Source organism: Mauremys mutica, chromosome 7 (genome assembly GCF_020497125.1).
Source record: "Mauremys mutica isolate MM-2020 ecotype Southern chromosome 7, ASM2049712v1, whole genome shotgun sequence".
In the NCBI taxonomy this organism is placed as follows: Eukaryota; Metazoa; Chordata; order Testudines; family Geoemydidae; genus Mauremys; species Mauremys mutica.
In genome coordinates, this window is record NC_059078.1 from 85071799 (window position 1) to 85198578 (window position 126780).

The 126780-nt window shown below is 39.7% G+C and overlaps 2 protein-coding genes and 1 long non-coding RNA gene across 6 annotated transcripts in view; 1 reads left to right on the plus strand and 2 right to left on the minus strand.

The window, feature by feature from the left end:
* LOC123374059 overlaps positions 1–697 on the minus strand; it is a 14247-nt gene extending 13550 nt beyond the window's left edge. The window contains exon 1 of one of the 2 annotated variants that reach the window (XR_006580995.1): positions 570–697. This is a non-coding gene — a long non-coding RNA (uncharacterized LOC123374059). Of the gene's footprint in view, positions 1–227; positions 376–569 lie in introns of those variants that run through there. The other variant, XR_006580993.1, reaches the window with a different exon arrangement.
* A 17382-nt stretch (positions 698–18079) lies between these two features.
* MYPN (myopalladin) lies at positions 18080–106511 on the plus strand. Of its 3 annotated transcripts, XM_045023479.1 has the most exons (21): positions 18080–18122; positions 26463–27407; positions 39966–40141; positions 43458–43509; positions 47580–47694; positions 57598–57669; positions 57890–58031; positions 59788–59811; positions 63817–63933; positions 64659–65028; positions 67721–68320; positions 71625–71772; positions 82046–82138; positions 87274–87495; positions 88222–88371; positions 89658–89737; positions 90665–90791; positions 92268–92475; positions 97147–97312; positions 101706–101839; positions 106322–106511. In XM_045023479.1, the coding sequence occupies exons 2-21, from the start codon at positions 26464–26466 to the stop codon at positions 106489–106491; spliced, it is 4110 nt and encodes a 1369-aa protein (XP_044879414.1). In that variant the 5' UTR covers positions 18080–18122; position 26463; the 3' UTR covers positions 106492–106511. The 3 variants fall into 3 exon arrangements, with proteins under 3 accessions (XP_044879414.1, XP_044879412.1, XP_044879413.1); XM_045023477.1 differs by lacking the exons at positions 18080–18122; positions 26463–27407; positions 39966–40141; ... (3 more) ...; positions 57890–58031; positions 82046–82138 and having other exon boundaries at positions 59796–59811; XM_045023478.1 differs by lacking the exons at positions 18080–18122; positions 26463–27407; positions 39966–40141; ... (5 more) ...; positions 63817–63933; positions 64659–65028 and having other exon boundaries at positions 68002–68100.
* Positions 106512–116858: 10347 nt separating this feature from the next.
* ATOH7 (atonal bHLH transcription factor 7) lies at positions 116859–117711 on the minus strand. Its single transcript, XM_045023485.1, has one exon. It carries the CDS (start codon positions 117309–117311, stop codon positions 116859–116861), a length of 453 nt encoding a protein of 150 aa, XP_044879420.1. The 5' UTR covers positions 117312–117711.
* Positions 117712–126780: the final 9069 nt, after the last annotated feature.

Genomic DNA, 126780 nt, shown 5'->3' on the forward strand with positions numbered 1-126780 from the left:
GACTGAAGTCCCTTTGTACCACTTGCCCAGGGTGTTGAGACATTTTGCTCCCTGATTTGCCCCATTGTAACATTCAAGCAGGCCTATTTCTCATTTCATCCAGTTATACCTATTGTACCATGCTAAATAAATCATCTCTTTCCTTGGTGTTTACAGCCTTCAAATATGTGTAAATTGTTATCATGCTACTTTCCTTATCTCTTCAAGCTATACACATTAATTTTTACCTCTTCAATTAATCTCTCCAGCTGCTTAATTGATCATTTATGTTGCTTTTCTCCGAACTCTGTCCCATACCTGCTTATCTTATGAGATCTGTTAAGCACAAAGCCAGAGAGGATCTAGCTAGAACCCATAATTATCACTGATAAACTGTTGAGGATGATTGGGAGGCAAGTGATGGTAAGAAGCTGTAAAAATAGGTTGGAAAACGAATGTCCCCATCCTCTTTTATCAACAAGCCTGGTAGTTAAACCATTCTAGTTAGGAGAGACTTTTACTGTAGGTTAGTGCGCCTAGTCACCAGCTGGGGATAGACAAACAGCCACACCCAGGTTAAGTTTTTATACCTTTTATCAGGGGTCTGTTTGGTGTCTTCCCAAACAGAGCAAGAAAAGTATAAAAAAAGCAACACTGACAACAGGAATTCAGATTGAGGTCCCCTAGCCTCCAGTAACTACCTTTGGCAGCCTGTCACCTCCCACCTCTAGGTTATTAAATCTTTTGTCCTATTGGATAGCTTCCTCTAGAGTTCTGTTGTTTGCAGCTGGTGTCAAGGTTTCTGATGCTCCAAAGTTCTAGCCATTCATTCTATTTTTGGTTGCTCTAAGACTCTAAAATGGGTTGGCTTCCGCTTCTGGCTTCAGTTCTTCAGGCTCTTACTAGCTATGTGGTCCTTTAAAAATAAATTCATACTGGGCTTCAAACCCTTTAAAAAACCATTCAAAGTCACCATACATAATAAGAAAATGATACACAAGTGTTTACGAGTGCTGAAGGCATCTCCATTCTATATAAATTGTGCATTAGGAATCAGTGCAGCAGTGTGAAGTCAGCTCAGATAGCAGGCAGCAATCTCTGAGCATCTTTCCTTCATTACAGCATACGCGAACATTCATCACGCTTGTACTAATAGTCACCACAGTTGTTTTGCTGTTTTAGTACAAAAAGGCAGCTGTTGCAGATAGACCCTCACTTAAATTCCTTAGGTTTTCAGCTCAAATATACTAGGCCAAATTCTGCTCTCCGTTACACATATGCAATTACACTGAAGTCATACCAGTAAAGAATGTATTGTGATATTTTTGGTTAAATATATAATTGCATATAGTAAAATAAATGGTTAAGGATGTGCATTATTAAATGAGCTTTTAATCAGGACTACTGACTTTTAAAACACCTTGTTTGAGGTCCATAGTGTATTTACCATATTTTCTAAAAATTACCCATTTCCAATATATTCTATGATAATCAGCTATGGTCAAATATGGAATATCAATGTGTTTTCTATGGCCTTATTCAAATGACACATTGATTTGGTAAGGGGAGCACATGTTGCTAAAGATAAAGAAAGATAGCCACATACTGAATTTTGCTCAGCTGCTAGTGTCACTTCTGTACACTGTTTTCCCCTTGTTAGGTATTTTAAAAGCTTTGAATCTTAGTAGTTAATGGATGAGACCTATTGGTCATTGAGCTGATTGCCCAACAAAAGCAGGATACTTTTCTTTGATAGAAGACTGATTGGAAGAGTGGTTACATGTATTACAAATTTGAGAACACTAGATGGAGCTTGGCAAGCAATGAGAAAGAAACAAGAAAAAGCAATGTAGTGGAGAGGTGCTTTAGTTTTGAGCTAGTTTAAAAAAGAATCCAGTTTAATCATCTTGGGGCTTGCTTACTTCAGCCATTATACAATTCTTGGCCAAATAACTGTGTCTGGTAAAACAGAAATGCCAAGTCCTTAGGCTGATGCTTATTTTTCCAGGGAGCAAATTATTCAAACAGTCCCCTCCCTCCTTCTTGAATCCAGCTCCATTGATGAGCTCAGCCTGATTGCAGCTATATAACTGGCTCAGTCTTTTATTGCACCATCAATAACATTTCCAAATCCTTAAATGATAACAAAAAAAGAAAAAGAAAAGAAGTGGCTGAGATATGGCTGGAAATTACTGGACAAAGTTGAGATACTTCCAAAAGCTAGTATGCGTGATAGAGCAGAAAAATAGTAATAGGGAAGGGTCAGCTAATGTACAACAACCATTTGTTGGTGGCTCAATTCACTTCAATTCCACCTTTGGCGGGGGATGTCAAGAAACCAGAAAAGTGGAGAATCTGTTGATTTTCAGAGGGAAGTAAAGGTAAAGATCCAGCTGACCATGTTAAGGTTCTAGCCCCTATAAAATGGTGTTTCCTACTTTTCTTTAGCTGCCTCCAAAACTGTGTCCCTATCACTGAAGTCGAACACATAACATAGTTTTCTTTTGTTTTGTTTTTTTTAGATTGTGACCTCTTGGGAGCAGGGAGTATCATTTCCTGTATGTCTGAATGATGCCTAGCACAATGGGGCCCTAATCTAGTTCATGGACTGCAATAAAAAAAAACACAATCTTCCTAACCTCTCCCTTTCATTTTGGTCTCCTGAGTACAATGTGGAAATTTCACGCTTTCTATAAAGTAATTACTTGTATACAGCGTCCTCCTTCCTTTTCAAATATAGCATCTTTAGGATGAATTTATAAATAAATTCTGTGAGACTTGAGGCCTTCAGTCCACATTAATGATAATTAATTCTCAAATATAGGCATCTTTCTGTCCATGAAACCACTATGCTTTATTGTCACATTGGCTTCCAGACAGTCTGCTTCTCACTATTCTGTACTTTGGTCCTTGTATTTAGTTACTTATTTTGTATTACAGTTAAGTAGAACTGTTGGCAGTACAAGTTACATTCTTATGTAAGGCGTAAATGAGAGGGTAGCAGATATGCTAGGTAAAGAATACCACAAAGGTAAAGCAGAGTAAGTTCTAATTATACATACTGTTATTAACTTTAAATCAATTATTTGTTTATAATCACTTTATCCTGTTGCTAAATTTTTACCCAACTAGATTTAGTTCAACTATTAATTTAATGTAGGCTGTAATTTCTCATAATTCTTTTATTCTTGTGACCCACATCACATGGCCATCTAGCTTATCCAGTTTTTATGAGAGCATTTCAGACAGCATTTTATTTACTATTGCATGCAAAGATTCTATTATTCAAAGAAACCCAGTTTGCTGAAGAAACATGGGGATCTTGGTGATATCACACAAGATAGGATATGAAATGATGTTTGAGGGGATGAAGCAGGACTGTGAATGAAATCACTGGTGCTAGTTTCTAATTTAGTGGTGTATATGATCAGTGTGATCAGCGCTTGTGTAAACCAAAAAGGAAGATACAGGATAAAATCCTTTTGCTATTGTAATCACTGGGATCACAGTTTAGCCCTCAGACTCTGCTCTGAGAAGTTTATAATCTAACAGACAAAGAGCTGATACAAAATATACTGGAAGACCCAAAGGATAGTGTTAACTTAGAGAGACACTTATTTTATTATTTTTAGAAATGGATAGGTGACAAACAATAGTGTCCTGGATTAGTGTCTGTGGGGATTGCAGAAGAAATGAGTCTTGTTGTAGCTCTTCGGCACCTTGGATTTGTATAATGGAAATTTCTAAGATTTCTATCACCTTTTGCTCAAAAAAAGTGTTTTGAAATTCTCAGTAGTTAGGGGTATATTCTCGCCTCCTTGGAGATATAACATTACATTTTCACTAATGTAAAGAGTGGAAGAAAAAAAGTACTACAATCAGGAATGAGAGACTAAAAAAAACAGCGGTAGAACCCCCTATTTCTAATGACACAGTTAATTATCTTGGAATGGGTAATACATGAGCAAAAACCACAGGGCATATATTGATATATATGTAATGTAGATGTTCTTTCATTTATGCATCAGATGTTTCTTTTGTAGGACACAATTTCTGCCTTCTAAAAATATCAGTTTTTAATCAGTGTTTTCCTGTATTATGTAATACCCATATTTCATATGTTCACTTTAAGCTATTTTTAACAAAAGGATTAAAGAGAAAATAAAAAGGCTTGAGTCTGAATCCTTTACTCTGGCAAAATTCCTTTTGCAGCAGAGACCACGGTCCAACACCAAAGACTTTAATGTTTAACTGTTTGTCAGGAATTCCAGTTAAATACTTTCAGGTGCCTTGATATCAGACAGAGTCTCTTGCTCCTTCCCCCTCAACAAGTGGATGTTTGAGCCTCTTAATCTTCTTTTTGTATTTTCTATGCTTATTTTGCTGTTTGGAAGGACAAGTAGTTTTCTTTGATTCCTACAATATTTGTAAATCAGAGATTCTATCTTAGTTCCAAATTCTGCCAGAAGCTGTATAAGCAGACCTCTTCAGCCATATGGAGGTTCTGCGCAGACACAGGAATCCATTGTCTGGGTACACCACAAGAAGGACAAGAGACACTTGTTATGGATTTTAATCAGACCGCAACTTTATTATATAGATGTCTGGGACAACCCGGCAGATAAAATGTACAGTGCAGGCAAATCCATGTTTATTCAAATCAATTCTCAGGGGCTTCTACCAGCCCTGCCCTCCTTTGTTTTCATCCAGGTCCCCCAGCCGACCCATGGCTTGGACCTTACCATCCACCACCCTTGTAAGAGGGTTAAGGTAGGCTATGAAAAACGGGGAGGGGGAGGTCTCCCTGCTGTACCAATCAGAGGAGTCCCCAACCCTCTCCCCCGTTCTGCTCCTCTATCCAGTACCTTCTTTTAAGTCCTTTACCAGGCCATTTATCTGGTCACTGGCTGCCTTCCCTATGGAGTACCTGCACTGGACATCCACCCAACCTTACAAAATAAGTTGCGACATATGGCATACCACCTTTTCTTCTCACCAGAAAAGGTCCTCCCTCACACTTGTCGTGGGGAAGGCAAAAAAACCTCACTCCACCAAAGCCAATTCAGGTGGAGCGGGAAAAATTCCTTCCCAGCCCCACTTTAAAAGGAGCGACTAGCGTAATGCCCACAGCAGGTCCTAACCCAGCCTGCCATTCGTCTCCACTAGGGGAGGGAGGGCAGGTGCTGGCTTCCTTGCTGCGTGGAACAAAGAGACTTGCCCCACCCAGGTTTCATACCTTTATACCCTTCGGACCTCACATTCCTGGGGGCGGGGGATGAGTCATTGCTGCAAAGCTGACCACTGAGCACCATTTTTACAGCAGCTTCTGACTTGCTTCCTCCTCCCTGCCCCCCGCCCATAAAGCAGAGCTGTCCTTCCAGAGCCCCAGACAAACTGCCCGACCTTAGTTGTGGTGTAGTCATTCACATGGAGCTACTTGCAGGACTGGGGCCTTAGATAGCATTGTGTGTTAAAATGTTAAAGAGAAACTATCCGCTTGAATTTTTGGATATTAATTAGTTTAAGAATCCAGTTTTCTTTATATGTCTATATTTTAAAAAAAATATTAATTAAAATTTTTAAGGGAGAACTTGAGTAAATACTGACTATACAAAGGAAACAGTGAAATATATAAAAATTGCTGTGATGCACAAAGTAAACAAACAAAAATAGAGAGAAATAATTTTTGCAATCTTTTTTTCAGTCAGTCATCTTTTCAAGCTGACCAATCCCTTTAAATGGACCCAATAATCCTAAAAAAGAAAACACCCTAATTTAAAATAAAACCCCAATGTTCTTTGGCTCTTAACCAGAGGACCCACCTTAAAAAATTTGAAACAAAAAAATTACACAGAAACTGATGCTGCTCATGCAATATTTTTTAAAACCTTCACTGGGAATTAAAAATAGGTAACTACTGAATCTTTTTTAACAAACTGTCAAGATCTGTTCAGTTTCTCATTTAAGTGGTAATAAGGATATATATTTAAAATTCAAAGTTGAAGAATTATAATTATACACCATAGTTTCAAAATATACATGTTTATATGAACCAACAAAAGATTACCTGTTCTTTATAAAATTGCTATCTACGAAAAAAACTCCCTCCCTCCCCCGCGCACACACATTTTATGGGTATTTTCTCTATGTTTGGAGGGAGGGGGGATTGAACAAGATTGTCTCTTTGGACTCTCTCTGATACAAGCAAGTAAAATATTGATACATTTTTAGTTTGCTATTTCACATTGAAAAGCATATTGAATATAGGATTAAACCATGAACGCATTGGATGAAGAGGAGAATAGAAGAACTGATTACAGCTCAATTAATCACACAGTCAAGTAGTACCTTTACGACTTTAGTTATGGTTCCTTAGAAAGGGTCTGATCCTGCTCTCACTGAGATGAGTAATAGAGCTCTTATTGATTTAAATGGAAATAGGATCAGACCCTGTCAATTAACACTATCTCTGACCTGCCTAACTCTTGTTTCACATACCTAATGATAGTGGGCAAATTCTGCAGTCCTTACTCAGGCAATACTTGTATTGAAATACAAAAATAGGCTTGTCATGTTAAATGGTAACATTACTGGGAGCTTTATCTGAGTGAGAAAACAGTAAGGACTAAAAGATTGTTCCAGTGTGATTATCTGTGTCATTTTTTTTACAGTAAGCTGTTTTTTTCAATCTTTCTGATATGTCTACACTTTCTAATAATAGTATCTGAGTGCAGTCATCCAATGCCTTGCATGCTGGTGTTAAGAACTGCACTGTGTAATGTTATGAAAAGAAAATATCCAAACTGATATTATCTCACATGTTGTTTGAAAGTTACTATGGACCCATCTTTAGTGGCAATACCCAGGAAATAATATTAACATTTTTATTTACAAAAGAACAAAGGCTTTGAGTTAAATAATTATGTATCCAGGATTAAAAAGAGACATAGGACTAAACCATGAAATCGAGTCCTACCTCGAATAACAGGTAATAACTGACTATTCAGGGAAAGATGACTCAAACAACTCAGCTAGGGTGAAATTCACAGCTCCTGCACCAAGTCTGTGTAACTAACTTGGCTTTGTACAAGGCACTAAATGGAGACTTATGGGAATGGAATTCACGTCCAACCTGCAAGCCGGTTATAGAACTGCTATGCTTTTTTATTTGAAGCTGGTTCGCCAGCCCATAACAGGAAACATTACTAATTCACTGTCTGCTTTCTTCTCCAAATCATAAATAAATATATTCATCAGGAGAATGAACTAGATCAGCAGATGGTGGGGCACAACCAAAAGTGGGTATGTGATGGTGTTCCTAGTTGGTTACACCAGAGAGCTAAAAAAATCCCTGAATCATTAGGCCTCAGTAGGATATATAATAAGGCTGTGAAGGATTTAACAAGGGAGTCAAAGCCTTGACACACACACACAAAAAGCCTGAATCATTGTTTCCAGCACTATTGGATGTGAATGTTAACAACTAACACATGAAAATTGAATGGGTAATCAGAACTCTGGTACCAACTATGATGGTAGTTCTGGTGATTTTGAAATCTTTTTATTTGGAACTGAATTGAAACCACAGACAAAAATCTGTTCTTACATAAAATGACATCAGAACTATGGTAATCTTTTAAAAATTGGACTTTTTAGACTTACTGAGCTCTTCACCCCAGCTTCCTCCTTCTTTCACCAGGTGAAAGGAATGAAAGGGCATAAAGAGGCCCTACAAGTTCTATAAATGGCCAGGGAAGAATTCCTTCAACATAGGCATAGAAGAAGACAGCCCTAAACTTAATGCAATTTTTTCCCCATATCCCAGGGTTTGAGTTCTGTGCTGCACTTCTTTATTCTTCCCAATAAAAAAGCAAATATTGCAAAATAATGTATCAAAACACCGGAAGAAAGGAAGATCATTGGGTATCTGTGTTACCTCTCAGTTTCTAGTCCCTTAAACTCTTTATATCTTGATGTCATCTCCCAAGGGAATAAAATAATTTGTTGGTTGGCTTGTACATTTTAGAATGTATTCTTTTTTAGGGCTCAGTTCAAGAAGGCATTCTGCTGAGAACATGGGCTATATTTGGATTTAGGCCTAAATACATTTGATTGGCCAAATGTTTAATGACTTAGCATTCTAAGAAGATGTGTGAGGCAACTTTCTGGCTTGTGGGCAAAAGATTATCAGGGTAAGGTCATCCGTTTACTCTAGATTCTGTCCCTGCCTCTTAGAGATATTTTCAGTGTTATAATTAACTCACTGTCATGAGGAGGTGTGGGAATGGGTGAATGTGTAGCAATGCTGATGAATTGTTAATTATGTTTAAACAATTGAGACATATATGTCTGGGGCCTAAGTAGAAGTTTGCCTACCAGCTCCTTATCGTGACACCTTCTTGTGTCCTGTTTTCAAGAAATGTCTGTTCATGGTTGTTAACAGATTGTTGCAAGACATGTACACTCTATCCTGGAATCGTCTATGTGACTTCAAGACAAAGCTGCCAGGTCATTGGTCCATGTCAAATTACAGGTACCAGGCCTTTGACGATATTGGGGTGTCCCCTGATGCAGCATAAGGGGACACTGACCCCTATAAAAGACTCTAACCATCCAGAAAGCAGGGAAAGGGCCTGTCTCACAACAGCATCATCACCCAGTGTTGTACCTTGCTGTCTTCCCTGAACTGGCCATACAAAGAAGAAGAGGTGAAAGATACTCAACATTTGCTACGCCAAGCCTGAAGCCTACAACTGAGAGAGAAGAAACCAAACTTTCCTCCTGCATGCAAAAAATCTTCAAGCTCCATCCTATTGTCAATAAAGATACTGGTAAATATCAACTTAGTTCCAAAACTAAGATCAATCACATGAGTTAAGGACCTTAATAGGAAGGCTTGAAAATCCTTCTGTACAGCAAATTTGAGGATGTTCAAATCACTCCAATGCCCATTAACGTGAGTCTCTGTGTATGTGTGTCTCTTTGTGCATCACTAACTGTTCCTTGGAGTGTAAACCATAGCCTTAAGTCTGTTATCTAAATTGTATCTCAGGGTTAAGCATGTGTCATCCTAAATCTGCTAGGAGTGAAGATTGTAGAAATCATTTTGTATCTCTGCAGGACTGCCAGAAAGATGCAGGCATTGTGTTAAAGTGGGGAGAAGAAATAGATTAAATAAACAAAAGTCTGATGTGGTTTGTGTGAACTGTGAAGCTTCATAGGAGAGAGAGCCAAAGTAGGAAGTTACTAAGGAAGCATTCTCAGAGCTATACTTCTTTAAAACCAACCGAGGACTAGCCTCTGTTTTTAACAGACTCTTAGTTAAATTGCTTAAAGGGAACAGCTTCTTCCCATAATCTTTCTGTGAAATATTAAAAGAATTGTTTTCCTTAGCTTGTAAATTATAATTGGATTTAATGACTTATTGTAGTAATTGCTGAACCAGATAAATTGAACCATTTATTTATTGATTTATTTATTATAATTCAATTATAACCTTGATTTGACTATTGCATTAATTTAATGTAAATTAGGTTAGGAAGACTATAAATTTAATTACCTAGGGATGTATTTCACTTAAGCTCATCTTTTTTTATAACTGCGTGCTTAATATTTTAATTAATTTATAAATGATACACTGCACTGGTTCATCTCTCAACTTCAGTGCACACCTACATAGAAGTAAAAGATGAAACCATTCAAATCATTCTTGAGCCCAACCTATATTTTAATTACTTAAATATCATCACACAATTATCCCTACAATCCCTGTTTAGAAAAGTACATGCACACATCTAGAGAAGTAATGGAATTTATACCTTTGCAATGAAATGCAGCTGTAGGCTTGTTATAAAATAGAACTTGAGAGATGCTGACAACAGCAGGTAGTTGTTAGTATATTTAAATTTGTAAGATTGCCTTTAAATAGTAAAAAGGACAGGACAGTCCACTGATACGGCAAACCTGGGATTACTATTCTAGTAAAATAATGCATTTATCTCCACTGAGGAATTTTAGTATAACTGAGATAATATGATTATATTTAATTGCATATAAATGAGAAAACCTAGCCGCTAATGTTGTGTACTCAAATTACACTCTAGCATTGGTGCATCGGTATTTGTTTTCCTCTTTTCTGTTGTCCATTTTTTCATGTCTCATTGTACATTAAGATTGAAGTTGGTGTCATGCACTTTAACAAATTAGGTTATTTTTGTACACTGTAGTGAATATAAATTGCTTGAATATCCTATTTCTAGATTTCCTTTTACTTTCTTTAGTTGAGTAGTCCTTATTTGGACTATGCATTCTGGTTAGTTTTGTATGCTATGATGAATAACAAAACTCTTGGAATATGTTATGACATACTCATGTGAGTTAAACATCTGGAATATGTTATGATGTATGATGTACTCAAATGCATTAAGCAGCTGGAAATTTCTTACTGTGTCTTAGTTATATTAATTAGATGGGTTCAAAAGGAACAGTATGTCTTCTGCTGAATGGATATTCTTTCTTGTTTTGCAATCTCATTACAAATATTATAAATATTAAGGTCTTGTTTGTTCTCCAATAAAGGGGAAATATCAGTGATCAGAGTTAAGGACTTGGGGTGCTGAGATAATATTCCTCCATGAACTTCACCTATACCCATAAGCACTTAAGCACATACTTAACTTCAAGCACATCACTAGTGCCACTGAAATCAATGGAATGACCGATGTGCTTGACGATAAGTACATGTTTAAAAGCTTTGCTGAGTCAGGATCTTAATCAGTAGAAAACAAACTGTACTAAACCTAAAGAAAAGTAAGTAGATCAAGTTTTGTTTTCTTCCTTTAATTCTCACAGTTGTGATGTGACAATACATAAATTGTTTAAATTTGTAGTCATGGATATTGGATGTGAAATCCTGGCCCCACTGAAGTCAATGGTTTCAATACAGGCAGGATTTCACCTATAATGTCATACTGAAATAGTTTCTGTTTCATAATGATGAGGATGCCCTGTGTTAGAAACTACATATTTTGTAGTACATTTGTATCCAATCATTCTGACTTGAATTTCTTTAAAAATATCTAGGCATTAGTCACAACAAATTTTGCGTACCCACTTGATAGCTCTGGGTGATTATATTGGACACTTTGCTCATTGGTTTCTCTCTCTTTCTCACACACAAAACTTTTTTTGCTCATTCTGTACCAAGGAAATAGTGCTTTAACAACCTTTGTTGGATGGAGGATTTGTAACATTAATTTGAAATGGTAATCTTATTTATAAATGACTAATTATGAAAAATAGTCAGATAAATAGTAGGGAGTACTTTCGCATGGACAAAATAGATTACTGGATCCATTTAGATTGCTTTTGTGTGGTTACATTAAGTTCTTGGAGGATTGGTCCATCAATGGCTATTTGCTAGTATGGGCAGGGATGCCAAACCATGCTCTGAAATGTCCCTCACCTCTGTTTGCCAGAAGCTAGGAATAGGCGAGGGGGGATGAATCACTTGATGATTACCTGTTCTGTACATTCCCTCTGAAGTACCTGGCATTGGCCACTGTCGGAAGACAGGATAGTAGGCTAGATGGACCTTTGGTCTGACCCAGTATGGCCGTTCTTATGTTCTTATTGTGACAGCATTTGGCTCCACCATCAGTAATGCCCTGGACAGGAGTTTCAGGACTGACAAGAAAGTAACTGAAAGAAGAGTATATTAATTTTCCATTTTTATAATCCCTTACTTAAAATTTGATTATATATGGCTGTTTCCTGTAAACAATTTCATAAACATCCCTCATCACAGGGCAAGCATTTTAAATATTATTTGTTTTCTGGATTCTTTCATAAGAGATTATTATTTCATGTGAAGCTGCTAAACAGAAATGTCTAAGCAAATTTATATTAGAGAATTCCAAAAGCCATCGGTGATTATGGGAGAATTTACCAAAAAAGTATTTCAGTACAAAATATTTTAGAATTGAAAGCCAGAAATATAGCTTTGAGTAATTATATTGACTAAAATAATATGTCCAAATTATGGTTCAAAGTGAAGTTTTTCACATATGGAAGTAAATCCATTAGATTACTTTTACAGCCTGTCATTGTTATGGGCACTACTAACATGATATCAGCTGTGAGGACTGAGAAGGGGCAAAATAATTTGTATTTGAGTTATCAAAATGTCATTAGAAAGGAGGAGTGTCTTGTAAGGCAAAAGACTGGCTTTCTAACTATAGTATTCTTTAAAGGTTTTAATCTTGCATTGTTGATATACATTAACAACTGTAATTCCAGCTTAATTTTTGTCTTGGAAGTTTTTTAACTGTATTGATGAATAACTCTGTGACACTTTGATGTCCATTATTGTTTCAAAAATTGGACTGTATTTGTATCTACATTGATTTGATACAGATATCACTTACTTTAATTCTATGCCTTGTGTTCTGGAGGTCAGATTAAATCATAATGGGCCTTTCTACAGGACTTTCTACAGGGCCTTTCTACAGTAGTCCAGTCAGAAGTTCAAAGTTCTGCAAAAGCCCATGCAAATTTTATAATAATTATAATCTCAGCCAAACTCTGTGTAGGTTTTATGGGCATATTAAGAGGCACAACAGACCACGCAGAGCTTGCAGTATTTGTAGGCTGCACGTGTAGGTATTGTAATGCCCATGCCAACTCTTAGAATGATCACATTATCAGTAGGCTGCTCTTGCCAGCACTGTAAGGTTCACATCAGATATCACAGATAATTAAGTGTACATCTGACCTCCATCTCTCAAAATTCTCTGCAAATGGACTGAATTCACTACTCAACTTTTCAGTATCAGTGAAGGCAACAAAATAAACTGAAATTGGAGTTAATGGCCCAAGCTGTTCTTGCCACAATGTTCCCGAAAAACCACCCCAAAAGTTTAGGAGACTTTTCAAAAGTGAAATACTCCTGACTTTTCACATTATCATGGTTTACATGCCTTGTCTCATAACTCCACCTCAAAAATACATTTCCTAAAAATTCTCCTCTGCCAGTGGAGCACACTTGATAAGTTTCAGATTATTACTGTTTTGGTGAAGCTGGAGGGAGGTTGAAATCTAGTTTATAACAGAAAGCTAAACCAGCTGCTATGGAGATATTACCTATTTACTGTCCAGAATATATAAAGATGGAGTTATGGCTTAGTACTTTTTGTATATGCTAGAAATCCAATAGCACTTTGGTGAGATGGATATTTTAACAGATGATGGAACCAAAGATCTCTTTCCTGCCAGTATCTGGAATGAGTGTGAGGAAAAACTCTATCCTTTGCATTTTCAAAGTGATGTCCTGGGGTTCAGTCACATGAATTTGATCAGTAATTAATTCTTATATGCTATATTGAATATAATAATGTTAATACAGAGTTGCATGGCTACCAAGTTTCTGTCACTTGCTTTGAATATTTTGAAGTTTTTCTACATATATTTTGACATTTCTGTTTTATTTGCAGCTGAAGCTGGTTTGCTCCATTAGGCTTTTTGTTTGTTTGTTTTTTGTTTCCCAAAGTTTATTTTCAATATAACATTTCAGAAGTTCTAAAATTAGCAGGGTGTTGTTTTTTTTCTTATGGAGGATTTATAATTACTGGCTACTGTTAGGGGGTTTTGCAAGATTGTGCCACATGTGAGCATTCAGAAAAATTCAGGAGCACCTTATTTTTAATAATGTCTGTATCATGAGTTGTTATTGAAGTTGTAGAATTATGTCTGTATAGTTGAACAACATTTAAGTTGTTACATATTGATGGATTTCCCTGTGAGTGTAATCTTACACTTCTAATAAATTCTGACCATAACAAATACAGTAAATGCAAAGGCTAAATTATGACATTCCTATTATCAAATATAAACTTCTCTGTCAAGAGGAAATTAATATAATGCAAATATAATTGGGATTATTCCATGACTGAATCAGCAAAACACTGCACAAGCATCTGCAGGAGCTTTGTGGGTGGAAAGATTGAATAGCTGTCCATAGGTGCTGTTATAGCAGTGGAATCCCTTTGCTCAATATTCTCCTGTCCAATGAGGTGGAATGTTTCAAAGGCACATGGTTTATGCTGCTCAAAATAACTTGGGACCTGCAAACTGACAAATGCTATTGCTCCGGTGGTGACAGGTTATCTGGCTTCTTACAGCCATCCCCACTATAACTAAGGTTAACTCCTTTCATCTATGGACTCCTAGTTGTTTCTGTTCCTAAGGACCTGAAGAATTCCTGTGCGTCTATAACTTTAATTTTATACTTCTGGATAATTGCATCGCTGCTGAGTGCCAGAGTTGGACATCAACATCTGGAGGAATTGAAAAAGGTAATGTCTTTACTTTAGATCGTTACTGTGTTTTGATAACACTGTACAGGTGCACAGAGGGTCGATGAAAATGTATACCTGAGTGCTACTTATTGCAGATCAGAAATATGCAGGAAGCAGATCACTTTTAAACTATCTGATTTAAATTACACTGAAGCATGTGAGTTAGAGTGAAAGAGAAACAATGACCTGTAGGATCATAAAGAGCTTGAATAGGATTGGTGGGGTTCCTAAATTCCCTCAGCCTGTTTGTCTCCGATGGAAGAATAAACAGAAGGCAGCAATGACATGAAAATTGCTTTGCAGGAATTTTACTTTTGTTTTTCCCCATTTTACCATATAGTGACATGATTACTTTATAATTGCTAAGATTACACCAATATACAGTAATTTGCATTTCCTTCTTAAAAAAAATCGAGCCTAATTTAATATGACTCCTTGGTTAAATACTTTCTTTTTTTTTTTCAAGTAAAATGACCCTGCTGGCTATATTTAGTGTTGAGAGATCTGCTCTCTGGATTAATGTACACAACAGCTGCAGAAACACTCCAGATAGAAGGGCATTGCTCTCTCCCCCCCGCCCCACCTCACTCAGAAAGACATTTGACTGTCAGTGGCAAGTGTTTGGCCCAATATATTGCAACATTAAGCAGTAACCAGCAGCACATCTTAAATTATATTAAATAATACGTAATTTAAAAGAGAATAGAGTAGCTCTTGAGCTCATCTGCTTAGTCAGGACAGTATTATGCAGATCATGTTAAGGGAACTGATCATTTTATCAGCAGATTTTTGTTCACATCATTTAAATTTATTTAGAAGCTCTTAGGTTTGTAAACTAAATAAAAAATCAGCAAATGTTAAAGGATCCAATTTCATAAACTTCAACTCTACTCTTTCCCCTGGCCTTCCTAAATGTTCATGAGTACAGGATATATTTTCTTTCCTCTTTTTTCCTCAGAGAGTGCTATCAAAATTAAATAAAATTAAATGTATTTATACTGATAACCAAAAGTAATTACTTATTTAAGCTATTAAAAATGCCTTTTACAATAAGTTCAGGAGCAAGCTTTTATAGACAATAGTCTATCATAGTTAAAGACCACGACACAACATAGTTCAGACTTTTTAGGTACTATTCCTGTACATTCTTTTAAAATTTTACAACAGTTTTGTTATGGGACTGAAGGAATTATACAGACCTTCAGTGTTTCCTGCCAACAGCTAGCATTAGAAGGATAAGTACATTTTTATAAGTAATGCTATAGTAAGATTTTGGGATTTAAAAATTACATAGAACAATAAAGAACAATTGTATAATGCAGTCAAAGATCACAAACCATTGTCTGAATCAGTAAATCAGTACTGCACAGTACAAATCAGTCCATTATAATAATTAATATTTCACTTGTTTTAATAAGCAATGTACTGCAGGGATGGGCAAACTCCTTTTGCTTAATTTCAAACCCACTCAAATCTTGTAGTTTGAAAGTCTGACAACTTCAATGTTAATTGATTTCACATTTTGCTTAGGAGAGACTGCAAAAAAAAAAAGGAAGAAAAATTTAGTGAAAAAATTGTGATGAAAATGGAGATTACAACGGGCAGAGAGAAAAACAAATATAGCAGGACTGTGGGAAAAAAGAGTGAAGAAAAGGAGAAAAAAAATCTAATGAGGAAAAATACAGGTTATCTATTGTAAATAAGGCATCCACCTGTGATAGACCAGTACTGGGCAGGAGGAAAGGTTTCCTTTTCACTAGAAAATGTTTTTATTTAAACTGAATCTCACTTAAGAAATCAGAGGTTTAAATTACAAGAGGAAAAAAGATTTGTGATCTAAAGCAAGTTTGCACACCCAAAAAACGGGACAACCGACTTTAAAAATCTCAAAATCCACTGAGTTTGTCCATCCCTATCATACAGACTGTGAGCCGAATTCTGCCTCCAGGTATACCAGTACAAACCCATTGAATAATACCCTCCTGTGTGCATGGTATAGCACAGCAGAACATGGCTCTTTGTTTAAATAATGTGAAATACCGCACAGTAGCTTGTTGGGTATCTTAATGTGTCAGCCTAACAATGAACACATGAAATATATTAAAATTATATCTGAGCACTAACATTTAAGTTTTGGCTTCAGACATGAACTAAGGTTGTATTCAGGCTGTCCTCAGTCCTATGCATAGTGCTCACATTCATTGATCAGTCCTAATACTAGCAAGAATAATATAAAGAATTGGGATGGATAAGACTGAGGCTAAATCAGGCTACATATTCAATAAAACATTTGGGCCACAATCTCTGATCTTTAACTTCTGCCTGGAATGCTTATCTATAGTTTTGGGCATGGAGGCTCCTCCGAATCAAGTCTCTTTATGTTTGGAAGGGAGCCAGAATAGGAGCAGAAAGTTTTGTCACTCTTACTTTGCTTTATAGTTGTGGCTTTTTTGTATCTATACATAACATCCTGTTCTCCCTTGGGAGTTACCAAAGCAGTGCTGTTCAAAACTTTGGGACAAATATTTTATTAGCCAAAAAGGGCATTTTTGCATTGACCAAAACTACTCAAAAATTTGTGTTGAATTCAGTGAATAGTTTCTTCTGAAAAAAATTGGATTTACTGTAGAAGAATTCAAACCATTTTATACAAGTTTCTAAACAAAACATTTTGATTTTTTTTTACATTTTAAATTTTTTTTTACATTTTGATGTTTGTTTTGAAACTTGTTTAAACTAATTTTTAAAGGGTTGAAAAATCCCAAAATGAAACTAAATGTTTTGTTTCAGGTTGAACAAAATGTTTCAATCAACCCCAAATTAATTTTTGTTTTTCATTTCACTGAGAAAACTGATTTGTTTGTTTGTTTGTTTTAGATAGACCCAAAATGAATGTTCTTTATGGTATTTTGGGTTGGGCAGCAAACAGAAAAATCAATTGTTCACACAGCTCTAGAGTGCTAAATCTTGAAGTCATAAACTATGGCCCCAGAATCAGAGGCGATGTGTGTGGGAGGGGGGCACGTGGGCGTCATGTGCCCTCCCCCCCTCGATTTCTCGGGATGTCTCTCACCAGGATGCCCAGTAGCAAGAAGAAGTGGGTCCCCCTAGCGGCAGCACTCTCTGTGTGTCCGTGCAGCCTGGGGAGAGAGGAAACAGCAGGGAAGCTGGCTGAGCTCCCCCCATCCGCTACACGGGGCAGCTTCTCCTCCCTACTGCTGGAGTCTGAGCACTTCCCGCTGCCTGCTTTGCAGACCGCCCACTGAAGTGAGTTGGGGATGGAGACAGAGGCAACACATGGGGTGGTCACATACCGCCTCCCCCCCTGAATGTTTTAATTGTGCCCCTCCCCCCACTATGCACAGTTATGCATCATCTCTGTGCCCAGTTATACAAGCTCTTTCTTATGAGGGTAATCCTTGATGTAAATGGGACTGTCCAGGTGATTAAGGACTACTTGAGTCTAAAAAGGCTTACAGTATCAGGGCGTACAATACTATATTTATGGCCCATTGTCATTGGTTCCGGCCTCACATCCCAGTAGGAGAGGAATACATCTGGCTGTGGAAAAACAACTACATCAGCCCTCAAAGACTGCAGCACTAATGCTGACTTCTGATAAGTAATAGATAATTTAGAAAACATGTTCATCTTTAGCAGTTTTACATTTTAAAATTAATCCTGAATTTATTTAAATTTCAATCTGACTTCAGCTAGTATTGCTCAAAAATATTGTTTGCTTTGCAGTCCAGAGAGCTGCTGAGAAGGCAAAAACAACTCAAAATCAGGGTAAGAGAGGGTCTTAACTATTCTCATTTTATTAGAGCACTACATATCTAAACTTTGAACTAGGGATAATATCTGTTGTGCATGATAATCACTAAAGTGGTTTATTGTGACCATACTCCAATACCATGAATATTGTTCCTAATATATGGCAAGATGAAAGAAGCTTTTAAAAAGAACAAAATAAAGGAAGAGGGAAATGTTGTATGTGTTTTTTTAATTTCATGAAGGTTTGAAAGTTCTACGTTGCTTCTTTCTTAGCCATCCCATTGATGTAACACTGAGCTCGAGGGTCAGGTGAATAAATATTCAAGGGCAGGGCTTAAAATATATATTCATAAGAATGGCCTCTGAAGAAATGTGTCAACACTCACTAATAAAAATGTAATTGTCCTCCACAGTTCAGCAGTAACACTCTTACCCTTTTTATTAGATTTTGTTCACACAAAAGACCTGATTCTGATCCAATCTAAGTCAATGACAAAATTCCCATTGACTTCACTAGAAGCAGTAGCAGGCCCAAAGGGAGTCAGTGTTTTCTCCATAGATCCTCAGCTTACATCAGTTATAACCGTAATTTTAAAAAAATCCATGAGAAACTAGGTACTTACATACAATCCAAAGGCTGGAATAACAGTATGTGGAGATATTTAAATTATTATTTACAAAATTATGTAACAATGAGCAAACACTTGTAAGAATTTCTTAGCCTCCCAATCAAATGATGTTTGTAACTATTAGGGATTCTAAAATGTATTATAGATTAAACAAAGCAGGGGGCATATTAAAACATGTGAATGTTGAAAAGTAAATTATCTAGAAAAATATATCTGAAGCAATAGACTGACTTGCATTTTAACCCACTTATTATTATAGGTATTTTTCCCATCAGAGGCTGTTGCTTTCTCTGACAACTCGGAAGCTTCCTTTATTTTTCTTTGTTTTCATGGCAGTATTTTGAAATGCGATTTCTGTTACTTGGTTAACTGCAATTGGTGTGGGAGCTGGATTAAAAACTACTACTTGTATCTAAAACTGAGTGATATACCATTTTCTTGTAAGTAATTTTCCATAATAATTAAAAAAAAAAAGTCTTAGGAACACAGAACACAGCTGACCTAACTCCCCAGCTCCAGCCTAACCTTTCATGAGTCTGGAGTCTCAAAGTCTGTCTAACATATCAACAGGCAGTAACCGGAAACAGAAACAAGGACAACTGTTATGTGACAATTCCCACAAGCATGTGGGAATGTGATTGTGATCTTTAGATATGTGAGAGATAACATGTGACATCTCTGTGCTTGTTTTTTAATTCCCTATGTATCATTTTAATTATTAAAAACTAATTTAATTGTTTAGTGTTGAAGTTTTTGTGTTTGGTTAATGTTACATTTTATAAATTGGGTAGGGATGACTTATGTTCAATTAAATTAATTGGAGATGGATATAGTCTAATATCACTAATGATTTAAACTTTTAATTTTTAACCAGAAGCAGTAGAAATACAGGGAGAGGTCCTCAGCTTATGTGACATGAACAGAGCAACACCATCTCAACCTCTAAGCATCTGACCCACAAATTTCAATATGCAAGAAAAAACTAGCAATTTGCTAGTTATTCTGTGGCTAGAGATTTTAAACCTCAGTTTCTTTCATATTCTATTAATGGGAGTTAGAAGTGGCAGGCAGGAATGATATGTATTGACTAAATCTACTCATTTTAAAATCAAACTGAATGCCGAAGAAGGTGTTTGAATGCTTCACTTCCAGATTACCACTTTATTATTAGATAGCTTGTAACATCAGGCATTCAACTTTTTCCTAGCCAAACACAGGAGCTGACTTGTATCCAATGTGTCCAAGAATTCTCCCTGTTTGCTAAGATTTCACTATCATTTATCTCAACAAGACTCAGGATTCTTTCAGTGACAACAAGAGAGTGAAGTTAAGTGACTCCATACTGTATAAAATGAATTGGCACACAACAGTCTCATGGGACAAACTCCGGTCATTTAGGAATCCCCTTGCTTTCAACATACAACATTTAGATCAAGCCATTGCCAAAATCGAGTTGTGGAAGCCAATTCGAGCATTATGGTATATCTTACCCTAAAGAACACTTGGCTAACAACAGAACATTGGCAGAAATGTAGGCTTTTTGGAACTCAGTGTTTATCCATTTAATTTAACCCAAATTAGCATGGTGGACAGAAGAAACATGTATAGTCAATGTTGCTAGACTCTGTCCTTGTGTCAGTGGAGACAATCAGGTTTTATCTCCCCATTTTCCATCCTAAATATCACTAACAAGCTATTTAGAAGTAGCTTCACAATTTCTCCTCTTGACTTTTGGTTTACTAAAACTTTTCCAATCTCCACTACAAAATTTGACTAAGGTTTTGGTGCTTTGATTTATCTGAGAAAATCTAGTCTATTGTGTCCCTGATAGAGACGGTCTCTGTTGAGTAGCATTTTACTGGGTATGGGGGGGTGTCAAGTCACAGAGTCTTAACAGAGATATGCATAACTCTGTATAAACTTTATTGATCACATCAGCACTGTATGGGTTTCTCACACATCACTGACTAAACTCCCAAACTTCTATCCCGCTGTGCACTGAGTTCACCATGAAGCATGGAATAGATTATGTGGGGCAAGCTCTTGTTTGGCTGTTCCAATGTTCTGATGAGAAAAATGAAGGGGAAATCCCCAAGACATAACCAGGCCAAACCAAAATCCTGAAATTTGAGACAGAAAGGAGATGTTAAAGACTGGATCCAAATCTGGATACTTTGCAGTTCAGATTCTTCTGTAGTCCCTACCATTGCAATATAAGAACGAAGACTCATTTTTAATCAAGCCTTTAACATTGTAGTCATTGCTCTGGTAATATATTTTAGATTGCTGGAAAGAAACTATGTAAGAGATGTATACGTATTTTAGTAAATAAATTAAATTCAGTTCTATCATTCTCCAACCCAGGGATCTTGCTAGATTGTGTGTTTGACCTCAATAGAGATTGGGGTTGCTCTCTTCTAGTTTTGAAATCTAGACAGCTTTAGCTTACCCAGATGTACTTCTTTATCACTTTGCTCTGTGGAGTGCTTGAAGAGTAGAACTTCTTTTAATAAAAAAAATAAATTGCACATCTCTTAATGCTTATTTGTAATTTGATTGTTTGATTTTCTCAAAGCAAGTCCTTGGTGAAACTCAGCATTTTTTCATTTGACTCTAGCTATCATATTATTCACAATATTTCTGATTTTAGATAACCAAATGCTGTCTCAAAGTGTGATGTTTGACTAGCAGCCAACTTCTACCTTACTAAAAATAGAACAAAAGAATTATCTTCTAGGCAAACTGAAAATAGAAAATAGAGTTAGATACAACAATTTGACCCTGAATGATCTCTAAAGAAAAATGTAAGCATAGCTAGGATTAGATTGAGCTTTTATGTTCAGCCTAAGTATGAAGATATGCCTAGATGCACCATCCTAGGAGGAACTCTGTGCTCGGCTCCTGCTCTGATGGGTAGGAGGAAGAAAGTTAACTCATCCCCTTTCTGGGGTACTGTTTGTTTTCCTATCTCACACCTGACCAGATTTGCTGGCTGGCACATAACTGGGTGGAGTCTTCATTTTGCCTATTTCCTGCCCACATGCTTACAGTGGTCAGTGTTAGGTACAGAGCCTCAGCTCTCCCCCAGTATCTGAGGTCTGAGCCATCAGGCAAGCAGCCCTAGTCTGGCCACATGAGAGGGAAGACACTTTGCACTCCCCTATGTGACTGTGTTATGGCTAGTCAAAATCTAGCCCTTGGTATTTTAATGTTTTGCGTTTTTTTTATTTTTATTACAGATTTTCCTGAAGAAGTTGCATGACCAAAATATTATATCTGCTATTTTATATTTTCAAACTAATGCTCCTTTTTTTGTTATTGAAAGATGCCTATTTAGTACTCTTTTGCTAGTGTACATTCTCCAACTACTTTTGCTAAGCCAAATGTTCCTCCTTATGACTGGCTTAAGTGACCTAACAGACATCAGAATTTTACTTCTTCAGGGAATCAGAGATCATTTTATTTGTGTTTCAATGTTTTGTATGAAGAATCCAAAGGAAAAACACAAGCCCCAGCACAAAAATTCAGAAGAAACACACAGAAACACAACTGTTTGTTTGTTTTGTCTAGATGCAGAAAAAATGCATGATGATTAATGAGGATCATGGGAATAAACATCACACTGAAATGAGAAATTTGTAATCCCAATAGATCTATATAAATGAAATCTTGACTAGCCAGCGTTAGATGATTCCATATATCTTCTCCATCCAATCAATTTATGAAGCATTTACCTTTATTTCGCCGCAGGAGATGACAGGGTTTGGTCTCATCGAGTCATTTTTCAACTTGTATCTCTTCATGTGACCATCCATTGTGCTCATATTTCTACAGGAATGCATCCTTCCTCTTCAGGTCTTGATGGACAATGCATTTAGTTTTACAGAGAGCATAGAAATGGAGTGACATTGTGGTTAAAGATAATGAACTTTTCAGTATAACAAACTTGCCCAGGCAAATCAGTGGGACAAATACTGCTGTTAGTTACACCTGTACAATTCATGTAAAATATCATACCATTCCCATGTATAAAACCACAAAGAGATAGATTGTAACATTTAGCATCAGCCTTAAATGGAGTGATATGACGCTGCCCCACTCCAGAGACACTCTGTAAGGGATTGTGTCTCTGACAGCCTCAAATGGAAACAGGCAATGTGCTTTCCTCCCCATGCCCAGCCAGCTCCATGGTAAGGAGTAGGGACTAGTCCAGGGGTCGGCAACCTGTGGCACGTGTGCCAAAGGCAGCACGTGAGCCTATTTTTACTGGCACACTGCTGCCAGCCGGGGTCCCAGCCGCCAACCCTGTTCAGCCCACTGCCGGTCTAGGGTTCTGTCCGCCGACCCCACTCAACCTGCTGATGGTCTGGAATTCCAGCTGCTGGCCCCTTGCCAGTCAGGGTCTCGGCCGCCGGCCCTGCTCAGCCCGCTGCCGGCCTGGTGAACGAAACCCCCGGCCGGCAGCAGGCTGAGCAGGGCTGGCAGCCAGGACCCTGGCTGGCAGGAGCCGGAGGATGGAACTCCAGACTGGCAGCGAGCTGAGCCACTCAGCCCGCTGCCTGGCTGGGGTTCTGTTCACCGGCCCCGCTCAGCCCGCTAACAGTCTGGAGTTCCGGCCGCCGGCCGCTTGCCAGCCAGGATCTCGGATGCCAGCCCCGCTCGGCCCACTGCCGGCCTGAGTGAATGGAACTCCAGTGTGCTGAGGGGGGCCAGCGACCGGGACCCTGGCTGGCAGGAGCCAGCAGACAGAACCCCAGACCAGCTACAAATGTCCCATGTGAATATCTGTTCTCACTTTCAGGTGACATTGTAAATAAGAAGTGGGAATCATTATCTCCCATAAATGTAAACAAACTTGTTTCTCTTAGTGATTGGCTGAACACCAAGTAGGACTGAGTGGACTTGTAGGCTCTAAAGTTTTACATTGTTTTGTTTCTGAGTGCAGTTATGTAACAAAAAAAATCTACATTTGTAAGTTGAGCTTTCACAATAATGAGATTACACTACGGTACTTATATGAGGTGAATTGAAAAATACTATTTCTTTTGTTTATCATTTTTACAGTGCAAATATTTATAATAAAAATAATACAAAGTGAGTATTGTACACTTTGTATTCTGTATTGTAACTGAAATCAATATATTTGAAAATGTAGAAAAACATCCAAAATATTTAATACATTTCAATTGGTATGCTATTGTTTAACAGTGCGATTAAAACTGTGATTAATCGTGATTAATTTTTTTAATCATGATTTTTTTTGAGTTAACTGCAATTAATAGACAGCCCTAGTAGGAATAAATTTAGAGAGCTAAATAGCAAGGTCCCCCAAGGGTCTGTATGGAGACCTGTCCTGTTCAACATATTCATAAATGATCTGTAACGGGGCATGAACAGTGAGCAGGAAATATTTGCAGACAATACAAAATTACTCAAAATAGTTAATGCCAAAGCTGACTGCAGAGTTACAAAGGAATCACATTAAACTTGGCAACAAAATGGCAGATGAAATTTAGTTTTGATAAGTGCAAAGTAATGCAGATTGGAAAATACAATCCTAACTATACATACTAAATGATGGGGGATAAATTACCGTCTATACTTGATCATAAGCTGGTTCGTTTATAAGCCGACCGCCACAAGATGGATAAGTAAAAATGGAAAATTTTATAACCCGTTCATAAGCTGACCCTATAATTCAGGGGTCAGCAAACTTTGGCTCCCGGACCATCAGGATAAGCTGCAGGTGGGCCAAGATGGTTTGTTTACCTCGAGCGTCCGCAGGCACGGAGGTAAACCTAAGTAAACAAAGTGTCCCGGAGCCAGTTGCTTACTCTGATGGGCCGGGACATCAACTGGTGGGGAAATTTTTTTGCGGGGGGAGAAGCTGGGAGTCAGGGGAGTAACCCCTGTAACCACCCCCCACATGACCCCACTCTAGCCCGGAACCCCCACACTCTCCCCATCCCATCCCTTCCCACCTTATCTGGGGAGGGCCAGGGGAGGATGTCTCTGGCCTGGCTGGAGCTGCTCCAGCAGGCTGAGTGGCGCGGCCGCAGCGTGCTCTGGCGGACCAGGCAGCGCAGCCACAGCCTGCCAGCCCTGGAGCTGCAGCTGCTTCGGAGGCTGGGGGGAGAGCAGCGTGGCCAGAAGTGGAGAGACTCTGGCCCTGCCTCTTCCCTTCTGGCTCTGCTGGCTGTGCTGCCTCTCCTTGCTCCCTCTGTTGGGGGGAGGAGCTGTGTCCCACCTCTCCCTCTCTATACCTGTTCATAAGCCGACCTCCTTCTCTGGTGCTTCCCTTTTTTACTAAAAAAATTTGGCTTATGAACAAGTATATATGGTAATTGTTACCACTCAAGAAAGAGATCTTGGAGGCATTGTGGATAGTTCCCTGATTCACTCAATGTGCAACAACAGTCAAAAAATGTTAACAGAATGTTAGGAACCATTGGCAAAGGATAGATAATAAAACAGAAAATATCATAATTCCACTTTATAAATACATGGTATGCTGACACCTTGAATACTGAGTGCAATTCTGGTCAGCCCATCTCAAAAAAGATATATTAGAATTGGAAAAGTACAGAGAAGAGCAACAAAAATAATTTGGGGCATGGAATAGGTTCCATATGTGGAAAGATTAAAGAGTCTGGGACTGTTCATCTTAGAAAAGAGATGAGTAATTGGAGATATGATAATGGTCTATAAAATCATGTATGGTATGGAGAAAATGTATAAGGAAGTGTTATTTACCCCCTCACATAACACAAGAACTAGGGGTCACCCAATAAACTTAGTAGGCAGCAGGTTTAAAGCAAGCAAAGGGAAGTACTTCTTCACACTTTGCACAGTCTGCTTGTGGCACTCATTGCTATGGAAAATTGTGAAGGCCTAAAGTATAACTGGGTTTCAAAAAGAATTAGATAAGTTCATGGAGGATAGGTCCATCAATGGCTATTAGCCAAGATGTTGAGACACAACCCTATTCACCAGGTGTCCCTAAGCCTCCAACTGTCAGAAGCTGGGACTGGATGACGGGGATGGATCACTCAAAATTACCCTGTTCTGTTCATACCCTCTAAAATATCTGGCACTGGTCACTGTTAGAGACAGAATATTGGGCTAGATGGACCATTGGTCTGACCTGGTGTGGCCGTTCTTATGTACTTAATATATTATTTTCTATTAGTTTTTAATGAAAAATTGCCATTAGAGTGTTTTTAACCTCAAAAATTGTTTTTGTGGGGTTATATACTTATTGACTTTCAGTGATTTCAAACCAAATTTGCTCAGTTTAAAAGTACCATAAAGCTGTTTGTATGTTTGTTTGTTTTTCTCCTAATTGTCAGTCCTACAAATTCAGCATCAAATCTAAAAGTCAAAGTGGGTTCTTGCTGGCTCACACATAATCAATCATAAAGGCTTTGCAACTGGAAATTAGTTAACAATTCTCTTGACCTATTACCTGGAATAGAATAGCTCTGCAAGTCTAATAGGATCAAAAGTAATAAAAACTTATTTTAGTTAACAAAGTCAGCAGCTCTAACTCTGAATATACACAAGAACAGGTCTATTTAATAAAAAGAGGCCATTTTTACAAGAAAAATTCATAATAGAAGTACAATTTTAAAACTTTGTGTTCTGCTTTTCAGACGCCTATAATTCTGTGCTGGCAACTAATTTACTATTGATATGGTGTGGTCCTATTTGTCCTTTTTGTTGACAGCATGCAAGACAACAGTTTAGAATCTTCCACTTCAATATCTCAACTTCTGAGAGAGAGTTATTTAGCTGAAACCAGACATCCAGGGAACAGTGAAAGAAGTAGATCAGAAGCATCTCCACATACTTTCCATTATGGCAGTACTTCTGGGGCTTCAGAGGAAGTAACTGGCCAAGATGACCTTCCAGATCTCTCTGCCTTTTTGAGCCAAGAAGAATTAGATGAAAGTGTAAATCTGGCAAGACAAGCAATTGATCAAGATCCACTTGAAAAACAGGATGAGCAACAGACACATGTACATTATAGCTCTGATCAAGTGAAAAACTGTGGAAAAACAGTTTCAAACAAACAAGTGGCCCAGTCCACAGCTTTGCCAACTTCAGACAATGGTCTCCATTCAAACTTTTGCCTGGATCATGTCACAGAAACAAAAGGTTCCAAAGAGAGCACTCAGGATCTAAAGAAACAACAGTTTGGTTCTGAAGCAGAATCCAAAAAGGAATTCCTAAACAAGGCAGCAGATTTTATTGAGGAGCTTTCTTCACTTTTCAAAGCACATAATTCTAAAAGAATAAGACCTAAAACATGCAAAAACTACAGGAGCAAACTTGAATCTAAAAATAAGGCTGCTCAGGAAGGTAGCCCTAGTTTCCCAAAGCTGTCAGAAAAGAGAGAACGACCTTCTATTCCAGTACCTCAAGACTTGGATAATAAAGCAGAGGATATACTTGAAAAAACAAATGATCGACAGGAGGCAAACTTGGAAGCTATAAATCAATTAGAAAGTACAGAATTAACAACAGAGGCAGCACCCACATCTTTATATTTTGAGGAGCCTATCGGACAGCCACCACACTTTACACAAAAACTGAAAAGCAGAGAAGTTCCTGAAGGAACCAAAGTGCAGTTGGACTGCATTGTGGTAGGAATTCCAGCACCTGAAGTCAGGTAAACATATTCAACTTTTGCCATTTTGCATTTCTGTAATGGCAGGTGGATGCATTACACTTCTAAGCTGGTTTTATGTATACATTTTAGAAGTTTGTAGCAGAAATTCTTTGATCTTGGTTATTAAAATTAATTAGGAAAAACAATTGTTTTCTTTAAATCATCCAGAGGGTTGTTGCTGTTTAAACTTAAGACATTTAGAGGGCATGCTTTTTCTCTGAATTGTAGAGGAGATACCTGTTAAGAGCTACACTTCTGTAATTAGAAAATGTATCATCTCCTTTCTGAGAAAGATTTGTTCTTTTTATGGGAACTGAGTGATTAATCACAGTGAACCAGCTGAATATAGCTATGTGCATGATTCTTGTTGCTATAGTTTGAATGCATTTGGGTTGAGTAAGTACAGGATTGTATGACCAAGAGATTTTCACTAATAAATGTATAAATATAAATGATGAGAGATTAAAAATCCCCTCTTTAGTTATTACTCTTGGAGCCAGGAACTCCTTAAGTCTAATACAGGGTCTGACAAGGATTTCCTCTGTAGCCTTGGGAAAGTCACTTAACCTTAGTGCCTTCAACTGTGAAATGTTTTAACTAATCACTATTTGTTACTCATGTGGTTGGACAGCTAAACCACGTGGTATAGTTTCTGCCTACATCTCAGGGGAATTTCAAGGATTAATTAGGTAATGTTTGGAAAGATCTTTGGTGATGAAAGGCACTATAAAAGTGCTAAACATTGTATGCCAGGGACACAGATTGGGAAATAGTTTATTGAAATTCTCACTTTTACCTCCAAATTCTCAGATTTTATTGATGTTTCTCAACCTAAACATGTTTAAAGATAGCCCATAGACAAAATGTTCTCAGTCACCTGGGTGCTACCCCAGTGACTGCAATGAGGATGCATCACAGTAACTGAAAGGAGAATTCAACCCTTCCTCCAAAGGATCTGATTGTTGTTAACAGAAGAGGTAGGTGTATATTGTTTCTAGGCTGAAATCAAAGGGAAGCATCTTAATGCATAGCAATCTGCGTTCCAGTATGTTTCCTGCCCAAACTCACTGCTCTGATTAACAGTTTCCTCTGAGGCCTTTCTTTGTACTCCTCTTGTTCAGCCTCCATCATCACAAATGCCAAATTGAATTCAGCTCTTTGTCTGGTAGAAGAGAAAGAGGATGAAAGAAGATAGTAGTGTAAGGGAGTTGCTTTTCCTGAAGAGACTAGAGGGGAAACATTGCTGAGTCCTAGATACAAATTCCCTACTTTGAAGAAATCTCTAACTTCTCATATTCCAAAGACTCCCAGGCTGACTTGTCCAGGCACTTTGCCTTGAAGGATCTTTCCTATAATACATTTTAAAAAATTCCACAAGACCCACACTGACTCACACTGGGAGCCAGACCAAGTGGGTCCTATGAGATCTAACCCAGATCATAAAAGGTTTGAACATCTCCTTGAAGCAGGTGGAATTAGGGGCAGGGATAGAGGAATCTCAAAGAAAATAAAACAACCCAGGAGCATCCAAGCTCAGGAGAAAGCTTAGGCTCAGTAGAAAATTCTGTTACTAAACTAACAAATAACAGTAAACACTAAGAAGAGACTAAGTTTGTACTGTGTGTATGTGTGTGAGTTTACAGTGTGTTAAAGAGCAGACTGGGAACACCTGCTGCTTGCAAAGGGTTGTCTGGTTTTGTGTTAATAGTTGTTGTTAAGGCATAATGCAGCTTTTGACCTGTAAATCCCACATCTCATCACCCCTGCAAATGGGCAGTAATAAACGCTGGGCATGGGTGGAAGGAAAATCTATCCAGAAAACCAAGAATATTTTTCTGTCTTCCAGGTTCAAACCTAGCCAAGATTATAATTTGTGAGAACTAATGAGAGCATTATGTGGTATATTGTGCCGCGTGATTGCAACTGTCTATATTATAAATTTCCATATACAATGATCCTGACTCACTCATAGTCATTGGTTCCAGGAAAAATAAAATCAGTAAATAATTTACTTTTGGATCAACTTCCAATGAGCTATGGGGACTTGAGCATATAATATTCACTAAAAATACTGGGTATCTTTGGCATAGTGTATAGAGCTGTCAAAGACAATAAAGAGGCATCTTGTTGCCTGTAGATGCTGAAATGTGTTAAGACCTTGGATTAGAAAAAGTATTGGAGATCAGCCTACTTTGAGGGTAGCACTTTTTGAGAAGGTGTGTGGTTGGTTAGTGTAATGGCTGTGAAGTGATGCAAGGAGAAGACAGCTATATTCTTATAGCCAAGAAAGACAGATACAAAAAAGGCAACAGCCTCTGGAAAGCAGGAATTTATCAGCAGTTCATGAAGCAGAGCTTAATGCGGAGTTCATGGAATGCTTGTCCCTTCCCCTAACCTTGCAGAAGCCTCTCTCTGAATGCTCAATTGCTTTAATAGTCTGGGGTTGGAGAAGGGCACTGGCTTTTCTCCAAATCATAATTCACTGCCCCTGCCCCCCCCCCCCCCGCAACACACACTCACTCACTCCTAGGCCTGTAGGACATTCTGGCACAAGTTAATACGGGAGTGGGTCAGTAGTAACTCACATTGGTCCTCCCACTGACCAGTGGCAAGGAACCTGAGGAATGAGGACATGGATTGTCATGTTGGATGTGACAGCATGGGTTCTGATGGAGTATTTGAGTGGCAGAAAGGTAATTTGTTTCTATGGTACAACCTGGGTCTTAAATATACCCCTACAAAGACTATTTCAAAAAGCATGTATTAGAGATGGTTCAAACTAAAACCTCTTGTCTGAGGTTTGGATACAAGCTATTGCCTTGAACCTATAATGCCTGAATCCAAATACCAAATTTGAATGCATTTGCATTGAAGGAAGTTTTGATCTGGATTTTGAAACACCAAGTTTAGAAGTGCTTAGTTCCATCATGTTGGTTTGATCTGAGTTATTCTGCCCTCATTTACACTGGTGTAAATCTGAATAACTCTACTCACTTCAAAAAAGAATGACTGTCAACACAAAATGTTGTTTAAACAGGTTCTTTTTTTGATTCATAAACCTGTGTTAAGATGGTATTAAGAAAAAACAGAAGCTAACCTTATCATTTGACATTCAGTTCACATTGCTGGTATCAGCCATCTTGACAGAATGTACTAGCCTTCTGCACACAAAGTGGTGGAATACATGTCCTAGAGAAGAATGCCTAAAAGGAACACAGTATCATGGGTTGTCTGCAACTACAAATTTGATTAATGTTTTTGCTGGGCTTCAAAGCAAATGATAATGATCCTTCTTTTTCCAAGAACATGCATCTGGGCATTTGAGAGTGCATTTACTTTTTGTAGCCACTATCTGAGGTAAATGTCAATTAACTTTTAGCAGATATTGGGATTGCAATGTGGGGTTTGTTATTACTGATTTACTTTTCACGTTAGCCTGTCATTACTACTGCTGAGCAAGCACTTTTCTAAACAAGTAATTTAAATCCAAAATGTTATCGTGATTTCAGTGCTTCTAAATCAATGAGTTTCAGTACTGCATAGAGATGGGTGCAAAGAATTTCCATCAGCGACTGATGGATTAATAGGAATAACTGCTACCAAATGTTCAATAGTAGCAAAAAATCAGACAGAGTCTAGTTCTTTTGACTCAATGGCAAGGTGGAAGAAGTCAGAGATTTGTGATAAAATCTCCTGATCATATTAGAGGCTGGAGTCTTGAACTGAACCTCTCATACCTGGGACTGCTTGAATGATTTGAGGGGTGGGCACTGGAAGTTTCCTAAGGGATCTGATCGGAAATAGTAATGTAGGGAGGGGAAGCTGTCTACTCTATGACAACTAGAGCTGATTTAACTATTCATTATGCATATGATTCAATGTTAATTTAGCCACTTACTTGCCTATTGAATTATTCATACAGTTATGATTTTCTTTAAATATATTTGTCATTTGTCAATTTTTGCTGAATAATTAGATTAATAACTTTAAGATTATGAGAGACAAGATGGGTGAAAGAGACAAGCTTTCAGACCTGAAGAACTCTGTGTCTCTTGTCTCTCTCACCAACAGAACTTTATCCAATAAAAGATATTACCTCACTCACCTTATCTCTCTAATATCCTGGGACCAACACAGCTATAACACTCCAAACTTTCAGACTATGAGTTGTTCACAAACTGTTCACTTTGACTATTCATTGTTTCCATTGTGTGATGGAACAGCTAAGATACATGATATAGTTTCTGTTTTGACTGGCTGATGAAAACGCTTTTTAAAGGATGAATAATGAATAGTAAATAACATATTTCGGTATGAATTTTCAGACAAATAATCATTTGTGCTAAAATTTGCCAAATTTTAGGATTCACAAATATTTTCACAAATGCCCAGCAGTTGTCTGAACACCTATTCATAATAAATAATACAACTCCACAAATTGTAGCAAACCAAACTTGGCATTTTTGTTTGCAAAAATGCCTATTAATTTTTAGAAAACTATTTGACCAGCTCTGGTGAGAACACTTAAAACATGTTATTATAGCAACAGTGAGGTATCGGGGAGACAACTTTTACCCCAGAAAATGTATACAAATAAAATATGAGTTATTTGATGGCAACAGATTTCATTTGTAAATTTGTAAATTTCCCTCTAAACCCAAACCTAAAATTCCCTTACTTAGCTCAGCTTACTTAGCTGAGTGGGTAATCACTCAGTGAAGGACAGAAAGGGTGGGTGGCACAAGAAACTAATTTAAAGTGATGGTAAGTGAGCCTCTGAAGATTTGATTGTTTTGATTTAGATGCTTATCCGGACTCATCCAAGCTTTGAGGCAACCAGGCCTTAATGTAAAGATGGTTGTGTGTAAAATGTAGTGTAAATAAGCCCATAGGTGGCAAATGAGGCAATACCAAATGCCTCAGGAAGATTTAAGAAATTAAGCACATCACTAGGTGAAGTTGGGTAAGCTTATCTACAAAGATGTTTCAATGTACCCAAACTTTATCCCTTATATTTTATATCAGTTTTATGCAATGCCATAAAAAAGGAGAAATCAAAGAATGACATCACAAAATCTGTTTATACTGACCCCAAAACTGAGTTCACAGCTAGGGAGAAACACTTAGTTTATTATTAAACATTTATGTTGAGGTAGCACCTAGAGTGCACTCAAGATGCAGCTCCATTGTACAAGGCATTGCATGAACACATCGAAAACGACTACCCTACTCCAAATAATTTATCGTTTAAAAAGTTAATTTGAATTGCAATTTAACCCCCGCCCCCCAAAAACTCTGAAACAGTGAGTCACATTTACTTTAGCTACAGGTCAGATATACGATAGGTATTTGGGGTGAGGACCATCTAATTCTTTTAATGAAGCTAAAGGTTGTGAGGAGTTCTCTCCATGCTTCCTTCTGCATCTCTTTTTTTAAAAATTGCTAAAGTAGTAGGTCTGACATACATCCTTCCTAGTGGTGGCAGATGGCCCCTCCTTATCCGCTCAGGCTAAGAGGGGTCTAAATTTTTTCCAAACTGTTTGGCTCATCTCTGCTAGGTTAATTTTACTTATGAATCACATTGCATGATTTGGCACACACAACCGTTCTGTAAGTGTCATGAGGATTTGAAGTGCTATAAACAGGCTGCATGTCATGAAATTTCTATGAGAACACTCTCTAACATACACACAGATAGCTAAAAAGGGTTCATTTGAGCACTGCTTTGTTTAAGAAAATAGATCTGTGATTGATTAATTTGTAGTTAAATTTAGAAGTCATATAATCGCCATTAAGTTGAAAAATATTTCTGAGAGTTTAATAAAAATTCATTTCTTAGTTTTTATCTCTTTAAGCCATGGGGCCAAACTTGTCTTTGATATAATTGCATTCAAGTCAGTGGAGTTATGCCAGGGATGAATTTGGCCATAGTGTTTGATGCTGGTTGGGCTTCATGTGAATCTGGCTTGTGTAGTGGAACTATCACTACAATTTGTGGCAGGAATAAAATGTCAGTGACAGAGAGTATTGATTCTTTAGTCATGCCACATATCTCAATGTCAGTACTCCCTTTGTAACTAACATTTCATTACTGCCATGGACAGTATTTCAATGGTAAGAATAAAATGTTAATTAATAAGGATTATATCACAATCTGACATTTTATATAATGGATGTAAAATCCTGCTAAAACATTTCCTAAAATGTTATTTTACAATTTGTGGTAGTGAGGAGAGGACTATTAGGGTAAAAACATAACTTTTATTTATAAAAATTACAAGGGCATTTTGTACTCTTGATCTTTTTGTTTTCTTTTTCTGTAATCTCAAAGTAATTAGTGTATGAACTTTAAGTAAGATGGAAGTAGTGATTAAAAATATACTACATGGGAAAACTGAGCCTATGTCTGAAGCATAAATTGAAGTTTACTTTACTAACTCATGCTGCTCATTTTGAAGGGGTGAGAGGAATAGTAACTGCAGAGGAAAGAACAGCAGTAACTGAGGCTACGTCTACACTACCCGCCGTATCGGCGGGTAGCGATCGATTTTTCAGGGATCGATATATCGCGTCTCATCTAGACGCGATATATCGATCCCCGAACGCGCTTCTATCGATTCCGGAACTCCACCGCCGTGAACGGCAGTGGCGGCGTCGACATGGAGAGCCCCGGACATCGATCCCGCGCCGTGAGGACGGGTAAGTTATCGATATAAGATACTTCGACTTCAGCTACGTTATTCACGTAGCTGAAGTTGCGTATCTTATATCGATTTTTCCCCTTAGTGTAGACCAGCCCTTTGTTATACATTGTCATCTGTATTGCTCTATAACAGAAGACTGCATTCAGTTTACATGAAAATACCCTTGACAAACAATGGAATGAAGAATAGATTCCACCCTACCCCTATAGAATTATAAAACCTTTTAATTTTAATCAAAAAGTTGATCAGCAGGAGCACATATCGCCCTTTCATTTTAGTATTGCTTGTATCAAAGTATTTAGTGTAATGTGTCTTGTTTTGTCTGTGCTTTGTCATACACACACACACACAGACACACACACACACAGCAAAGAACCATATAATCTTACTGTGTAGTCAGTAGAATAGCAATAGTACGAGGCTGCCCAATCAGTCCTTTAAAAGAGAGGCTTCTTTTGAAGCTTCTTTATTTTCAGTGCACAGCTTTTGTCTTTTTATACTAATTTTGAAGTGTTCTCTCTTCTGCCATTTTGGAAATTATCTATAGTCCATTTGGCTTTTTAAGAAATGTGTAACTGTCTCTGCTCCTTTTATAATGATTGCAGATAATGGTATTTCTTAAACTTCTGACTGAGCTCCTCACTACTGAATTTGGCTTCCAATAATAGAGTGTTTATGAAGTGTTTTGAAACACATATTTAACAAGGTCCATGAAGATTAGAGGCAGCATCAGCGGTTGCTATGAAGTACAGTATATTGGATCACAGCTCTGTCCTGGGCAAATCGCAGACTGAAAAAACACACCAGGGCATCTAATTTTGCCCACCTGAGAGTTGAAGACCTAGAAAATGAGCAAAGTAGGACTGGAGGGGATAGAAGAATGTGATCCAAGGCTCCCCTAGATGATGACCAACTAAGAGATCAGGGTTGTGAGCATAAAATTTTGCCATTTTCTCAATGGCAAAATTTCACAAAAACAATGTGAATATGTTTCACATAAGCAAATCTGTATTTCAGCTATGAGAAATTTAGGAAGGGAAAACTGAGTATATGTCAAAGTTCTCCCTGTTCTCAGTCTGTTGTAATAAAATTATGTTACTGGGCTCTTTTCTTTATATATGCTTACATATTTGTCAGTTGTAATTGGTGGTTTTAAATTTGTAAGTACTTATTAATTAAATCAGTTTATAGTGCTTGTTACAGTAGAGGCTAGTAACTTGTGAAAGTGGGAAGTAAAACTGACGCCTAAAGGCACAAAACTGATACATCCAGGCATTCAACCTTGAAATCCTATTCTGCAGTTATAAAGGAGCGTCTTTCTAACAGGATGTCAGTGTGGTAGGCAATTGGGTTCACTCTGCAGGGCAGGAACTCCCCTGCAGAATAGACAGAGCAGGGGTAGGCAACCTATGGCATGTGTGCCGAAGGCGGCACACGAGCTAATTTTCAGTGGCACTCACACTGTGCGGGTCTTGGCCACCGGTCTGGGGGGCTCTGCATTTTAATTTAATTTTAAATGAAGCTTCTTAAACATTTTAAAAACCTTATTTACTTTACATACAACAATAGTTTAGTTATATATTATAGACTTATAGAAAGAAACCTTCTAAAAATGTTTAAATGTATTACCGGCATGTGAAACCTTAAATTAGAGTGAATAAATGAAGACTCGGCACACCACTTCTGAAAGGTTGCCGACCCCTGAGATAGAGTTTTCAGGTTCCAGGACTGAACAATCAAAGTCAATTAATTGGACAGGTATAGATCATACTATGTCTTATTCAAAATAATATACCCTGTCCTCACATTAGGCTTTTATGATTTACAGGGCACAAATAGTACCTAGTTTGTATCTCAGTTATGTAATAAGTATTGAAGTTCCACTTCTTCCTGCATGCCTATCATGCTGTGTTTGTTACAGAGCTCCCTCAGGCCTCACTTATCAATCTGCACATAATTCTGTTAGAGTTCATCTTTCAGTGGTATAGGCTGCTTACCCTTCTTTTCTCAGGAAGATCCTTTAGGGACGATCCAGAGTTCATATACTGTCTGATATATACCCCAAACTGATCTGAAATGCAGTACTTCCAACATGCTAATGCAACTGAAGTGTTAAATGTAAGCAATTTTATTTGTTTAGTCATATTCTTAATGATCTGAGGTACATATTCTTAATGATCTGAGGTACAAACACATTCTTAATGATCTGACCCTCATGATGTGTAGTAGGAGACACTGTGCAAGCACAGTATAGTTTATTGTTTGAAAGTCTTTCCTAAGGTTTTCTACAATGAATTTATATTTGCTGTAATATATTTTTAATTGCCATTTCTTTGATAATATTTGCTTGTGCTCAGTAGCTCGTACACAGCTTTTACTTAGTTGAATTATTTCTAGAGTTAGGTGAATAGTTAAAACATAAGAATGGTCATACTGGGTCAGACCAATGATCCATCTAGTTCAGTATCCTGTCTTTGACAGTGGCCAGTGTGAGATGCTCCAGAGAGAATGAACAGAACAGGGCACTTTTGAGTGATCCATCCACTGTCATCCAGTCCCAGCTTTTGAAGGCTTAGGGACACCTGGAGCATGGGCTTGCATCCATGACCATATTAGCTAATAGCCATTGATGGACCTATTCTCCATTATTTTATCTAATTATTTTTTGAACCCAGTTATACTTTTGGCCTTCACACCATCCCCAGCAATGAATTCCACAAGTTGACTGTGCGTAGTGTGAAGTACTTCCCTTTGTTTTAAACCTGCTGCCTATTAATTTCATTGGGTGACCCAGACTCTTCTGTTATGTGAAGGGGTAAATTATACTTCCTTATTCAGTTTTTCCATACCATTCATGATTATATAGACCTCTATCATTAGGGCTCCGTGTCTGTCATGGCGGTCATGGAAGTCAGAGTTTCCATGACTTCTTGAGGCCTCTGTGACTTCTGCAGTGCCCGGTGTGGCTGACCGCAGGGCCTCCCAAGTAGCCAGCCCTGGGGCCAGTGGCTCAGGCAGACCTGGAGACAGCCACACCGGCTGCTGCTGGAGCGGCTCTGCAGCCAGCTGCTCAGGTATCCCCACAGTCAGCCACACCAGCCACTGCTCTGGTGTCCCCAGGCAGCTGGCCCCAGGGACCGCCTGAGCAGAGGCCAATACAGCTGGCCCTGGGGACCAGCTCTGCACTCCTATTGGCCAAGAATAGTGGCCAATGGGAGCTGCGGAGACGGTGCCTGCAGGCAAGACCAGCACGTGGAGCCTCCTGCCTCCCCCCACACCTAGGTGCCAGAACTGCTGGCCGCTTCCAGGGTGCAGCACGGAGCCAGGACAGGCAGGGAGCCTGCCTTAGCCCCACTGTGCCGCTGACTGGGAGCCGCCCGAGGTAAGACCACGCCCCAACCCCCTGCCCCAGCCCTAAGCCCCCCCACACCCAGAGCCAACTCATGAACCCCAAACCCCTCATCCCCGACCCCACCCCAGAGCCTGCACCCCTGCTTCAGCAGTTCAGGCGGCTTTTTTTTTTGCACTTGGGGTGGCAAAAATGGTAGAGCCGGCTCTGCCTCCCTCATGCCAAATCCTTCAGCCCTGCCCCCGAGCCTGGAGCCCCTTCCTGCACTCCAAACCCCTTGTCCTCAGCCCCACCCCAGTGCCCACACCCCCAGCCCAGAGCCCGTACCCCTTTCCACAGCCTAACCCCCTGCCTCAACCCACTGCCCTCTCACACACACCAAATCCCTCAGCCCCACCTCCCAGGTCTGAGTCCCCTACCACACACCAATCCCCTCATCCCCAGCTCTGCCCCAGAGCCTGCACCCCCAGCCAGAGCCCTCCCCCCCGCACCCCAACCCTCTGCCCCAGCCCTGAACCCCCTCCCGCACTCCAAACCCCTTGGACCCACCCTCACTACATGAATTTTGTTATTGACACATCACCTTCATACTGGTCACACATGAACATAAAAAATTAGAGGGAACATTGATGCCTGAGCAGCAGTCCCCTAGCATTCTGTTAGCTTTTTGACGGCCACCGCACACTGAGTGGATATTTTCTGGGAATTATGTTATTTGACAATCAAATGTATTTGAAAAAAAAATCAGAATTCAAGAATAATATCCACTGAATACTTTATTCAACCAGTTTTAATTATTTCTTTGAGTTAATTAGAAAAATGGCAGAAAACAGAAAATACAACTATTGCTTGTAAGAAATAGTATTGCGTATATGTGGAAACTGTTGGGCTGGATAAACTGGACAAACCTCAAAAGGTTTATAGTTCAGAATTAGTTTAGTTCAATGTCTAAAAACTGATGCTTCTGCATTTTGTCCAGAACTTTTAATTCCTGACTTCAATATACCATAGTACTTTCCTTCTCGCCACACTCCATCAATCTGAGTTTTGCTTTGGAGTGAAACCCAGCTGCTTTTTACCTTCCTCCATTGTTCCCTCCACATCATTAAGGGGCAGCAGGATGGCCTCCTCTCTCCTCCTGCTTGTTTGCCTAAGGGTGAGCTGATAGGCAATCTCAGCACCAAACTCATGGAGCTGCCTTCTGAGGCGCTGCTTTTACAACAAAATCTAGACATGCTCCTTTCTTTCCTGCTTCCTTTACAGCATTGGCTCTTTGAAATGCAAAGAGATTTGATATCTCTAAGTGCCTAACAAAATGTTGTGAAATCCCTGTTTTCACATGAGAAATAGGATTTGGGATTTCAGGTTCAGGCCCAGTGTAATCTGCACCATCTAAATGAGTGTTAAAAGGCAATTGTAGCAACAGGACCCAGAGAAGAATTTAGGGTCCATCTGCCCCTGAGAAGACTTATCCATGGAGATGTCTTACAATGTGGTAGAAAACGTCTTTTCCTTGGGATATAAACATTAACTTTATATATGTAATGATCAAGTGGTCACAAACATGCAGCAACACATGACAATGTAAGGAGTCATGTTAGATTAAATTCCAGTCCTTTTCTTTACTTTGCTCCAAGCTAAACATGACATTTTACAGGGATGAAGTTTAAGAGAAATTTCTATATCAGAAATTTATACCAGGCAAGTACAGATGGATCTGAACTAAAACACCAGATCTGAACACTCCCAAACTTTGGATGAGTTCAGATCTGGATCTGAACTTTATGGGTTGGGCCTAGCTGTGCAGGAAAGGCAGATGAGACACCACCTCCTTTGGCCCACACAGAGTAATCCCTTTTGTCTGCTCCCTCTTGGATTTTCATAACTGCATTGATCTTTTTAAAAAGTTGTTAAACACATGTACCAGAAACATGGATACCAAATACAAAAAACAAGGAAGAATAACAATCTTTACTACTGTATAGTGATCCAGTCAATCGTTCCAATCCCCAGGCCACACATAACAGGCATCAGAAAGGTATGCTATTTGAATGATAAGATACTTACCTACACAAGCTAGTGAAATGGAGTTAATCAAGAGATGCTTGAAAGTGTTATAAATTTGAGATTAGATTTTTCTATAATATGTCCAAAAAATTAATGTACATTTGTACATATGTTCTCATATGATGTAATGAGAAACTGAAGCTGAATTCAAATTAGGACTCTATTCTCTTCCCCTATCAAGTTATCAATGAGATCCCTGTATCTGAAAAAATACCACATTGTTGTCTGAAATAAACTAATATGTTAATAGGTATAAGTACTGTATAGATTGTAGCTCTATTATTTGTTGTAATTAGGTGTTCCAAAAACAATCAACTCTGCCAGTTTAATTTGCCTAAGGTATGTCTCTGCTTAGGACAATAAGCCATCTGTTTTGTTGTTAAACTGCCTTCTGGTTGTCAAGTTTTTGTTATGATAAACTGTAATCTTGCCTTGCAGGTGGTACTGTGAAGGAAAGGAGCTTGAAAACTCACCAGACATTCACATTATCCAGTCAGGAGATCTGCACTCATTGATTATAGTTGAAGCTTTTGAAGAAGACACCGGACGTTATTCTTGCTTTGCTTCAAACATCTATGGGACAGACTCAACTTCTGCAGAGATATACATAGAAGGTAACATTATAAATCTTTGCAAAATGAAACTGATCATAAATCTTTAAAAATAGAAATATGTGTTTTATGTACTTGCACTAAATTTACTGGTTTGCTGCACAGCTGATTAGGGGAAAGTCAACAATTCCAGTCTATTAATACATTTTATCATTTTCTCTCTGAAAGTTCTTTTATATAGGTATTCTTATTGCTCTTTAAATACATTTTTACTAAGCCTTGAGCCTGCAACGAACTCAGATCCAGGAACTCTTGCAGATCTCATTGTAAGATCAGGGACTAAAAGTGCTGAGATTGTGATATCTCTCTATAGTTCTTTTCTGTAGCTCCTCTAGAAAAAGGAAAACTCAACCTATGTGTCTAATTCTCCGTCAATCTGTTTTTCTCGCACTTGTTGCACAAACATTTGAGGAATATGATAGTTCAGGCAATAATTATTATTTCAACATGGAAAACTGAAATGTAGCCTGAGATTCACCTGTTATCCCCAACCTGTAGCTGTTTACAAACAAGTCCAACACATACTTTGATCCTTATATCTGCATATAATATGTACTGTAAATGAAACTGAATGTATTTGTTTTCTCATATTTAAGGCTCTTTCTCTCATATTTTCCATCCTTATGTTCCAAAAACAATTCATTTAGCTAAAAGTGGGTTCTGTCTATCCCGGCTGGGTTTTTACACTGGACCCATTATCATAGTAGCTGGAGTGCCTCACAAATTTTAACAGAAATTCAGAGGATCTTGGTTTCTCTCTCTCTTTCCAGACTCTAAGCAGAAGGATTTTTTATTTTATGTTTTTATTAAGAGCGTGTGTATATTGTGAGTTATATGACCTAACTTAGTTTGGCACTATACCCCTCCTGACTGGTCAGTAGCTGTTGGTGCCAAAAACTATTAACTGGCTAAACACTGGCTGTAACACTACCAACAATAAAGAAATCTCAGTATTAGGTAACTCTTGTATTGTAGCTCATGTAGGGCAAAATTACCTTCTATTTCAGACATTTACACTTTTGCTTGGTTTCAGTCTTGTCAGCCCATTTTGGATAAAAATGGGAAAACAAAATAAAATTGTGCAAAAATAATGCAGTTTAATATTTGTGGTTTCACAGGAGAGAACAGAGAGGCCTGCAACCAAGCAGACAGTGACCCTTTATTAGGTTCTGACTGGTTAAAGATGTCTCACCTTGGGATCTACATCTTTGTGTAGATAGAATGAGGGTCACCTAACTAGAGCCTTTTTAGTGTTTATGGGAATGAAGAGGAACTGCTTTGTTGCATCTGTAAACTTAATTGTTCTTCAGTTGATTCAGGCCCTGAATTAACAAAAGACTCTTATAAGCTTAGTTTATTTTTAATGGCTCATCCCAACGCTTTTCTCAACTCTGTCCTAAGGGTCAAAGACAAAGTTTAAGCCTTGTTACCCCAATTTAATTTATTATTTCAGTCTCATAAAATGTAATAGAATAACAACATTATTCAATTTTTTCAGTCATTTTAATTGTAATCATATATTTCCATGGGTGTATTCTCTTATTTTTATATAATGGAAAGACAGTTTTCAAGTTTTCAGTTATTTATCTTACTACTTCAAATAAAATGCCTGCATGGCTTATTGATGACCTAGCAAGTTTTACAACTAATCCTGTCATGACATTATTTTATGGTTCTTTCATGGGTTGTTCTTAAACAACATCTAATTCTGTGCAACCTTCAGATACTTTTTGTTAATTTAAATTGTTTATGAGTTTCATGCAAATGACCATAAAAGACAAATTTAAGCAGCCAGACAACCTTCTCCTGACTTAGGAAAAAGCTAATAGTAAATCATTACATTTTTTTAAATTGCTCTGAAATGGGAATTTTTTTTAATAAATGTTTTGATATCTATGTGGAGTAAAGTTTTTCCTTGTATCTATTTGATTCCAAAATTCAATATTTAAATTGTAAGAGTGTTTATGGGATATATATATATATATGTACCTTCTACTTGGCTTGGCAATGTAATATTACATTGCCAAACCTAGCAAAACCTGCTGTAGTCCCATTTTCTATGTATTTTGAACATATTACTCTATTTAGGGCCAAATTGTGAGATCCTTACTCTTGCTAATGAGTATCTTACACCATGACTACTCCCATTAAACTCAATGAGACTGTTTGTTGAGGAAGGTACTACGCAATATAAAGGTATCACAAACCCAGGGGTGGCTCCAGGCCCCAGCACGCCAAGTGCGTGCTTGAGGCGGCATGCCACGGGGGGCACTCTGCCAGTTGCCGGGAGGACGGCAGGCGGCTCCGGTGGACCTCCCGCAGACGTGCCTGTGGAGGGTCCGCTGGTCCCGCGGCTTCGGTGGAGCATCCAGAGGCACGCCTGCGGGAGGTCCACAGGAGCCGCGGGACCGGCGACCGGCAGAGCGCCCCCCGCAGCGTGCTGCCGTGCTTGGGGCGGCGAAATGGCGCCCCTGCACAAACCATCCCTTAATGATATTCTCTCTCTGTTTCTGCAATTTGCCAATGAAGGGACAAATCATGAGAAGTGCTGAATACCTGCAACACCCACTTAAAACAGTGGGAGTTGTGGGTACTCAGCAGGTGCTTACTACCTCTCCAGATTTGGGCCACAATCTGCTTTTATAAAAGACAATTGGAATTGGATAGGAGACACTGCTGAGTGAAGACATTCACTACTAGGCACCTCAATGAAAAAAAAAACCAGATTCTGACCACAGGGAAAGCAGAGTCAGATATTGTTTTGAATACCAGGCCATTGGCAAATGGAGCTATGATTCCTCTTACCAAAACAGTGCTGAACGGGCACTGGCTGGAGGAGGAACCAATAACCCAAAGAATACTAGATGTGGTTACAGGTCCCTGATGTTTTTGTGATAGTAATACCAAATGTCTAAGTATAAGCGCTTATTTGATCACACAATACTTCCAAAGACACAGAGCATAGAACAGTCAAAAGATTTAGATATTAGTGACATTTTAAGGAGGAATTGTGGGGCATCCAGCCAGACATTCACTTTAGACGATGTTTTCCTCACTTGAATCCATCCCATTTCAAATCTGTATTGGCCCAAGATTAATCATTAGTAGTGTTGCATTTAATTCAGGATACGGTGTTGCTTTTAATTCAGTATACTGCATTACTTCATTTTTACTGCACATAATCTTTTGGTTTGTTTTAACTTTATAATCCTAATTTTAAAAGTCTATATAAGAAATACTAATAATGGAGGTTTGCGTACTTACTAGACAAATTGCTGAAAATTTTGATTCCATGTGAAATGTTTTTGCCCTTCCATAGGTGCCTCCTCTTCTGAATCTGAAGGCGAAATTAGCACAGAAGAAATGGATCAGTAAGTGTTGCTTGCATTAAGATATTCCAAAAATTGTACTGTAAAAAAAAAGTAGGTGTGTGATTAAGTTTTTAAAATATGTTTAACCTCTAAAATATAAAATGGGGAAATTTGTGGTTGTTTAAGTGAGCGGTTTCCCTTCTTCAAAGTGGTAGGTGCACAGATCCTCAGTGTGGGTCACCACCTGCTTTTAGCCATAAAGCACAGAATCAAAAGTTGAGTGGATACTTGACAAGACACTATCCCCCGCCTTCCAGGGACCCCCCTCAGTTTCAAGATGCTTCCAAAGCTAGCTCCTCTGGACTCTGAAACAAAACAAAAAAAATCTCATTCTGCATCAGCACCTTGCAAAAATAATACTCAACAAGAAAAATTTAACTACTGCAGAGAACTGTAACCATAAGTTTAAAAGATCTCCCTTTTTCAGGAGGTCTGGATCCATGGACCTATCCCTTCAAAGAAGGGAAAAATTGTCAGTTAAGCAACCACAAATTCTCCAATTCTCTCTTAGGGCTAAGTCCATAGATCCTCAATGTGTGATTTTCTCAACAGTGACAAAATTTCTAGGGAAGGAACAAAATAATGTCACTGAGAGAAAGGATTCCCCTACTCTCTGAAATCTGCAGCATGCAAGACTTGCCAATCAATACCTGCATCAGCTGAATACTTTGTATATCTTGTAAAACTTGGTAAATGTATACAGGGATGAACATGTTGTAGCTTTACAGATTTTATCATAAAAGACCTCCCTTTCTCATCTCATGATGCCACCACCACTTGTACTAAGTGAGCTCTGGTGCCCACTGGAGGTTTGAATTGTTTTGCTCTGTAGTTGTCAGTAATGCACCAGCATATCCACTGTGAGATTGATGATTCTGATGCCTTAGTGCTTTTTTTTTTTTTATGAAATAAGACCAGCAAGGCTGTTTTTCTTATGCAGTTCTTTTCAGACAAAACTTTAAAGTTCTCCTTACATTCAGCTAATGCCATAGCTGCTTCTTTGGATGAGACGCATGTGGACAAAAAGAAGGCAACGAGATCTCTTCTACTTAATGAAAAATCAAATCTACTTTTGGAATAAAGGTGGGATCCATTTTCAAAACCACCTTATCTTTGTGAAACTTGCAGCAGGATGGATCAACTGACAAAGCTCCCTACTCTGACACCCTTCTTGCCAAAGTGATAGCGATCAAAAAGGTCATTTTGATAGGCAGGTAATACAATGGAACTGATTTCATAGGTTCAAAGGGCGCCTGCATTAAGGCATCGAGCAGCACAATGTTCAAATCCCAAGACAAAGCTCTCTGCGCCTTAGGGAGATGCAATAGCTGAACTCCTGTAATGAAGCGCTGAGATTGTTGAAGATGACTCTTTCAGAAATTTACTATATATCTGTGCTGTTGCAACATTTGGATCAGTGACTGAGTCACTTGAGCGGGCCCCTCCTTCAACGGGACTCTGATTAGAATGTTGCCCAGGAAGGGGTATACCTATATCCTCTTCTGCCTGTGAGGGTTCATTATAAAGTAAAATTATGAACATAAGCTAAAATTATGACTGAAATGTGTTTATCAGACTAGTCTGGGGAGTGGGTAAACCTGTTCCTCAAAGACAAAGGACAAGCTGATATCTCTAGCCAGGTGTCATCAAAGTTGATTGGCAGTCACCTGTCAGGAGGCCATTCTTTGGCAATGAAGAGGGACAGGAATAGGTTGAGCTGCATTTTAACAAACAACATGGAACCTCTTTCACCACAAGACTCTGTGTCTCCGTCCTCACAGTGGGAAAGAACTTTATCTAGGGATAACCCCAGGAAAATGCAGGAACTCTGCTGAACTAGTGAGGCATTATGTCCAGTGTTGGAATTTGCATTGCAGAAAGATTTGTTTCTCCCCTTTCAGACTTAGCCTTGGTCCATTTGCTTTTGCAGTAGTCTTGCCTTCTGTACTTAGAGGAGTAGTCATGAAAAGGATATGTAGACCGTCATAAGACCAGCTATTCCTTTTCCCAGATTTGGAGTTAAGAGTGTTTTGTAAGGTCTTCTTTAATTTATCAGAGGATTCCACCATCATTTTGTCAAATGACTCCCCCCATAAGCAACTTCCTGAATATTATGAAGCCTCTAACATGATTTCAGCCTGTATATTACCTTTCCAGGCTCGTAATGAGAGGTGCCATCTGGTCACCACATTGGAGGCCAAGGTATGTGCTGAAAACATCAAAGCATCCCTGGTTACATCAACTTTGAATGCTGAAACCATTGAGATTTTCTTTAACTCCAAACCTAACTGCAATGATTTCTTAGCCTTTTTTGGCAGTTTGGCTGCCAAATTGTCCGTCAAAGCCAGTACTGCTTTTGCAAAATGTATTGCTGCAGCAGAAGACCATAGAGAGGAACATGTAGCCTCAAATGACTCAGGTTGGCTTGGTTCATGAATCTTCCTTAAATTTTGGAATTGACATGAAGCTAGAGCTGAACAAATAATTGATTTTTCAGCTTGGTGACTAAACCAACTTTTTTTTTGTTTAGTTTCAGCTTTGGGTGTTTTTTAAACCCTCTATTTCTGTTGTTCTTGTTTGTTTTTTTCAAATAAGTCTAGCTGAATTTCAAAATGAAATGTCATTTCAAAACAAAAATTCAAAACATTTTGTTTCAAAAATGTTGAAATAAAACATTCAGACTTTTTTTAATCATTTTTTTGGCTGAAACTATTAACTGAATTTGACCAATCAACTGCATTTTTTTGGCAAATAAAATTATTTGAAAAATTTTGCCCTGCTCTACCAAAAGCCCTACATGAAATCAGGAGAGTTCCACCAGTCTTCAAGTTTCATAATGAAAGTTTTGCACAGCACTAGCAATGGCTTTTCTAAGGGTCTCATTCCTAACAGTTCTTCTCTTTTGCAAGATTATTAGAGGATGCCTCCAGGTCTGTCAACTATTTTCCTGCTCTTAAAGAGATGGGAACACATCACCGGATTGTTGTCTCCAGCTTGCTTGCTTCCGTTAGATTTTGAAGCCATGTACTGCAGTCCTGTATTTCTTGGTAAAGAGAATGCTGCTCTGAGTTAGTAGCTAGATGTCCCCAAAGAACAGGCTTATGTTGGATTAGATGTAGGATGACCAGAATTTCCTTTTCTTGCTACTTAGTTTCCAGCTGTCATCAAATGAACTTGAATACTCTATATTTAAAGGAAATGAATACTACATCATCTGCTAAAAACGTAACAACTCTCACATTTGCAAATGAGAAACCAATGTTTTCTGAAGCTGTTTACTCAATTTGCAGCAGTGTTTATTCAAACTCTTGAGACTGGCTTCCCTGGGAAGGTTCTGATACCTTCCAGAAGAGGCACACATATGGCCCAAAGAAAATGAAAAAGAAGACCGTCTCTGTTTTAATCATTTTTACTTAGCACTAAAAACAATACAGAACCAGCTATCATATTCAGCTGAATTATAAAATGGAAATGACATAGCAGAAATTAAAAAAAAATTACAACTGTAAAATGTGCTATCAAAATTCTTAGTATTTTTGTCAAAGTGAAGATATTCCTGCTGTTCTTTTTTAAGAACCAGATTATTTATTGTCACAGTGGACAACAACATTTCTGTTAGACTCTGAGGGCCAGATCCTCACATGTGCCTAAGGAGCATTGAATACAATTGAGGAAGGAATGGTATGCACCCCTTGTTCCTAAAGTTGGCTCTGTGCTAGTCCAATTCCCCACTATAGACTGGAGCAGTTTTACAGTCACAAAACTGGCTCATCCATGCTGGTTTTTATAATATACTGTAAAACTAAATCAGCCACCTGAGTAGTATATGGCAAACGTATACAGCAAATTATTAGCTCCACATATATATTCCCATGTGAAATTGACTTTATCATATTGATTTAGAGACCTAAAGTTAATACTAAAATGAAGTTTTTATAGTATTGTAATACTGTGTATATTATGGGAGCCTAGTTAATCAAAGAGAACATCTATGCAATACTATCCTCTACTCATAAAAGCACACTGCGCATTTTTAGAAAAAATTGTTTGTTTGTTTAAATATTTCACAGAGTCCATAAACCAAGTGATATCTCTTTGAATGCACCATCTCCTGCTGCTAACACTACAACCACTCATCAAGAGACACCAAAGGTGCCATCTACTGTGGGTCAGCCAGTTTATCAGGTACAGGAGATAATATTCTATATGATCTATTTAAGAAAAATCTTTTTTTAATATACATCTTATACAGCTCAATTTTTACACATAATGTGCCTGTCTGATAGACTCATAGCTCTGAATCTCATGATGATACATGGTTGCATGCACACATAGATGTCATGACTGCTAGCTAACCATGTAACATATGGCAGAGAGAGTGGAGCCTCTTGCTCCCAGAGCATAGGCATCGGGAAAGTGGTAGGTTTCAGAGCCAGAGCCCAAACGTCTAAACTGCCTTTGTTAGCTCCATAACGCGAGATCGAGTCTGTAGACCTGGGGTCTGAGATTTGCGGTCATGGGTTTTTAAATGCAGCATAGCCATACCCTATGACTATGAGGCAGTGAGCAAAAGGAGCAGCTGCACCATCTGAGCCAGTAGAGGGAATCCATGCACACTCTACCAAGTCAGACATTCCATGTAGTAAAGGGCAGTTGCATATGTAGGTCAGTTCATTAGTGTCTTCACATTACAGACTGATTTGTTCACATTCAGTAGTGACAGACATAACATGTAATGTAGCCTCTTTTTTCCTGATGGGACTCTTTGCAATTAATTTTAATTCAGTGAAGCTGCTATGATTTGTGTTAAAATGGTTTCTATAATGTTTTTATTTAGCATATTATTTTATATTTTAATATTCCTGTTTAGAGTTTTCTAATTTATCTTAGCTTATAATTCTTCTCCTTTGTGAAGGAAGGCAGAATATTTGCCTTTAAGAGTAAACTATTTCCCTCTGTAAAGGAAACCGCTAGCCATATTGTTTAATTGAAACGTTGTGAGCAGATACGACTGAATTCTTGATGAGCAACTTCCTTAAAATGTTATGTCGAAGACCATTTGCCTACTCTTTGGCAAGAGTGTAAATGAGCTATTTATTTGGATGGACTTTACTGTACATGTAATTAGTGGTGTATTGTATTGTACCTATATAATATTTAGGAAAGGTATGAAATACATTGGCAAAAATTATTTGTACAACAAATTTTTACTATATATTATGGCTTGATGGGCTAACAAAATAGTGCACCAAATTCAGCTCTCACTTATATTAGGATATAGCTGAATTAACTCCTTTAAAACAGAGTTACTCTGCATGTACACCACTGTAACTGAGAGCTGAATTTCTTCCAGGAAGTTAAATGTAAATAATGGCAATTACACAATGGAATTGTGGTGGCAATAGCACAAATTACAGATATCCATTTAACTGGACATCTTAGGTCCATTAGAAAGGAGTAAAATGGATAATAGCAAAGGTGTTAGACACAGTAGGTACAAGCCCTCCTTTGTTAAATTCTCTACACCTTCATTATCTTTTCCATTTTCTTATGTGAAATCATATAGATGAGGCATGCTCTCAAAAGACAAAGTGCTGTCTATCAGTTCTGATTGACAAGAGAACAGGCATTTCATTCTGTGACACTATACCAGTACAGAGAGGAGGATGTTTCTAAGGATATTCAAACTAGTTTTCACTCACCCATCTTTTCTTTGAAAATAATCTCTTACCATTTTTTCCCCCTATGGACTCTAAGGACTTAATTGCTCATCAGCTTTTTTCTCCTACAGATTTTGAGGGCCACACTTTCAGAAGTGGCCTTTCATTTTGTACTTTTATACTTGCATTAAACAAAAATTGAGTAGTTAGGTGTGCGAATGTCCAGTTTGCAAACAAAACGCAGAAATTGTGCTCCCATGGTTGCATACACAATTTACTTCAGCAAAATTAGAGGCCATCTGAAAATGTGCCTCTATATGCTATCAAAATAGGATTAGCTTGTGATTTCTGTAAGTCATTTTCACCTCAGAGGCTCAGTTTAGTTAACCAAAGGCTCTCCATCATAGTTATTAGCACATCTCACTTACAAAAACTGAAAGGTTTATACATCTGCATAAGAAGTCTGTATATAGTAGCAAGTTACTGTGAAACAATTAGCCATCTTGGGCCAGATTTGGGCACTCAAAGATGCAGGTAGTTTCCAGGTAGCATTTACAAAAGCCCACCTAATGCCTACTTGAATCTTTAAGCACTTGAATACCTTTAAAAATCTGGCCCCTTATGTACAAAAAAACTCTCTGTGATGCTTTCAAGGGATACCCAGGGTGGTGAGGCCCCTCGCTACCACCTGCCCTTAGCATAAGGATGTCTTGTCAGCTCCCTGATTCTTGCTCTCTCTGTTAGCAATAGGCACACATTAACCCCCAAGGCCTCCAAGCCTCCCTCAGGCCTGCTCAGCCCACAATCCATTGAACACTCACTGAACTTATAGATTCTCTACTCCCAAAGGAAGAGTACACATCTGCTTACTAGCTGTGACTCAGGATCACCATTCTGCTTAACACATCGTATTTATAGTGAAAACAAGATTACATTTATTATCAAAGAACAAAGATTCAAATTATAGTAAGTAAAAATATTGGAAACAAATGGTTACATATAAAACAAAATCGTAACATGCTTTCTAGAGCCTAAGCTTAACTCATAAGACATTCCTTAGTCTCATATAGTATGGCTTACCCCAAATCCTTTTCCCAGTGTTTTCAACCAGGATGGCTGAGATCTTCCTTTCATAAGATCAAGCCCATTGGCAGTTTCTCTGCCCAGACTGAAGGATGCCCAGTGTACCTCTATACCCTCAGTTACACCCCTAAAAGTTCATTATCTTTACTTGTAAACAGGATAACCCTGCTGTTGTTTTTTCCTCCAGCATTCGCAATCTATTCATTAGCATTTGAATTAATATGCAAGTAGACTTCCATTGTAAAATACACAATACACAATGGGCAGCCAGGGAGATAAGTATCTCCCATCTCCTGCCTGGAGAAGTCTCACTCATTGCATGCTACCTCTGTGTGACCGGCCTTTACCTACAAGTCCTTAAGGACATAATGTTCAGTATATGTACATAACTGATTACACATTATCTGCAGATACATTTCACAATAATTATGATGACGAATGTGACACATGCTTTCAGTAGAGACCTTACATGACCCTTTTTGGTGAACCCAGGGGATTCTAATCTCTAACCCTATGTACCCCTGTGTCCTCTCTGCCAGTGGCCATCAAGTGGTCCTTGGGTCACACTCCCCACTCTTAGATTCTGATGAACTAAAAATCTTGAGGGAGTTCTGACTGTACTACCCTGGGGATCCTGCTATACTGATCAGCCCTCTACCAGACATTTTCAAAATATCAGTCAACAAACAGATTTTAGATGCCTATATAAAAATGAGGTCTGCTGAACCATGATAAATTTCTCCATTTCCTGGAATTAAGCTGGTAACTTCAAACCTGATGCCAAATCACTGAACTAATGGGAATTTGCTGTTGACTTCAACAAGAACAGAATTGATCCTTTAAGTGAACCCAGTTTTGACAGCATTGCCTGGGGCATGCAAGCAAGTCCATTAGTTGTCTAAACAGAAAAAGTCATCAGTTTCAGTTTTGTTGGCTTGTAAAAGACTGCTTTTGAAATATGAAAGCCTCCTCCCACCAGTGAAACTGAAAATTTAATTATATTGATTTGGGGCTATTTCTGCTCCCCCAGAAAGGAATTGTATAACAAGCTCTGGTCAGCAAGTTATGCAATGTTGATTAGAAAAACTCTGCCAGCCGCATGATATTTTCATTTGGTTCCACTCACCCAGCTGAGTAAGGTCAGTGGGGAGGTATTTCACCTCTGTAAATCTGTTTGCTTTGGCAGATGAAGGTCACACGTATGATTTAAATTTCTAAGAATTAACACCCCCTAAGTATTTTATAAATTGGAATGCTCACTTAAAAAGAGCCTACCTCTCAGGCAGCCTACATGGATTTGCCTTGCTGCAGTACCCATGTCAGATACAATGCCTGTAATGAAGAATTCAGTCCCCCTCTCTAGGGTTAACATAGTAAAACAACTCTTTTTAAAAAGTGTAATGGTATACAGGCAACAGCATATCCAGGAAGATTACTATCATTGTCAGTCTTCTACAGAGCAACTTCTGTTCTCCAGTTTAAATTTCCTGGTCTGGATCCTCAACCCCATTGTTTCTCATACTGCATGCTAGGTAATGCCATGAAAAAACTCATGACTGTAAAACTAAACAGGCTTTTTATTATGAAAATTATTTACAGAAATGCAACTATAGCTATCATTTTAGTCACATGCACACAAACTGGCTTCCTTCTACCTAGGGTTGCCAACTTTCTATTTGCAGAAAACCTAATGCCCTTGCCACCTTGATCATGGTCTGGTCCCCTGCCATGCGCCCCACTCACTCCATCATCCCTCCCTCCATCACTCGCTCTCCCCCACCCTTGCTCATTTTCACCAGACTGGGGTAGGGGGTTGGGTTGTAAGAGGAGGTGAGGGCTCCAGCTGGGGATGTGAGCTCTGGGGTGGGGCTGGCAATGAGGGGTTTGGAGTGCAGGAGGGGGCTCTGGGCTGGGGGTTGGGGCCAAAGTTTGGAGTGTGGGAGGGGGCTCCAGGCTGGGGCAGGGTATTGGGATGTGGCATTGGGTACGGGCTCTAGGCAGGAGATATGGGCTTCAAAGTGGGGCCAGAAATTAGGGGTTCAGGGTGAGGGAGGGGACTCTGGGCTGAGACCGAGGGGTTCAGATTGCAGGAGGGGGCTCAGGGCTGCAGCAGGGGGTTGGGGCTTGGGAGGGGGTTTGGGGTGTGGCCAGCGCTTACCTCAGGCGGCTCCTGGGAAGCTGCTGGCATGTCCGGCTCCTAGGCAGAGGCACGGCCAGGAGTCTCTGCAGTCTGTGCTCCACCCCCACAGCTCCCATTGGCTGGGAACTGCGGAGCTGGCACTGGGGGGAGAGGGGGAAGCAGTGTGCAGAGTTCCCCTTGCCACCCCTAAGCCTAGGAAACAGAGGGAGATGCCGGAAACTTTCTGGGAGCCACGCGGAGCCGGGCAGGCACCCTGCCTGCTCCACTGCGGGTGGCCAAATGAACTTTTAATGGTCTGGTCAGCAGTGGAACCGCCATGGTCCCTTCTCAACAGGCCTTCCGGTCAAAAACCGGATGCCTGGCAACCCTACTCGTACTTCCTCCAAACTCTTCCTTCCTGCAACCTGTGCTCTTCCTTGCAAGTTCTATGCAGTTTGTTACCCCCACTAAATCTACTTTGTGACATTCCAGTAACACAAAGCACACTTAACATAACATAAAGCTGGTCACAATTCAGCCTGCTAAGGATTCCCCTTGCATGCTGCTATAAAGCCTGTGTAGCTACGTCCCTTTGTAGAACAATTTTATTAAGGAAAACCAAAATTGTAGACCGATTTTATTAAGGAAAACCAAATGTGTTTTGCATTTCTTTGGTACACAATACCTGAATGGTTTTTCAATTTATAGTTCATTAACAAGAAATTCAGGCAAACACTTCTCCAATTTCTTTTGTTCTTTGTTCCATTTTTACTTAGTAAAGAACCTCTCTATTTATTTGATTAGAAATCATGGGGGCTTTTTGCCTATCATACAGCCATTTTACAAGGTGGGCTGTAGTTGTAACTACAGTGAGCAATGATTTATCTACATTTATTTAATTTTGCTTCTGCTAAGTGATCCAAGTAAATGGGTTGTTCAATAAGTAAAACTAAAGTCTTCAAATTTAGTAAGAGTGGTTAACAAATTTAGAAAGAAAACTCCTGGTGGAATCAGGGCCAGATTAAGGTTATGAGGGGCCTAAGGCTAATGGGAGTGAAGGGCCTAAGTATGAATTACATATTGCAAAAAAAATTATGAAGTCATCAAACATTTATCTATATACGTATTTACATATTATTTATTTATGTAAAATTAACAAGTTTATTCTGCTCTCACTACATTCAGTTCTTCAAACAGATACTTCTGAGTAAGAGGTAGGATGAGGGATGCTACACTGTCCTTCTCTTAGGCCTCCTTCCTCCTAGGTAGTTGAGTGCTTATCTGTATAAGGATGCACACTGCAACATTCCCCATCCTGCTCTCCTCTTTCAACCATGTGCTTCTACCCTCAGCTCTCCACATGGCCCAGTGCAAAGCCAAGTCCTGCAGGTGTTTCCCCCAAGCTGTGGACTCTACACCACATCCCTATCTCACTCTGACTGCAGTCTCGGAGGCAGCCAGCTTTTATTGTGTACAAGAAAACCACTCAGGTGTAAAATCCACTGAAGTAGAGGAAGTAGTAGTGGGAAAATTACATTGGCTGGCATTGCATTTTAGGCTGTCTTGCTCTGAAAGTGCCTCCCAGTGTTGCACTGACTGAGGACACTGAATTACTGTTTTGACATTGAACCCAAATATTATTTGTGGGATGATACTACACAAACAAATATTATTTGTTTGTGTAGTATCAGAGGGGTAGCTGTGTTAGTCTGGATCTGTAAAAGCAGAAAAGAATCCTGTGGCACCTTATAGACTAACAGACATATAGGAGCATGAGTTTTCGTGGGTGAATACCCACTTCGTCGGATGCATGAATTTGTGTAGTTAATCTCCAGTGATTCACCATGTCAGGCCATTCTGTCACCAAGCTCTTCCACAGTTAAAATCATAGAACAGAATCATAGGACTGGAAGGGACCTTGAGAGGTCATCTAGTCCAGTCCCCTGCAATCATGGCAGGACTAAGTATTATCTATTCTAGAATGTGTGCTCAGCAGCTCTGACATGAGGTTTTTTAAGCATGAGTTCTGTGTGCACCAGCCCCTTACTGTTTGCATTTGTTTGTTTTAAGCTTTCTGAAAGAAAAAGGTAACAGCTAGAAAGGACACAGATCTTTAGATGGTTGCCCAGTCATAATATTTAGCACTTCTGTACTATGTTAGCTCTTCAAAATCACTGTAAAAACATTAAACAAACTTAATCTAAAGCCTTTCAGCTTTTGAATGACTAGGAGTTGACAAAACAGAGCTATTCCTTGTTGTATTCTCTGTCCCCCTGAACAAAAAGACTTCACTGAAAAGCAGCATCTTAAATGAACCATTAAGGATCTTTCAAAATAATAGTCCAACCAAGGCTGCTGTAGTGACACCCTTGTTACATCAGGTCTGGTGTTTGTTTAAGGCTGGTGTTCCTGTTTCATTTGCATGTGTAAATCAAGCAGACCTTGCTTATTTTTTCCTTGAAGTGCTCAGAGTTTAGGGGAGGAAAGTGAATGAGATTCTGCTTCTACCAGATGTGAAAAAGCAGAAGGGACCAAAATCTATTCTTGTGCAAAAACCTGTTCTCCCTGAAGTCAATAAGGCTTCACAGGTGTCACTGTCAGCAGGAATTGGCCTGTGTCTCATTCCTTCCTCAAATCACAGTCCATGCTTACCCAACATTTTCCACTTGGGAAAGAAGTTAGTTTGAGTTGGGGCAGAAAAATGGGGACTAACTCCAGGTTTATTTAACTTTAAGTTTTTGGAATGAAACTCAAAAGAAATCAAATGTGAGGTACTTTTATGAAGGATTGAACTGCTAGAGTACCAGTAAATCAACAGAACCTGCCTTTAGCCTATTCACCCAGTCTTTCTATCATAGCCTGCTAACAAGTGGATTTAAAATCCTTGAGGGAGAGGGGAGGGAGAAACCTTCAACTTTGTGTGTTGAGCTTCCTCCAGTACTTTTGCAACCCCTTAAAAGTACAAAGATGTGTTGTGGAACTAAGCTGAGCATAAGGAAAGAAATTGGCTGCCTGTGCATCCCTGTACAGAAAAGTACATCAAAGAAAAAAAATTGGATTTTTTTAAATTTTTAGTACAGTTCAGTACAGTATTGAACACAGTGCATCATAAATCTGAAGCCCCTCGATGGATGATACTGTAAAAGTTAAAGTACTGGTATCCAGAATGGGATGTTTTGTTTTGTTTTTCCTACAGATGTGTGGGAATTTGTTCCTTATACATGGGAGGGGCACTAGTTCTGGTTGGAGCTGGATAGAGTGGGTGCAGGTTCTGTGCAAGCCTCTCACCCTACCACTCTGGTACTGCCTCTTCCCCCAGCCGGCCCCTTGCCCCGCTCCCCCCCCCCCCCCCCCCCCCCGCACTCACCAGTTGTCCAAAAACGGGACCCAGCACACATAGAAGATGATTAAGATGGGCACTAGGACCCAGAAGGCAGCATCCTGGAGATGCCTGCCGGCATCAGTGGAGGAGAGGGACAGAGGGAGCCTCTTCTCTCCCTGACAGCTAAGCAGAGCTCCGCAGAAATTGGGGATGGGAGGAGGAGGAGGAGGAGGAGGGGGGGGGGATAATGCCTGCTTAAACTACACCCATGCCTGGCATCGGTTCCCATGGTAGTAGGGTGACCAGACAGCAAGTATGAAAAATTGGGACAGGGGGTAGGGGGTAATAGGAGCCTATATAAGAAAAAGACCCCAAAATCAGGACTGTCCCTATAAAATTGGGACATCTGGTCACCCTACGTGGTAACTGGATTTTTAGTGTCCGGTCACCAGTGTTAACCAGTGGATACCTGTCAGTGTGTTCCTGCAGTGCAGTGATGGCTGCTGGCTGAGCTACTTCCTAGCCACAGGGGGATGCTTTGCCTTTCCTGCTGGCAGGGGAGTGCTCCAGCAGGACTAAATAAGCAAAGTTACTCTCCCCCTCCTCCCTCACCCAGCCCCCTGGCCGCGCCCCCTGCCTGACCAGTAGGGCCTAAAAAATAGGAGGGCCTAAGGCTATAGCCTTATTAGCCTAATGGTTAATCCGGCCCTGGGTGGAATATATTTTCACATCTGCAATCCAAAATTTGGATTGAAGAGTCAAGGGGTCCCCCATGGAAATCAATGGCAGAACTCCCATTGACTGAAATGGCGATAGGATTTCTCCTAAGATTTTCTTGTGGAGAGCCTATCTTTCACCCTATAAAGCTCCCTATCCAATTTGGAGATTAACTCATTCAACATACTTTTAAAAATGAACAGCCAGTAGTTTTAGAAGAAAACTTTTGTATATTATGTCTTAAAGCTCTGCATGTTACTATGCTTAACTGTGGTATAATCAAATCTGCCATATCAATTCATTGTCTACTTTATTTTATTTTAAATTTAGAAGTGCACACTGCTAAAATATAGTTGTCCAGTTACTAAAGACAAATCTCATAATGGACTGTCTCAACCAGTCAGAGGAATTACTCTTTAGGTCTAGTCTTTTTTCTAAAATGTTTTCCATGATTAGTAACACCTAGTCAGTTCCACCAGCTGTAACAATGGTGGGAGCACTAGCTCAGGGCTCTGCCAGCTCCCAGCATTTTTACCACTGTCAAGAAGACTTGCTATGACCAGGGTTAGACAGCACAGTGTGCTTACGTGCTCGGCGTATCTCTAGAGTTTTACCTATGCTAGCACTCCCACTGCTGCTACTACTGGTACTGCAGATATATTTTACACTTTTTTAAATGCTAGAATAGATATAGGGTTGGTGGTCAGAGGGCAGGGTGTGGGGAATAAGTCTTTTTCAAGGGACACAGAGAAGCAACATGAGTAGATAGTGACAAGATTGGGGTTATGTGAGGTAGGGCTATGAGAGGGTCCAGTCAGATGCTGAGGCAGCCATTTATTGTGGGTAAATGGACGAAGTTCTGAGGACAGTAGCCAGTCAGAGCAGGGTGATATACAGTAGCCAGTCAAGCAAGGACTGATATAACTGCAAGGATGTTTCAGTGCAGCAACAACTTGAGGATGTTCCCTGTTAATTTGGGAATAACTTATCCTGAACTAAGGAACAGTTATAAGCTTGTGAACAGAAAACACTTTCAAGGTAAAACATTTAAATAGACTGGTAATGAGTGTTCTGACTTTACAGTAGATTCCATTTGAAGTGTGAGGGATATCGTATGTTTCTCCTGTGTACTGCATAATACCCATTGTATATCTAAACTTCACCATTGCATGTCTCTTAACCTCCAGAGTCAAAGCCCCACTAATTATTTGCAAGGATTGGATGGAAGACCTTTAATAGCTGCTCCTGTGTTTACAAAGGTAATTTGTTTTGATTACACATTTCAAAATGAAACAAGTCAACTAATTTTTTATGCATACATAACTTAAAACTTTGTTTCCTACTGTTGCTATATAGCAAAAAGGAAATCTACAGCATTCTTGTCTATCAGATTTTTTTTAAAAATATGTTGCAAAGTCATAAGACTCAGTTTTACTTCCAGAATCATTAAACTATGTATTGATCTTTTTTATATTTTAGATGCTACAGGATATTTCAGCTTCTGAGGGTCAGCTGGTTGTCTTTGAGTGCAGGGTGAAAGGAGCTCCTTCTCCAAAGGTTGAATGGTACAGAGAAGGGACATTAATACAAGATTCTCCAGATTTTAGAATATTGCAAAAAAGTATGTTTCCTGCATGGAAATGCTTTGTCTGCTATAATATAGACATTTAAACAAAAATGCTGACATATTTGCTCTTGGAATGTTTGGTTACAATGCATAGAGCTATATTAAACTATGGTTTATGCTGACAGACCAGAGTCCCCATCGGCAGTAGTGTTGCATTGGCTCAAGATACACACAAGTCCCACTTCTCTGGGATCCCTCAAGGAGCCAGTGTTGCCTCAAAGAGTGCGTGGTGCTTCATGGAAGGGTGTAGTGAAGGGGATGTACTCATTCAGAGCATCTCCTCAGTAGGTGCTATTTGCAATTTAAAATTGGTGTCCTGTGGCAGAATGCCTGTCATGAACAACAATGCAAAGATTGTGTGCTCTTCCATGGGGTGAAGCTTGCTCTCCTGTACATCAGTGGAAGATAATCAACTTCATTATGTGATAAGTAGAGTCCTTGCTAGTGGGCCCCAATTCTGAAGTTCTGATTTAGAATTTAGTTGTCAGAATTCACATTGTTTTATTGTGGGGTTTACTGAGGAAGGACTGGGAAAGGATTCCAGTCTAACCAGTCCTACATATTCAGATTGATTTCCTGAATAATGGACAGAGTAGACACAGCTCCTTGGAGACATCACTGTAACACTCTATACATAGGCACTGACTTTGTGGGTGCTCTGAGGCTGGAGCACCCATGAAAAAAAATACTGGGTGCTCAGCACCCACCAGCGGACCCTGCCAATCAACTCCTCCCCTTTCCCCACAGCACCCGCTGCCCACCGCTGATCAGCTGATCAGCGGCGGGCAGGAGGCGCTGGGGAGGAGCGGGGTCAGGAAGAGACAGAGAGAGGACAGGATGCGTTTGGGGGAGGGGGAAGAATGGGGAGGGAAGAGGCGGGATGGGGTGGGGCTTTGGGGGAAGGGGTAGAGTGGGAGCAGGGCCTGCGGCAAAGCAGGGGTCGAGCACTCCCGGGGAAATCAGAAAGTCAGTACCTATGATTCTATATGCTGATTTCACCTAAATATAAAGAGCCAGATTATGGCTTTCCCCATCTGACTGCACTTTAGAGTGGGGACACAAGCAATCGCAATTTCCATTTGTTTGTTTTTTGTTTTTGTTTCTCTTGAGTTTGCGACCAAATATTCCTTTGTCTTCCTTGCCTTACATAGATTCTTTGAGTTCTATGTTACTGCTGTCTTTTGCTTCCATCTCCCTCTACTCCTCCTTTGCCTGTTTCCCAGTTGTCTGTATTCTTTCTCTATTTGTCTCCTACTCCATTTCTGTACAATCCCATCAACTGAGAAGTGTTTAATCTTTAATGTTAACCCCTAGTATATTGGTGTTTATGGACTGCTAGCTACCTATTTGCCTATGCAGTTAGCTTGATTCACACACAAACTGCACACATTTGTGGTAAATAATCAGTAAAATTTCAGGTCTGTGTATACACATGGATTTACAAACACCTATTTTCAAAATGTGGATAATCTCTTTTTGCTGTTCCAAAGAGTTAATTGGAACATTACTCTCTGTTGACCAGCCCAGAGCAGGAGGATGCACTTTATGGATTTGCTATTCTCTTGACTCTAAAAATTCAGGTTTTTTTGTTGGCACATCAACAGAAATGTATATTGAAAGGTATGTTACAGTGAATGGAGAACTGAGACATCGCTTCATAGTGGGTCATAGTGAGAAAAATGAAGCATATTCATAAAATTAATGATATATTCAATCCAATAATTCTTTTGCTATTGTTTTTCCCCTATAGAACCTCGATCTATGACTGAGCCAGGTAAATATAATCTAATGTTTTATTTCTTTAGGATTATATAAACATGAGGATTTAATAAGATAAAATAAAAAGAATTCTAACAATGAAAACAAATAAGGTCAGTGGTAATTTTTACTCATAGCTGCAGATTTTTTCTGGGTGCAAATTTCTGCATTTGAACACAAAAAGTAAATTTCACATAGACTTTTCTTCTATCCATTGTACACAAATATTATTTACTGTACAGTGTTCCATAAAGGTGAAAGTATAGAAGCTCTGAAAAAGAGAAAACCCACTAAAGCAAAGTAACTTCTTTCATTTTAGAAGAAAACAATAAGGCCTCCACTCTGCTCTGATCTGACCCAACCTGGGACCCAAGTATTCTTTCTCACAGGCTAAATATGAATGGAATAGTCTGTATTAAGGTCCCCTGTTTTCTTGGGGTCAAATGTACATCAGATGATGTAGGAATAGACTATTTTTATCCAGTTTGCCAGTCAGGGAGCATTGTCTCAGATGTTTTAGCCATGTCAGCTATTACCTCTGACCACCCCTGCTCCCAACAAATGAAATCTGAGAGTGCCACATCAGAAGTTCGACCCCTGACATCAGAGAATCCTGTCAGCGGCTGGTTTTGACAATGTCAGGGGCCTGGGCTGAGCATGGGCTACCCTTCACAGTGTAATTTAGAAATACAAAAATAGATATACAAAAACTCAGAAGATTTGGAGTTTGTGATTGCGTCCCCATAAGGAAGTCTCTGCTCTAATGATACTTTAATTATTAAAGAATAAAGGTGTACATTTGAAAACATTTTTATAAATAAGAAGTTTAGCTTTTTTTTTTGCCCTCAGCCCCTTGCAGAGAGGTTTTTTGTTTTGTTTTAAAGTCTCCAACAAATCCCTGTGGATTCCTACATTTTCTCCTGCTCCACAATAGCTTTCACTTCAGCTCAGGAATGACTAGATGGAACTTCCACCAGAATCCACCAATGCCATCATTTATCAGCTAGTGATATCACTGCTTAATGTGAAGCAGTTGTTAGCAGGTAATCAGCTGGGTGCAGTTGCCACTGACTCATCATCCACTGCTCATTCAAAAAGAATCTGGATTTCCATATAAGCAGTGGTTAGCAAATCTTAGCATAAACTAGGTACTATAATACTACAAACTAGCATTATAATGAACTATTATTCTGTTACCATCATTGGCAAGTAATTTCTGTACTACTACTGTTTTCTCCCAATAAGTAAGAAGGGTTAACAAATCCAAATGTGCCGTGGTCACCCTCCCGTCCCCAGCAAGATACTGATAGAAGATACAATACCCATTCTTCCTGGGAAAGTTCTTGCAAAGCAACAGTAAAACCTTCACTGGTCCTTGAAGAAAATTATGTCAGCCCAGACTTATATAATCTTGAAATGCTATCCAACCTTGCTGCTTGATTAAATACAAACAATCCCACCATGATGGGTGTTTATCAGCTTGCGGCAGCTGCCAAGACATGTCAGACACTGGTCAGCCAGGAACAGCATAGTCACAGATTGATTTTCAAACAAAATTACCAAATTTATATTCACAATTTGGTGCCCACAATAAGTCTCCATGGTACAGAAAGAGTGACTTTCTGATGTAGGACTGTGGGCACAGTTCACTCCATGTGCAAAACTGTGTCTGTAAATTTGAGGCCCTAAGTATAGTTTTTTCACCTCAGAGGATGATTGTACCTAAACTGTTTCCAGCTAACTGCGCCCATTTTTCCACCTATCTTGGGGCCTTAAAAGCCTTTTTGATTGCAGTTTGGAAAGATTTGGCCCATTGTATTTGCTTAAATTAAATTTTAAGCTCCTCAGTGAAGGGGAACTTGTGTTCCAACCTTGTATATATTCCAGTTTTCGATTGGAAAGTCCAGTCAAAAGGGGCACCTGGCAGTGTCCGGTCAGAAACACTGACCGGACACCGAAAGTGTGGTTAGGTGACGCATTGCAGCGGGGGGAGGGACATACAGGGTCGAGTGCCTCCCCCCAGCAGCTGGCCCAGGCGGGGAGTGGAATTGGTGGGACCAGAGCCTCTTCTGGCCGCAAGGACGCTGCCCGCTGCCTGGAAGAGACCCTGGCAGGGAAGGGGCAGCAGTGGCAGGCTGCCCCCCGTCCAGGCTCAGCTTTGGGGACAGTGACTGAGCGAGCCAGAGCCCTCTCTCCCCCTGGCATGCTTGTCTAGGGTTGCCAACTTTCTAATGGCACAGAACTGAACACCCCTTCCCTATGACCCTGCCCATGCCCTGTCCCTTCTTCAAGGCTCCGCCCCCACTCTCCCCATATCCCCTCCCTCCGTCGCTGTTCTCCCCCACCCTCACTCACTTTCACTGGGCTGGGGCGGGGGGTTGGGGGTTCCGGCTGGGGGTGTGGGCTCTGAGGGGCTGGGGATGAGGGCTTTGGGGTGCGGTAGAGGGCTCCGGGTTGGGGCAGGGGGTTGGGGTCAGGGGGCAGTATGGGTTGTGGGTGCAGGCTCCAGGTGAGGCCAGAAATGAGATGTTCAGGGTGCTGGAGAGGCCTCCAGGATGGGGCAGGGCGTTGAGGTACAGGGGCTGGGAGGTGAGGACTCTGGCTGGGGGTGCAGGCTCTGGGGTGGGGCCAGGGATGAGGGGTTTGGGATACAAGAGGGGGTTCCGGTCTGGGGCCAAGGGATTCAGCGAGCAGGAGGAGGGGCGGGCTCTGGCTGGGGGTAAGGGCTCTGGTGTAGGGCTGGAGATGAGGGGGTTAGGGTGAAGGAGTGGGCTCCAGGCTGAGGCAGGGGTGTGGAGGGTGAGGGTTCCCACTGGGGGTGTGGGCTCTGGGGTGGGACTAAGGATGAGGGCTTTAGGGTGCAGAAGATGGCTCAGGGCTGGGTGTTGAGGGGGTGCAGGGTGTGGGCTCTTGGGGGGAGTTTGGGTGTGGGAGGGGACGCCAGGCTGGAGCAGGGGGTTGGGGTGCAGGATCCCGGCGGCACTTCCTGCGGCTCCCAGGAAGCATCTGCCAGGTTCCTGCAGCCCCTAGTCACATGGGTGGCCAGGGAGGCTCCGCATGCAGCCTTCACGCCCGCAGGTGCTGCTCCCGCAGCTCCCATTGGTCACGGTTCCCAGCCAATGGGAGCTGCAGAGCCGGCACTGGGGGTGGGGGCAGCGTGTGGAGCCTCCCTGGCAGCCCATGCACCAAGGGGCTGAAGGGACCTGGCAACTGCTTCTTGGAGCCACGTGGAGCTAGGGCAGGCAGCTGAGCCTGCCTTAGTCCCAGGCCCCTGCTGCGCTGCCGACCAGACTTTTAATAGCCCAGTCGGCAGTGCCGACCAGAGCTTTTAGACTGGGTGTTCCAGTTGAAAAGCAGATATCTGGCAACCCTATTCCTGTCCCCGGAAGCTGAGCCCAGGCAGGTAGCAGGCTGCCACTGCCGCCCCTCCACAGCCAGGCTCTCTCACAGGCAGCTGGCTATGCTGCACAGAGCAGCGACTGGGAACAACTCTGTCCCACTCCCCACTCAGGCCTGGCTGCCAGGGAGGGTGGCCAAACGTGGCAGGGAGAGCCGGCGCCAGGGAGGACAGAGCACCTCCCCCCCCAAGGTAACGTGAAATGGGGAAGGGCATGGGGGGAGAATGGAGGCCCCAGGCTGGGAGGGTGGGGGCGGGGAAGGTTCTGGCAATCCTCCTGGAGTGGCTGGGTTTTAAATATTACAAAGTTGGCAACTGTAATAAGGACATTTTAGAAAACATTCCCAATGTTGCTAACACCTGTTCAGTTTCACTTGTGCAAGCAGTGTTAGAGTCCTATTATAGATGGACACCAATTGCTGCAGACCTGCCAAAGACAGCCGGTAGCCAACTTATGCTAGGGCTGCCAACATTGTTAACAGTGGTGAAGCTGAATCAGTCTTAGCAATAGTGGGAAATTTTTAGAAAATGTCCTAATGGAGGCAAGGCCTTTATGTGTTTGATTAGCATGAGTTCACTTACAATGGGCTATAAAACACTAATATTTCTGCTGATGAATTTCAGAAGAGATTTGCACTTTGGTAATTGCTGAGGTGTTTTCAGAAGACTCTGGGAGTTTCACATGTACTGCAAGCAATAAATATGGCACTGTCTCTAGCATCGCTTGTCTAACTGTTAAAGGTAAGAGAGAATTTTTAGTAACTTTCTTGCAAGTACATATAATTGGATCAGGCTGTGATACTATATAGAGCAGATTGCTGTGTCTTTTCAGAACTTCACTTCTCCAGTTAGAGTACTTCTGTCCATCCTTGTAGGACATGAAGGGACAAATCCTGCACCAGTCTTTTCTCAAGCAAAACTCTCACTGGCCTCAGGATTAGATCAATAATCTTTTTTGTAATCTCTCTCGAGTCTCTCCAGTGTACCAGTTCTCTTACTATAATATAAAGCCCACAACGAACATGTTGGCCCAGATCCTCAGTTGCCACTCACCTGCTTTGAGCTTCTGAGATACAAAGCAGCTGGCTAACGCATCAATAAATGGAAAAAAGACTCAGCTCAGCATTAGTTTGCATTTTGCCCATGTTCGGAAGATTTTCTTTGCAACCATAAAAGCTAGATAATTTTTCTGACTGATTCTGAAGATGCTTGCGAACTCATTGGGGAACAAGGGTGTAGGTCACCTCTAGATCTTTCCAATTGTAGAAAGATTCTTTTTTTCTCTCTTTATAATATTCTCTGTTAAGTTTAAGAAATAGGTATGTGTATGAATATAGCCAAACAATTCATTCCAAAGCTAGATAAGGCATTAACCTGAGCTTTCCCAACTGCAACAGTTATGATTTTACTGTAATCTAATTCACCAAATTTAAGTAACAGCATAAGTTTAATATTTGCCATTTCAGGGCCTGAGGACCATAGCAACACTGCTGCCCTTCATACAATGAGCTCAATCAACTTAATTGCTGCTGAACAACATCCTATCCCACTCATCCCTTCACTTCCATTGGTGGATCAGCCCCCAAAACCTAAATTAGAAGGGGTCCTTGTGAACCACAATGAACCAAGGTCAAGTTCTAAGATAGGCCTCCGAGTGCACTTTAAACTGCCTGAAGATGATAAAGGAAGTGAAACATCATCAGAAGATGGAGGAGTATCTGCAAACCAGGTTAGACCACACTACTTCCAGGAGAGGATTAATGGACAGACAATGAAAATACCAGAGCCAACCTCACCTACAAAAGAGCCCCCTCCAGTACTGGCTAAACCAAAACTGTAAGTAAAAGGGATTTTAAGTCTTAATATTAGTGTTAGAAATCACATGCCATTAAACTACCTCTGATCTCATGTGTATTTCATGAGGAAATGAAAGTGCATTACGACATTTAAAAAAATTCAAAAATATTTTCCCATTTCTTTTTGTGTTGTGAATTTCTATGATATTTTGTGTGTGTTGTTGCAGGTAAGAGATTAATCATACTGCCTGGATCCAGGCAAAATGCAAGCAAACTTTGCACGTTTCTCACTTAGCTCTGCTTATGTAATCTTATCTGGAGTGGATACATACAATTTTGTATTTCATATAGACTGGTAGGTGTAGTATTTCTTGAATATGAAACTGAAGATTCATGAGACCTTCCCTTATAACTTTATAACTCAGAAAATGAATCTCATCCTGAGACAAATAAAAGATTTAGGGGTTTAAGATGGTGTGATACCAGACAAGTGCAGGATTAGAGCACTGTGGTCTGAGGGGAGATTTTAAGGACCAGTGTAAGATTGTTCAAGGACAACTTTTGGAATCCCAACCATGATGTACACTCAAACTGCTTCCTCTTTTATCTGAATACCCTTTTGCAGTTAATTAAATAAATGAACTTCTATCTTTTTGCTAATGGAACTTATACAGTTCCTTGCTTCAAATCCAATTTAGCAAGCAGTGTAGAGCCCTTCATAAAAAACAAACAAACAAGGAAACCTACATAGCATCTTTCATTTAAAGATCTAAAAGTACTTTAGAAAATTAACTAATGAATACTTTGAGGCAAGTGTGTAGTATCATGTCACTCACAGATGAGAAAACAGAGATTAAGTGACTAGCCAACAGTTTGTTTGGCACATTTGGAAGGAAAAATCAAATGCACAACTACAAAATGTGGAATAATAAGCTAGATGGTAGAACTGCAGAAAAGGATCTGGGAGTTATAATGGATCACAAGTTGAATATGAGTCAACAGTGTGATGCTGTTGTGAAAAGGGAAATTGTCATTCTGGGATGTATTAACAGGAGTGTTATATGGAGGCCAAGGGAGGTAGCTGTTCTACTCTATTTGACACTGCTGAGGCCTCAGCTGGAGTAATCTGTCCAGTTTTGGGTACCACATGTTAAGAAAGATGTGAACAAACTGAAGAGAGTCCAAAAGAGAGCAACCATAATTATAAGAGATGTAGAAAACCTGATGTGATGAACGGTTGAAAGAATTGGACATGTTTAGTCTAGAGAAAAAAGGGCTGAGGAGGGACATGGTAACTCTTCACAACATTATTAATGTTGCCCAACACTTGAATGACTACGGAGTCCTGTGGAAAAAATAATATGTGATCCTGTAATTAAAGGCTGTATCATAATGCAGATACCCAAGGAGGCCAAATTAAACTTGCACAGGCAACCTTAATTCTGGCATTTCGTAACTTTTAAGTGCTTGACTTTGAAAACTTAATAATGTTCTTTTAACAGAGTTTTTTGTGGGTACTAAATTATGTAAAGAACAACAGTTATATTTAAATAAATCTGGAAGTCCACTAAATTCATGGGGTTTGGATTTGGAGTGCCAGTTTGGGGCAGTTTATACTTTTAAACTTTCAGAAAGATAAATTTTCATGTGAAGAAAATGTAAGTGAATTCATAGACAGATGAAAGCACCATAAGGTTTGAAGACTCTCTATATAATGGTGAAGACTAAAGTGCAATATAAAATGAACATTAAAAAAATAAGCAATAGCAGCTTGTCTATCTTTCTTTGTTAGATATTAAAGGAAAATTGAGCGATTTATTACATGATGACTCTTCACATCTCATAGTTGTCATTTATGTTGTTTTTCACTAAGGAGAAAGGCAGCCTATTATCCATATGCTATATTTCCACGTGCATAATAACAAAATCTATCACATAATGTGGGAAATAATTTGCTTTGACTGCAAAGTGAACAAAAAGACATCCACTATAAATAACATCTAGGAAATAAAAATTTCATGAAATGCAGCTGTTCCCTGAATGATGTACTCCAGCCCTGCACTGAATGTCAACACCAGCCAAATTAAGGCTGATTACATTTACTCTTAAAGTGTAGTTATTACAGAGTGTTGTTTACCATACTGTTGGCTTCAGCACTTAGTTTAAACTCTTAATAGATGTTAAAAAGGCAGGCTTGATATTGGATTGTAAAAGTTCATTGTTCTCTCAGTTACACCAGTGCAAGCCCACAGACTTCAGTGGAGATGAACTACTAACTAATAACCATAACAGCAGAATCTGACTCCCTTAAAATAAAGGAAATTAAGTCTCCAGATCAGAGTTTTATTTTCCTGCAAATAGTTCTCTTCACCTGTTAAAGTTTAAAAAAACAAAACTGTTCCAGTCAAATAGTATGTATTATGGCACTGCGAAGAAAGGGGAAAGGCTTTTAGCAGGGGAAAGGAGTGGTTTATTTTAACAATATTTCCTTTTCACCCGATATCGTTCTCTTTGCTTGATGCCACAGAACATGGCATGTAACTGGAGTTGGGAGAAGGAAAGAAGCTCTCCCTAGTTTTTGTTATTAGCATCACCTTTCCTTTTGAGCCTGAGGTGTGACCAGCTGCACATGAAAATTTATACTCTCAGAACTACAGTGGCAGCGCAGACAACCTGTTTAACAGTTTGGTGTGGCACATGACAGATTTCACCCATCCTTGTTTTGTATACAGAGATCCCACCCAGTTACAACAGCTCCACAACCAGGTCTTGCTTGAACAGCAGCATCTACACCAGCCATCTCCCCCATCTCCAAGAGAACTGCCATTCAACACAGGTATATTGAACTCCACTACTTCATTCAACCAGCAGTCTACATCAACTATATACAAGCAGGCCAAAGTCTCTCCTTCACAGACATTCAGCTATACCCGACCGAAACAGTTCCTTGTGTCCCAGAACACCACACCGCCTATCAACTCCCCTTCCAGCTCCCCAGTGCCTACATTCAGCAGCGTGCCTCAAGGAACCCAAAGAACAATGAACAAGGAAAATTTCGTTGAATCTCCTCCACCAATCCAGACAAGGTCTCCGGGAGGGTTTACAAGCCAAAGTGAGCAGCCTCTAGCAAGTCCCAAAGAATCAGTGTTGCCTCCACTATTGCTTTCTATATCTAGCCTGAACCAATTTCAGCCCCACAGCATACTTCCTACTCCTGTCTCTCCAATCAGCCGGATTCAGAACCCAGTAGCCTTTCTCAGTTCTGTTCTTCCTTCACTTCCTTCTATACCACCAACCAATGCTATGGGTCTGCCTAGAAGCGCACCAGCTGCGTAAGTAGCACAAACTTAAAAGCTGAAGTTGGTACAGGAAGTTACTTTGAAACCATGGTTAATTTCTGTTTTGTGCTTACATAGATGTTTTGTTGAAATAATGTCATTCATGAAATAGAAATATAAAGATATTGGTGGGTTCTTATCCGTTAGCAGCATGCCCACTTCTTGGAAAGGAGGATTTGATTCATTCAAACCTTATGCCCAATTAAGGAAGCTTTGAGGCAGGCCCATCTGGAAGGATGGTAGCTACAACATGATACCTGGAGGACAGGGTGGACTCAGGATGACAAGATGGTAGGGTTAAAATGGATGGAGGTAGGAGATATTGAGGACTCTCAGGACTTCATCAGGGATGCAGAGAATTCTGTTAGTGGGAGGAAGAGATTTTACAGGATAAATCTAAACCCATTTATCTGTGAGCTATTAAAGCTCATTTACCTACTGTGGGTAAATGATTTAGATTTTTTAAAGGATTTGGTAACCAAGACATGGTGACCCAATGGTAGGCATATAGAATAGGTATATCTAAAAATAATTTACAAAAGGGTGCTGTTTTGTTTGCAATTGTTAAATATTTAAAAGCTCTGATGAATTAATAGTTTCCAAATAAATGATCATTTAATTATTAGAATAAGCGGTAGAGAGAGGTTTCTGTGACAGACTAGTGTGCTCTATGTAACCAAACAAGTAAGATGTTATACCCAAAAGATTAATAATGTTTTAAGTGTCTCATTTTTTTGTTAGAGAAACAAGGTGGGTGAGGTAATATCTTTTATTGGACCAACTTCTATTGGTGAGAGAGACAAGCTTTTGAGCTTACACAGAGCTCCTCTTCAGGTCTGGGAAATGTACTCAGAGTGGAACAGATTGTTTAACATAAGTAGAAGACACATATTTCAAGGGACTGTTCAAGGTGAAGTGGCCAGTTAATACCCCTGCAGTCATGGGGGGAAAGGGAAAAAAAGCGGGGTGGGGCGGCGGTTTAGTACGTTATATAGTGTTTTACATAAATCTAGTGCCTCTATTCAGTCCAGGATTTTTAGTGTCTAGTAAAGTTATGAATTTAAGCTCCCAGACTCATTTTTTGAAGGTGTTGTGCAGGTGTCCTTTGAGGATGAAGACTGATAGGTCAAATATGGAGTGATAGCTTTGTGAAAAGTGTTCACCCACAGGTGATATGGTGATTTTGTCTTTTATTATTTTCCTGTGTGAGTTCATTTGAGAACGTAGGGATTGTCTGGTTTCACCCACATAATTGTTATTGGGGCATTTAGTGCACTGGATGAGGTACACCCCAGGGTGTGATTGGCATGTGTAGGACCCATGGATCTTGAAGAGTATGTGGTTGGGGGTATTGATCATTATAGCAGTGAAGATACATCTAGAGTTTTTGCATCTGTTGTTCTGGCAGGGTCTGGCGCTACTTTGAGTTGGTGTGTCCTGGTCTGTAGGAAGCTTGTTTCTGATGATGAGCGGGGAGAGGCTGGGGGTTGTTTAAAGGCTAGAAGAGGGTGGTCTGTCATTGATTTCTTGACAGAGTTGAGATTAATAATAATAACTGCTGTCTCTCACACCAACACTGTGTTAGCATGTATTACACTAACACTTTTAAAGATCTTTTCATGAATAGACCTCCAAACTCTTTACAAAGGGGGAGTCAGCATTACTGTCCTTATCTTACACATGGAGTAAATGAGAGACAGCAAGGCAGTGACTGTCAAGAATAAACCTAGAGCCTCGACTCACTGTCCTGTGTGCAGTCCCCATGGCCATAACTTTATGTCAAATACAGACAAATCTAGGAATTAAAAAAATATATACATGTCTACTCCCACCACTCACCAGCCTTTCATAGTAAAGTTCAAAGAAGCCTTTAAGTACATTTAAGATTGCTCAGCACCACCAGCTATTTGGTTTCTACTGAGCTCAGCAACATTCCTACAACACATGCCTGGGCTCTTCTGCAGTCGCAGCATGGAGGGCAGACATATGAAACAGAGCTGTCATGTTCTTAGTTAGGATTTTACCCTTACCCCACCAAACAGTGAATGAGATCTCTGCAGCTTTTACAACCTCACAACAACAACAGTAGGGAAAAACCAAACAAACAAAAACCCACTTGGAGCTAGTGCATACGTACTGCAGAATAATTGTTCCCTTCACATTAATCACACTTAACGTTTATATAGCGCATTATAATCATTAACGAATTAATCTTCAGAATACTGAGGTATGGCAGGTAACTATTATTATCTGCATTTGCTGTTCCTGGCTCACAGCCTAGAGCTAACTCCACATGTAAATAGCTCCTAAACAGTCAAGGGCCAAATGTACATCTTAATATGGGAGCAAGCATCAAAATGAGGGGCACAAAAATTATTTGAGTTAATGGATGAACATTTAGGTCTAGGTATACTTGGTCCTACGTCGGTGAAGTGGGTTGGACTAGATGACCTCTTGAGGTGCCTTCCAGCCCTACATTTCTATGATTTACCAGAACTTTAGTTTAATTATTTTGCATTGGTGATGTTAAGAATTACTGCAGTAGGAGTGGTGAGATAACACCAAACTTGTGTGGGATGATCTAAGATAAATGTGCTTTTCATAGTGATGGACTGTTACCCCTTCTACCGATGCTTCCCATTAGTCAGAACACAACTAATTAATTATATTAGTACATTGCAGATTTACTCCCCAATTGCTGTTGGGAGAGGTAGGCCATAGGAAGGCATATTCTCTTAGCGTAGAGACTGTTGTTTAATATTCAAACATTTATTAAAGTTTGATTTAGTTTAAAAAGAGACAGCATTTCACAAATGGAAAAGTAGGGATTTGGCCTAGAAGAACTGCGAGGAGGAGGGCATAGAAAGGAATGACTGATCAGGGAAAATATGAGAAGGGGAGGGTGAAGACACACCCACTACATGGTTGCCCTGGTAAGGTAAACACCATTAACTTTTTTGGTATATTACAGCTATGTCTCTGTGTACCTACACATAGATGTACACACATTTCTTGAATAGCTTGGTGTTATTCTGATGTCCTCATTCCAGAAAGTAAGGATCTGGAACCAAGATGTAGTATCTAATGCATATTCTTTTCTAAATGTGCATTCTTAATTCCTACTGGCATTAACGAGAGTTAAATGCACACAGTAAGATAGTAAGTTTTTGTTCTCTGCTTAATAGATAAAGCAATCAGCTGATTTCTTTGCATATTTAGAGTTTAATGAATGACATTACAAAAGTGATTGACTACTATTTATCATTACTAGCATTTTAGTAACAGATCTGTTTTCTAGAGCAACCCATGGACCAATGAAGAAAAATCTAAAGCCCCTGCAATTAGCATCGGATGATTATATTCATGACAATAAAGCTGCAGTTGTAAGGGACTTGCAGAGAAAAATGCATTTCAAAGAGGATGTCCGTCGACATAGTAGTCAGCAGGTAAAAATAATGATTGTTATTAAAGTGCCCTTCATTCACTCATCATAAGCAAGATAGATGTTGAGTCTTATGGGACACAGATGCGTGTAAGGCTGTGAGATCTCATAGTAAGTACTGCTTACTGGAGTTTTTAACAGGATATAAAGAGGTATGGATTGTAGAATTTTGTACTGTGAGTGTTCTTATTTTTGCTTGATAATCTCTAATAGAGAATATTTAGGTAGTAGTGCAGGAATATAAAACCTTATCTGGGCATAGGCTCTTCACCTGTACTGGATTTCACTTCCTCACTTTTCATGACATTTAATTAATTACACACATCTTAATTCATCTACTGTACATATTTGATACAACTTAAGTAGAGGAACTAATTGTATGAAAGACTGCTTATTTACTTGGGTTGAAATAGTATGAATTAATATGCTATTTTAATTCTTTTTGTTATGAACATTTTTTCAGACAGCTGAGTAATATTAATTGAGAGGTTATTTCATTATCAGCTTATCATAAAAATGTTTGTGGTAGCCGTTATGTCTTTCAATAGGAACTTCAAAGCCAGTGTTAGGTGAGCTTAATTAAATAAGTTTTTAACAAAGCTCAAGAAAGTGAGTATCGGTTGAAATCAACTAGAATCAGTAAATACTTCAAAATGTGGGTGAATAAGAAATTAAGGTGGCAACAAAATGTTGGGGGAGGCTGGGGGAATTCCTTGATAATGCAGATTCAACAGCCATTTAACAATATTGGTATGAACTTGGACATGAAAAACTGAGAGTGTACTAATCGCTACAGAGTAGCCATTTTATCTGTGGGTAAGTATTCTATTATCACTACTTATATGGGACCCCTTGTACTAAACCCATTTACTGAGGCTTAGTCCAGAAAGTAGGGATTTTCCCAAGTTGCTCACAAACAAGAACTTTAAGCATCTCTGAAAGAGAATACACAGGTATCTGAAAACTGTGGCTCTGTGGAGTCAGTTACCCACTGTTACAACTGCTATTGTAATCTTTGGCTTTTTAATTATGCTGTTAACCTTTCCTCTCATGGTTTCCCCTCCTAGAACACTTCTAGTAAAACAATTGGCATGTGGTATGTTTTGCAGATGAATCACAAGTGTTACAGTTTGTACTTGCTATGGTAGTAAGACAAATTATTTAGATAACTACTGTGAAATACCAGTCAGTCTTTCAAGTTAACTGCATGATAACCTCTGTAGAAACAAGGGGCACTACATAGTATTAAAGTTATCTACTGATACCACAAGTTATTTATATACTGTATTTATCATTAGGTATGAGGCCAAACCAAAATCCTGAATCCTGCAGCCCAAGAACTTTGAGGAAGTTCAGATTTGACCCACCTCTAATTACTATGATAACTTGCCAGACAACATCCAATTTTGGGGAGGTTCAACAAAAGAAAATGTTAAAAAAGGGGGGAAGTCTAGTTCCACCGCAAAATGAACAATCCATCTCCTCCACAAGGGACTCAGTGTTTGAGCTAAATCCAGTGTTTTCACTTCTGCTTCCCAAATCCCCACCCTGAGCCACTAACATTTTTATACCTCCACAACTCAGGAAGGAGACTACTTTGGTTGATCCTAGAACCTGAAAGTTTGAGAGAAAACTTCTTGGTATTGGTCTTCAAACAGGACATGAAATGAAGGAGGGGGGGGAAAAGAACAGTGAACAGGATGTTAGGAATCATTAAAAAGGGGATAGAGAATAAGACTGAGAATATATTATTGCCCTTATATAAATCCATGGTACGCCCACATCTCGAATACTGTGTACAGATGTGGTCTCCTCACCTCAAAAAAGATATTCTAGCACTAGAAAAGGTTCAGAAAAGGGCAACTAAAATGATTAGGGGTTTAGAGAGGGTCCCATATGAGGAAAGATTAAAGAGGCTAGGACTCTTCAGCTTGGAAAAGAGAAGACTAAGGGGGGATATGATAGAGGTATATAAAATCATGAGTGATGTTGAGAAAGTGGATAAGGAAAAGTTATTTACTTATTCCCATAATACAAGAACTAGGGGTCACCAAATGAAATTAATAGGCAGCAGGTTTAAAACAAATAAAAGGAAGTTCTTCTTCACGCAGCGCACAGTCAACTTGTGGAACTCCTTACCTGAGGAGGTTGTGAAGGCTAGGACTATAACAATGTTTAAAAGGGGACTGGATAAATTCATGGTGGCTAAGTCCATAAATGGCTATTAGCCAGGATGGGTAAGAATGGTGTCCCTAGCCTCTGTTCGTCAGAGGATGGAGATGGATGGCAGGAGAGAGATCACTTGATCATTGCCTGTTAGGTTCACTCCCTCTGGGGCACCTGGCATTGGCCACTGTCGGTAGACAGATACTGGGCTAGATGGACCTTTGGTCTGACCCGGTACGGCCTTTCTTATGTTCTTAACATATGGATGCATCATATCTAAGTGTTTCTGTACTTGGCCACATGGGTGAGGGGTTCTGTCCCAACAAATGAAATATTGAAAAAGATTTTTTTTGGTATCAGGTATTTCTGCATTAACTTGGCTTTTTGTTTGTTTGGGGGGGTTATTTTGTTTTTTTTGTTTTTTGTTTTGTTTTTTTGGAGTACCAGGAGAGTTCTTTTTTAGGAATTTGTATTCAGTTTTTATCAAACACTGATAAATCAGTACTGCATAGAAAAGATAAGTATTTAATGAATGGATATGAGTATTGTCCTATATTGAACTTAGCTAGTAGTTTCATTATATTTGATATTCTCAATATTGTTTTTACTAGGGCTGTCAAGCAATTAAAAAAATTAATCATGATTAATCGCGTGATTAAAAAAATAATTGTGATTAATTGCGCTGTTAAACAATAACAGATTACCAATTATTTAAATATTTTTCAATTTTTCTACATTTTCAAATGTATTGATTTCAGTTACAACACAGAATAAAAAAAGTGTACAGTGCTCACTTTATATTATTTTTATTACAAATATTTGCACTGCAAAAAACAAAATAAATAGTATTTTTCCATTCACATAATACAAGTACTGTAGTGCAATTTCTTTATCATGAAAGTTGAACTTACAAATGTAGAATTATGTAAAAAAAAACCCTGCATTCAAAAATAAAACAATGTAAAACTTTAGAGCCTACAAGTCCAATCAGTCCTACTTCAGCCAATCGCTCAGACAAACAAGTTTGTTTACAATTGCAGAAGATAATGCTGCCTGCTTCTGGTTTACAATGTCACCTGAAAGTGAGAACAGGCTTTTGCATGGCACTGTTCTAGCCAGCACTGCAAGATATTTACATGCTAGATGCACTAAAGATTCATATGTCCCTTGATGCTTCAACCATCATTCCAGAGACATGCGTCCATGCTGAAGGTGGGTTCTGCTCAATAATGATCCAAATCAGAGCGGACCGACGCATGTTCATTTTTATCATCTGAGTCAGATGCCACCAGCCGAAGGTTGATTTTCTTTTTTGGTGGTTCAGGTTCTGTAGTTTCCACATCAGACTGTTGCTCTTTTTAGACATCTGAAAGCATGCTGCACACCTCATCCCTCTCAGATTCTGGAAGGCACTTCAGATTCTTAAATCTTGGGTTGAGTGCTGTAAGTATCTTTAGAAATTTCACATTGGTATCTTCTTTGCATTTTGTCAAATTTGCAGTGAAAGTGTTCTTAAAATGAACATGTGCTGGGTCATCATATGAGACTGCTATAACATGAAATATGTGTCAGAATGCGGGTAAAACAGAGCAGGAGACATACAATTCTCCCCCAAGGAGTTCAGTCACAAATTTAATTAACACATTATTTTTTAATGAGCATCATTAGCATGGAAGCATGTCCTCTGAAATGATGGCTGAAGCATTAAGAGATATATGAATCTGTAGCGCATCTGGCATGTAAATATCTTGTGACGCCAGTTACAACAGCGCCATCTGAATGCCTGTTCTCACTTTCAGGTGATATTGTAATTAAGAAGTGGGTAGCATTATCTCCTGTAAATGTAAACAAAGTTGTTTCTCTTAGTGATTGGCTGAACAAGAAGTAGGACTGAGTGGACTTGTAGGCTCTAAAGTTTTATATTGTTTTGTTTTTGAATGCAGTTTTTTTTGTACATAATTCTCCATTTGTAAATTCAACTTTCATGATAAAGAGATTGTACTACAGTACTTGTATGAGGTGAATTGAAAAATACTATTTCTTTTATCATTTTTACAGTGCAAATATTTGTAATAAAAAATAATACAAAGTGAGCACTGTACACTTTGTATTTTGTGTTGTAATTGAAATAGATATATTTGAAAATGTAGAAAACCAGCCAAAAATATTTAATTAATTTCAATTGGTATTCTGTTGTTTAACAGTGCAATGAATCATGATTAATTTTTTAAATTGTGAATAATTTTTTTGAGTTAATTGCATGAGTTAACTGCAATTAATTGACAGCCCTAGTTTTTACACATATTACCTCCATCTCCTCCTAAAAATTATTGTATAGTATTTTTCTTATGCAGAGTGTTGAATTGTATCTCAAATACCAGAGGGGTAGCCATATTAGTTTGTAGCCACAAAAAACAACAAGGAGTCCTGTGGCAACTTAAAGACTAACACATTTATTTGGGCATAAGCTTTTGTGGGTTTTTTACCCACAAAAGCTTATGCCCAAATAAAGAAAGCTTATGCCAAATAAATTTGTTAGCCTTTAAGGTGCCACCGGACTCCTAGTTGGTATTGTATCTCAGAGCTGTCCTAATTTCAGTGGCAGGGAAAGTGATTGCTGTATAATACAATTTGTGAAGCATCTTGGGAACATCGGGAATGAAAGATGTACTATGCTGAATTGTAAATATAAAGTGTTGCTATCATTTTATTATATTACTATAATTACTATTATATTACACAAGAGTGATTCCATATAAATTTATGTCTCGATTCCCTATTTATTATCCAACAATGACTTTCACGTGAAATCTGGTCAGCTTACAAGTCAAGAGTTTGCTAACTGTGCACTCAGCATGATATTTTATAATCCAGATGTGTTCCTTCAGCTTCATCCAGTACATCATTCATCACCAACAATAAAGGATACTAGATGCAGAACATAGCCAGTAATTTTGCTGATGATGCATGAGGTGGAATAGATTATTACATAGTCTTCTACAGCTATGTTAGCTGTGCAGTGCTGGCAGGCGTAAAAACATGTTTTTGCTAATAGATATAGCAGATGTAAATTTTACTGTGTATGCAGTAATAAGATGCCATTTTTACTAAATACTTTAATCATCATAACCATCCTTTATACTGAATTTTGCTTACAAGCTTCATTTCAATGGGACTATGAATGGGAAAAGTTCTGCTATTTGGACAACACTTGTGAGCTAACAGCAGTATTATTTCCTTGGAAAGCTACCATACAAGTTATATAATTGATAGGAAAACAAAGATAATGAAATCTCCAAACCCTGTGTTACAGTAAAATTAAGGGAACTAAATCTACAATAATCAAGAAAAGTTAGAGTTAAGGAATGAGAACAAGGAGTTGGATTAGTTGTGTGCAGAGCCGGCTCCAGACCCCAGCGCGCCAAGCGCGTGCTTGGGGCGGCGTCCCGCAGGGGGGCAGCAGGCGGCTCTGGTGGACTTCCCTCAGGCATGCCTGCGGAGGGTCCGCTGGTCCCGCGGCTCTGGTGCAGCATCCGCAGGCATGCCTGCGGGAGGTCCACCGGAGCCGCGGGACTGGCGACTGCCAGAGCGCCCCCCGCAGCATGCCGCCCTGCTTGGGGCGGCGCAAATCCTAGAGCTGCTCCGGGTTGTGCGAGTAGAACCCTTGCAGCCCTAAGAATTATGAATTGTACCCACACATTTTTGTTGTTTACCATGAAGAAAACTATGCAGCAATGCTCTCTGGCTGTATCTCCTATGAGACATTGAGAGCAGCATGTGATTGTTTTGTTGTTAGTACAAAGAGTAAAGCTACAGATGATTAAGTAATGGCCATTTTGTTCACAGCCCTCAAACACATTTGTATGCTTCCCTTTCCTTGATGAATATGATAATGACCAGGATATAGGAGGCCTAGAGTTTATCCAAGGCTCTTCTAGGCACCCTAACCAATAACAGAACTACACCTCATAAAAACCAAAACACAGCAACAGCAGATCAGAGGTCACTTCCTTTTTACTCATTCTGCACCAATACCAACAAAACAACCAATCATTGATAACCACAATTATCTCATCTCAGATCCCACAAAACACAGTCAAACCCCACAAAGACCCCCAGAACTCCCTCAAAAAACCCTGTACCCTAAAGGACTATAATCACACGTACTTCAGCCATCCCAAAAAGCAACATACAAATTTAGGCTATTTTGGATGAAGGGAGGGAACTAAATTCCAAAGTAAAGGTACCGTCATGGAGAATGCCCAGTTGTATAATACAAGACAAAACAAGATTAGTAATTGGCAATATGCCAAAGGATACAATTCAAGATCTTGGTATTAATATGTAAAACTCTTAGCAATCTAGGCTCTCTGGGAATGTCTACACAGCAAAAACAACCTTGTGGCAGTGAGTCTCAGAGCCCGGGTCAACTAACTCAGGATTGAGGGGTTCACGCTGTCTAAAAACAGCAATGTAGCCTTTTGGGCTTGGGCTGGAGTCCAGGTCTGAGACCTGACAAGAGGGGAAGGGCCTCAGAGTCCAGTTTCCAGCCAGAGTGTCTATACTGCCCACCAGCACAAGCCCATGAGCCCAGGCTCTGAGAGTTGCTGTTGGGGGGCAGGAAGGGTTGCTGTGTATTTGTACCCCAATTATTTGAGCAGTCACCAATTGCTTTGTGTCCCTGGCTGACAGTTATGGTCTTTTTTAAGGCCCTAGGTCTAATCAAGATCAAAGAGAAAGGTCTCTCTTGGACAATGGTCCTCACTGATAGAATTCACCACCTAGAAAACAGTCATTGAGCTTTTCACACTCTGCTTGCTGGGACACTGCAAACCCATTAATTTCAGTTGGTCTGCCTTTGACAGTTTGGGTGCACCTTGTCCTCCCCTCCGCCCACACACACCCCACACACATATTTGCTCTTTCTTCTGTTTTCCTTTTGCATCTAACTACTTGAGAACTGATCATTTGGGGGTGATTTATATTTTTGATGCCTGTGTATTATATGTGAGTGGCTGTGATTTTAGATTTTTACTATTTTATATTTCATTTTTGACTGTACAGCAAGATGTCACTGTGACGGGTTCCCCTGGGGTGCCACTTGGAACTGGGGTACCACTGAGCCCGCCTGACCCACCAGCCTGGGCTCCTTTTCACACTGTGGTGCTGTGATAAGTTGCCACGTTCTCCAAGCTTGCTCTTTCACCAGCATACCCACAGATAGGAACAGACCCAGCTGCAGCTTTACACACCGATGCTGAGATCAGCTCTGCATGGGAAGGCTCAGCTAAGGCATCTCCCAATTGCTAAGGCATCCCTCCACACACACACTCTGGAGTGTAAACCCAAAAATGTACCGTCTTGCGCTGCACAGGGAACTACACAGCGTAAGCTCATATAATTCGCCCCATCACTCAGTGTGGAGGGAGCAACAGCTTTCTGCCCTAAATTATAATTTCCACACACTGGTTTTAGACAAAAAAACAAAAACAAGTTTATTAACAACAAAAAATAGATTTTAAGCTATTATAAGTGATAGCAAACAGATCAAAGCAGATTACCTTAGTAAATAAACAAAACCACAAACTGAGCTTAACACACAAGATAGGTAGGATATGAATTAGCAAATTCTCACCCTGAGTGATAAACAGGCTGGCAGATTCTTAAGGCACAAGCTGCCTTGGCTTTCCTGGGTTTTCATACACAGGCTAAAAATCCCTCTAGCCTGGGGACCATCACTTCCCATAGTTCAGTCCTTGCCCCTCAGGTATTTCCAGGTGTGTTGTTGTAGGGAGAGTGAGGTACCATCATGATGTCATTGAACTCCTTTTATATCTTCTTCTCACTTGCTGAAAAGCTCTTTTGCTGTGACCTGGGTCAAACAGTTCCCATTGTGTAGTACTATCTCTGAAAGGTTTCTATTGTACACAGTTCCTGGGGTAATCCTTGTGCTTGTGGGCATTTCCTCAATAAGCCATTAACATTGTTTTGCCTTTTTACTGTTGTACCTGAAAGGCTGCTTGTGGGTGTTTTCAACCTCACGTTTCAGTAACACATAGACTCATAGACTTTAAGGTCAGAAGGGACCATTATGATCATCTAGTCTGACCTCCTGCACAATGCAGGCCACAGAATCTCACCCACCCACTTCTGTAACAAACCCCTAACCTATGTCTGAGTTACTAAAGTCCTCAAATCGTGGTTTAAAGACCTCATGGTGCAGAGAATCCTCCAGCAAGTGACCCGTGCCCCACGCTGCAGAGGCCCTGGAGGACAATTCCTTCCCAACCCCAAATATGGCGATCAGTTAAACCCTGAGTATGTGGGCAAGACTCACCAGCTAGCACCCAGGAAAGAATTTCTGTAGTAACTCAGATCCCACCCCATCTAACATCCCATCACAGACCATTGGGCATATTTACCTGCTAATAATCAAAGATCAATTAATTGTCAAAATTAGGCTATTCCATCATACCATCCCCTCCATAAACTTATCAAGCTTAGTCTTGAAGCCAGATATGTCTTTTGTCCCCACTACTCCCCTTGGAAGGCTGTTCCAGAACTTCTGTAGTGGGAGGTGGTGGCATAATTGTTTCATCCGAGGATGAGAATGAAATACAAGTGGGTGGCAGTGTATCACCTTCAGGGGCCTCTTCGGGCTCCTCTCTCTCTTCCTCCTGGACTTCTGATGGCGGTGGTCCTCTTGGTGATGGGGACCGAGTGGAAACTTCATCACTTCACATATGACGATAGCACATACAATCCAATGAGATATTACTGTCTAGCCGATCAAGACTTTTAGAATGATACCTCACAAGGCATACTTTGTACAAAACATATCCTAATGACATGACAGTGGTGAATATTGGGGTGCCAGGGTGTCACAGTCACCACCAGCTGAAGGAACAAAAAACCCTGCATTTTAGTCCTTAAATTGCAGCTCAAGCCTTTGTTCTCTTCCCTTCAGCCAGTCTATTGTCCAGGACTCCAGTCTAGATTTATTACTCAAACTTGTGATCATTAATTAGTTTACTGTGTGATGCTTTATGAAATGCTTTACTGATGTCCAGGTTAGTCACAATCAGAACCACCTTTCTTTAATCTTTTTATGTAAATCACCCTTTAAAAATTTCTATGGCCTTTGTATGACAAGATCAGTTATTCAGAAAACCTGTCAGCAATCACTTTGTTTCAAATCACACACACACACACACACACACACACACACACACACACACACACACACACACACACACAGGAAATAGACAGACTAAAGTCTATTAAATTTTACAGTATTTACTTATTTCAGCAAGAGATTCATGTTCCCTATTTTAACTTTCTTCTGATAACTTCACTCAATAAAAGTTAAAGTTAAGATTCCTACAGCAATGTTAACATGACCTTGTTTTCCTTTATGTATTATTGTAGTTTTAACAAATCTATTGAATTATAGACATAACAAGAGAAAACAGGAGGAGGACATATGACATGTACAACATTCCTGAGTTAATTGTACTGTAGGAACCTTATCTTCGGCATTTCCTGACTTTTAAAATTTAAACTATGCAAACCTAGGCCATGATCCTGCATAGTCATCTGAGTACACAGACTGCTATGTCTGCATGAAGCCCCACTGACATATCTGGGACTCCACATGAGCACAACAATTTGCCAGCAGGGATCACAGTGCAGGATCAGGATGTTGCAATAACAGTCATTTTTGCATGCTATTTTTTTTTAGTAAAGAAACACACAAGAAAGAAAAAATGCCTATGGTTGACTTTTAAATGGCTCCATCAGATGGACTCCCTTCTCCATATTCTCTGCTATAAAATAGCACAATATAAAGGAGAAAATGCCCTTATTTTGTAATTACATTCTGCATCTTCTTTTTTATAGAGCCAGTATCAAATAAAAATCAGTAGAAAAACTGCTGAAATACCCCAAGTATCTAGAACAAGTATCAGACTCTCCAATTATGTTGTAATATTTCATTACCTCTGAACTTCATTCATTGTATTTTGATTCCAAAATCAGCTCCAGATTCATTAAAATTATGCCTTTAAGTGGTATGGTACTGTCTTCCTAATCCCATTACTTCCCTCTGCTAGAGAACAACATATGATGAAAAACTGGCCCACAGACTTCAGGGACCAAGCAATGATTCCCCAGTCTTCAACTATACAACTCAAGATGTATCCAAGGTACAACATTATTATCCAACTTTTGTTACACCATACATAATTCTTGTCACTAGATTTTTCATTTCCAAATTCTGCCTTTGACACAATCGGTAAAAAAAAAATGATATGAAAATAATTGCTTCATTGTTCTAGAAAGTTATTATACACCTCTACCTCAATATAACGCGACCCGATATAACATGAATTCAGATATAATGCGGTAAAGCAGCGCTCCGGGGGGGCGAGGCTGAGCACTCCAGTGGATCAAAGCAAGTTTGATAGTGACTCGCAGACAACTTCACAATTGTTAATCTGCAACCACAGTTTAAAGGTGAGATAAGCCTTCAGCATAGTTTGACTGGACAGGTCTGGTACTTGGGGAAGCCAGGCCTGGAAAGTAAGTGATCAACATAGATCAGAATTCCCCCTAATACAACACATTATGTTCAGATCAAGATACTTATTTGATGGGTTATTCTTTTCAACATTCTAAGGAAGGAATGGAAAAGTGGTTAGCATACTAGTCTGGGACATGGGAGACCAAGATTCAATTACTTGCTCCACCACAGACTTCCCATATGATATTGGGCAAGTCACTTAGTATCTGTAAAATGGGGAGAATAGTACTTTCCTATCTCTCTGAGGTGTTGTGAGAGTAAAGGCAGTAAAAAAGAGCTTGTCAGTTGCTCAGATACGATGGCAAATATGGACTATATAAGTATTTAAGATACTGTAGAACCTCAGAGTTACGAATTGACCAGTCAACCACACACCTCATTTGGAACTGGAAGTACACAATCAGGCAACATCAGAGACAACCAAAAACAGCAAATACAGTACAATAGTGCAGTGGTTTTCAAACTGTGGGTCGTGACTCATTACTGGGTCACGGAATATAAGGCACTGGGTTACGGCAGCTCTGGTCAGCACCACCAACCGGGCCATTAAAAGTCCTGTCAGCAGTGCTGCCCGGCTAAGGCAGGCTAGTCCCTACCTGTTCTGACACCATGCTGCACCCTGGAAGTGGCCAGCAGCAAGTCTGGCTCCTAGACTGGGGGGGCACAGAGCTCTGCATGCTACCCCAAGCACTGGCTCTGCACTCCCATTGGCCAGGAACTGGCCAATGGGAGCTGGGGGGCAGTGCCTGGAGGAGAGAGCTGCGCAGAGCCACTTGCTCACCTCCGTCTAGGAGCCGGACCTCTGCACCCCCGCTGTGCCACTGAATGGGACCCTGCCCAAGGTAAGCCTGTGCCCCAATCCCCTTCCCACACCCCAAACCCCTCATCCCCAGTCCCACCCCAGAGCCTGCACCCTCAGCCCAGAGCCCTGACCCTCTCCCACACCCCAACCCCTTCATCCCCAGCTCCGTTGGGTCATGGGCATCAACAATTTTCTTCAGCTGGGTCACCAGAAAAAAAGTTTGAAAACCACTGCAATAGTGTGTTAAATGTAAACAACTAAAAAAAGGGGGGAAAGCAGCATTTTTTCTTCTGCATAGTAAAGTTTCAAAGCTGCTTTAAGTCAGTGTTCAGTTGTAAAATTTTGAAAGAACAACCATAACATTTTGTTCAGAGTTATGAACATTTCAGAGTTACGAACAACCTCCATTCCCAAGGTGTTCATAACTCTGAGATGCTACTGTAGATAAATTTCTTCCTAACAGCATGTTAGGAAGCAACATATTGTGCTAGTTTCTGATCAGAAGCCATAAATCAAAATATCAATATCCTTTGACCAAAAAAAATACAAAAGAAGAAGAAAATGTTTCCCAGTGTTTCTATAAATCCAGCCAAACATTCTGAAGTATACGCCTTCCTACTTTAAAGTTATGCTGTAACAAACCTCAACGTCAGGACATAATTGCATCATTTGTGGGGAAATTAAAGTGTGTGATAGATATATAATCATGATCCCTTGAAATAGGTGTTTACTTATGCTACACAATCTGTTCCACCTTGTATTTAGCTGTGGCACTCTAAATGCTTTTCCCACACCTGAAGAAGAGCTCTGCATGTCTCGAAAGCTTGTCTCTCTGACCAACAGAAGCTGGTCCAATAAAAGATATGACCTCACCCACCATGTCTCTCAAAGGAAATACAAAATGTCAAGACTCTGAAAAAAATTCTGTTCTGGTGGTAGACAAGCTGTTTGTCCAGTTTGAAACCAGACAGTCCTGTTTTCATATGGTTTGTGCCTGTCTGATACTAATAAAACACTGAACGTGGTTTTGTCTGGTATCATACACGGAGGATGCCATTTCCCAGAGAACACTCCTCTGCCCCCAGTGGCATGACCATGTGTGTGAGGTCACGCTGGCTAGGGTCAGGCAGTACATTCTGAACAATGGCATCCTCTGTGCAGCGTGTGAGAGGTCATGCTGGCAAGGGTGGAGGGGTTATATAGGTGGGGGTGGGGAGAACCGAGGGGATGTCCTATATTCTGGAGATGCATCAGTGGCCATCCTGTGGGGCCTTAGAGAAACTAGTAATAATGTCTTCAGGTCCTGGCAGATGGTGGGGGGAGTCTGTACAAGTGTTTGCTCTCTTCTCTCAGGAGCTACCTGAAGAATTCCAAAGAAGCCCTTAGAAGTTCTCACAGCAAATTTCAAATCTAAGGGTAGGTCTATACTTACCTGCCGGGTCGACGCGTAGCGTTCGACTTCTCGGAGTTCGAACTATCGAGTCTAATCTAGACGCGATAGTTCGAACTCCGAACGACCTCCCGTCGACTCCGGAACTCCACCACCGCGAACGGCAGTGGCGGAGTCGACGGGGGAGCCGCGGACTTCGATCCCGCGGCGTCTGGACGGGTGAGTAACTCGAACTAAGGTAGTTCAACTTCAGCTACGCTATTCACGTAGCTGAAGTCGCGTACCTTAGTTCGACCCCCCACCCTAGTGTAGACCAGGCCTAAGAAGAATGAAATGAGATATCAGAAAAGTGTGGACATGGAAAAAAAAGAGAAATATCTGCTTAGAATCACCGCTTATGAGAGAAACTGGTGTTTCTGAATTTGGATTATTTAATTTATGAGTAACTCCAGGAAAAAGGGAGATGACTATGAAGCATTTTAATGCCAAAGCTATTTCTTAAAATACACAAATCACTCTCTGATTTCATATGGAATGTGCCCCCACACAGTCCCGCTCCCAGCACCAGAAAAAACAATTGATTGCTTAACTTCCCCATCGACCTGTACAAAGGCCAAAACCTGTAGTCTGCAGGAAAACATGATAAACTTAGTAGATCTGAAATCAGAGTAACTCCTGATTTACGCTAGTGTAACAGATTAGAATTTGGCCTATCATATAAAGTGATATGCTAAGACATGCTTTGTGAAAGAAAAAACAAAACAAGATGAAATTTAGTAAGGATGTATTCAGCTTGCCAGCTGGTGGTGAGCCATAGGGCAAACCTTAACCAACCATTGCAGTAGGTAACACCATCTTGTGGATGCATCCTGCACAATACCACAGACTTGTGGGCTCTGATCTGGCTGTGTTGTGTTCACTACAGAGGAGGGAGATAAAAATGTATTTCCCCCACTTTTCTGCTCCCTCAACTCCCATTCTGGGTTAGCCAGTTCAGCCTCCCACATAAGTTAGAGAAGGCTGAAGGCTGTAATGTGCACTGGCTGGTAACTGTATCTTAGGGCATCAGAATGTACAGTATCATTCCTCAGCCACACACCCTCATATCCCCACCATGCCCCCTACACTGGGTTGTTAGGACAGAGGAGTGAAGAGACAGATCTATGCCAGCCAGGGATTCCCTTACACAGGGAAATCTATAACTAGCCTATTAAGGCAGCTCCTGTTGTACAAGGAGGGCTGAGGAGTGGAGAAGGAGCCTATGGTCTGTAGATAGCAACTTTTAGTGACCACACAAAGGAGAGTCCTTCTAGCTGAGAGAAAGGAACTGTGCTGCACTTCTTATCTGACAGGCAATCTTTGCTTATCTTGCACATGAAGCTATTAAAATAGGGCATGTGGGGTATTATGAGGGCTGATTCATAAATATTTGTAAATCTTTAGAGGGAAGATGCTTTAGAAAGTCAAATTATTATTATCCTGTATAAAGAAAAATCATCACTATCTTTTCAGAAATACCAGTAATTTCTGTAATATGTCTCTTAGGGTCTTGGAACTTTTCCTTACTGAATATTCTTAGATCAAAGCAGCCTGTATTTTATCACAATTCCACTCCCTGTATGCTGGCAGTTAAAGCTAAATTTTGATGACACACATCTGCGTCAGAAATAGGATAAGGACATAATCCTATTCCCAGTGAAATCAATCGCAAAACTACTATGGACTTCAACAGAAGTAGGAGCCATATCTTTGTGCCAAATAGAGAGGAGGCTGATGCTCTACGTACAGATCTCATAATGAGAGAGGTTTTGGACAGACTTCTCATTGGCATTGAGAGGAAGGTGTAGCTGAGCAATGTGTCTTTTCATTGACTTCATTGGCTTTGGATCAGGCACTTAATGAATTCAAACAAATTATAACTGGTTGTTCACACTGGAATGGTCACTGTTGCACCATATATTTTCATAATCTAAGGACCAGTTTCAAACTTACATTTTTACATCGTGGGCCAGATTGTGCTCTCAGTTACACCAGTGCAAATCCAAAGTTAACTCCATTGGTCAAGATTTTGGCAGTAAGGTAAGTAAACCTGAAAATGTTTCATATTTTTTAATCTTGATATCTTCGTCTTTTGGCAGCTATACTTTTGCTTATTTCAATGTGAATTAAATTATTACACAAAAAGGCAGTACTTCATATATTTAGCAGGCTACTAGTTCTGGAAAACACCCTTGAAAACCGCAGTTTACTTTTTCCATCTGCCACATTCTCGAGAGAGGCCTAAAGGAGTTATGTGCACAGCTCCCATTGAAGAGGTGCAACTCCCTTTGACAAATCTCAAACTTACTCTCATTTTCGTGAAACACATACACCGAAGTTACAATAAGAGCCTGCGGGTGCACATATTGGTGTATACTGCTGCACAATGCACCAGTACACCTACTGCTGGGGTTAGGGTTTTTTAGGTTTTCAGGTCTTTTAGATGACATTTGGTTTAAGACAAGTGATTGGAAATACCTTTGAGTGTAATAGTGTTGTTCAGATCACTGCCAATATAATTCTGCAGGAATACAAGATTTCAAGCTTTGAACAGAGGTTGATGAATGAAATAGAGTTTCGCCTGGAACGTACCCCAGTGGATGAATCAGATGATGAAATCCAACATGATGAAATACCTACAGGCAAGTGCATAGCACCCATCTTTGACAAGAGACTCAAGCATTTTCGGGTCATGGAAGGATCTCCTGTTACATTCACCTGCAAAATTGTTGGAATACCCATACCCAAAGTAAGTGATGCTTATAGTCAGATGTACAGAAATAAAGGTTACTTACCAGTAACTTCCAGTATATCACTTCTGCAGACCCTCACTCCCAAGACTGTTGTTCTGCATAGGTAGTTCTCAAAGTAATCAGTAAAGCAGTTAATATAGCAGTATCTCCCCACTACTGCTTAGTGCAAGTCAGCCCTAAGTGATCTGCATGGACTGATCTCCAGATCTTTTTTGATCAAAGGAAGACAAAACTTGATAAAAATATTAAGGTCTGATTCTGTCTCAAATACATGGGCTGATTTGATGAGATGTCTAGCAGTGCACATACTCATACAGCCATGATAACAGTTCTGTAATGTTAACTTACATTATCCCAATACAGAAACATTCAGTTGTTTATTTTAAATGGTCTGCAAATTTTACAATATTTATAAAAATGTGCAGTAGCAAATGTTCAGCAAACGTATTTTATTCTTATCTGCAGATTGCCTTGTCACTATTCAACTGCAAAGCAAATTTAAATACACCTCTACCTCGATATAACGCTGTCCTCGGGAGCCAAAAAATCTTACCGTGTTATAGGTGAAACCACATTATATCAAACTTGCTTTGATCCACCGGAATGCGCAGCCTCGCCCCCCCAGAGCACTGCTTTACCGCGTTATATCCGAATTCATGTTATATCGGGTCACGTTATATCGAGATAGATGTGTAGCTGTTTTTCTTTATGATCACTTTCAGGTATATTGGTTCAAGGATGGCAAGCAGATTTCAAAGAAAAATGAACATTGCAAAATGAAGAGAGAGGGAGATGGAACATGTTCTCTACACATTGAAGCTACTACTAATGATGATGATGGAAACTATACAATAATGGCTGCAAATCCTCAAGTAAGGGAACTTTTTCTTTACAAATGTGTTTTTTTCAGCTTAGAAAGATAAGTAATCAGGAACATAAGAATTGCCATACCTGATCAGACCAGTGGTTCATTTAGTCCAGCAACCTGTTTGTGACAATGGCTAGAACCAGATGCGTAAGAAGCAGCCACATCGTAGACATTTATGGAAAACCTGTTTATGGTCTTATTCATCTCCTCTCTAAATGAAACAGTCACAATCAGTTTCCCTTGATATGAACATGTGTCTGTGCCTCTAATCATTTTTGGTCATCCATTCCAAACATCTATTTCTGCTATATCTTTTTTGACACAAGTGGATAGGAAATAGATGCAATATTTCAGGTGGGTGCAACATTTATATAAATGCCATTTTCAGTATTAGTTTTTGTTCCATTCTTTATACATTCTAATATTTTGTTTTCTTTTTTAACAACTGCTGTAAATTGACCACAGCTCAGTGCACATTCAGTTGTGCATGTGACCTGTTTAAAAATTGTAAATCTAAAACATTACCTTTGTTTTGCTCAAAATTTCCCATCTATTCTTAGCAAGTTTCACATGTTACTATAAATATTTTTGATTATACAGTCCCCATACCAGATAGATTAAGTTGTTATGGTGCCATTGCTTAAAGTAACATGAAAGCTTACAAGAGCTTGATTCTCCACTCTGTTACTGCAGTTTTGTGTCGGTAGAATGATATTGAAGTCAGTGGAATTACACTGGTGTAAAACTGGTTGAACCTATGGTGAGCCTCGCAAAGCAGAGTAGAGTTCGATGTGTGGACAACAGCTGTATTGTCAAATACATGTTCTTTGACAAATGTCTAGTGAGGATCAAGTTAGCCACACAGTTGGCGGGTTCCTTTGCTTGTGTTTTACTCTATAAAGAAAGATAGAACTACTATAATTTATATATAGTGGGCCAAATTCATCCCTGGTGTAATTCTAGGCTTGCATGATCTTTCCTTGATTTCATTGACTTGTATTGATTTGATTTCAGTAGATTTACCCTGTTCCAGTAGAGCTACACAGGGGATGAACTTCGGCCCTTAAACGTTAATATATTTTGAAAGATGTGAAATTGCAAATTGTTTTGTGGCACTTCCCAGTATTTAAGTAATACTGTTTTATTAAAGATATTATATAAAAGCCCTGTAGTACAGTCACAGTTTAAAATATATTAGTTCTGTAATGTTATGTACAGGATCAAACACTTATAATGAAGAATTGAACAAGTGGTTAACTGACAATTAATTCTATTTCCATTCTTTTTTAGGGGAGAATCAGTTGTTCTGGCCACTTGATGGTTCAGACTGTTCCCACGCGTGGCCGATTAACAACTACTCAGTCGCATAGGTAAGATGAAGTACAATGCCAGAATCAAGTATCAGAGGGGTAGAAGTCTTCTTCTTGCATCCGAAGAAGTGGGTATTCACCCACGAAAGCTCATGCTGCAAAACGTCTGTTAGTCTATAAGGTGCCACAGGATTCTTTGCTGCAATGCCAGAATCACACATGCTTTACCGAGGTTGCCATTTTGACCCAGAATATTTTTCAGGTTGAGTGATTTACTTTAATTTCTTGGTGCTGTTTGGTCCAGAGCCATAGAATTTTATTGGCATGGTTAAAATTTGCTATCTGCTCATCTGTTGATTCCATCATTGAGATTTTGGTGTAATTTAGTTTCTAGAGGGTAGATGGTTTGCACTTAGCTGATTAATTGAGGAAGGATGGCCTGTGACCAAAAGCACAGAACTTTGAGCTGGTGAGTGAAATCCTGGCTCCACTGAAGTCAAAGGCAAAACTCCCACTGGCTTCAATGGGAGCAGGATTTCATCCAGAGGTTCCAAGTTCTGTTCCTGCTCCTGCCATGTACATCTGTGTTAATGCATTCAAGTCACTCAGGTCAAGGTTTTCAAATGTTGCTAGTGAATTTGGGTGCCGGACTTGAGGTACTATTATTACAGTTAGTTAATCACAATTGCAATGGAGTTAGTGGAAATGGATGGATTAGTAAAAATAAATTCTGCCAGAAAAATATGGAATGACTTAGGAATCCAGTTTTACTTACTATATTAAAAGTTCATTTGATAATCCTAACAAATTTAAAATATGCACACATTATATTGTACTTAATGCTTTTCTTTGTACACCTATTCTGGCATTACTTTTTGGTTTTACCTAAATATCTGTTGATCATTTTCCACAGTTTGTGCCCCATACCAAATTTTAGGAAAATAATTTATATTTCTTCCAAACACATACCTCAGTTTTGTATTGCAGAGCAAGGTCCCGTGTGCAAGAAGGAGATAAAGAACCACTACAAGAACGCTTTTTCCGGCCATATTTTCTGCAGGCACCTGGAGACATGGTAGCTCATGAGGGGCGACTTTGTAGACTGGACTGTAAGGTATTTTCATGGCTCACTCTTACTCTTTCTGTATACATACTGGTAGCTGTCTTCCTGGTCTTCTTTAATAGGCTTTCTTCAATAATTTCTTCTAATATTTAATGCCTTTCTTGTGTTTGTTCTCTCATTTCTTATCACTCTACCTGAGCTTCAGGTGTTTTCTATGTAGCACATGCCAGATGGAATGAAAAACACTGTATAAATTTCACCAAAACTAGAAGGCTCATTTACAACAGAGTTCATACAATTTATGTGGCTTAGTTTCTACCAGCCTTTTAGCAGAGTGGCAAACGGAAGGAACTTCCATAGAGATGTAGGTCTCCTCTGCTGAGTCATTGAGTCATCCTGTAAAAGGTGCTTGAACACACACCCATATAGCTATAAAAATGGGGCAGAAACGATTGAAGATACTGTATTTTCACCCCAAGATTCACACTGTATTTTATTGATAGTTAGAAGACTAATATTTTTAGAAAGGTGCAACACAGCCTCGATCGTTCCCTTTTTCTCTAAAGGGCACAGAGAAGAAAAACCTCCCAACTTATTGATCCATGCTCCCAACTCTGAGGAGTTGTGGCTCACAGGGATTAGTGTCTACCCAAATGGGCTAAGCAGTGGTATGACATCTGTGCAGACCCCAGCGACCTTTAAGCTATTTCATAGCCTCCACCATTCCAGATCTGAGGATGTATACACACACATACACAGAGAAACACACACACTGCTGACACTAGTCCCACTACCATGCAAGTAGATCTTCCCTAGCCCTGAAAGGATTAGAAGACAGAGTGGAAGTTACTGTCCATTTCTAGTGAATTTTCCTTAGGAATGATTCAAAGTTTACTAGAGGAGCATGCCACAGAGGCTGGTTGCTCTCTAGCTCTGCTCTCCTAGCAGTGCTTGTGGGGACCCAAAAGCAAATTGGAGATTTCACAAGACTGGAGAAAAGCAATTTCCATTCCAGGTAGGTTCCATTCTCCAATTTCTGGAATTCGTGCATTTGCTTCTCTCCATTGAAGGGAAGCTTTTGACCCTGAGTGAGCACCTATCTCTAATGGAACAATCCTATAAAATGTAATAAGAGGTAAAAAATAATCATATCAACTGACAAAATTCTATTGTGTGTTGATTTAAGACTTCTACAGAAATACATCATTCTGTATTATTAAATTCTATGTGTTTCAAGTGAGTTCTGTAGAACCCAGTTGATTCCATCCCTATTAAATTCTATAAAAGTTCTGATCTAGTGTTTTGATTTCAGCCAATCACAATCTGAAAACAAGCAGAATAGTAACATTTTGCTTTTTATAAATCTTATTTGTGGAACCAATTTTTTTCCTGGAAATAATCACCAATAGCAGTTAGCAGTTCTATCTCTGACCGCACTTTATATTCTACATTCTCTCATACATATGTTATTTATTGGGCTGTTGAATGTGTGTGTCACTTGCCTTTAGCTGTTTCATTGTCTGTTAGGTGAGTGGGTTACCAACTCCAGACCTGATGTGGCTTCTGAATGGCAAACCTGTATTACCAGATAGCACTCACAAGATGTTGGTCAGAGAGACCGGTGTTCACTCTTTGCTTATTGATCCTCTCACACGAAATGATGCTGGAACTTATACTTGCATTGCAACCAACAAAACAGGACAAAATTCATTTAGCCTGGAGCTCAGTGTTGTAGGTAAGACTTACTGAAAGGTTTTAATAAAAGACTATGTACAGTAAGATACTGTAATTACTTGTATCTATTACTTTGTATGTATTCAGCTTGAGTCTCCTCTCACACCACTGTATGTCAAAAGTAACTCCATTGCAGTCAGTGGAGTTACACCAGTGTAAAACTGATGTAAGGAAGAGAATCAAATCCAGTGCTTCTTTTGTAGAGGTGTTCTAGTTGTTCCTTCGGAGCTGTGATGATTCTATACAGTATCTATGTGCAAACCCCTGCCTACTCATCCATAATATTTTTCTTTTTCAGCCCCCTGCCTTCATACATTGCTGTTCTTGATCTCTTCCCCAGGAAAAAGACATAGCCTTGGGTTTTAAAAATACTCTGTGGCCTCCCTACCATGTCACAGTTACAGTTTTATTAGTTTAAAAAAATATTTAAATGTAAAAATGATGAATGCTACTCATTTTCTACTCATTTTCTTAAATAAGCCTGATGAAACCTGAGCAGCCATGGTAAAAGTGCTGTTGAAATCCACATCTGCAGCACTCATTACCTGCAATGGTAGCATGTTTGGACCCCATATATACATTCATCTATAGAAAAAAATCAGTTCTATGTATGACTTTCAGTACATTCCCTTAAGGATCTTGGATCTTAAACAAGTTGATAATCTTTCATTAGAAAATAAATCACAACCTGTTAAGGCAATATCTACACTACCAATTTTCATCAACAAAAGTGATGTCGACACCCAAAAGTTGATATAATAAAAATCTGAATTTCCTGTTCACGCTTGCTCCCTCTGTCAGCAGATCGCATGCACATTGGGGGCTCCATCATCGACAGTGTGAGCATTGCACTGTGTGTACCTATCCCACAGTCCAGCTCGACACCTTCTGTCACTAGGTGTTGTGGGAAGGCGGAGTGGATCGCGGCGCATCTTGGGACCTGGCTAAATGTCCTGTGATGCATTGTTTTGTGTCCCAGCACTCCATAGCCTTCCGGCTTTTTTGCTGCATTTTTGCAATGGCCATTCTCTGCTGTGCACCCCAGCATCAATGTGAGAAGGGATGGATCCCGCACTGCTCTCCTATGCTCTGTTAACTGCCATGAAGACATCGCGGATGGCAGTGCAGTTAATTGTCAAGTTCCTAACTGAAGAAGACTCACAGACACCCGACATTCTGTGTGACATGGATAGGAGCAACTTTAGATTGCTTTTGGCATTCACAAGCAGTTGCATAGGGTAGACCAGGAAACAAGCACTGAATGGTGGGATCATATCTTTATGCAGGTATGGTCTGAAGAGCAGTGGCTACAGAACTTTCAGATGCAGAAAACCACCTTCCTGGTGTGGAGCTCACCCCAGACCTGTGGTGCAAGGACATGAGAATGAGAGTTGCCCTCTCGGTAGAGAAGCGTGTGGCAATCACTGTGTGGAAGCTGGCAACTCCAGACTGCTTCTAGTCAGTCACAAATCAATTTGGAGTGGGGAAGTCAATCGTTGGGGCTGTCTTAATGCAAGTGTGCAGGGCAATAAATCACATCCTGCTACAAAGGGCCATGACTCTGGGAAATGTGCATGAAATAGTGTACAGCTTTGCAGAAATGGGGTTCTCTAACTGTGGAGGGGCAATAGATGGCACACATATTCTAATTTTGGCACCAGACCACCTTGTGACAGAGTACATCAATAGGAAGGGGTATTTCTCCATGGTGTTGCAGGCGCTTGTGGATCACCATGGGCGTTTCACTGACATCAACGCGGGGTGGTCTGGAAAGGTACATGACGCACGCATCTTCTTGAACACTGGCCTGTACAGAAAGCTACAAGCGGGGACTTTCTTTCCAAACCAGAAGATTACAGTGCGGATTGTTGAAATGCCCATAGTGATCCCGGGAGACCCAGCGTACCCCTTCAGCCGTGGCTCATGAAACCTTACACAGGACACCTGGACAGCAGTAAGGAGCAGTTCAACAACAGGCTGAGTAGGTGCTGGATGACTGTTGAATGTGCCTTTGGCAGATTAAAGGCACGCTGGCAATGCCTTTATGGCAGGCTAGACCTTAATGAGGATAATATTCCCATGGTCATAGCCGCATGCTATACGTTGCATAATCTCTGTGAAGCTAAGGGTGAAAGGTTTGCTCATAGGTGGAGTGTTGAGGCATAAGAACAGACCACTTGGCTGCTGATTTTGAGCAGCCAGATACTGGGGCTGTCAGAGGAGCCCCGAGGGAGGCAATTAGACTCAGGGAGGCTTTGAGGCAGCACTTTGACAATGAACACCAGTAATATATATCTCTGACACCATGTTAGTTTTCCTAGGAAGCAATTGTGTCATTTTGGGCCTTATATTCCTGTGAGACAATGATTACAATGCCTGTGCATGTATTAGTAGTGCCTACAATCTGAATTTGTAGAGAAAAAAAAAGTGATTCACCATTAAAAAAAAACTTTGCTTTTATTGAACAAGAAACAGCGCACAAAAACACACAGATGCCTGCTGGGAAATGAGGAACCACGGAAGGACAGACTTTCACAACTGTGCGTAGGTCCAGCTATCATTGTGAAAGTTGTTCGAGGGGGTGGAGAGAAGGGGAAACTGAGAACTCCCGGAAAGTGGAAGGGAATGTGCGGGTGGAATGGGGGGGGAGGGCATGGAAAAGTGTTCTGAATGTGCTGTAGGAGAAGGCGAGCATGGATCTGCTCAGTCTGCAGCACTACTAAGGACTGCAGCATCTGCTTTTGCTCCTCCATTACTTTAATCATCCGCTCAGTAGTGTTCTTAAACTCCTAATTCTCTTTTCTGTCCTACTGTTCGGCTTCCCAGGACTCCTGGCGTTCCTTTTTCCTTGCATTGGAGCAATGCAGTACCTCCCGGAACATGTCTTCTTTTCTGCATCTTGGGTGCTTTCTTATCTGGCAAAGACACGCAGCCGAGGTGCGTGGGGTGTTCCTGAAGGCCACATCTGGTGAAGCACAGGGGACAATGCACAGAAGTGGGATTGTTAAATTCACATTTCAGTTATATACATCTTTGCAATCACTACATTGCAATCACTTTTTCACTGACCCTAATCAGGCACACATCTCTGCGAACAGCCAAAGCATGGTGAGTGTTGGGGGGCTGGAGGGCGCTCCACATGGGGAAAAGAGCACACACTCTTTGCAAGGGTTGTGGTGCAGCATTCTGTGGAAAAAATTCTAAAATTCTCCTGCACTTTTCCACAGATGGGGATCATTCTAGCAGAAATCTCACTGTTAAGGGTAAGCAGGGAAATGAGGGTACATCTACTCCATGCTTGTGGCTTCCGCCCTGCTCCTTATGCTGCTCGTCTGTCTGCTGCTTTGGTCCCTGCAGAAGTGATTGCTGAATGGTGCAGGAAAGTTTCCTACAATGAGGGAAGGAACAAAGCTGCTCTGCCACGGAACCTTCGGCAGAAGATTACTGAGTACCTCCAGGAAACTTTCCTGGAGATCTCTGTGGAGGATTCCTGTGAGATCTCTGCGTGCATCAACACATTATTCTGCCGTGCCGATTAGCTACACAGGGAAATGTCCAGCTCACAGAAACGCAACTAGCCTACCACATTTCTATACCCTGAACCCACCTCTACACTATACAAGCCATAGCCACTTACCAGGCATCTCATCTCCTGCTTCTTGCTCCGGGACAGTTACTGCTGAGACTGGCTAAACACCTCTGGAGTGGGGAACAGTTCCTGGCTGCCTGCCCCACCAGGTGACCCCGCTGGGAGCTGCACATTCTCATCTAACTCCACCTCTTCATCAATAACTTCGTCCTCCAGGTTAGGTCCTCTTGCTGCCACCTCCTTTCCCTCTAAAGTATCCACGATGGAGGTGGGGTCGCTACTAAGGATAGCGTCCAGCTCCTTATAGAACCAACAGGTCTTAGGTGAAGCACCGGAGTGATGGTTTGCCTCCTTCGCCTTATGATACGCCTGCCTCAGCTCCTTTATCTTTGCTCTGCATTGTAGCATATCCTGATCATAGCCTTTTTCGTATAAGCCTCGAGAAATGTGCCCGTAGGTATCCCAATTCCTATGGCTCAAGTGCAGCTGGGACTGCACAGCCTCCTCTCCCCATAAGATCAGAGCCAACAGTTCTGCAGTGGTCCAAGCGTGAGAGCGATTGGTGCTATAACCCACAAAGGTCACCTGGGAAGATGTGATGAGACCTCTCCACGCCGAGCCGGGCTGGAAATGGAATTTCAAAAATTCCCGGGGCTTCTAAGGGGAAGGGGCAGATGGTCATTTACCTGACTGCAGGGCAGTGGAGTTCAAAACACTGAGCAGACCGGTCACGATGGGCATTGTGGGACACCTCCTGGTGGCCAATTAAAGCGATGAAATCAAGCGTGTTGTCTACTCTGGCACTTTGTTGAGAAACACGTAGAGGAAAAAGACGTAAATCTCTTGTTGTGGTGGATGTATTTAGTCACCAAAACCGGGCATCTTTCCCAAAAAAAGTCACAGTGCAATGTGTACCCACGTACTGTTTGGTCGACAAAAGGCAGTTTTTGGAGACAAAACTTGGTAGTGTAGAAGGCCTAAGATGTCATAGGAATCATTTTGGATGGTTTGTTTCCAAATGGTTCAGTGCAAAAGACTAAATAAAGTCATCGACGCACAGTAATTGTTCCTCCTCCTTTCCAGCAAAGGAAGTCAAAAAAGCCCCAGCATTCCTGGAGAAGTTACAGAATTGTGGTGTGCCTGAAGGGCACCCAGTCAGATTAGAAGGCAGAGTGATTGGAATGCCACCACCAATATTCTACTGGAAGAAAGACAATGAAACCATCCCTGCAAACAGAGAAAGGATGAGGTATTGTACAGTCATTCATACAGTTAATGTCACCTTGAGACTGGGCTGATTGTTGGCACCAAAGTTTTGTTGTCAGAGCAGGTTTTGTCCTCTCGCTAGATGAAATTTATTTCACCCACTTAAAGCCTAAGGAACTGGTCTTTAGTATGAAGGATAAGGGAATGAAATCCACTTCCCCAATTTGGGATCTGGGTGCAGAAGTGCAGCACAGCTCCCTACACCCCACAGCCACTGCTCCAGCCAATAGACTAGTATAGTGGTGATAGTGGTTTTGGGCCACTTGCGTAGTATATTATTTATACTTTATCACCACAGATCCTATTGCCCCTTCCCATACTGACCACAACACAGTCCTCTGCTACATGGGGCCAGTTGTAAAACACGTATATGCCTTTCTGGCAATACATAATCCATCCCTGAAGGGTTTAAGAAGTACCTTGAACTGTGCCTTTGTACCAGAATGAATTTCATCCCCCTTGCCTCTCAGTTCTTCATCACCTTCATTGTGCCTGCTGCTCAGTGCATCCTACCAATATAGGCATCAGCACTTCACTACCATAACCTTTTCAATTTAACAATATAATTTTGTATTTAAAGATGAGATTCTCTTTTATATTTATGTCCGTTTAGCTTTTAAAACTAAACTTAAAAGAGATCAGCTGGCTGAGCTGTGAGTAAAGTGCTGCTGGGATCCATCATTGCAATGGTCATTTAATCTTTCAAATTGCCTTTTAACTGGTAGATTTGGGGGAAATTCATAAATGATAATGGACCTTTATTAAGAGGATTTTTAAAGCAATATCTCATTCTAGGATAAGAGGGAAATATTTGATTTACTTTTAAGAGTATAGGCAATTATTATACAAAATATGAAATTCACAAATGAGCTACAGCTCAGTTTACATAGTGGACTAAAATGTAATACAATACATTGTAGGCATAAATAATAAATAAGAAAGTCGAACTCATTATAATCACAAAAGTCAGAAGTGGAAAACCATATAGGTCCTGTCTTGTTGCTCACCCAGCTATCAACCTAGGAATGTACTGTACATTATAGCCACTGCCTTGTCCAGTCTAGTTTTAAATATCCCAAGAGATGGGGCTTCCAACCCTTCCCTTAAGACACTAGTCCACAGCCTAATGGATCTCCCTTTCAGGAAGTTTTTATTTATTTCATCCCATTATTTGCAGTTACATACACATTCTGCCCCTTTCCACCCTAAATAATGCCTCTTCATTCATGTTCCCCAAATGCTGGCTGGCTAGTACACAGCGGAGGACACCAGAATCTGCAACTAGAAGTGGGAGGATAGGAGGCAGAAGGTGGCCACCCAGATTTGATCTCTCCCAGAACTCAGAGAGGAGAGTTCTGTAGGTCCTGTCATAGAAGGGATTAGCAGAGCAGGATCTAGCAGTCAAGAAGTGTGGTATCCGTGTTTGAGTGCACAAACTCCTTGCCCTCAAACTGGCATCTATCCACACTCCAACCCTTGGTGCAGATTTATTCCTGCTCTGGACAGGAATACTCCTTCCTTAATACAGAGACACACTACTAGTCTGCAGCATTAATGTGCTTCCATTTTTGTGGCCCAGGAATACTGTTCCAGAATTTGGCCTTTGGTATTAAACACCTTCCACATAGTCACAGCCAGTTCTGTCCCCTCTTAGTAGGGTGACCAGACAGAAAATGTGAAAAATTGGGATGGGAGTGGGGGGGGGGAGGTAATAGGAGCCTATATAAGAAAAAGACCCAAAAATCGGGACTGTTCCTATAAAATCAGGACATCTGGTCACCCTACCTCTTAGTTATTCCTAAGCATAATTAACTTTTAAATCATTCCTCATGGGGAATCACTCCAGCCTTCTAACTGATATTGTTCCCTCTTTGGATTTCTTCCAAGTAGTTAGTATCTTTGATATTAAGATTCCTAGCAGAGATCTCATCAGCGCTGCAGATAGAATAATTATTTTCCTCTTCCTTAAAACAAAAACTCTGCAAAGCACAATTGCACTTTTTTTTTGCCAATAAAATTCTAGAAACTTTAATTTCCCCAAGGTTTGAAGGGTGCAGACAAGTAAAGGTTCAATTTTATATTGCAGATTTTAAAATAATGTTCATTATTCATACAGTGACAAGAAAATTTGCATTAAGTATCTGCTTAATTTTTTTTAAGTGAGCATAAAAGTGGCTGTGTCAGACATTAAATCCACCATCAGATAAACTCAGCATCAGCAAATAGGCTTGTGCTTGTAAAAATGCTGGTTTTGAAGCCTTGTATTTTTTTTTATGGGCAATAGCAGCTAATTTTCTCTCAGACAAGATAATTTTTTCATGCATTCACTTTTTAGTACAGATGTGCCCAATACCAGAATATTCAGATCATGATTTTTAATACCCTGAAGTTCAGATCCAGAGTTCTAATTTAGCACATGAAAGATTTGGGCTCAAGCCCAGGTACAGATTTCAGTCCACATTTCTAAAACTCAGAAGTGTTTGGAATCCAGCATTTTGGCTCAAATACATCACTGCATTCTAGCTGAATAAAGAAAATTTGCTATAAAATATTTCCTTGACTTTGTTTAGCTTAGAAATTAGTTATATTTTATGATTTCTTTGCCACCATTCCTACTCCTATGTAAATCTGTTGGTCAATGTAATGTTTGAATTAGATTCACAGTCTATTAGTTCAACATGGAGTCACTGGCTCCCTGCTGGTTATTCTGCTAAATAGTTAAAAACAGGATGGAGCTCTGTCCTGGTTTGCCTCATTTTTAATTAATTTGGGAGAAATTCTCAACATCACAGGAAGTCTGAGTATTTGTCCAATCTGTGGGACTGCTCTGCGAGGCCTGCCCTACACAGCTGCTATTTCAGCCTATCATAAATCCAACCCCAGCCCTTCAGTGCCACCTGTGCAGTGTTAAGATGCCTGGATCCACATGAACATAAAATGTCAGTCCTTTTCCCTGGCTCATCCCCCTCTTGCCAGCAAGCTTATCTTTTATGCTGGCCTGCATGAGGCCAGGAGACCCTTTCTGCAGTGGGAAGAGGGTATACAGGTAACCTGTTACACAGCTGCTGTGTCCCTTGTACATCAGCATAGCCCATATGGGTGAGTTAAGTGGGGTAATTGAACAACAGTGATTGTTACCCTTTAGGAATACTGTTCCTACGGGAGCTGGCCAGAAAATGGAATTTCCATCACCTGGGAAATTCAGATTGTTTGAGATTTTGTTTCATTCTGGATCAGAACAAAACTGTGAATCTCAGATTTTCCTGAGAAACTGAATATTCCCATTTGGGAATATGTCATTGCTGCCTATCCTTGCTTTTCCTGTCTGCCGTTGCTGTTGCTGGGGGAAGGGGAACTCCAGGGCTGATAATAGGAGAGGATGGGAGGGAGAAGAGGGAAACCTCCAGGGTGATGAGAGGAGAGCAGCCCAGAGTGCAAATTCATCCCAGTCCATGACATCCTGCCTTGTGAGCTGCTGAGAACCTGGGGAAGTGGGCAAGCTTGCAGGAAACCAGGCAGGTTTCCACTGGGATTTTGCTGAAATCAATAATTCCCCTGGAACATTTCAATTTTACTAAATCTGCATTTTCCAACAGAAAAACATTTTACAGCAAAATTTCCAACCAGTTCTAATTACTACCTTTATGAATGTTTTCCTCCAGGATTAATATTACAATTTTGCTACCATTTCATATATTGCATCTCCAGTTTCTGCATTAGAAAAATAAATACTTTACAACTGTTTTAAATGGGTTTGCACAGGTATAACTAAATTGGAACTTACTAACAATTCTATAGCTGATGCATAATAAAGAATAAAATCCAGCTTACTCTCTCTCTTAGAGCTTGTCTACACTATCCGCTGGATCAGCGGGTAGTGATCGATCCAGCGGGGGTTGATTTATCACGTCTAGTATAGATGCGATAAATCGACTGCTGAGCGCTTTCCCATCGACTCCGGTACTCCACCAGAACGAGAAGCGCAAGCAGAGTCGACGGAAGAGCGTCAGCCGTCGATTTACCGCAGTGAAGACACCGCAGTAAGTAGATCTAAGTATGCCAACTTCAGCTACAATATTCACATAGCAGAAGTTACATATCTTAGATCAACCTCACGCGGTAGTGTAGACAAGCCAACAGTTGTGATGGCTCTGCAGGGCTGAGAGGAGGCATATTTGAATCACTAGAATGAACAGATCAGACTCCAAGAACATGCAAGGAGCAGATGTGTTGAGTATGAAGTTGCTGCTTTTATAGAGGCCTTCAGAGCTGCACTCTAAGACTATGATTTAGTATTTATTTAATCTATGTGATGTTAAACCCAGACAGCAGATGCACACTTGAGAAATACTAATTCTGTACACTTATTTTTCCAGCATGCATCAAGACACAACAGGATACGTATGCCTTTTGATTCAACCTGCCAAGAAAGTAGATGCTGGTTGGTACACTCTGTCCGCGAAAAATGAAGCTGGTATTGTTTCATGCACTGCTAGACTTGATATATATGGTAGGTGTCCTGTTATTGACTGCTAAGTAAAACAAAGCAAAAAACCTACGTGGTTCGGTTCTTATTATACTCTTTGCAGTTCTTGCTGAAATCTTTTCATTGACATTGATGGCAATTGAATAGACCCATTATTAGTATAGGGTCACAGTATGTTCGCAGCCTAATATGGCCACAAAGTGGAGTAAGAACCACACACACCCTGCATGGCCATATTAGCACTCTTGCATCACAACTTGGATGCAGGTGAGAGGTAGAGCAGGAGCTGTGCACCAGACTCTGGAGATCTGGGTTCACTTCCCAGCGCTACCGCAGCCTGGGTGACTTGGACAAGTCACTTAAACAATCTGTTTCTCAGTTCCCCATCTGTAAATGGGGATACTACTTCCTCTGTCCTGTTTATTTTGACTATAAAAATCTTTGGAGCAGAGACTTGTCTTGCTACGTTTTTGTACAATGCCTAGTTACAATGGGCTCCTGATTTCTCATAGGGCCTCTAGGCACTACCATAATATAAATAAATAATAATAAACAATTCCTCCTGAGGAAGCAAAGCTATGCATCACCTCTTACACCAGGATAAGCTGACACAGGTCAGGGGTGAGCAAACTTTTTGGCCTGAGGGCCACATCTGGGTCTGAAAATTGTATGAGGAGCCATGAATGCTTGATGGCAGAGGGGGATTCTATGGGGTATAGCATGGGGATGTGTGTGTCTCTATGAAGGATGTTACCAAGGTGGCATGGGGGGGACTCTACAGGGGAGGTACCGGGAATTCCTAGGGGCCCTGCTGGCAGTGACACCAAGGAGGCCGTACCAGGCACTACCATGGGCAGAGGCATCTTAGCTGGGACAGGTGTGGCCCCTGGGCGGTTTCGAGGCTCTCAAGGATGGGGCCATAGGAGACCAGGAGGGGATTGGGTGCGCTGCCACGTAAATGGGGCTGTCGTGTAGGGATGGGGTTTTAATCCCAGAAACAGCGCAGTGAAGTCACACCTGTGCAGTGTGGCTCTGCGCATGCCGGAAGATGGTGGAATTATGAGTCGGGAGCTGGGGATCACCAGGCGGGCAGAGCGGGGCAAGCCCCTGACCCCGTTCCCTGGACAGAGCTTGAGGGCTGGATAAAAACATCCAATGTGCCAAAAGCGGCCCACGGGCTGTAGTTTGCCCACCCCTGCCATACGTCATACCCTAATAAACCATTTTTTGTTCTTCAGTTAATTCATTTATAGTGTAATTTCATAACACATAGCAAGGTAAATGTGACATTTTTATATGAAATATAAAGATCTCATTGCATCTCAATTAATGACCTGATATACATGCAATTTAATAAACAATGTTACATATGCAATTTACTAAATAACTTCACAAGAAAACTTTTTTTTGTCAGCTTTTACTGCAAGATGTGCAGTAAACAATACAGAGATAAAAAAAAGAAAGTCATATACACTCCGTTTCCACTGATTTCATTTGGGGACAGGATCAGCACAAATATAATCAATTACCTGCATAAACATTAGAGGCTTCTAAGATATACATTTATGGAGAGAAATTTCACATGGAAACAGATTTTCGAACCATAAGGTTACTTTCTGCATATATAATTAAATGAAATCATTAAGTCAAGCAGCAATGTTCATTCTTTCTGAGCATGGCCCTTTTCTCCATTGTCTAGATCTCTCAGATTTTATTAGTCAATTTTCCATTTAGGCAAGTGAGAATTACGCAGTTCTGTGGCTAGAACAATTTGAGAAGCCAAAGGAAGGAACTGAATAAATTGGTGTATTTTTCTATCAGAGTTGCAGTCCATATTAAAAAAAAAAAAAAAAAAGTCTGTCTTGGCTTTATGAAAATGTCCAGTAGAAGGTGGCAGCTCCATAGCAAGTACTCTAAACACTGATTAGGCCACTGAACAACCTTGGCAATAAAATCAATCTGGCCTCTGTTGAAGTCAGTGACTTAATGCTAAAAGGCTCCTTTAGTCTTTAGCAGTCCAGCACCCTGCTTTTTTCCTCCATGTCTTTATGTTATAAATTCATTCATTTTTATCTAGTTAGAAAAGAAAATCTTGAATGTAAGATTAGGTCCAAATTCTGGTCTTTCAGGAATTTGTTTGTTACCTACTTGTAGAAAAGACTATTAGTGATCTGAGCATTTCATTTGATTTATCAACCACTTTGTATGCTTCCACAAGAGCATATAGAGCCACCATGCACAGTTCATCTGGTGTAGAACACTGTCTGAAACTATGATATTTAGCAGCTATGAACCCTTAGACGAAAGTGAACGCCTATTGTAATAACAGCATAGCCATTATCTGTAGCTGGTAAGGTATTAAAAAACGTTTATCCTGAATGCCTAAACTGTGTAATAAGATAGCTCCCATACACTTCATAGACTGTTTCGCTGCAGCATTAGCCACAAACTGAGAAATCTCAATCCTTTTAATCTACATTTTAAAAGGAATTACTAGACTACTGTACCTGGAAAAAAAGAAAACAGGGAGGTTGCCAGTGCCATGGAATTAGTCCACATACTTGTCAGTTTCTGCCACTCAGTGGCCTTATGGAGAATTGCATTTTATACTTTATTAATGCTTGATGATAGACATAGGGAGCCAGAGAGAGATTGGAATATTTAAAAGAGATTTAAATATATTTATTTAAGCTTCCCATATTTTGAAGGAAGTATAAATAGCAGACACCTAAAGAGTTCAAACCATAAGAATAGAAAGGAATTGTTTAGGTGGTCCAATTAAGAGAAATGACATAAGAAAATTTGGACTGAGTATCAGAAAACATTTTCTAAGAGACTCTGTGGGAAAATCTGCCAAGGGAAGTGACAAAAGCCTCATCATTTGTGCCATTTAGAACTAAGCTAGAACAAACCGAGAAGGGAACAGTCCTGTAGTGTCAGGTGTGTCTGATAGTTGTTAGTCTTCTCCAGCTTCAGTGTCTCCAATTCAGTGAACCCCAAATTTTAAAGAAAAAAATATGTACAATCAACACAAAGGGTATCATCAGGGAGGGAACCTGTTTGAGACTGGGAGAAAGAAAAAAGGCTGTTTATCCAAAACAGTCTGAATCTTAAAGGCTAGAGTTAAAGTTCAGTGCAGAAAAGGGCTTTAAGGATTCTACTCTTGTGTAACAGTTAGTACCTTATTTACAGGTGTCTCACATAGTGCTGCTCATCCAGCTACTACAACGCTGCAGCCTAAAGATTTACTGTGTTCCTACGTATCCCAGAAATCACCCATTCTACAACTCTGCCCCAATTTCCTGTAAATCTTTTTATTGATTTTACTATTCTTTTATTTACAAAAACTCTCTTACAGTGGACCCAAGCATCTCTCCCGTGATTAGCCGCTTTGTTTTTCTAATAGATCAGTGTTGATTACATCTGCCAATTGTCTGTTATACCCTAAAAATCCCTATGATGTTTGAATATGAAATGATTGATTATAAAGTCTTTAGATATTGCATTTGTCAGATATGGAATCAACTACATGTCAAAATTTAAGAAGATGAATCTACTTTTTAAAGGACACTTTTTCCAAATGGGTTTCAAAGCTGCACACCAACTCCTGAATTTGTGCATCCAACTAGCACAAAGATACACAAATAATTTCTGGTAGAAATATGTTTGTCACTTTTGTGTGCAAAATGGGAGGTTTTGTGCACAAAAGTAGAGTCTTATTAAGGTGTTGAAAGAGGCTGTGTAAAGTGGTTTGAGAACTACATTGTTATAGTATTATTAACTTAAAAACAGTTCAATGTTTCTTTTAAATGTGCAAGTACAAGCTGTATGTGTATTTTAATATCACTGAATCTAATTAACTGTTAGCAACTAGATTTATAATTACATAAAGCAATATATTTCCTTTTATTTTGCTTAATAACTTAACAAATTGATAATTTGTTCATAATCAGTCACCTAAAGTAGCTGCAATGAAAATTAGAGATGGACCAAAGTCAGAACTATCTCTCTTAAAAAAAAAATTTTTTAAATCCTTCCCGATTTTTTGGAGGTTTTATGGGGAGGAACTGGGAGGGAAATCACTGCTGAGGCAGATTTCTGGTTTTGTTGATGTCTATTTGCTGATCCACAAACTTACTATTGATTGTAGTGCTTACAACCATGAGTAGGCTCAGAGGGTGAAATCCTGGTCCTATTGTAGTCAATGGTAATTTTGCTATTGAATTCAGTAGAGCCAGGATTTCACCCATTGGCTCCAACAGGACTTTGCATCATTGTAAGGCACTGTACTTGAGCATATCTAAAGGAAGAGACCCTACATTGGTAATAGGTTTTTTTTAGGGTTTTTTTTTTTAAAGGACTTGAGAGGGGTTCCCAGTTAAAACATGGAAAGCAGCAGTTTCCAAATGGGTGTGAAAATTTCCATTGGCTTTTTAGATATATGTTAAAATAAATGTGGACTTGACTTAGAATTATGTTTTCTCTTTATTGTTTTTGTTTCTTCAGCCCAATGGCACCAACAGATTCCACTACCAATAAAGTTTCGACCTAGTGGTGGCCGGTATGCAAACCTCACTGGTCAAGGACTCGACATTTTTTCTGCCTTTTCAGCTGTTGAAAGTCCAAAGTTGTTTTCATCCCCATCCCAGAGCGTGGTGGAAAGTGAAGAACTTTAAAAGCCTACAGTTCCAATTATACCCACAGAAATATTAAACTATAATAAAAAAAAAAAGAGAGAGAAGGTACAAACCAAGAGACTCAAGGTTTACAAGCAACTTGTTTTTAGTAAGTGTTCTGCTGCTGGAACTGCTGCAAGTTACATATTGTACAAGATGTCTGCCTTGTATTTTACTCCAGTATGATTGTGGTATAAAGTGTAGCGCAAAAAAGTTCAGTGTTATGTCTTTTTCTGAGAATCTCAGAGTGAAGAGACATAGTTTTAGCACTTAAAAATCAACACCACTTTTTAATGCTTCAGTTAAAGCTCCTGTAACAAGCAAAGTTAAGGATTTGTGGTGTTTAACTGGATACTGCCAATGAAAGGACTGACGCTGTGATAGAGAGTAAAGAATGTGACTTTGAATGTAATCTTAAAAGGATTTGCATAAGGAAAAGAAAAGAAGTTGGAACATAATTTTTGTATGTGATCATAGTAGATAAGACTATATAAACATAGCATTTCATGGAGGTACAGCTATATACAGTATATATTTATATGTGTGTGTGTGTGTGTGTGTGTGTACAAACCATGCCGTGTGTACTCATGGTGTTTTGAAACATACAGTAAAATATAAGGCATGTGCTTAGGACATTAACACATGAAACTAAACATCCTATATTGTATGAAGCACATACTGTAGAGATCACAGCTGAAACTACTGTATATTTCCATGTATGCTTCATATTTGTTCCTCCTCAGTTTTAGTGACTCCCTGATTTTAAACACAGAGTACTGTTCTTGTAACTTTATGATTTTTAAATTCAAGTCTCTTTCCACATGAGTTGTTAACATGCCTTGAAAAGCACATCATATGGCTCATTTGCTAAACTGACTAAAGAGGAACTGTGGCCTGGTGCAATTAAAACTTCTTTCGGGATCATTTAGAAAACTTAATCACAGGTAGAGTTCCTACTATTAAAACAGGGGGAAATGTATCTGTAACATGTAAAGAAGGTTATAATATTTAAGAAACACAGTGGTTAGTATAAACAACTAAAGTAAGTTTTGTATCCTGATAAATAGTTGGTAAACCAGGGAATGCTATAGGGGTCTATAACGAAGGATATTTAATAACAGCACTAAACAAACACTTTCAGTATATTTCTCTTTTACATAATTTTATTGACAACCTTCTGACCCCAATGGTTAGAGGTTAGGAATGTATATGATGATTTCCTGCACATGATTTGGACTTTATTTTCAGCAGTTCTAACTCACTACTTTAAACTTGATCAGGGACAGCCATGGGGTCCTAACTAGACTCATACAGGGGCTTAAATATCACATTTACAGACGCTGTAATTTTAGATCTTATTTGGTTTGCTTTGCAATTCAGCACTTTTTCACAGTTTTAAAAAAAAGGTACTAAATTCAGAGAAAAAGAAAGAAAGATTAAAGCAAGGAGAAACTATACTTTTTTTTTTTTAAATTACCATTGAAAATAAAACGTGCCTACATTAGAAGTGTACATGCACTAAATATGAAAATATAAAGGCATAAGAGTTAATGGGGCACTGGGTATATTAAGACGGGAAGGAGATACACAGTGTTTCACTGTTAGGTCACTTTCAAATCTAACCTATGTGTTACTATCTGAGAGCCATCTAGGATTCAGATCAAGTGAATATGTGGTGATGGTGTATTTCCTAGTAATGTTTCTAAAAAGAAAATAATTGGATTTTATAATTAAAATTAATGCAGTTTATGGATTTCTTTTTTAAGAAGGGCCAAATTCTGCGCCCATCTACAACTCTGAAACCTCCCACTATTTCAGCAGTGTAAATAAAAAGCAGATTTTGATCTAACATAATAAAATTCTACAGCAATTGTAGCACTTTATATACATAGAAATAATCAAGCTATAGTGCACTGTCAGAAACTTTACTGAATATCTTTAGGCTTGACAGAATTTGATTTTTTTTTATGATTTCAATGGATAATGTATAGTTAAGCATTTTAAAAAATTTTATTCGTTTCAATTTCCACAGTTGCACAAAATTATGAGTTTTAAGCATTTATATCAATTTAAATGTTCACAGTTGCAGAAAATTGGGGCGAGGGGGCTCAGACAATAATTGCTTAATGACAGTACACGTTAAGATTCAAAAAGTTAAAGCTTTTGAAACACAAACTGTCAACATGTACAAAGTATCTCAAGCAGCATTTTTTTTTAAACTTTGCCTTACGTAAACTTCAGTTATCAATGGAAATATTTTTCTGCCAGTCTGTGTATGGTGAAATCAATATTTATTGATAAAAATCTAACCCTTTCAAGCCTAAATATATAGACTAAGTTATTAAATAATATAAACTAAATCTGCACAAACTTTTCAGGTTGAGAAGAAATGAATGAATCCTCCTTTATTAGGTAGTGGGTCCAAGAGCAATCATGTTACCTGCATTCTATGCATAGTTTGAAAGACAGGAAAAGCAGTATGTTCAACTTGTTAGTACATATAAATATCATGCCATAAGGATATTTTATTATAGGTGCTAATATTGTACTTACTAGTATTACTGACAGCAGTAAATGTTCCCACAGCTTTACAAATTCAGAGAAAGATGTGATCCCCACCCCAAAGAACTTACAATGTAAATTAAAATACAAAGAACACAGACCAAACAGGTGGCCTGAATCTCTTCTCCCTTATGCCAGTTTTACACCAGTGTAATTCCATTTACTTCACTGTAATCTTTCTTGATTTACATCACCACAAGTGAGAGGTGATTCACACCCATGACTAGGGTGAGCAGACAGCAAGTGTGAAAAATCTGGACACAGGGTGGGGGGGTAATAGGAGGCTATATAAGAAAAAGCCCCAAAAATCGGGACTCTCCCTATGAAATCGTGACATCTGGTCACCCTACCCATGACAGGTAGGCTGAAGGTCAAGAAGTGCAATGTTTTCCAAAATATAGCCTCTGTTATTTTGCAGTGGGAAGAGAGGCAAGTATTATTAAAGACTTGCTGGAAGAAGTATTGTAAAGGAGGGAGATTAATGAAGAGTTGATCCTTGGTCATTCAAGAAGAGGTTCCTAATACCTCCCATTGTGAGAGGTTACACCAGGGGTAGACAACCTGTGGCATGCGAGCTGATTTTCAGTTGCACTCACACTGTCCGGGTCCTGGCCACCGGTCTGGGGGGCTCTGCATTTTAATTTAATTTTAAATGAAGCTTCTTAAACATTTTAAAAACCTTATTTACTTTACATACAACAATAGTTGGTTTATATATTATAGACTTATAGACAGAGACCTTCTAAAAACGTTAAAATGTATTACTGGCACGTGAAACCTTAAATCAGAGTGAATAAATGAAGACTCAGCACACCACTTCTGAAAGGTTGCCGACCCCCTGGGTTAAACCAAACTGGGTCCCCAAAATCTGGCAGTCGAATACTGACAGCTGACAACACTGTCTTTCACTCTTATTTACTAACTAAGGGTCATGATCTCATTCACACCAGCATACATTGAACACTGAAGTCAATGGAGATACTTCAATGTACATGAAATAAATGAGATCAGAATCTGATCCTAAACTTGCAGAAGTCTCTGTAGATCAAATTATGTTGCCCATAATCCAACAAGTTTCCTATTAATTTAAATGGGAATTTTGCTACGTGAAAGACGACAAAATTTTGTCCACTATAAGTAACTTGTATCAAAAAAGATATAGAGAGCTTTACCAAATAGATTAATTCTTGTTAAGAACCAAGAAATTAATTTCCAGTATTGTTAATAACTTAATAACTACAGAATCCTTCTGTTCCGCTTACACTGAACTCAATATGGGAATATAAAAAGGAAGTTAAGGTGCACAGATAGTAATGCTAATAGATCTGACTCTGCTCATCATTATGAAACCTTTGTAGAGAAAGGTGTAAGACATCATGTGTGTTGGTGACTATTGAAAAAGATGAGGAAAAACTAAGTAGACTTATGTATGCAGCAGAGGGCAATAGTGAATTATCACATAACTTGTGTGATGTCCATTTGAGAAGTTAATATTATGTGAAGAATGGCTTTATGTAATGATACGGTGTCAAGAAGCATTAGAGATTCTGTGATTGTGCTTTCTTCCTGAACAGCTTGCTTAGCGTTTCATTGTTTTGTTTTATTTTATTTAATGAACAGTAACTAATTTGACCTTGCACAAAAAAGGCATCCTGTTGTCTTATTCAGTAGAGGCCATAACAAAAAATCCATGCTAGAATCCATGAAGTCAGTAAGTTATCATCTAAATGTCCATCATCTAAGTAGAATTTTGCACCAATTAAATGTAGTGACTCTAAAATTGTATATGTTAAATAATTTAATATTTCCAAATTCACACATTTGTAGCTTTATTTGCCTTCTGGTTCCTTTTCAGCCTTATAGTTTCACACATGTTAACACACAGACTCAGGGTATTTCAGAGGGTAGTTCAAGTGGCAGTGTTTTTGTTCAGAATTCTAGAAAGCACAAGTATTGCATCTTTGCTTTGAAAACAGTAAATATGTAAAACCTGTAGATCCAATTCCCAGCAGCCTTGCCCAGGCCAAGGAGAACTGGACTGGGCCTTCTTGTCTCTGAAAGCAAGGACTAAAGACAGTTTTTGAATGCCTGGTGTGGGCAAGTGTGGAGGGCAAAATAGGGCACATACTTCAGAAAATTTGAGCCAACATGTGCAGTCTTTTCGTGAATATGTAAATAATTGCTACTTGCAACTGTTAATAGTAATAGAAGTACTGCAAAAAATAACTCAATTCTGCTGTTAATGACAGAAGCATTAAAATAGTCTCTGAAAAGTGACCTCTGATACCCACTAAAAACGGTACCTGAGCAAATATACAAAAAAAATCTAATGAAATACTTTAATCTGTTAAATTAAATACTGAACAAGTGATTCATTGTTAATTGCCTTATTAATTCCAACAGGAAAATGTTCACTTTGAACTTTAAAATATTTTATCTTTTTTCTTGATTTAAATGGATTTTTTATTTTTATTATTATTATTATTTTGGTCTAATGATTCAAAGTCATCCTCAATGGGAAGAAAGAGTTAACATAGAGGTTTCAAAATATATTTTAAATATACATAAAAAAGAAAAAAAAAAAGCCTGACTGTTCAATAATGCATTGTCCCTCACCCCATTTAAATAAATGCTTCAGAGTTGCATATCAAAGTGCGTCTCTTTGACATGTTTTCAGATAAATTAATTGTTGGAAAAAATGTACAACAGGACCACAAGTCTCCTCAGGGCTTGTTTTTGAGAGCCAATGATGTCAGTGGAGGCTCCACACACAGAATAACCATAGGACTAGGCCCTAAATCATTTGGAGGAAAACCCTAAAATACTATTTTTATATTATTATATAATATTAAAATACTAAAAAATATTAGACAAGTGTTTATTAGCCATACTTCTAGCAAGCAGAAGTTTTGTGAAGTACAGCAGTGGTCTTTTTAAAAAATAAATGCATTGGACACATTTCAACTGGGAGTGAATCTTTTTGCTAAATTTGCCTTTGTTTTAATTTGTGCTCTTGTTCTGTAGGTATAATTCTCATCCCCTCCACCAAAGTCTAAACAAATGGGCTTTTGCACAGGGGACTAGTGCACGGGTAGACAGAGGATGGAATCTATCCTCACCAGAGGCTCACTCTGCAAGGTGCTAAGCACTCTTGCCCCCATCAAGCCAAGCAGTTAAGCATATGCATAATATCAGGCACTTGAGTACTAACATGAAAAAAATCGATGGGACTATTTGCATGCTTAAATTCAAACACATGCTTAAGTGCTTGTCTGAATCACCACTAGAGTGTTCAGCACCTTGCAGGATCAAGCCTCCAGCCAGAGCCACTCATTCAGCCTATGGCCACCCAGGAACTGTACTAGCCGCCGAAGTCCATTGTGCCTCAGAAGGTTTAGGACTGGACAATCCATGAAATCAGTGGATCTGCTAGCCATGCTAATCCTCTACCCTGCAGACAACTCCCCCCAGAACTCCCATGAGTGAACCATTGTAGAGTTTGGCTCAAGGACATGCAGGAGGCTCCATAAGCTCCCTCTACAGACTTTCAGTGCAGAGGGGAATTTTGGACCTGCCAACCCTTTTGCAGCCAAGAGCATTTCTCCCTCAATCTGGTAGTGAGCACAGAGAAATAGAATGAGTTAATCAAATATACAATCCACACAATACTGATGGTTTTACAGCATTTTGCTCTTCCCCAGGTGGGTTTTTACTGTGATTGGTTCAACACACTTTTGTGAAGGAGCCTATTAGCAGACTTCGCAGGGACTTTGAAATACATTGCAAGTTTAAAGCCAACAGTGAGGGAAGTTGGATGCTACAGATATAGGTGTAAATTAAGAACATAGATATGCCCCAGTATATTTACTAATCCTGATTTTGCTCTTATTTTCCCATTTCTCAATTACTGCATGGCCTGAATTCAATCAGTCTCTGCCTGTTAATTGAGATGCAATAGTCTTAGCACTACATTATTAGTTCAGGTATAGTTCCATGAGCAAAAGTGGGACCCTGCCTTCTCAAGACTGCTGGGGTACTAGCCAGCTGCATATGCTACTGTGAAATAACATACTTGCCCCTTGAATCCATCACAGCTACACAGAGCCACTTATTGTATATAACATACTCAAATCTTGGGCCACATTGTACCACCATTTTAAGCAGAGTTTTCCATTAAAATCAATGGGGAGTTCGGCTCAGAAACTGATGGCACAGTATGATCCCTTTATTAGGATGGTGATGCAGCTTTCTAAATGTTAGTCAGTAAAATCTGGAAAAATACTGAAGTCACCATTCTGAAATGCTGAAAATATGACTGGACTGTAGAGCATGGCTGATTGTTGGAAACCAATTCAGAGTGATCAGGCCTTTCTTGCTCCTTGAAGTAAAGCATGTAGTCACTTTGAGATATGTCTGTATGAATTAACATACATTTTGCATGCTAGTTTTCTGTACGATTTAAGACTAAACTACAAGTTTGGAGAAACATTTGTGTACACAGTCTATCATTTATAAGATGCCATTTGGTAAAAAAAATTAAATGATACATGGGTTTTGTGTTGGTTTTTTTTAGCAATGTTTTCTTGCAGTTTTATTAATCTTTGCTTTATAAAGTATTTAAGCATTTTTTAAAAAGTATGCCAGGATGAGTGGCTGAAACCAAACTGTTTAAAGATAAACCTGGGTAGAGGACATGGACTGTTTCTTCAATAAATCAATGTTTATTGTTCTTAATAAATTTCTGGACTTCTTACTGTGCTAGAATGGATACATACTTTTAGAACATTAAAAGGAATTATTCTGTAAATTCTTACTGAATAAAAAAAAAAATCTAGATCAACTTTCGTATGAGAGACACCTTAAAATGGGTTTCTTAATGAAAACTAAACCCACAAATCTGGAAGACTAAATGTAAGCCATGCTCATCACCACAAATAGAGTGTAAAATGTATTGGAAAATAAAGTTTTGCTTAGTGGGCATTGTTTCTAAACTAGTGTTTATTGGTCCATATCATGTCAGTCACTTTTCCCAGGGAAATCAGTGGGGAGTTCTGCTTAGCAATCATAGGAAAATTTGGATGTCATATTTTGATAGTATATATGAAACCTAATTCTGCTCACTTTACTCACACAAGAGAGTTGCCATTGGCTTCATAGGATTATAGTCTAAGTAAGGCTAGCAGCATTTGATTATTACTATTAATTATTTGTATTACAATAGCACTTAGAGACCTCAGTTGAGATTGAGGCTCCACTGTGCTAGGCATTGGATGCACACAGAATATGAGACAGTCCTTGCCCCATAAAGCTTACAATCTTAATAGACAACACAGACATATGGTGAGCAGGGAAAGAGGCACAGAGAGGTGAAATGACTTACCGTCACACAATGAGTCACTGTAAGAGATGGGAATAGTTTGGCCCATAGTGGAGTCCAACACTGCTCCATGTAAGTCAACAGCAAGCTTCCACTGACTTGAAGATCCACTCCATAGGTGATATTTATGAGTCTCTTGCATACGGTGGCTATGTTGCTGAAAAGTGCTGAAAAGTGACATGCCTCAGAGGGGTCTGTCTACACTACCCACTGGATCAATGGGCAGCAATCGATCCAGCAGGGGTCAATTTATCGCGCTCTCCTATCAACTCCGGTACTCTACCAGGGCGAGAGGCACAGGCAGAGTTGATGGGAGAGCGTCAGCTGTTGACTTGTTGCAGTGAAGACACCACGGTAAGTAGATCTAAGTATGGTGACTTCAGTTACATTATTCACGTAGCTGAAGTTCTGTATCTTAGACAGACACCCCCACCGCCAACTGTAGACCAGGCCAGAGTTATACGGCACACTGTGTGTCTGTAAAGCAGTTTCATCCCATCATAATTTCACAATCATGTAAAGAGCTTCATTCTTTTGTTTAGCAACCATCCTTCAATAATCAGGACAAGCTCCATGAAAAATGGACATCCAACCCTACCATACCAGAGGGGATCATTACTGGTGAGAGAAGCACTGCCTTTTTGTTCTATGTTTGTCCAGCACCTAGCACAACAGAGCCCTAACCACTCATTGGGGCCCCTATGCACTACAACAATACAAACTAGTAATAATAAATAGGCTCTCCTTAGCATAGACCACACCAAGAGCTGTCAACTGGGAAAGAAAGGGTCCTGCCCACTCCCCATAGCAATCATGCGGGGGAAGGAGAGAGACTATGCAGAACTCGCACCACAAACCATGTGTGTTTCCCCAGATAACACACTTGTTGGGTTCCCTTTCTCAGTCATAGCAGGTTCTCAAAGGTTCCTGCAGCTCTGTGAGTTCCAAAATTACTGTAGCAACCTCTGGCAGCTCCCATACCCTTAATGTACAAAGCCAGGACCAACAAGTAGCTGGTTCTTGGAAGCCACCCATTAGTAGCGCCAGCAGGAGCAGCCATCAGACATCACAATGGACATCATCTGCACTTGAAGTTATGTGGACTATGAACTCTGCTACAATCACGTCTAACTTTCCACCTGCCCTCCTCCCTCACTTTCACCTCCCCCAATATTTCATCAACTTCATCCCTTCCTCCTCTTCTCATCTACTTCCCACCTACCTCCCCCAAAAGAAAAAGAAAAAAAAGTCTATGGAACAAACAAGAGGTATGCCAGCCTTCAACCTGACTACTTTACTTGGATGTTATAATCACCATTCTCCACACTTAGTCTTTTAGATTATAAATTTTTTGGGGCATGGACTAAGTCTGACCATATGTTTGTACAGCAGCTAGCACAGTGATTCTGACTGCAGCAGCACCCAAAGGCAAAATCATTTCATAAAGTAAGTAGTTGCTTTTTCAAGATAATTGATGAGAGCCTGACTGAAGTGTTGTAACATTCACTGTAACAAATCCACCAAGGCACAACACCCACAGTAGGACCCCAATCCTTTCAAGTAGTCAGAAAGGTCATTTCAAATGAAGAAAAAAAACAACATTTTATTTACAAAATTGATTATTGTTTCCAGATATTAGGGAGGGGGAAAAAAAGTAAAAAACCAACCAACCAAACAAAAAAACCAACTACAAAGCATACATGTAGGTAAAACCTACAAAGTTTAAGAGTCGGATCTCTACTTTCACGCAAGTATTCACGTTACAATATATAAACATCTGCTTTTACAGCCAGCTTAAAGAAAAAACACTCTGTACACTACTTGAAATTAGCTCTTTTCTGATAAACTGTTTAGTATTAAAGTAAACCTACACAACCCATACATCAAACTTACAAAGTTTAAAGTTAGTTCTCTGACTTGAATTCATTTTAATTATCTTTTTCATGGTATCCTTTGGATAGGAAACAAAAATGTATCCTCAAAGCTGACAAAAAAAATGTTTTTTTAAAAAAGACACATGGGAACAAATTTATCCATGTTTAATTCCATTGAGTTATACCATGGATCAATTTGGCTGCTGGTGTGTAAAATATTATGTGACATGATCCATCACAGCAAAGATAATGTAAAATTTAATACCAGATTCAAATGAACTATGAAGGGATTGTTACAAATATTTCATAAATATAATATACACAACACAGATTTATTATACACATTTCATTAGTAATAGGAAAACAAACAATCTTTTAGATGCATAGCAAATAAAAATTTTCAAAGCAAACTTATTTAAGCAACATCAGCATAAGTAGTAAACAAGAATATAGCTGTTATAATGACAAGATTACCTTATTCAGCAGCTTAATTCTTGCTAACTTTTCAAAATTACTCATTTGGTCTGTTGAATTATACTAGTCCATAATTAGTTCTAATTAGCTATTTGAAAATGGTCAGGTGGATAATTGAAGATTCTTTGTGCATATGGGTCATTGTTTGTTTCCATTTTCTGTCCCATATAAGTGTGGTAGCTCTCCTGATGGAAGTGTTCACAGTGAAAGTTAATCCAGTCTCTTTCAGTGCTGTATCTCTCTGCTTCAGCAAGGATCCTAGTTAGAGCCATAATGTAACTTAATGCCATCTGAAGGGTCTCATATTTGGAGAGTTTTTTATCTTGACCCCACTGTGGAACCACCTTTCTTAGTCGATCGAAGGCTGTGTTCAGTCCTTGCATTCTTCTCCTTTCCCTGGCATTAGCAGCCAGTCTCCTTTTGGCAGCACTCTCCATTCGTTCTGAGCCACATTTCACTACGCAGCCTGTTCCACTTTTGCACTGGGTATCTGACTCTAAACCAGAATCCACGTTTGATTTAGAAGATTTCATATTTTTTGCCACTTTAATTCTGAGCCTTTCTCACCCTCCCAAAAAATGTGTAGTAGCTGGAACGTGTTGGGAAAAATAGTCTTAGAACACAATATCTGTACTTCGAGTGTGTTCCCAAAAGTCAGAGTGAGAGGTTTTTGGGTTTGTTTGTTTTTTACAGCATTTCCAAAAAATAACAGTTTTCCAGGAGTTTTACAATTGTTGCTTATTGTTTAATAAAGAAAAAACAAACAGAACGGTATTTAGCAACTAGTCTGTTACCGTCATTCTTTACATTTCTTTAAGCTTGGCAAAGAGAGAAATAAAAACCATCTCCATTCTCAAAAATTCAGTTTCTGGAAAAAAAAGTCCATTTAATCCAACAAGATTTTAATGGATTAAACACACACATTCCAGTGGTCAATTTGTCAACTGGCAGAAAAAGCCCCAGGTCTTCTCAGGATAATGTATTTTGTAATGGAGAACTGTGGCAGTCTGAAAAAGACTTTCCCTGAGGGAAAGAAAGATTGCTCCTTCCTCAGTTACTGTGGGTATGCAGTGATCATATCTTACGGGCAAGAAGAGGCTTTATAAAAGCAGCAGCAAGAGCTGAACAGGTGGCAGCAGGTGGGTGGCCAGCCCTCTGCTTCCATCCCAGTACCTTCCCACCCTGGGAACTACGGGGGGGGGGGGGGGGGAAGAACACAAAATAAAAAAACCCAGAGCCATGTTCAAAGCCATGTCTGTCCAGCACTAACAACGTGCCATCTGGACTAGTGTCTGGCTGGCCCCATAAGAATCACAACAGTTAGGCAAAAGTCTTTTCAGTGAATAATCTTTTGCAACTCAGCAAAAAATCTGTCAACACATAACTAAAAGTATTTATTAGAAACTATTACGGGTGGCAGAGGTAATTGTTACAAGGATAATTTCATGCTTTGTGGAAATATATAATACAGTTTGGGACTGTACAATGTTGACTCCAGATTACTGTTTATCTATTAGAAAAGCTTTATGACTCAGAATTTAAATATTATTGTATACACTATGTGGAACATTTCTGTAGGGAGCACAATATTTCACTGGATACTGGAGAGCTGCAATATATTTCATTTTTAATATAAAGGAATTGTTCAAATATATTGAAATTTTGAAAAATATTTTCATAGTAATTAAGATATAAATATGGACTTATCTAATGGAAAATGAATTCAAAATATATGAGGAGAGAGTGATACACACGCAGGCACCCTCTGGTTACATATATAATGCATTCAAACACACAGTATTACACAAGTGTCTAAAATTTATATAGAGAGGGAATGCTGCTACTTAGGAATATCTCCAAATAGGTAAAATGAGTAAAAGGAGCTCAGAACAACTAAAATTAAAAGAAACCAAATAATTTGTTCACTATCACCAAAAGACAATTTCTGCTGCTGATTATAAAGACCATGCTTAATTTTGGTATTTAATATAATTTCAGAATGTTTTTATTACTCTTGTTAAACACAGATTCACAAATTTACAAGGAACATTTATTTTATTCTGTCTTTATGAAATATGCAGAAGGTCAAAAATGTGTCACATTATGATTTATTATGTGTATTTGATTTCAAGCTTGATTAAATTGTTAGCAAGTACTTGTAAATTAGTTATCTTTCATTAGGGATTGAATACTGTATTTTTGTCTAAAACTCTATACTAATTGGTTCCATTATGACTCCAAAACCCCGTGTAGTTGTAAACAGTTGATTAATCCCTAGCAGAAGCAATGACAATGAAATGAGGTTGAATAATCTGAAAACAATAGAATGCAATGGAACATTAATGGACTCCAGCATGACAGATGTTGAACACCGGCTGTTATGCACAGTTGCTCTGCTCTTAATATTCTGAATCCTAGATGGTCTTGATCGTGGGTGGGGATGGGCAGTCCACATTATTCCATTATTAAAATGTCTGCTGTGTTTTCAATTTTTAAATAAATATCTTGTCATTTCATCAGAATGTCTCACTTATTCTTTTCTATGCACATTGACCTATTCTCCCCACAGTCAAAAGAGCTTTACCCACTACATATTAAAATAATACTGTCCAAGCTTTTGTCTAAGAGAAAGAGTTGGAACAGTAACTTCCAGAAGATCTTTTGCCGACCAACAAATGTAGTTCATTTGTACAGCCCACTACCTATATGAAAAAGGGGAGATCAGAGACTGGTAAATCAATTCTATTTTACTGCTTACTCGGCAAAAGAGAAATAGAAGAGACATGGATGGAGTTTTTCCTTCTGTATTTTTCACTTTCTCTCATATAGTTTGATTTTCCATATATTTTGGTCAGTCTCAGATATCGCTTATGTTGCCTTATTTCCCCTCCCTATTCAGTCCCCAACTTCAATTCATTTTGCAGGTATTTTATCCTTTGCTCTAATTTTCTCAATAGTTTCTCACGTGCTTTGTAAGACCTTCCTGGGATTCATCTTCCCAAGGGTACATTACATATATGCTCTAGGCTGCCATAATACTGTGGTGGTAGAATTCTTCAGCGATCTCTAGCTTTAGCAGTCCCATCTGTGTCTCTTACATACAACTGTTTCCCAACCACTCTCTTTTAATCTTACTGAATAGAAAAGTATCATCTCAAATCAGCAAATTAAAAATACCAGAAAGAAATGCTGGATGTATTCAGTGAATCAGATTTCAACAACATACAAAGGACCAAAGTCTACTCTTAATTACTCAAGTGCAAATCCAAAATAACTGCACTGCCTTTTGCAGAGTTATTCTGGATTTACAGTTGCATAACTAAGAGCAACATTTTACTTAAAATCTCATGTTTTTCTGTTGGAAACAGAAAAAACACAGCTAAGAATATTTCCTTCAGGGTATAGTCATAACCAAAGTCACCAATACTGACTGTACTGTTAAATAACAGCGAATACTACGACTACAGAAATGTATTGCTAGTAACTAATATGTAATTGATATTTTTATTTTTCTATTAAATATTATATTACTGTCAGTGTCTTCAGGATTTATCAGTGGCTCCTGAGTTATGGATTTGAGATGTCTTCAGTATGTGACCATGATTTAAAGCAGTAAAAAGCATGTTAAAAATTACCTGCTGGATCTTAAAGTTAATTACTCAATTGCCAATTATTATAACAGCTAACAAGAGGAATTTAATGTCACCTACCTATATTATCATAGCAAATATGATTTAATCCTCTTTGTACTGGGATGCCTGGGACCAAGCTCTAATTTTAAAAGGAAGTGGTGGGAGCCAAATAAAAATCATACCACTCAATAGCATTTCAGATGGAAGCCTAGGAACTCACACATTACCTTCTCCAACTATATTAAGAATAGGATGTGTGAAATATCAATGACAATAGCTATTTTACCTTTTCTTTCAGACCAGAACTAGTTCTTTTCCTTCCTCTCAGGTAGATCCCTTCCAAATACTTTTCCCAAATACTGTTCCCCTAGTGAAGTCTCTTGATCACTGCAGCAGGCTCAAAGGCAATTTATACTGCTTAATTGAAAGACTAGTGCCCTATGCTGCTTAACTGATAGCAGGTGGATAACTACCAAAATATGGATCTCACTAAGGGCCCAGCTTCAGGTAATGTTTGACTCAGTTCAGAATAAAAGCTCAGGATGAGTCAATTAGACCAGACTGGACAGGATAACTGATATAGTATAGCCTGTGAGTACTTGTATCTTCTTTGGCTATTTATCAGTTTTTTCCTACCTCCAGTCATAAAGAACAATCAAAAAATGAATGTTACGCTGACCAGAAGGAAAGGATACAGACACAAACACTCAGGAAGCTGAGCAGCACTGTACTGAAATAAGAAAAATCCCTTGCAGTAACTTTTTCCAGGGCATCTTTAACTTACGTGTGAAAGACTTTCTTTTCCATACAGAGTTCTTCCAAACCTTAATTTGCCATAAGGGCTCTTAGGAGTAAGCTTCTCTGACTGACCAATAGTTTCACCAATGAAAGGAAATTCCTGCAATCATGTTGATGGGACCTTTCTTTCTTCTCTTTTCTCTCTCTTTCTTACCAGGTCATCTTTTGCTGTTCCCCACTCACCCACTGTCTTATTTTCTAAAGTGATACTGCGGGCCTGCCACCTGGAAGCCATAAAGAACAGCTTCCCCAATGGTCCAGTTTGGATTTATATCTCCCATTTCAGCTCTCTTTGAACAAAACACTCAATTTAACTTTGTTTTAAAACATGTTTCTAGAATACAAATATCACTATAGTCCTCAAACAACAATACTGAAAAAAGGACTCATTCTTCCATGAACAGTTTGTGAACTTCCAATAGCCTGAAAGCTGCTTATCCAAACTATTTGTTGAATAATATGAACAATGAATACACACACTGACATCAGAATTGGTTCAAAAAGAGAAAAAAAGGGCTAGGTTAACTGGATAGTTTATTTTCTATGCTCAAAGGATGGTTTTAAGGTACCTTTGCACTGCTACAGTAGCACAAAGGAACTTTGGCATAGGCCATCGGAAGCCAAGAAACTGTTCAGAGTACTTAGCATTATGTAGCGTGTATGTATGTTCAAAGCACAATTCCCCTTGACTTCAGTTGCAGTCAGGACTGCTCAGCAATTTAGCAAATCTGGCCGCAGGTGTATCACATAGGAGAAACATGCAATTAGTGGCCACCTGTGAAAAGATTGATTTAAGAGACTTGCCCAGCATCACACAGGAACTGGATAGATACATCGATAGAATCCAGTTCTCCACAGTAGCATTCAACTTCCTTAACCATAAAACCATCCTTTCTCTTCCTTCAACCACCTGCCTCATTAACACCTTCCAGCTTCTGCAACAAATGAGGCAGGGGTCCTACAAACAACAGCTTCATTCACTACACAACCCTAATTCATCCCCAGAGCATCATCCATCCTGTGCACTGAATGAGGCAGGGAGCCTGTGGGAAAAATAGTATGTGATCATATAATTAAAGACTGCATTATAATGCATACGCATAAGGGAGCCAAAGTCAGCCTACACAGGCAGCCTTAATTCTGGCATTTTCTGACTTTTAAGTGCTTGACTTTGCAACCTTAATGACCTTTAACCACAGGCTTTTAAATATAATTTTCAAGAAATTGAAATAACAGAAATTCTAGGTGAAGTCATACTGACTCCCATCTTGAGTTTCCAGCAGAGCACTTTAAATCTACAGCACAGACCTCTACCACTTGAACTAATACACTAACTAAAGAAGCAGTAGTAGGGTGTTATCCTCTGTGTGGACGAGCTACTAGAGGCAGAATGAGACCCACTTTGTTAGTGGGTTTCACAACTATTTGCTCACAGAAGTGGAATGTAGAGACTCAGGAAGGACTCATGCATTCAATTCCAGGCTCAGTAGAGGAGTGTCCTCTAGTGCTTACAAATCCTTCTGGTCCCATCTCATGGCCCCTGCCCTGCTCCCATCCAAATCCCCTTCCCTAGCGCCTGTCCCCCTCCCTCTCTGCTGCCACATCCACACTCTCCAGCTCCTGCAATCCTCTCTCCTTCTGTTTTTACCCTGTCCATTTTTTTACAACTCTGTGTCCCACTCATCTGCAAGGGGATCGTTGAAAGCATATGGAAGTCAGCTTCCCTGTTGTCAGTTGTTGTGCCCACCCCCACAGCTTCTGGGAGGAGCAATTGCAAAGAAAAGCCTGCTCATCCCTGACAATCCCAGGCTGCTAGCATGCTCACTGCAGATGAGATCTAGAAGCTGTGTTACCAGTTCTGTCTTAATACAAAACTACAAGGAAACATCCACAACCACTTCCCTCCCATCAGCTATGAAACACCAACTCAAATTCATCCACTCCCCTTCTTCTTCTACCCTTAGCATAGACAGTGAGAGCCTCTGACATATCATCTTTATCCTATATATGTTCCAGAAAAAAGACTCAAATCTACCACTGTGCAAAACATATGGTGGCTGTAATACCGCACAATTACTACCTAATTCAGTTCCTGATATGTGCCAGTTACTTGCACAACAACAAATTTATTAATGCCATGTCCTCCAAAAGCTTGCAGACATCATATGGTTGATAGTTATATATGACTCTCACGTACATATCGCTGGGAATCATAGGTATAAGCAACAATGAAAACACAGATTAGAGTTAACCTGAGGTTACACAAATAGTTTTACTACATAAACAATTACATTTATATTCATTTTGAAAATGAAAATAGCTTCATTGTTTTTATTTTCTTAAATTGCAAAAGTGATTCCCTGCATAATTTCTTAAAACTTTTTTTGAGGAACAAATATAAAAAAATGTTAGTTACCATTTGCATTAATAATTTAACCTGTCAAATTGATTATTTTTTTCAGCTTTCATAAGGAAAATAATCCATTTCTATGCTACAACCTGGAGTGTAAGTAAATCAGTAATTATTTTAACACATTAACGATGGAAATGTTGAAAGAGAGTTAAAAATTTCATCCTGAAATGACATTACTCAGCCCATGGGGTTTATATCTTATTCCAATCCTCCTTTTTTTTTTGCCTAATATAAACCTCAAAGTTACCAAAATGCCTCCTGTTGGTTTGCCTAATCCTACATTGTAGTCTCCAGCCTTAATAGGATAAGTACCAAAATGCACTGATTACACTTACACCAGATATTTTCTAAGCAACACAATTGAATTTTACTTAGTACCTGTCTTTGGTAAGAGGTATGTGACAGGATGATAATTCTCTATTTTTTAAAATACTGTCTTCTGAAGTACTTGTGGCACCTTAGAGACTAACAAATTTATTTGAGCATAAGCTTTCGTGGGCTACAGCCCACTTCATCGGATGCATGCAGTGGAAAATACAGTAGGAAGATATATATATATACACACAGAGAACATGAAACAATGGGTGTTACCATACACACTCTAACAAGAATGATCAGTTAAGGTGAGCTATTACCAGCAGGAGAGAAAAAAACTTTTTGTAGTGGTAATCAAAATGGTCCGTTTGCAGCAGTTGACAAGGTGTAAGGAACAGTGGGGGGGCGGGAAATAAACATGGAGAAATAGTTTTACTTTGTGTAATGACCCATCCAATCCCAGTCTTTATTCAAGCCTAATTTAATAGTGTCCATTTTGCAAATTAATTCCAATTCAGCAGTCTCTCATTGGAGTCTGTTTTTGAAGTTTTTTTGGTGTAATATTGCGACTTTTAGGTCTGTAATCGAGTGACCAGGGAGATTGAAGTGTTCTCTGACTGGTTTTTGAATGTTATAATTCTTGATGTCTGATTTGTGTCCATTTATTCTTTTACGTAGAGACTCTCCGGTTTGGCCAATGTACATGGATGTACTGGCATGTTTGACTACATAAGTTGTGGCAGCCATATGCCCAACTCTGCAAGGAGTTGTAGGCAGACTCTGGTGGATGTTTGGGGGCTGATGTTTGTGATTGTTGTTACTAGCCTGCTTAGATTGAGGAATCATCATTGGGGTAACCTCGCTTCTGCTGAGAGGCAGTCAAGATAAGCCCCTATAAACTCCAGCTGCTGGACAGAGACCAGAGTGGACTTTCAGACGTTTATTTGAAACCCAAGGTTGGCGAAGAGAGTTACAGTGGTTTGTGTGGCTTGTACTGCCGTCTGCTGAGCTGGTGCTCCTATGAGGCAGTCGTCCAAGTATGGGAAGATCATTACCCCTACCCTGCAGAGGTGAGCTGCGGCAACAGCTAGGACCTTGGAGAATACCCTTGGGGCTGTAGATAAGCCAAAGGGAAGCACTTTGTACTGATAATGCTGATGGCTTAGAGTGAAGCGTAGGCATCTTCTGTGCGCTGGGTGAGTAGTAACATGGAAGTAAGCATCTTGGAGGTCGAGGGACGAGCGCCAATCTCCTCTCTCTAATGTCGGAATTATGGTTGCCAGGGTTACCATTTTGAAGCGTTGTGTCCTTACAAATTTGTTTAGTTTGCGTAAGTCCAGAATGGGTCACTGTTCTTTTTCTGAGTGAGCCCTCTTCCCCTGTGTTGAGGTGGTATTATTTCCACAGCTCCTAGTTGCAGGAGATGGTTTATTTCCTCCTGAAACAGGGTCTCATGAGAGGGGTCCCTGAAGAGGGACAGGGAAGGTGTGTGTTGGGGGGTAGAAGTAAATAGGATAGAGTAACCCTTTGGGACAATTTCAAACACCCATTTGTCTGTAACGATGTTATACCAGACTGGGTAGTGTAGTAACAGTCGGTCTCCAAAGAGACTGGAGGTCATCTGGTATTCTGACATGGGAGCAGATAGAGGTCTCGTGCCCTCGATCAATACTTCAAAATAATTGACGGGATATTGTGGATTGAGACGTGGCAGATTGATCTTGGTTCTGCCTGCGCCTCGCTGGCTTTTGTTTGCGGCGTTGATCGTAATGTCTCTGGGATTGGGAGTACGGGGCAGGACGGAATCTTTGGGTATAAAATCTGCCCTGTTTTTTCTTGTTTGGGGGAACGTAACTACCCAAGGCCTTCCAGGTTGTTTGCGAGTCTTTTAAGGTATGAAGAGATGCATCTGTGCTCTCAGTAAATAATCTTTGGCCCTCAAAGGGCAGGTCCTCAACCGTAGCTTGTACTTCCATAGAGAATCCAGAAAGATGGAACCATGATGCTCGGCGCATAACCATGGACGTGGCGATGGAACGAGCTGCTGTGTCTGAGGAGTCAAGGGAGGCCTTTTTTGGCAGGGCTGTTTTGGCAATTAAGGAGCCCTCTGCAATGTTGGCTTTGTATTGTTCCCTTGCTTCCTCTGGCATTTGTTTAATAAAAGATGTCATTTTGCTAAACAAGTTGTAAGTGTATTTAGCTAACAAAGCAGAGTAGTTTGCTACGCGAAATTGCAGTAAGGCCAAGGAATAGGCTTTACATCTGAAGAGGTAGAGCCTTTTCCAGTCTTTGTTGTGGGATGGTTTTGACTGGTGCTGCTTTCTCCTTTGGTTTACAGCCTCTACAACCAGTGAATTAGGAGCCAGATGTGTGAATAAGAACTCAGCTCCTTTTGCTGGCACGTAATATTTCCTGTCCGAGCGTTTGCAGGATGGTGGGATAGTGGCAGGCGCTTGCCATATTGTCTTTGCAGGGTCCATGATGGCTGAATTAATGGGCAGGGATATCTTCACTGACAGGGATGCCTGCAGGATGTCAGTGAGTTTGTGCTGGGTCTCTGGCAGCTCTGCTCAAGAGATATCAAGGGATTCATAGACTCATAGACTTTAAGGTCAGAAGGGACCATTATGATCATCTAGTCTGACCTCCTACCCAATGCAGGCCACAGAATCTCACCCACCCACTTCTGTAACAAACCCCTAACCTATGTCTGAGTTACTGAAGCCCTCAAATCGTGGTTTAAAGACCTTAAGGTGCAGAGAATCCTCCAGCAAGTGACCCGTGCCCCATGCTGCAGAGGCTCTGGAGGAAAATTCCTTCCCAACCCCAAATATGGCGATCAGT

Coding starts and splice junctions, on each gene's coding strand:
- ATOH7 (XM_045023485.1), bottom strand. CDS start 117,311: ATGAAATCTTCTAAATCAAACGTGGATTCTGGTTTAGAGTCAGATACC.
- MYPN (XM_045023479.1), top strand. CDS start 26,464: ATGCAAGACAACAGTTTAGAATCTTCCACTTCAATATCTCAACTTCTG. Junction 87,496..88,221: donor TTGGAATACCCATACCCAAA/GTAAGTGATGCT, acceptor GATCACTTTCAG/GTATATTGGTTCAAGGATGG. Junction 90,792..92,267: donor TTTGTAGACTGGACTGTAAG/GTATTTTCATGG, acceptor ATTGTCTGTTAG/GTGAGTGGGTTACCAACTCC.